This window comes from Armigeres subalbatus, chromosome 2, assembly GCF_024139115.2.
Source record: "Armigeres subalbatus isolate Guangzhou_Male chromosome 2, GZ_Asu_2, whole genome shotgun sequence".
NCBI lineage: Eukaryota > Metazoa > Arthropoda > Insecta > Diptera > Culicidae > Armigeres > Armigeres subalbatus.
In genome coordinates, this window is record NC_085140.1 from 24,687,238 (window position 1) to 24,831,416 (window position 144,179).

General features: G+C 39.9%; 1 protein-coding gene across 1 annotated transcript; it reads right to left on the minus strand.

Moving 5' to 3' along the window:
• Positions 1-19,908: 19,908 nt before the first annotated feature.
• On the minus strand, positions 19,909-107,291 carry LOC134218266 (uncharacterized). Its single transcript, XM_062697197.1, has 10 exons — positions 106,765-107,291; positions 52,609-52,847; positions 52,312-52,505; positions 51,809-52,198; positions 36,035-36,310; positions 35,723-35,968; positions 35,002-35,227; positions 34,748-34,922; positions 34,465-34,607; positions 19,909-20,644 (listed from the first exon to the last, which is right to left on the minus strand). Exons 1-10 carry the CDS (start codon positions 107,186-107,188, stop codon positions 20,429-20,431), a joined length of 2,529 nt encoding a protein of 842 aa, XP_062553181.1. The 5' UTR covers positions 107,189-107,291; the 3' UTR covers positions 19,909-20,428.
• Between the last annotated feature and the right edge of the window lie 36,888 nt (positions 107,292-144,179).

Genomic DNA, 144,179 nt, shown 5'->3' on the forward strand with positions numbered 1-144,179 from the left:
TAATTTCACAATTAAGGGACATCTCGTATAAACCACTTTGCTTTGTCTACATTATAAGGTGATGGTTTACAAAATGTTGAGCTCTCGAACCATCCTAAGAACCTTCTCCGGCCCCCCAAAAACCTCTGCATACAAATTTTCATGCCGATCGGTTCAATAGTTTCGGAATCTATAAGGTTCAGACAGACAGAAATTCATTTTTATGTATATAAGATCAGGCTAAGGCCAGATTGGCCTGTGCAGTGCATAAAAGTTTTTTTTTCCATTCAGCTCGGTCCATGGCTGCACGTCGCCAACCACGCAGTCGGCAGAGGGTCCGAAAATCTTCCTCCACTTAATGAATCCACCTTGCTCGCAGTGCACCTCGCCTTCTTGTTCCCGTCGGATCGTTGTCGAGAACCGTTTTCACCGGATTACTGTCCGGAATTCTGGCTGCGTGCCCAGCCCACCACAGTCTTCCGATTTTCGCGTTGTGAACGATGGATGATTCTCCCACCAGCTGATGCAACTCCACTCCACTCCTCCACGTTCCTTCCCACCATCTGCACACCACCATAGATGGTACGTAGCACTTTTGTTACGAAAACTACCAGTGCACGTTGGTCCTCCACGAGCATCATCCAGGTCTCGTGACCATAGAGAACTACCGGTGTAATAAGCGTTTTGTAGATAGTCAATTTAGTACGACGGCGAACTCTTTTCGAACGAAGCGTTTTGCGGAGTCCAAAGTACGTATGATTTCCTGCCATGATGCGTCTCCGAATTTCCCCGCTGGTCGATATCGTCACCACCAATACAAACTAATACTAAATCGGCTTTGAACAGTTCGTCGAATGACGTTTGGTCGAATGACATTTAGTCGGAACACAGATAGAAAAAGTTGTTGAAATTTACGCCGCCGCCGCCGACACTTATTGACGTACGCCGACGCCGGTCAAGGTGTCGGCGGCGCGCCATACGCCGGTTGGCTCGACGCCGCCGAATTTCGTATTTCACGCCGATGATTAGTCAACCCAAAATTCAAAGTGTGCAGATCGTTTGCATCTGCCGAACCAAGGCAACCTATCAGGCATTAATTAAATAGCTGTTATACCTTCAGCAGACTTGTTTGCTTCTATCTCTGTCACTTTTACCCGCATTGGCGTGTTAAATGTTAGATCATCCAAGATCTTATTGGCTACAGAAAGCAATACCTAATGGTAACTTGGCTTCTGAATCTGGAACACGATGGGCACGTGACCCACCAAATTGAACATTTCCTTCACTCTCCTTGTACTTAAATAACCAGAATTGTTCTAAAAATAATGGTTTGGATTTATTTTGATAAACAATTTCCAAAGAAAGTTTTTGGTTTTCCTGAAATAATTTCCGAAGGAAGTCCTGGAGGAAGTTCTGAAGGAATACCTGAAGAAAATTTTTAGAGTCTTGAGGAATTTCGGAATTTATCTCCGTCTGGAAGATTTTCTGAAGGAATCCCTTGGAAAAAAATCCGAAGGAATTCTTGTAGGAATATCCAAAGAAATTCTTTAAGAAATTTAAGCATGTCGGTAATTCCTTGAGAAGTTCCTTTGAAAATTGCTCATTGTCAGAATTAATTGTAGAAGAGTTTTTTAAGAATCTCCAGAGAAATTGGTTTCATCTGTGGAGGTTTTTTGAAGGAATTCCTGTAGAAATTCCCGATTGAATTCCTGGCGGAATTTTTAGAATTTTTAGAATGAATTTCTTGATGACTTACATAATAAATTTCCTAAAGAATTATTAAAGTTTTTTTTTGTTTATGAGGTTTCATCACCGCGAGAAACAAACAAACATGCTCCCTTCCACTTTGAGCTTAGGTAGTTTGATCTCACCGAAAAAGCCAATGAAAATCAATCAATTAGAATTATTAAAGGTATTCACGAAAAAAATATGTAGAAATTTTCGAAGAAGCTCCTGCTGTAAGTTCCCAAGGAATTCTTGAGAATATTCGAATAACCGCAATCTCAGGCGTGGTAGCGGATCACTTTTTAGTGACTTGGTCACTTTTTTTGGCAACTCACTTTTTTCAACTATTTTGAAACTTTTGGCTAATTTTAATTTTGGCCAATTCGTAGAGTTCATGGCGGAAATTGAATGACGGATCGGAAAAAATGACCGCTAAGTGCCTTTTAGTCCGAAAGTTGCTCTTAACTTCTTCGTGACTTAATATTCGCTTTGAAACTTTGCCAACCGTTTAACTTGGTGTTCTTATGGGATTTTCGACAATAATTTATTGAAAGGGTTTCATGTCATAGTTTATAAACTATAAGTGATGCGCAGGGATGCGTAGAATGCGCACAGGGATTTGTTGATTTTATAAGTTTTTTCAAAAACTATTAAATTTCATTTCGTATCAATTGAACTGTTTACGTTCAGATTAATATTTTCAATTTTAGATATACTTTCCAGTGTTTCGAGGAAACCGAAAATGAGCAAGGGGTTGGTCGAAAGGTCATTAATACATTCCTTAACAACATACATACTTTCCATTTTTTGTAACAAATAAACATACAAATTTTGTAACATAAAATGAATCGAAATATTAAAATCTGCATCTGTGTTTGATAAGGTAATGGGATTTGAGGCGGTTTATTGATTACGCTTGTGAAAGTTTCAAAATATATTCAGATGATATACATCTGAAGCTGAAAATGCATAAATTTTGGATACTCAAATATTAAAAATCGTGAATGTTTAAAAATTTTGATGATTTTGAATTTGACGCACACCGTATGATATTCCAAACAAACTGCTTGTTCAGACATGTCATTAACAAAAAAAATAGATTTTGAAATGATTCTTTGATCTCTGGCAAGATTCTGTGCTGTAACTAATTCTAAAATAACATAATTTTGACGCAAATATTACAGTTTTTATTAGACGGGGAGAAGATTGTTTTTTTTTTTGATAAATAAATTATAATTTCGATTGCCATACAGCTTTTGGAATGTATAACAAAATTTTGATCTTGCTTGCTTTTTTTCTTTTTTTTCTTAAAACTTCTTTTTAAATTGTAAAAGTTACATCCAAGATACAATGCTTAACATAAACAATTTTAGTTTCAGTATATTTGGCCATGAAGAAAAAAAGTATTCAGCGATAAAATATAAATGCTTTATAAGATTTTTAAACATTCTCATTTTTTTCATGGATTCATTTAATTTGCTTGAGTTTCCTTAATATTTTTGTAGTTGTAACGTTTATCAATATATTTTCATGCAAACCGTATGAAGGTTTAAAAATAACTAATAAACGGAGAATTTTTATTTTTTTTACAAATGCCGTACAAAGTATATCAATATATTGACGCAAAGTTCTAAAACCAAAGCACTTACACCCTTTTGCTTCTAACCCACTTAATTATTTACCCAGTTAACTAACATGTTTCGTACAATGGAGTCGTTTTTTACGCATGTGATTGGTATTTCTCGTAAACTTTGTAAACTTATGTGGAATTTAACCCAAGTAAAAACTAGTCTGGCAAAGCTTGTAGAAAACATGCGCGCGTAGTTTAATTTTATCGGAATTGCTTAATTTTCCTCGGACACTTTCTTATTATGCTTGTGTTTGACGTTTGCGCACTACCGCCATCTGGTGGCCGCTTGACCACACACAGTGATTTTAGCATTGGGGGATAATGTTTTCGTGACGATGATTTTGATTGCATTTTGTTCTAAGTGAGACGTCTGTTTCTCTGTGCTAGTAAGTTGTCCATTTATGTTCGTAAAATTCATGATCTTATAATGTAGACTTACTGCTCCTCGACTTCATCCCATAGCTCCTATGGTCATCAAAGAAAAACAAAGCAATAAAAATTAATTCAATTTGTTTCTTATTCTTGTGATTTTTTAAACAGTGAGCACACATGTTTGTGAAAAGTTACAATGATGATTGTGCTGTATTTGTTTGATTCGCGATGAGATGTATATATGTTTAGTGAATTGGAAAATGGAACAGTTCCCTTTATGAATATACTTTAAAGAGGGATGCATTTTTACAAGTTTTTTAAAGAAAGTTAGTTTCTAAAATTCTTTATAACGTTGCTATATTTTCAGTAACAACAGAGATTCCGACCGCAGACTTATAAACTTGATGAGTCGAAATAATTCTATGTCTGATAAATAATTAAATAAGTACCATTGCCACATAAAGGTCAATATTTTGTCACTTTCACTTCACTTCACTTTCTGGAACTGAAGGTCACTATTTGGTAACTTTTTCCGTCAGCATTGATCACTAAAGTCACTATTTTGAACGACATTGGTCGCTACCAGCCCTGCAATCTTGATATTTTGGGAGTTTTTCTTTTTCTTCCTTCGAATATTTTTTCAGAAACTCATTTTGAAATTCTGTTCGAAAATCTTTTCAGGTTCTTTATCGGTTATTCCTTCAACAATTGAGTTGGAAATTTCTTCAGGACTTTCTTCGAAAATCTCTTTAGAAAAGCTACCAAGAATTAATTTGGACATTTATCCAGGGATTCCTTTAAAAACCCCTCCGGAAAGGCATTTGTAATAATTGGAACTTCCTCCAGGAAGTATTAAGAAAATTACTTCAGTAAACCATACACAATTACTGCAGGAATAGTTCCGGAAAGAATTCAAATTAGGAGAAACTTTTAAAGGTATTTGAGAGTTAAACTTATTTTCAAATTAAAAAAAACACTTAAAACGTTTTAAAAAAATTAAGGAATTTACAAACAAAATTTCTGAAGATTTCCCAATAGAAATTCTGAAGAGATTCCCGAAATAATTCTTAAAGTAATTTAAAAGGAAATTTTCGAAGGTCTACAGGAATTTCTGGAAGAGTTGCTAAAGGAATATCCGAAGGGATTCCTATGAGAAATTAGAAAAGAAGTCCTGAAGAAATTTTTCAAATGAATTCCAAAGGGAAATTTCGAAAGAATACCAAAAATATCTTCTTAGAGTTTCCGAAGAAATGTTTTGAGGAATTACTGGAAGATTTTCTATAAGAAATTTCTGAAGGTTTTCTCTCAAATGGATTTTCGAATGTATTTCTAAAACAGTGTCATAGAACTTCTTGAAGGATTTTCCATGGGTATCTAATTTTTAAAAGAATTTTCAAAGGAGTCCCTAAAAATGGTTTCGAATGAATTACTGAAGAAATTCCCAAAAGACTCCGTGAAGGAATTTCCGCAGAAATCCCTCAAGTAGAAGGCAATTCCTGATGGAACTTTTGACGAAATTTCGGAAAGAATTTCCGAAGAAATACCCTAATCAATTTTCAAGGGAATTCTTGGTGGAAGTTCTGAAGGAATTCATTAGGGAAATTTTAAATTAATTCTTAGAATTCCTTTCACGAATTTTCTGAGGAATATATTGAGGAATTTCCACACGAATTTCTGAATTTATATCCGAAGTACTTTCCAATGAACTCATGTGCTGTGATGCGGAAATGTCCTAGTGGAGGATATAATGTAAACTTTTGCTGTGGAGAGACAAGCTATAGCTATTAGAATGCTCCACTCATCAGTCTTACTGAAACTAGCAATTGTACAAAAAAACCCTAAAATTCATAAAAAGCATGAAATGCCTTGCTGTGTGATTTTTTTTCTCAGCTCAAAATTCTTCACGCCGATTCACGCCGCCGCCGCCGCCGAACATTGCTTACGGCGTGACGCCGCCGCCGACGCCGCCGCCGCCGTTCACAAATACTTCGGCGCACAGGTCTACATAAAGGGAATGCCAAAAAGAGCGTAATCTTAAACGATATTTTTTCTTGAATGTATGCAATTTGTATTACATTATGTCACTATTTAGCCGATCAAGTGGCATAATGCTATACAAATTGCATACATTTAGGACGAAATTGATGGGAAAGATTCTTGAATGCTCAAAATAGTGTAATTTTCCGCGTCTGTATTTTTTAAGCGCTGATTAGTTTTCATAATTTTTTTCTGTGAAGGACATTTGGTACTGAAGGTGAAATACCCTTTATTATATTTTTAGGCACAAGCTCAAAAACATATGATATCAATGTTATTTTGTCAAGACTGTATCGGAGCATTTCGTTGATCTCAGACATTAAGTCGAATGACATTTGGTCAAATGACATTCCATTGAAACGACGATTATTTGAAGGGACATATGGTCGAATGGAAAAGTTTTTTCTTATTCTTTTCATTGATACTCATAAAAATTTTACTCCTCCGCTTATTTAATGCGCAACGAAAAATAAGCGTCTGATAGTCGCCTAAGAAATACATAGCTCCAAAAAAAGCTACATTGATATTTTTTGAAAATTTGGCCGTCATGTGAAGGATTCTGCTGGCGAATGCTTTGATAACATGTGTTATTTGTACTGCGGATAAATTTTACACATCTAGACAAAATGACAACTTGCAAGGCTGCAAAGTTGAAAGGCACAATATTAATACAATAATTAGCTCAGTATTAAATTCTCTTCAAACCAAAATTCGTTAATTATTGGTCAAAAATTTAATTTCGATCAAATGGTCATATGACCTAATGTTTATTCGACGTAATGTCTTTCCGATCAAGTTTTTGCAATACTGCAATAAATAATTATTGGCCGAATAGGATATTTGGCTGAATAGGACATTTGGCCGAATATGAACTTTAGCCGAATAGGACATTTGGCCGAATAGGTCATATGGCCGTATAGGTAAATATTAGTGTTAGGTCTCCTGTCATTTGAGCTTTCTATAAAATGGCTTATACTAGGTAGTGTCAGACACCTCGCTGTAGACGAAAGATGCGCAGTGGAATCGTACTGGGACCATAAGCTCACGAGTCACAACGAAAACACAATAGTAGAGTTCCCTATACTCCACTACAGGTTACTGACTGATACTTCTACCAGCACTTACAGCTCCCCCTATTCATCAACAGGTTATAGGCCCAGGAATGGTTTCAGATCTACAACTAAGTGTCGATATACTAATCCCAAAGGATATATCAAAGACCAACTAATTAAGTAACTAATCTTTGACGTAATCGCAGTACGGTATTCATGAATCGGTTGTATAAGTCGCGTGGCTCCGTGGGATCATGAATTGACTGCTCCTAACGAATTTAGCAGGCAGATCAGCAAAAATCCAAAACATTCAGAAGCTGGTCAGCAGAAGTCCTGAAGGAATTCGGACCAAAACATAAAACATAGAGGACGAATAGCTCAGGATGACTAGCTCGGTGTTAGGAGGGCCGAGAAGATTAACGAGGCGTGCTCAAATGATAATTAAAATACGCGTAAAATAGAATCACAAAATAAAATAAAATAGAAAAGCAAACATAAACTTTATTTGATTTATTAAAACTATTTTCACATCAATAAATGAATTAAATCAATTTAGATTTAAAATTAAAACTTTTAGTTTTGCGTCCTTTTTTATGCATCAAAGCGAATGCAAATTTACAAAATATTTCAGGCTGTGTAGAGAAATGCTGTAATGTGTATCGGATAGTGTGCGGCTCATCGTTGTAGACGGAAGATAAGCAGGAACTATACACCAGTTATCTGCTCTTTTGTAATATCAAGAAATATTGTTAGCTAGCGATATATTGTAGGTACATGTTATTTAAATATGAGAGAGCTGCAGTTGCTGGCAGAAGTATCAGTCTGCCATAGGGTAAAGAAAACTCTAGTCTTGTGTTTTCTTTGTGAGGGAGTTCCCCTTGGCGTTGGCGTTCAATGCAAATAAAAATTGTTAGCATACACTATTAGTAAGCCTGAAGTAAAAAAAGATTTTTTTGTCCCGGGTATCCCGGGATTTTCGGGATTTCAAAAATAATATCCCGGGAATCGGGAAATCCCGAATTTTCCTAAATCCCGGGATTTTTCGTCCCGGGATGTCCCGGGATGGAAACTCTAGTCGATCAGCAGAGACACCTCTTCTTCTAGTGATATTTTCGGAATTGAAACACACTAGTGTATGATCCTTTCCAAAAATATTTCGACGTGCACTCATTGACTTGGTGACCACATCGGAAACAATTTTTGCACAGGGAAAGGCTCTGAAACGCGGTTCATTGGAAGAGTAGGTGAGATTCTGAACAGGCTATGCAGCGTAACCCAGTGTTGTAAACTGCCTTGTGACTTGATCGGGTAAGTGATGGTACCCTGAAGGCATCATCGGCGTTTCTTTTTCCTCGGAGGGTCTCAGCGGAAGGGATTCAAGAATCTTGATCCTGGTCTGCAGAAAGTCGATCAAATTCTTCACCTTATCCTGCTCCTTGGTAGCAGAATTCTCCTCCCAACAGCCTTGTGATCCCAACCACAAGGTCCAATCGGGAACACATGATTTCCACCAACAGCCAGTACTTATAATCTGCTGGCTGGACAATTTGATCCAAAGTTTGAATTATCCATTCGAACTTCTCCAGCAACGCTTGAATCGCAGATGTAGACTCTTTCTCAAGAGAAAGAAGTTTGAATATGGTTTGCACCTGAAGCCTTTTAAGCAACTTGCTGTCGTTGTATCTGTTCATAAGCATCTTCCAGGCTATTTTGGTAGTGGTGATGACTAGTGGATCTATCAATGACTTGGCTTCACCTGCCGAGCAGCCCCTCCAGATAATGGAATTTTTCGACATCAGGTAACTCCGCTTTCAGGTAAATCAACTAAGTAAATGTACAGGTCAAGAAAACTTAGCCCTTCGTCGATGTTTCCATCGAAGGTTTGCAGCTTAATCTGCGTTAGACGCACGTGTTCCGCTACATCATGCATCACAGACTCCCGTGATCGATCTGAAGTGACCTGTCTAGGTTGCTCTAGCTGCTTCAGTCGATCCAAAATCCTCGCCTCCTCGAAAGTGCAGATTTAATTGAAGAGACACTGATGAGACTTCGCCTTGGTTAACAGGATTTAATTTGGCGGCACCTTAGGCATGGTCAGATATTTCAATTGCACCACAGGCACAAAGAAATAAAGACTTCGGTGTAATAACCGTTGAGTTTTTATTTACCTTCGGAAACAATTAGGTGCGCTGCTCTACAGCTATGAAGAATGAATGCTGATATCAAATCGTCCTCTATTAACGTTTAGTATCGGTTGACTAATCCAACTTCAACTAATTTCATATAATTATTTGCTCCAAAATATCAAAAAACGGCAAAAATTAAAAAGTTTGAACTTTTTCAAAATGTGCGTAGAGTGCGTTTTACACCGGCTTTGAAAAAGGAATCTCAAACGGCTGCACTTTTCCGGGTAGTGGTGTTGTACGGGTGAAGTAAGTTGGTAGTGTCGATACGCTAAGGGGTCATCCACAAAGTACACTTAAATCATTTCACAGATTTCGGTGAATTTTGCTTCAATTCACCGAAATCTCAACAGCAGAACTGTTCGGTAATTATTTCACCAAATTTTCGGCGATTTTTCCTTTGTTCAACTGTCAAAACCACCGAAAATCTGTAAAATTATTCACCGAACAGTTCTGCTGTTGAGATTTCGGTGAAATTTCACAGAAATCTGCGATTTATTTTAAGTGTGTACGTCACGCTCCGGGGGGGGAGGGGGGGTTCCGAGCAGCGTGACGACTCATACAAAATTTAAGAGGTTTAATACAAAAGTGTGACGAAGGGGAGGGGGGTCAAAAATCGCCGATTTTTGCGTGACGTACTTTATGGATCTTCCCTAATGCGATTGTGCTTCGGTGATTGATGACCAGGGACCAATCATCAATTCCAGTGATATGTCGTCGGTTCGGGATAGATGCCAGTGTAGTGTCTTGGTTGTGTTGATTTGGTCTTGATTGATTTTTTGTAGTAGAGATCCAGAATCCTAGCTTCAGCAGGACATATTCTCTTCGTGTATATTCACCTGGACAGACCAGCGCACCTTGCTCATTGGTTGATGACTAAGAACGTCGGGAGCTGGATGCTTACAGCCGATTGACGACGATGATCGTGATAGGTTCTTACGCAGAATGGTGAATGTGATGATGATCCAATTTGCGATCGGCTGCGGGCAATGGCGAATATTTGTTTTCTAGTGGAAAGATGAGTGGCGCAATTGTAGTTTATGGCATTGGAGTGCTTCGGATAAGTTCGATTTTCAATGACGATCAAATCCTCAAAGTGCGAGTTTTTTGGTTGCCGAATGTCTCCAGACACCCGGTTCGATGGACCAAATGTAGGGATGTTGGGCCGTTACCTCCGATTGGCACTGGTTCCGGTTGATTTTTTGTGTTTTGGATTCCTTCTTCGGTTCTTCTCGCCTTTGCCAAATGATCCGTACGCACTTTTACACAGCCAAACTACATTTTATTCACACACAATACGCAACATTTATTCATTTACATTAGAGGCCTTGATAAGAGAAACGCGGATTGACATGAGCCGCCAATCGAACCGTCAAAAAACAGCAGCCAATCGAGCAAGAGACCTGTCAAGCAGCCAAAACATTGGCTCAAATACTGAAAACGGCTAAATTCGATTTAACACCATTTACGAATGAACCAATTATAAATGCATTTTTAATTTGTTATCAATAATATATGCAAATCAATGATAGATTATGAAATGCAATTGTTTTGTTTGTTGGATTCTATTGTCATGTGATGTGAACACATTAAATAGCGATATGTAAAGTTTTACCTGGATAAATCATTTCTTCCTTTTCATGTGTTGTTCTTTGATGAAGAAGATTGGCTGCAGTGTTGGCAGAGCTACATTTTCTATCCGCGTTTCTCTTATTAAGGTCTCTAATTTACATTACATTACACATTTTACACTTAACATTTATTACATTATACAGACTACAAATTACAAGTTTGACTATTGGATATGGTGGTCCTTATTCAGTTGAATAAAAACTAATGATGGTGGATTTCCCTGGTGATGTATTCATGCGGCTGTTTCGTCCCTTCGCCAGTTACGTAATCAGTGACTGATCTCAAAAGGGGGTTGCCGAACTTATTATCCACCCTGCTGTCGATTCAAATAAGGAAGATGTCGTTCACAATTCTCATAAACATGAAAGTGCGCACCGGTACGAAAATCGTGATTGTTGCAGTTTTGCAACTACTGCATTTTTGGCATCACGCCGAAGTCAAATTCAGCTAGCAGCGGTGATGTGTCCTTACGTTGGTTTTTAACGTAGTACAACGTCTGTGTATTCTATTCCAGGGTACATTTAACTATAGAAAAAATCGAAAAGCGTCACCAAAATATGATAGACTTTGAACGTTAATCTCACAACTGTTTCTCGGTGTTTTTGACATAGGACTATGTCTGTCTTTCCTATATTGGGGTACACTTACGATTGCGAAAATCAGGGACCGTCACGAAAATATGATAGACTTTAAACTTTAATATCTCAGCCGTTTCTCGATGGATTTACAATTTTTTTGGACCATTCGATCAAGGAAGAGTCAACGCTTCTTTGTATTTATATGAAAATACTGATTTTTCACTATTTATTATCGAAAAATGATAAAAATTTTAGAAATAGGTAAACCATCCAATCACATACATGCATCACTAGCACAGACATCAAATATCAATCACTTGCGGGTTCGGATCTAATCCTCAGTTTGAACAAGATTTCACGAAGAGCGGATGCATCAAAGCGATCGCAGCGGAGCGTACACAGCATCACGGAGGCGCTGGTAACATTTTCAACGGAAATCCATCGCATTGGTGGTGGTCCTCGGTGTGTTGCTGCAGATCATTCAACCTCTATGAACCAGCATTTTTTATGAAGAAAGGGTTGACTATAAAAATAGCACTGTTGCGGTCCCGTGCCGCCAGTGGCGATGCTTTTATTACATTATTGGGAAAACGCATTGGGGAAAGAAAATTGGTTCTTCTCAGGACTGGCATTTTCTGAACAGAAAGGTTTAATTTCGAAAATGGACTGTTTCGGTGGCATCGGCGTTTGGCGGGGAAGCTTGGTTTCTGTTAGTGATTGCATCCATTCAAATTTACGGGCTTAATTTATTGAATACAAGAAAGCTGCTTTCCGGCGCGCGACCCATTTTGATCGGGATTCCGCAAAGAGCGGTTCAACCATTTTTAAGGCGATGGCAACTATATTGCCACCAACAAATTATATGTTTTTCTGTTTAATTTAATTAATTTATTAAATACAAGAAAGCAGCTGTTCGGCGCGCGCGAGCCGTTTTGATCGGGATTTCACAAAGAGCGGTTCGACATTCGATGCAGCGGAGCGGACACAGCAGCACGAAGGCGTGGATGGTAGTAGAGATGTCGTAAAATCTCAATTAATCGATTACTCTCGAATAATCGATTAATTTGAAGTATTCGATTAATTTGCGACATCTCTAGGTGACAGTGGCAATGCGGAAAATTTATTCCAAATTTTGGAGGCTTAGCGAAAAATCATCAAGTGGCGGTCGGACAGTTTCAACGCAAGGTGCCGACAAGCGTTTGGATGCAGTTAGTTATTGGAAAGGCGCATTGGGAAATGAAAAATGGTTCTTCTCAGGACCAACATTTTATGGAAAGAAAGAGTTAATTGCGAAAATGGACTGTTTCGGTGGCATCGGGTTTGGCGTGGTAGCTTGGTTGCTGTTAGTGATTCCATCCATTCAAATTTACTGCATCATCTCCCTCCGACGCGCTATCAAATTCGCTATTTACGATTGTGTTTTATACTTTGAAGAAAGATTATTTTATTATTTTGGATAGTCGGATCAACCTTCTTTTGAATAAAATGGTGGCTTTTGTATAAAATCAATGAAGACGCCACCTCAGTGGAAACTATCTACAGCAACCACCCATCGGTGAACGTCGCTCGGACAGACATGCCAAGAGGTAATGTTTTGTAATAAGAAGAGACTTCGTCTTGAGTCAAATTTCTGTTGTTATTCCTCGCAACAATAGAATTTGTCATTCCCCGAATGGTCCGTTGTCTGCTGCGAAATCCCGAACAAAATGGCTCGCGCGCGCGCCGAAAAGCAGCTTTCTTATATCTAATGAAGAAATTCCATTAGCCCCGCCCCTTCATTAATCGTTATGAGTGCACATTAGATTTACACCCATACAGATCCCAAAGGGGCGGGGCTAACGAGTTTAATTTATTGAATACAAGAAAGTTCCTTTCCGGCGCGCGAGCCATTTTGATCGGAATTCCGCGGAAAGAGCGAAATGAGCGGTTCGACAAAATTTGATCCAGCGCCGGGCACAGCAGCACGAAGGCATGGGTAGCAGTGGCAATGCTGGAAATTTATTCCAAATGATGGAGGTTTAGCGAAAAATCATCGAGTGGCGGTCGGAAAATTTCAACGCAAGGTGCTGACAAGCGTTTGGATGCAGTTAGTTATTGAAAAGGCGCATTGGGAAAAAAATGGTTCTTTTCAGCACCAGCATTTTATGGAAAGAAAGAGTTAATTGTGAAAATGGATTGTTTCGGCGGCATCAAGTTTAGCGTGGTAGCTTGGTTGCTGTTAGTGATCCCATCCGTTTAAATTAATTGCATCATCTCCCTCCGCCGCGCTATCAAATTTGCTATTTACGATTGAGTTTTGCACTTTGAAGAAAGTTCATATCGGATTGTCGGATCAACCTTCTTTTGTATAAAGACCTTTTTGGAGGACACCATCCTCAAAAATGGCCGAAATAAAGGAGAAATGAGCAGAATCAGAAGTGGCTTGGAACCATACGCAAATATATTTATTTGCAACGTTTGGCTTTCTTCCGCGATGTAAGCGTACGTGGCAAAGTAAGTAAGTAATTGTGATGCCCCCGACTGAAAGCCAGTCGAGTGGCTTCAGCGGCCGTTGAGTCATGTTAATTCCACGGTTAGAGAGTCAAAGTCCATCCAACTGGGAACAACTATTCGACTTCTTGATTCAGTTGGCCTTCGAGCAGTTTGCTCAATGTTAATAAATCGACACAAATTATTATGGCAAATGTCATCAATTTCGAATGGCTACGTAGTCCTACGTCACCTTTGCGTACAACCCGATTGGGCTACACCTTTGAGTTTTTTATTCTTTTTTTTTCAACCATTCGATCAAGGAAGAGTTTTTCAGTATAGTCATTTGAAAATATTGATATTTAATTATTTATCATCGATACTTGTTAAAATGTTCAGAAACTGGTAAAACAACCAACCGCGTGCGTGCATCGCAAGCGCATACATCAAAATCGAGCAATTTACTTGTTTGGCTCTATTCCTCAGCTTGAACAAGATTTCGCGGAAAATAGGCACATCAATTTTCGGACTAAAGATAGGCTGCCAATGAGTAAATGGTTAGAAAGACGCTGATCAAAGCACAATCGGTCTTTTTCAGGTCCAAATATTTTACACAAGGAAAGGAGAGAGGGAGGGTCAATCGGACAGGGAATATATGAATTATCAAAATCAGAGTGCACGCATCGTTTTGTTGTTTTGATGATTTTTGGCAGCAGCACTCAATTGAAATTTCGTCGTATGCTATTGGTGATTGCAAAGGCGCATGGCGAAAATAAATCTGTCCAACCAAAGGAACACCGTTTTACACAGAAGTAGAGTTGAGTGCGTCAGCAGAATTCAAGTGAAATTTTCTCAAAAGATTCCGTTTTATTGATGTTAGTGATTGGATTGCACTTGAGTGCCTATTTGCTCATATTTTATCTTTGGACACAGAACGATCGCGCGATTCAAGAAGTGCTTGGTTCTACTTTGTGGGGGTGAGTTTATTACTTCAACATAACTTTTATTATTATTACTAGCTTTATTTTTTAGATTTTGAGCCTTTGGCTAGTTAATCTCGCTTCAACATAACTTCGTACAAAATCATTATTTAGTCACTAATCAACTATTCATTACCCGTAACACTCACGGAGATGCAGAGGACTCCTCGGTCTCTTGTACCAATGAGTGTCGAACTAATTTTTCTCACCTAATCCTCTGTAATGGTTCTGCTGTTCCACTTGTTGGGTTGATCTTCTTGGCACCACGAGGACGAAGGATGGTGTGATAATCACTAGTCACATTTAAAGACCGGGTTAACACTTGGTCCGAAGACCAAAACTGAACTGATTTATTCTGGCTGGACGGACCTTATTTATAGGGCGATCCAGGCCTCAAGAATGCTTAGTTTACAAACTGTTAATATAGAACCTAATGGAAGGTTCCTGGAGTGACTTTTGCTAAGACCAGCATATGCTCGTCAGTGGTCGCATCGATCGATTCGTAATTCGAGCCGAAAGCTTTACATCGTTGCAATCGATTTGCGAACGTAAGCGATGCGATGTAAACGATCGCACGTTTTTCGCGGTTCTAGAATTGCATTACACCTCAATTGATTGTGAAGACATGGCCGGCATCTTTATTGGTCTTGAACTGAGGAAACTCCAAATCATAAACGTAAAGAATTGTTTTCTAATCCCAAGAAGGCTATTCAATTGATTTTGTGTCTCGACCAATCACGACCAGCAACTATGAAGTGTACAGCCGACCAAGCTAATCCAAGCTAAGTTCGTGATTGAATTGGGCTTTTTTGGAGTTTGATGTTACGTTCCAATTAATTAGGTCCATAAAAAGTACAATTTATAAATATCAACAACCAAATTGTTAAGAAAATTATTTTAAGCTTTTTAGTGAAATGTCTTCACTTGTCATAAGACGCAGACGTAGTCAAGTCGAGTCAAGTACGAGACACTGAGGACGACCTTACTGTTGAGGTCGAAATACGTATCTGTCAAGGTACAATCAAGTGGTTGAATTAAATGGGATGGTACAAACTCGTCTTATGACAAGTGAACAACCAAATGTCTGAATCATGAATGAATGTTTCATTTCCTACCACTTCCTAACGTGATGAATAAATTTTCTGCAGCCACTACCGTTGCAGAGAATTTAACTTCAACGTGGGCATCTGTTGCGGTTTTGGTTAAAATTATTGTGTGGCCATCATCAGCAGCGCTTAAGTGAAACCCTCTAAAAATAGTGATAAATCATCCAAAGGTCATTCTCGGCAGCAAGTGAAATATTCTCGCAAGATTCTAATTGCCGCATCAAGAAATGTAAATCTGTTCTTTTTAGGACCATCAATTTGAACAAAACAAAGTTGATTTGAGATTTGAGAAAATTTAACAATAATAATGGCGTCGGTCCAAGGGGCATCAGTGATGGTTGTTGCAGAAAGGTTATTCGCAGGGATGGCGTCTCCCGGGCAGAAGCCATGAACAGAATATCTAAACATGATATGGTTTTGATTGATATAAGAGATAAAAGAACTGGCAACAATATCAAAAATTTGCACCGAAATATCATTTGAACATCAAGATATGCTATGGATAAGAACAAACTAATGGCACATGATATTGATCACTTCTTACAAATAGCACAACTTGATCTCCTAATGATATTTTAGTGCAAAATATTGATATTGTCGTCTGATCTTTTATCTCTTATGTCAATCATGTAAATATCTCATTTTGCTATCTTATCAACATTTGATATTAATGAGCTATTTTCGTCTACTCGGGCAGTAGTACTTCTACCAGTGGTAGATCATGGAGAGGCTATTGTCAGCGTCAGCAAGCGTTCAGTATCTACGAACCTAATAAAGCTACCCTGATCTACCCGCATGTGTGATATGGATTAATGATGTAAAGTCGCCAAAGCTGAGAGCTTCTATAGATCTGCATTTGATAGTGTGATTTTACAGTGATTTTTTTTTGATCCAGTCCATTGATTGTAATATTGATCCACTGTTATTCTTACTCTTTGTCAACGATGTATCTCTCCTGCTACTATCCAAATGCTGTATGTTTTAAGTTGGGAGTGATCAGCTGATTGAAAAAAATACACCAAGTGAATGCAATGATTTGGGAGGGATACAAAATGCTTTCGAGCTGGCTTGATGCCGTCATATGTGCTATTTACAAGAAAGGGCGCATACTCGATTGTGCTAATTATCAAAGTATAACACTCCTCAATACCGCCTACAAGGTACTCTCCCAATTTCTGTTTAGCAGACTGTGCCCATTTGGAGATGCCTTTGTTGGCGAATATCAAAGCGGGTTTCGAGAAAGACGATCCACAACGGACCAGATGTTTAATATCTAGCTTTTCACGCTTGATTCAATCATGACCAGGGACAGCAAAAGTCATTTCAACTACACTCAAACAGCTGATATCCAACACACAATCAAGTTGCTAGTCCTTCCCGAATTCGAATGCGCGAATGAATAGGACGGCATGTGCACGAACAGCAGCAAGCGTCGACTTTCGGTGTCATCGTTGTTGTGTGCGGTGTCAAAATGAATCTTCAGCTTGGCACATTGATTATCAATTTGAAATCTCAAAATATGAATATCATTTCATACTGCGGTGCATGGATTTAACATTTTGAAGTTAGATTCCTAAAATATATGCATCTGTTTAGTATATACAGTAAAATAATCATCATTTATCGGTGCAAATCAACCGCAATTCAAAATATTCATTTCAGCCCCGGTAGATATTCATTTTTTACGCTCGATTATCAATCGGCTATTGAGGATCGGGTGGTAAGTTTGGTATGGAAGTTTGACAGCATGCTGCGAGATGTTCGTGCCTGCATTGTCGAGCGTCTGATCAAAACAAACACGAATCAATAACGAAGCTGCCTACTAAGCATCGATGCAACTGATAATAAAACGAAGATTTCCGTCCTTGATCATGACAGATATTGTTATTTTTGACGTAGGACTTACGTCTCTCTTTACTATACCGGGTGTCATTCCAAAATATTCAAATCGACCGCGTTACGCTGTGTTGAAAGATTTTAAACGATTATAGCGTTCGTCTCAATGGACGAATTTCTGCGGTAAGCCCCTCAATCAACAGCTTTCAAGTATGCCTTTCATATTCATGCTTGATAATATCCAAAAACTTGTTTCAATAGGCATGAAACTGTTTTCAATGAAAAACATTGAGATCAAGGGAACCTATAAATATGGGTACCGCATAATTCTTGCATCATTCCATTACCACGTTCTGATTGGTGCAGACACCAGCGAATGAGCAGCCGCTGGGTCTGCCGAGAAGCCATAAAATAGCGCAACGCGATTTTTTCCTTTCATTCTGACCGGGACAAGCGAAGCAACCGCATCATCGATTGAACAGCACTCACACCTTTTAGCAGGGAATGAAGTCTGCACCGACCGCTTTTTCGGCTCGACACCATCGAAGCCACCATCATCAGCCGAAACCTAGCCAGTACAGCAGCAGTCCACCATACAGACCCGTCAAAACTAACAGTGGATATTTTTTCTGATTTAACCGCGAAGTGGACGAAGGACTTCGCTTGACCATGCCTTTAAAGATTCATAAGATGTCAAAATCTCTCACATAATCTTATTTGGATAAAAAAAAACACCGATTACAGCTCAAACATTAATAAACTATCAATCGATTTTTCATCAAATGTTGGATTTTTTGGCATTGATAAAAAAATATGTAGATAAACATTGTTTGATACTGACCGCACACAAAGCGAACGTGACTGAATGATCGTCCCATGTTACCAATTCTAAATCTTATCACCCGAAATCCCGAACAATGTTGTCTCAGAAAAGAACACGTACTTCCCACCTGAACTGCAATTCTAAGCTCGCTTGCCCGGCTTATTGGCCTGTATCTAGCGAAAAGTCCCGTTAGGAAATAGACGCCAGCAGCGAGCAACAAGCGTAAAAAAGAAGAAGCCCTTCTCGAACGCGTTGATGATGATGACGCTTTGGCTGACAAAGAAGCGGGATACAAGACACTGGCTGATTGGCCCACCAATTGGGAAGCAGAGAAGATTCAAAATAAGGTATAAAAGAAAAGTGCATTCGCTCGCAGAGCATTCAGTCTTTTTTATACGACCACTAGAAATTCGCGGTTATTTGAAAAGATCGTTTCCTTACTTTTTGGGCTTAGCCGAAGCAAACAGCCTTTTTCAAGGCTCTAAGAGTTAAAAATAATGTTCTCCTTCAGTCGCTATCGCACGGATTAGAAGGCCCTACATCCTCTGCTGAACCAACTTGTGGCTTATTTCAGGCATTCCTTCAGTGGGAAGGTTGCCACTGTCGAGGCTAATATTCCGTGACCGGACAGATACTTCCTGAATTGTTTTCGATGATTCTTGTTCGAGGTAGATTTGATTTCTGCCAAAGAATGGTATGCACCGCCGATTATTTATCCAAAATAGTTGATGTGATAAATTTGGACATATTATGTATCTTAAAGGCATGGTCAAGTCAAGTCCTACGTCCACTTAGCGGTTATGTCACAGATATTACCCACTGTTCGTTTTAGGAGTAACAATCTGATGATGCATTTTTATAAAATTCTACGTGCAAAAAATATCTGATGTTTTTCCTTGTGACAGCATGACAGCATACTGGCTTCCATATGAAACAGTGAAACAAAAATGATTCCAAAGACCTGAGGCTTACCGAGACCGTTCAGTATCAAACGTAGTCCTTCGCCAAATACTTCAACGTATTTTCTTTTGGTCATTCATCGAACCGGCTTGCTACGATAGACGTCCTGTCGTCGCATAGTCACTTACGTAAACAAAAGCTTGTGCTCGTTTATTCGAATCCACGCAAGATTTTTTTTGCGATCAGACCCTGCAATCAGCCACCACAGGGTCACTTTGGCCGGAGTTAAAAACATGTGGTTGCTCTGACTGTCCGCTAATATCAACATGGAAAGAGATTACACGCCATAATCTCGGTTAAATGCGGTTTTGTTGTGGCCACCTTTCTTACCTATGATGTGTCCGACGTTGGTATCGATTGATTTTAAATGACAGTGATCAGCCAATGTTTCTCAGTTGTGCCTTTTTGTCAAATAAATCCCATTATTTATTGTGAACTGCAATAAAGAGAAACGACCGCTGATTGACAACTCATTCAAACACGATAAATAATGTTACAAATTTGTAGGTTGGGCTGGGCGTTCGGATTAATAAATTGATAATCAAGTATTAGCCTATTTACATACAAAATGCAGTTTCATTCATAAAACCATTTGTATAGTTCATTCACTTTATTCCGCTTATACTCATTTTTTTACAATTCTATGATGTCATTTTTTACTCTATTTGAGATTTGAATGTTAGTTTCCATAAACATTTACGAACTAACAATGCGAGCCCTAATCAAATAAAGTGATTTAAGTTACGCCTTACCAACGATTAACAATACAAATAAATAACGCTAAGCAGTCCTTAAAAAAGTTACATATTAAAATCTTTGTAAAATGTTAAAAAATCCTATCATTTTTAATGTCTTTTCTTCCATCAGTAGATCAATATAGAGAACCGGTGGTGCTGTAAGCTAGCTAAAAACAAGAGATTTTTTAATTCATCTTCGTTTTCCCATTTACTTCATTTATCACATTAACCGGTGGAAAACTAATTTCCATATGAGCCGGAAATCCCGAAAAGTGTGCTATTCTGCGTTCCTCGAACCGCTTAAAACGTGACCCAGATCGCACCCGCGTTCACTCGAGCTTCTTGCTCTCCCCAGTTGACACCGAAAGGGTTTCCTCCACCGCCGCCTGTTTAGCTGCCGACGACGCTGGCACCGCTGAGCTGGGCGGTTTCTTGTTCAGTTTCAAAATTTCATTGGAGATGATGCAGTACGGAATCTCGAACAGAACGGTGAATGCGACGGCTGCCAGATACGAGAGCACAGTGACCCCGAGGGCCATCACGAGCTGTGAAACACCGAATGGAGAAGATAACGGGAACATTAGTGCGAGTGATCAATTAACAAACTGGTGCTAAAGGAAAATGGACCAACCATGGAGTGCTTGAAATAGTGTAAACAGTGGCGTAGCTGAGATTTTCTGTTACTGGGGAATATTTACGAACGAAAATTTAGTTTTACATAGCAAAATAGAAATTGCACAGTTTTGAAAAGTTCAGTGTAAAGTCGATCCGGTTTCGGAAAACTTCGCATGAATAATCCATATTATTATTATTATACTGCATTATAGTTTTACTATCTCAAAAATTCAATCAACTAATCATCGTTAAAAGACATAGACCATCGCCTCATTGACAGCTTTGGAGTCGGATACCAGAATCGTCCAAAGGGGTGATTCAGATATGACGTTCACTACTATTTGATATTATTAGACCACTCCTCTCCCTTCTGTCACGCTTTTGTGTACCGAGTATAGGCACTAGAGTAGCTCAAATTATTATAGAAAACACTTATTTCAAAATTTTTGATAGGCCCCCTCTTATATAATTCTATTTTGTGCTCTGGACCAAATTTCAGCCAAATCGTCAATGTTTAGACGGTGCTTAATTCGTTATAATTTTATATGGAAAAAATATATATGGGAGAACATCGAAAAACAGTGATTTTCAGTTTGAATGCGCCATTTACGATGAAGCTGTCGGCCAACATAACATCCACATACAGGGTGTCTACTCATCCGTCAAAACAAAATTCCCTGATTTTTCCAGTTTTTTTCATGTGTTTTATATTAATTTCCAGGTAAAAACAAACGTGCCATAGATTTTGGCCGCAAAATAATAAATTCAAAAAAGTAAATATTGCGAAAAATATTTTTTTTAATAATTTTTTGGTAGCCTCACATAAACAATGTGGTAAATTACTTAAGAAATTTATCCAGGAATTCCTTCGCAAGTTCACCCAGAAATTGCTTCAGCCATTCAATCAAAATTCCTTCAGAAATCACATAGGAAATTCCTCCAGGTATTCCTCTGAAAACTTCTCCATAGATTCCATCGGAAAATCCACCGGATTTTAAGAAATGCTTCAGTACTTCCTTCAAGATTTAATTTGAAAATTTCTTTGCTAAAACTTTAGAAAACATCTCAAGGAATTGTTCCGGAAATTCCTTTGCAAATACATTTGGCGATTCCATCAAGATTTTTTTTAAAATCCCTTTAGGTGTTTGTTCGAAAATGTATTGTGAAAATCCCTTGGAAATACCTTTATAAAATACTTTGCAGATTTCTTCAGATATCCTTTAAACAAAAAATTTCAGGATTTTTTTGGAAATTCGGTTAAGAATTCTTTCGGATGTTTCTTTGAAATTTAATTTCGGCTGTTTTTTTTTTAAGAAACTTAAGAAAACTTCTTGGAAATGTTCCGGAAATATGTTTGGGACTTTTTTCAGGAAATCCTTCAGATATTCTTACAAAAACTCCTTCAGGAAATGTGTTGATGCAAAAATATGAGATTGCTGGGTCCATGACGTTAGGCATAATACCTTCTTTATGTCGTGGGCTGTTTTTGGGGCATTTTATGCTTAACATCCTTTATGCCTAACGTACTCATGCCTAACGTCCTTATACCTGTTCGCGTGACCAACATCTAGTTTGCTTGGACCTAGCAGCCAAGGTACTGGTACTATAAGTGTCAAACGGCCAAGCCTATTCAGATTACGCCATTTATGATCATAAATATCATGATAAACAACTACCTGATTCCATCCCCATACATTCAATTTTCTTTCTCAGCTTTAACATGATATTTATTACGATAAATAATCTAATCGTAACCTGAATAGGCTATTAAGCTTAATGAAGCATATTTTGGCAGAATACTTTCAACAGTTACAGCGCCACTAGCGTTCTATTACAGCTTTACTGTAAAAATCTTCGAAAAGTGCTTCGGGTATTTTTTTGAAATTCCTTTAGATTTTTAGGAAAGCTTTAGAAAACACCTGGAGGAGTTTTTCCGGATATTTTGCTTTTAAGAATTCTTTGGAAATTCTTCGAGAATACCTTTAGAAACTCCTTTGAAAAATCCATTCGGGATTCCTTCGGCTTTTCTATCAAGGATTACTTTAGAAAAGCCCTTCACAAATCACTTGACACTTTTTTTTTTGTTTTGAAAATCCCTTCAGGTTTTCTTTCGGGAATTTCTTAAAGAAACCATACGAAAAATCTAATACTAATCATTCTCATAGACACACTCTTAGTGATTTCTTTGAAAAATTCCGTTGAAAACTGATCCCGGAATTCCTTCGAAAGTTGCTCCAGACATTTTCGAGGGAATACTCAAAAGAATTTTCAAAGCAATCCCTGATTGATTTCCCGAATAAATTCCTAGATATCACCAAGAATAGCTTCAGAAATTCTCCAGGAATTGTTTTGAAGATGGCAAATAGATTTGATTGGTATATTTATTCCAACATTTTTAATGATTTTTTTCATCTTTAGAAAGAATTTCACTCATGTTCACTTAAGGTGAAGCGTTGTGACACTCAAATTTCTATGTGATTGTGTCATAAAAATCATCAAGCATGGATTTGTAGTGGTGGAAACTTCCAATACCAATTCAGTAAGCATACACGTGGGTTTCATTTTTTGTTAACATCCGACAACAGTAAACATTGAACGTATTCGGAATAATTCAGCCCAATTTACACGCAGTATTGATCAATACAATCTAAGTATGGGATTAACTGATGGAATTTGTCAGAAAAGCATCAGTTTTTCTTTGGTTTAGGTGAATATTTATGGATTATGTTTTCACGATGCTGGCTGTTTATGTTTACATCTTAAACCGTTGTTGCCAGCTGCTCAAACACACCAATAACAAGATCATTTTTTGCTCCGATTTTTCAGTTTTTACAATGCACTTCGAAACAGAATCAATAAGATTATTACTGCATCAATACATAATGCGTTAGGGAAAGATTGATTAGTTTTATCGATATTTTACATGTTTCCGCTATGATTTCACAATAGTTCATATCGACATCACTGTCTGTTGCTGATCAATGATTGCTTGTATACGACGCTACCGACGACGTGCAGAGTGTTGAAACCGGCGACGTCGTTGGCATGGTGCGTTACTGGGGGATTTTTTTCACTTTGTTCACTTGCTTATATATCTTCCCTTATAAGCGATATGTGATAATATCATCGTACCGCCGCGTAAATTGAACTTCGAACTAAGTCCAGATTTACTTTTTTAGTGAGAAGATAGTCAGGTATGTCGTCAGTATATGAATTAAAATTATCGGTGCATATCCGAGGGGTGGGGAGGGTGATTGTTTGACTGTGTTGGTATGCCGCAAGGCAGCCATTCTGAATGACATGTCATGAAGCCTTAATTTCCCTGATTATGTAAGGAATTCCCTGATAATTCCAGGTATTTTCCAGGTGGGGAGACACCCTGATATACATATGAATTTCTCGAATTTTAATGAATTATCCACAATATATGCTTCAATATCATAAGGGGCCATCGACAAAGTACGTCACGCTTTAAGAGGGGATGGTTTGTCCCGAGCATCGTGACGATTCATACAAAACATTCAAAAGTTTTATTCAATATGTGTGACGAAGGGAAGAGGGGGTCGAAAATCGCTACTTTTTGCGTGACGTACTTTGTGGATCTTACCTAATAATGGGAGCTTAACGGGTTTCCAAGTACACCAAAAAATTGGGAATGACAAAGAGCTTCTCCTGTCATAATTCTTATTAATGGGCCACTTGTAGTGTATTCTCAGCAATCCTTCGCGGGCCGTATGAAAATGCTTAGAGGCCTGCATGCGCCCCGCGGAACGCACTTTGGAGAACACTGATTTAGAGGTTCCCAATTGGAGTTGCGAGTTGCGCAACATTAAGAAAAACATTCCTCGCATTAAAAGATATTTTAGTTACAAGATAAACATTGTCGCTGTCGTCGCTGTCCGGAACATATTTTACTGGCGAGGATAGGGGATCTAAATGTCAATGAAGGAAAAATACACACGATTTGACAGTTAGGTACCACACATGTTTCGGACAGCAGAACAAAGGGAACCGAAGCGACAATCTTTATCTAGTAACTAAAATATATTTTCTCCACCCTACTGTCATCGCCTATCTCTCCAATGGGAAAAAATGGTGGCTAGCATCTCTGGGGTTAGCGCGAGGTGGGCCCCACTGACAATTCAAAATTAGTAAACAAAAACATCATTTCAGGACTAGTTTTCTGTGATGGGGTAATTGTTGTTAAGCTATTTGAATAAATTTATTACTATTATCGTTATGTACCACGTATTCCGTGCCGTGAAAAATGTGTTCGGTTTTCATTTCAATTGTAATAAGACCGTCATTCAACACAACACGGTTAGTACGGTGCAAACCAAATTTGAATATTTGGTAACAATATTGTATCCGAAAATAACGCCCACAGCAAAATAATAACGTGAATTTTATGCTGGAGCCAGAAGCATAGTTGTGTGTCATCCGGCTGATTTTCTCGCATTCTGTCGAGGATAACAAACTCTGCCGATGTTGTCTCTTCTTCTGTACTTGTTGGCCATGTGAAGATGAAGTTTGTTGTATACACAATTGAGGGAAACGTCATCATCGTTTACTTGACCCGGAGCCATAATCAACCGGTTTCACGATTCTGCTGGTGACACTATGCGGAAAATGACTCGGTGAATCAATAGTTGAACAAGCCATTGTAGACGCCCATAGATTATTGAACAAATGAGCGCATTTCTTGTGCATTCATTGAACTAATGGAGCAACAGATATGCTGAGCATTTCGGAACCCGGATGCGACACATGTTCCCATTTGTCTGAAGTGTATTCGGTAGATAATTTGGGGCTACCGGAACAATCGTTGGACGGTGTACACTGCCGTGAATCGCATATTTGTGCCATATTAATCAAAAACCCAGCAAAGATGGGACAGCAATGCGATTCACGGCAGTACAGCAGTCAAAAGACTTCAATCATTCAATGCATGTGCCGATATGGAGCTTTCAAAGCGTGGTTTGAGATTGCTTAGAGAAGGCAAATGATAAGAACCGATCGATGCAAAGACTTGCATCGGCTGAGTAGTACGTGGGCGCGCACGAAGAAAATTTCGAGCTACACACGTCGACGTACTGTTTAAGTTTGGAGAATGGGAAGTGGCGTTTTCCAAGAAACGTTCTTGCAAGATGATTATTTATGGATCCTATACACACCGAGTGGAGCAAAGGGTCGACTTGAAAGATCTCCATCCTGGGCGATATCCAGGTATCGCCTTATCCTGTTTCCAAGTTAGATTCTGGTCGGCTTCTTTTATTTATTGAGGCTGCGCCGTCATAAGCCTCTAGGTCTGCCTTTATTGCGATGTTCAGCTGGGTTTCTGTCTAGTACTTGTAAACAGATTTTGTTTCCGCCCCTACGTAAAATGTGGCCGACCCAGCCCCACTTCCCGAGCAGGAGAAATTGGCTCAATAATACTTAATTCTGTTATTGATACCATACTCTGTTATGAACTAGCCCTGCATAAGAGGTAAAATACCAAAGGAATAATACCAAAAACTGATATGCACAACATTTAAGCCATAACAAACTTAATTATTAAAATGAATTTCAATACCAAATGCATAACCAATTATTATTCGTTTGGTATTGAAATACCTAAGCATGGTATGCTTCAAGTATTCTGCGTATAAGTTTTTGGTATTATTTTTTTGGTATTTTACCTCTTATGCAAGGCTAAATCATACAAATTTCTGTTATCGAGGTCGTCACTCCTGCTCGGGTTACGATCCCGATTTTCAGTTGCTATCGCCCTTTGCTGACAATGGCGACGGAGTTTGTTGTTTGAGATCCAGTTGTGAGGTCACCATGCACGAATTATGTACCGTAGGCATCTGTAGATGACCATCTGCAGTCACGTTGTGTTCTCACTGATACATATCATGTTTCACTAGCGAATAACAGCACAAATTTTACGTTATAGTTGAAAAGATTGCATTCATAAACTACTTAACACTTGGAAAAGGAGGAGGGTCGCCCGAAGTGCGACAACCCATAAAAAAAATTCAGTTGCTTCATACAAAAAGTGTGATATAGGAGGAGGGAAGGTTGAAAACGGTCAATTTTTGAGTTACGTAATTAATGGATCTTACCAAATTCCGATTTTGGTACGTTCACTTAGGGGTCGTTCAGAAATGAGGTCACAAGTTTTAGGGTGGGGTGAGGAAGGTGTCTAAGATTTTGTGACAGTACATGTACTAGGATTACGGAAAAGCGTGACCGAGGGGGAGGGGGGTTTAAAAATCTTAAAAAGAAGCGGAAGTCATATTTGAATCGTTCCATATTTGCGTGTTTTTCCAGATATTTCGAACACTCACAAAGGCAGCCCTTTCCTTGCGCTTTTATCAATCCTGGTACCGCGTCTGACGACATTTGGCTACCAAGATATTGTAAGCTTTCAACTTTAGATATGATAATGGGAAGACGGACTCACTAGCTAAGGTGGGCGCACAGCAAGGTGTGGTTTATGATAGACAATTCTTAAGCAACGGGTTTTTTCATTAATCCATCAGAATACTCTTCAGAGTGGGCCAAGGAATTGGACGCACAACGAACTTGGACGGTGGCTATTTTCCATAATTTTCAAAGTGTCTACTCGAGCGTTATTCAGAGATGCGGACTTAAGACGAGGTTTCATTCGCGTGATATCGAGACAAATGAACAATCACTATTCACTAAACGCACATCTCTACAGAATAGACCTTGTCGATAGCAACTTGTGAAGGTGTGGAACTGGTTACGATGACATTGATCACGTAGTTTGGTGCTGCTCGGAAAATTACGTCTGACGTGATTATAGGATACCAAAGAGATCTAGTCGAATTGAATGTTTGGCAGAACTGGTCATTGAGCCAAAAAAAAATTGTTAAGCCCAACAAAGCATTTGACCGAAATCGTCGTTCGGCCAAAAAAAAATTTAGACGAAAAATCGTTTTGTCGTGCAGGTCAATCGGCCGAAAAAGTTGCTTGACCAAAATAGTCGTTTGGCAGAAAAGGCCATTTGGCTGAACAGGTCATACGGCCGAAAATGTGGTTTGATCGAAAAGGTTTTCTTCTTCTTATTGCCGCATCGCTGCTTAGTGTACATTCAGCACTTCCACAGTTGTTACCCGCGAGGTTTCTAAGCAAAGTTACCATTTTTGCATTCGTATATCATGAGGCTAACACGATGATACTTTTATGCCCAGAAAAGTCGAGACAATTTCCAAACTGAAAATTGCCTAGACCGGCACCGGGAATTGAACCCAGGCATCCTTAGCATGGTCTTGCTTTAAAGCCGCGCATCTTACCGCTAGACTAGGAGGGCGGAAAAGTTCATATGATCGAAATGTCGTTTGTCCGAACACAAACGAATGTGAAAAGTGTGAAGTTATTAATGATCTTTGAGAAGTGATAAGTATGGAATGAGAAGTGAAAAATGGGATGGGAGCAAGGATGTTATCGATCATTTAGTAATCAGCGTTCGATCATTTAGTAGTTTGTCTATAACTCATTCCAGAGGCTAAATTTCAAAATGTGTTGTATGGTGGACTTTTAGTGCAAAGGTTTATCTACAACTCTGCGAAACAGATCGTTGTTTGAATTTCACTAATAACGGGGCTATAGCGCTAGTAGCAGTAACTTATACTAAATGATTGCATATTTTGTTATAATTTAGTATAGATATAGCAAATAGCACCATAACTCCTTTAATAGTGGAATTCGAACATCGACCTGTTAAGGAGAGTTGTAGAAAAACCTTCGCACTAAAAGTCCACCATACAATATATTTTCAAATTAGGCCTCTGGAATGAGTTATTGACAAACTACTAAATGATCGAACGCAGATCACTAAATGATCGATAACATCCTTGGATGGGAGAAGTGAAGAGTAGAAAGAGAGAAATAATTATTTAGCCTTCTTACTTCTCATTTATCATTTTTCACATTTACTTTCTCACTGTAGGGGCCTTTCGTTTGGTATGATGCGTGAGGCGTCTCACTTCTCACTCCTCATTTCCCACTTCTCACTGTAAAAAATAAGTAGCGCGACGTTAGTAGTAAGACGTCTCACTACTTACTTCGCGCTACCTATTTTTTACAGTAAGAAGTGAGAAATAAGGAGTGAAAAGTGAGACGTCTTACTTCTCATGTCTCATTTCTCACTTCTCACTGTAAAAAGTGAGTAGTGAGACGTCTCACTGCTAACTTCGCGCTTCTCACTTTTTACAGCGAGAAGTGAGTATTGAGACGTCTCTCTTCTCTTTTCGCACTACTCACTTTTCACAGTAAGTAGTGACAAGTAGAGGTGTGCGCCGGTCCGATATTCGTCGGCGGCGGCGTATGTCAAAATTTTGGTCGGCAGCGGCGGCGTTTTCGGCGTCACGCCAAAAGCCATTTTAGCCGACGGCGGCGGCGTGAATCGGCGTGGCGATTTTTTTTCATTACGATTCTATAAGATTTTTTTTTTAATTTTTTCGGGATATTTTCAAGACATTAAAAGAAAAATCTTTTGAATTTCGCATGAAAAATCTAATGAACTTCTCCAGAAAAATCTATAAGTTTTTCCATAATTTGGAAAATATTTTCGAGCAATCTTTTGAATTACCAAGAGAAGGTCTTTGTAATAAATAAAATTGTTTGGAATTTCAGCAGAAATATCGTCGCAATTTGCATGAGAAACTTCATAATTTTCTCAAAAAATGTTCTTAATTTCTACAGGAAAAATTTCAGAAATTTACGAAAAGTTCCTGTTGAATTTCTGTTGAGTATTCTTTGAAAATTCTAGATAATTGTAGGAGAGTGCGGTTGGTAGAATAGGTGTTTAACCGTTGGCTTTCTCAGTCTAGAATAATAAAGACGGCTAGCTTGGCATGGCCAACAATAAAATAGTAAATTGCTCCGCGGGAGACTAAAGAGTTTTCAAGAAAAAATCTCTGGAATGTTCACGAGAAACTGTCCGTAAGTTTAACGGAAACTTCTTTAGAATTTCCATGGAGGATTGTTCAAAATGTCTCCACGAAAAATTATTGGGTTTCTACGGGAAATTATTTGTACATTAGACGTTCGATAACTGAAAGTAATTCAACTGCAATGCTTTTAACAGCATTTCGATAGTTACATCAGTTTGGCAGTTATCGGACAGCTGAGCTTCAAAACTATGTCAATGTCGATGCTAGCTGCATAGCGCTGAACAATCAGGTGCACTTCTATTCTGACGCCGTCTGACAATTGTTTGCCGTCTTGAATGCGTCGCAGTTATCGAACGTCATTGGCTAACTGAAACGAAAACGTGTTGCAGTTATTGAACGACTAATGTATTGTCAATAACAAATTGTTGGAAAATCCCATTGGTCGCAATCGACACACGGCCGAACTGGGAATTTGGCCCAAATAGTCGTTTGCCCTAATAGGTCGTTTGGCCGAATAGGTCATCAGCCCAAACATGCTGTTTGGCCGAAATGGTCGTTTAGCAGAATGGAATATTTGTCCGAAAATATAGCTACGGCCAAATGTCAATAACTGAACGGATAATTTAATGAAAATATCCATCCATTTGGCCTAATAACATTTACATTGAAAAGGCTAATTGTCAAACGACCCTTGAGCGAAATTTTGTAACCTCTCTACTTTATAAATTGATACTGGCCTTTAAGCCAAAAGCCATCTAATTTCGGTCAAACGACTTTTTCGTCCAAACGGCAAATTCAGCCAAATAGTTAGGGTAAACAACTTTTTACAAGTCTGCCAAAATTTTCGTTTTGCCATCGCCACAGCCATTGCTTGCGGCCAAACTACATTTTCGGTCAAACCAGTTTTGACCTGATAACAGTTTCCGTGAAACGTTTAGTTTTGCTAAATGTTACCTGGTTAGATGTCTTTTGGCCTAAAGGCGATCGACTTAAAAATAGAGAGGCCACATAATTTTGTTCAATGGTCAATAGACAAAAAGACCATTTCGCCATTTCTGACCATATTATCCGCTCTGTACGAGGATCAGTCATTGAAATTTGGCCGTATTACCCGTTGGACCAAATGACTTTTTCGGCCAAAATGGTTCATTCTGTCAAAAAACTATTTCCGCAAAATGGCATTTTTGGCTAATGATCGTTTCAGCCGGACAACCTGGTAGAGCAAACAACTTTTTCGGCCAAATTGCGAGTTCGGCCGTCTGTCGCTTTCGGTCAATGGAACTTACCAAGAATTTATAATCGAAAACAGAAAGAATTTTCTGAAGAAATCCAAAAAAATCCTCAAAAATTCCGAGCATTTTTTTGATGTTTTAATGTTGGCTATGCCAAACTAGCCGTTTAGTGATGAACTTCTCCCTGCAAAAAAAAACACTCTAATAAAGGATAAAAAAACTAACCGTCTTATATAATCTAGATTGGGGAAGTCAACGTAAAGCAAAAGAGATGCAGTCACAATTTTCTGTGTGAATTTCGAAGAATACTCAACAGAAACTCAATAGGAACATAGCTATGCAGTTAAAATTTCGAGGCGAAAATCAAAAGATTCTCCCGTTATTGGCTTAAAAATATCTAAAATGACCAATACAGCCGAACGACACTTTCGACCGAAAGTCCTTTTCAACCACACGACTATTTCGGCCGAAGGACATATTCACAATTTTTTTAGCCAAAGGAACTGTTCGATCAAATGAATAACCGAATAACTTTAGGCTAGATATCCTAGCGAAGTCTGAAAACATAATCAGATCGTATAAAAAACATATTTTGATTTTGACATCAAATTGAGTCATAATTCGTAATATGTATAAAGCATTATGATTGATTACATATTTTGATCCCATTTTGCTGTAGATTACTATTTTGAATGATATGACATCAAACTGTGTTTTATTTTGTTATCGGAAACCAATATCAAAACTAGTTTTTGATTTGCTCTCATCGACAGCAGGAATAGTTTATGATTGAATGTCACAGTGAGATATTTCTGCTATTACGTTTTGTTATTTTAACCGTTAGAAAGATCAAAAAGATATCATATTAAGTAAACATAATCGATGATTTCACAACATTAAAAAAAGTTATCGGTTTGCTCGTGAAGGTTCTACCAAATAGTCTTTTCGGTTAAACGACATATTCGGCCCAATAACTTTCAGCCTTGTGGCTTTCTGCCGAACGACTTTTTTCTGTTCAAAAATTCAATTTCAATTAGATTTTTTTTAAATTTCAACGGGAACTCCTTTGCGATTTTCACGCTTAGTTTTTACGGAGAGCTTTTCAAAATTTCAACAAGATATTGTATGGAATTTTAATAATCTAATTTTCATGGAAATAATTGGTATGTTCACGAAAAATTCTCTGGAGTTTCAACGTGATGTTGTAGAGTTGTTGCCAGGAAATTTTATGGGAATTGTACTGAATCTTTGGAGTCTCCACTAAAAATTTGAATCAGCGTGGAAAATTATAGATCAGCGGCGAGACAAATTTGAAACGGCAGCGCGCCGATGCGAAAATGTCGGCGGCGTGCCAAAAACTGTCGTCGGCGGCGCCAAACAATTTTCGGCCTAGTGGCCTTCGGCCAAATGGGATTCGGCTGAACGGTGTTCGACGGCATTTCTGCCACGGCACTTTAGTGTTCTTCCACAACAAACCTTATTCAATAGAAGACTATAGTGAATGATGCACCCTTAAACACTTATCCATTTTTCAAACAGAATATAAAAAATAAACACTGAAAATAAAAAAAGCTATTAGTCATCATTGAATAATAGTTTTCAAACTTTTAATATGTTTAAAAATAAAAAAAATTATGTATTCAAGAAATTATTTCACCAGACAAAAAAATAGAAAAACAAAATTATAAAAATTCAAAATTTCAAATAGTTGACATCTAGAATTAAAATTTGTATTGCTCGCAGATCGTTTTTGGAAAGCAAAGTTGTGATTTTGAACGAACACAAAAATGTGGTACTAGAGGACTAATCAGCTTTTTGTGATTATTTAGCACTCATAATGATCGTAAAATTGGAATATTTGGATCTGCTTTGTACGGCCAGTAAAGAAATAAAATAATGCACGTTTGATCGTGTTTTTATTTAGAACGCCACACAGTGGCTAAAATCGTGTTTTCAGAGCCTTCAAGTAATAGTACCTTTATTATGGTATTTAATGTCATTCGGTCTCCAGATATTTAGTCCAAATCAATCCCCCTAAAACTGAGATCAAAAATTTGTTCTGTTCCGATCTACAATACAAAAGGTTTGTGTCTCCACTGAAGTAGTAGAAAAAGTTCTGCTGCAAAACTTTGTCGAAGACGCCAAATTCATGATTTCATTACTATAAGAGATTTGTTATGTTTCATGCCGACACACCTGAAAATGGTTTTTCATCATATTTTTTGAGTTCTCCATTTAACGTTTTTTGCATGTTCTATGAAGTTCTAAATAATATGCAAATTTTCCTTTTGGTGATTATTATGACTAAAGAACTTAAGCAATGAAAAAAGCTTCAACAGCTTTTATGGATTTATTAGTTATATATGATGTAACTGTAATTCAACAAGGGGCAAATTGTGGTAGACAACCTCATACACATAACAAGTAATTCACTTTATATCATAAAGAGCCTCGGCTTCGTTAAGTGTTATTCACGTCTGAGTCTGTCAAATAGATGAAAAAAGTAAGTGACCTAAATTTACTAGAGGTTTGAGGCAAGTTTAGTCAAAAACCATTTCCTACCATGCAGAAACCAATCTACCGTATTTTAAATTGCCATCACTCGTGTGAAATTTCAACTTTTATCTCAGGCCTGGTTGTTTTTGATTATAACTCAATGCAAATGGCTCACACTGGTATACAAAATATTAAAAGCCTTCAATTTTCTCACAAAAAAATTAGTCACAAGGAGTTGATTGACCAATCAATGCACTATTCGCCACTATATGCTCGTATGCATGTATGAGGAAGTGTTGAAAGCTTGATGACATAAAGCGTAATAATTCTTCAAAAGTAATGAGCAATGGAGAGGTGTACTCGGTCTCTAGTAGCAACGAGAGTCGTTGATCACAAGGCCGTTATTGACTGAAAACTTAAGAACTTCCGAAACGTACACTACACACTTGTAATGGATAGCTTACTTCATCTGATTATCTGTACTATTTCCCAGGATTTAGTCAATCACGGAGTATGCTTATCTTATTTATGGATACACGGAAAATGTCTCTACATACATATTTATTCCCGCATTAGCATAAAATCTAACTGCTAATTCTACGCATAAAAATTCTAAGTTTCCGGAATTTTTCTGAATTATTTTTAATATTAACTAAAAATAATTCCGAAAACTTAGTTTCAAATTGCGAACAGCACTCAAGCGCATCAATTTTCATAACTTCGACTAGTTTTCGTTACTAGTTCCGACGACGTCAACATGCAGACCTATAATTGAAAAATCCGTTCATTCATCCAATCTATATGGTCATATAAACATTCAATCAATTATATGGTCAGAATTTAATCAATCAACTTTAAAAAAATAAATAATCAACGCTAAAATTTATGATTGAAAGTCACTCTGAAAATCTAATTAAGAAATACACAGACGAAGTTCACCTGAAATCTTACCACGAATTTTGTGGTTCAACCATCGGTGACATTTTATACCGTTAGATAACCCGTTCGTTTGATAACTAATCCTTCCATGATTCCCATATCATTATTGATATTCCTAGCCCAAGCTTTTTCTAGCTACGCCAGTGATCCAAAAGAATGTGAGACCATAATTACCGTTGGAATGGGATCTGCGTTAGCGCTGCCATCAGAAAGGCCGAATACGGCGGTGATAATCAGCGGGTTGATCAGGTAAATGGCGTATGTCAACTTGTTGGTATGGATGAAAAACTTCGAAGATAAGAATCGGGTCACTGCATCTGTGAAGCGACATAAAAAAATATCAGATAAAAAACACAAATTATTACAATCTGCCTGAATGGTCATTATTCTACGATCATTAAGTCTCACCCAAATTTTCAAGATCATATCAGCATCCTAACGCGATCATCATACTTACTCGAATAGCCGGCCGATGTGGCGATAATGGTCCAGCAGGCAGCCCACGCCACGAATATTCGAACCATAACCATGACGGTCGACGCCAACGGGTACGGGAAATTGCGCTTGAAGGTCGAATGCATACTGATGAACACCGCCACGCAGGCCAGGATCCAGTATTTGCGATATTGTTTCTGTCGAGTCATAAAGAAGGAAAAAACTTGTATCTTTTAGACATTCACCGTCGAGAACGCGCTGAGAAATAGGACCTACCTCAGTAATTTGTAGGTTGCTGCCGCCCATGGCCAGGAACCAACCGAAGTACACTCCCACCACGTAGGGGGACATGCGAGCCCAGGGCGCCACGTACAAGGCACTACCCGTATTGTAGAGAACATCGTACGACGGGACGAAGTGGTACATCAGCGTGATGGCCATGTTGAACACGAAAGTTGCCGCCGCAAAAACAACGTAGATCGATTTTCCTAGTTTGGCGTTCCTGTTGCAGACAAATTTTCAGCAAAAAGGAAAAATTCTTTGGTTGTAGACAAATACGTACGAGGGAAATGCCATTACATAGACCGTGTCAATCTAAATTACTAAATAAGTCATAAAGCTATTTTTGCTTTAATTTCGGGCATAATGTGAACAAAAACATCTCCTCAATTAGACTATCACGCACTTCACACGTACTCTCATCTACCCAAATGAGGGCTGAGAACATTTCGCAAAAAGTAATAAAAATAATGTCACGATTACGATGCAACCGGTCTTTGGCCCGGTACTTCAGATCCAAGGCCAAAAGAGAGTGAGAGTACGTCGATTATTAAACTCGTTTGGCAACATCGCCAAAGCTGAATGAATGAAAAGAAGAAAGGCGCGCGCACCCGGCACCGGCCCGCGGAGCCGTCAGAAGTGGGCAGCCAAAGTTGAGTGTGCGCGAATACAAAAAAAAGCCGCAAAGTGTGTGTGAGCCGAAAACGTGCATACGTACTTGGCATAGACGAAAAGCAGCCCGACGGAGATCATGTAATACTGCATCTCGCAGGCCAATGACCAGGTCCAGTTCAGGCAGAGGTCGTCGATGTTGTAGAGGTTTTGGATGTAAAGCACGTTGCGCCACCAGTACTGCTGGCAGCGGAGATCGGTCCGCTCGTGCACCCAGAATTTGGACTTCTCCACGACGTAGCTGGTCATCAATTCGCCGACTGCGGTGATCATCAAGTAGAGAGGCGAGAGCCTGAAACGAGACGCATAATGATGGTGGGTTGCGGGTACTTTCTTCCGGTTGGCCATCGAGACGTACCTCAAGTACCGGTGAAGAAGCATTTTTCCGTACAGCTTCGCGTTTTGCCACAAGCTGTTGGAACTGACCTCCTGAATTTTGCTGGGATTTCGCACGAAGTTGTACGTCACCAGGAAGCCGCTGATGGCGAAGAAGACATCCACCAGCAGCGGAGCATTGCTGATTATCTGATAGCGAACCTGCTCCGCGTAGTGGAACATCAGGGCGGAATTTTGGATGGTGAAAAATGTGTACCATTGCATGTGGAAACACAGGATCAAAAAGCAGCAAATGGACCTAGATCAGGGTTTTTGTTTTATTTTTTTTTCATTTGGAGAAAAATGTGTTGAAAGAAATATGGAATTGAAATGGAAAGAGAAAAAAGTTACGTCACGATCAAAACCGGAGTTTGTTTTCGGCTTCTTTCGCTTTCGTAATGATTACTGTGAATGAAAATGGCATTTATGCGAATTTTCCGTAGAATGACAAAAAATATAGTTTGAGAACATGAAATGTATTGTAACCTGATTAAAATCTTAGTCGTTCGGAGCAGTTGGACATTAAATGTTTGAATGAGAAAAAAAGCTATTCAAAATCAAATAATTTCATGTCAAAAAGCATATGCTATATTACTTTGTAAATATACACCTCTATTTGCATAAGAGTCCCATATCAGCTCTATGCAAGTTGAGTTGTTTGCCGTAATATTTCTTAAGCTCGTTTAGCAAACGCGGTAAAAGCGTTCCCGAACTCGTGGTAAAAAAAATACACTGTGATTTAACACCTGGATTACGAACATCAGAACGTTCCAAGAACGTTTACCCCTCTAATTTTTTTAAAGGTAGTCTTGGGGGGATCTACTGTTCAATATAGCGAATCTACTGTTCAATATAGCACTCGAGGGAGCGATTAGGAGAGCTGGCGTGCAAAGAAGCGGTACCATTATCACAAGATCCTGGGTTTTGCGGACGATATCGATATTATCGGAATTGATCGTCGTGCCGTGGAAGAGGCTTTTGTGCCTTTTAAGAGGGAGACAGCGAGGATTGGACTCACGATCAATACCAGCAAAACGAAGTACATGGTCGCTGGCAATCAACGTGGGTTCATTAGTGGCGGTGGTAATGAAATGGTGCTGGATGGTGAAAAGTTTGAAGTGGTGAAATAATTTGTGTATCTTGGAACATTAGTGACGTGCGATAATGATATTACCCGCGAGGTGAAAAGGCGTATTGCAGCTGCAAATAGGGCTTATTACGGACTTCGTAACCAGCTTAAGTCCCGTAGTCTGCAAACGAAAACAAACCCGCGCTGTATACTACTCTGATTCTTCCGGTGGCTTTATACGGCCATGAAACATGGACGTTAAAGGAGGCTGATCGGAGAGCTTTTGGAGTGTTTGAGCGTAAGGTGCTGCGGACAATACTCGGCGGTAAACAAGAGAACTGTATCTGGCGGCGTCGCATGAATCACGAATTGTACCAGGTATATAAAGGGCTGGATATTATTAAGCTTATACAACACGGCAGACTACGGTGGGCTGGTCACGTTGTTCGTATGCCGGAAGAACGTCAAGCGAAGATAATATTTAGTAGAGAACCCGGAAGAGGCCGCAGGCTTTGTGGAAGGCCGCGTACACGATGGCTTTTTGCAGTTGAAGAGGACCTGAGGGCGCTCAATGTTCAGGGCGACTGGAAGCGATTGGCCCAGGATCGAGTCCAGTGGAGAAGAATAGTCCATTCGGCTTAGGTTCATCGAAGAGCTGTAGCCAATCAACCATCAACCAACCTTGGGGGGATCAGGTTATTTGAAGAGAGGGTTACTCAGGTAACCTTCCACTACTTGGGTGGGCTTAGTGGGCCTGTCTTTCGTTAATCCCTCTCCCTGAGTGAAAACTTCAGGTGTCTGTTTGCAGATTTACCTTCATCCTTCTATTAACAAAAAAAAAAAAAATACTTTAGCTCAATTAATCGGATTAAGTCGATTGGCATACAATACTTTGGGTCTGGTTTTTCGTTAGGAGCAACGTTCAATTCCTGAGATTCGTTATTCGTCGCCGATGACACGGCGATCGCGATAATTCGTCTGTTGACAACCAGTCTTGTTACCTAGTTTTGTTAGTTACCTTTCGATCGTCCAACTGATACACAGGCGCACGTACTAGCCTTCGCTCAGCCAAGAGTTTTATTCTGTGTTTGGAATTAAGATCAACGTTGTTAATCTAGTATTAAGTCGAATAAATGCAGAGTAGTGTAATTGTTAGTTTTATTAAATACAGTGTTTTACTATGTCTGCGAGTGTGTTTTGCAATTTGCCTTAAAGGGATATTTTCACTGAATGCCAGCGGTGTTAGTAACCGTAATCCTAGGATAGGATGTGCCAAAAAGTGGCGGTGGCACATTTTCAGAAGGGTAGCTTATTGTTAACTTGGCCGTGTTGCTAGTGCAAAAAATTGATATTCATGAAAATATGCAAAAAGTTTTTTATTGATTTTTTTTTGTGTAAAATTATTTTATGCTGGCCAGTAAATGATATATAAATGATTCAAAATAATTCAAAATTGTGCTAATTTAAAATACTCGTTTTGAATCATCATTGACCACATTTAAGCCATTTTTACTCTGAAACTCATCTAATTCCACTTAAAAAACTGGCTTTTGTTAGTACGTAACATCTGTTACGATGAATGATCGCAGAAATGGACGAGAAAACATAAATTTTAATAATAATTTTTTTTTCGGATTTCGCATAAAAATTATTTGGAAGCACTGGCCACCACCTCGTCGAAGCAACCGACTGAGGAAACAGCAAGGCAGTCAAAATTGAGTTGTCACATCCTATCCTAGCCAGGGATGCCAGAAGATATTTTCATATGTCTTCAAAGTCGTTTAAAAATGTCTTCAAATGTCTTCAATATTAAAATAATGATTATTAGCGAGAAATTTCAAAATCCAATAGGTTTGTAAATTCAATAATCTCCTTGTTTTACTGATGTGGAATAATATTCTTTAAAATTATTTAATTTTTTTATGATGAGTTTCCCCTGGATTTTGTACTGAGTCGGATTTTTAACTAAATTTTCACGTGGAATTCTTTCAAATTTCTTTTTAAAGAATACCCTGTTGGGATTCAAAATTTACTGTGAAATACTTGAAGAAACATCCAGAGAATTTTCTGAAGGAACTTCCGGTAAAATTTCTAGATCAACTTCCGGATAAATTCCAGATGGAGCTTCTTATAACCTCTTTTGGATGGAGCTTTTAATTACTTCTGAAAGTCTCCTTAAGAAATTTCCCGAGGAATTCCTGTTGGAACATCCAAAGGATTTACTGAAGAAACTTCCGGAAAAAGTTCAGAAGGAAGTTCCGGAGGAATTCTTGGACGAACTTAAGAAGGAATTCGTGTAGAAACTTCAGGATGAATTCCGGATATTTTTTTTTCTGGAGGAATACCTGAAGGATTTTCCTGATGGTTTTTTGACGGATATTCCTGAGGAATTACTGAAGCAATTTCCGGTGGAATTCCTGAAGAAACTTCTGGAGAAATTCTTGGAGGTAGTTCTGGATGCATTCTTGGAGGAGCTTCCTGATGTATTGCTGCAGAAATTTCCGAAAGCAATCCTGGAGGAAATACCAGATAAATTTCATAGTATACTTCCGAAGGCATTCTTGGAGAGTAATTCGGCAACTTTCTTAAAAGATCTTCCAGAGCAAGAACTTTCGGAGGGATCCCTTGTGGAGCTTCCGCCGCAATCCCGGGAAAACTTTTGGAAAAAATCCTGGAAGAACTACTGGAATAATTCGTGAAGGAACTACTAAAGGAGTTCTGGAGAAACTTCTGGAACTTCTTCCAAATGAAGTCCTGGAGGATTTTTCGGAAAAAAAAACCCTGAAACTTCCGGACAATTTCCTGGAGGGATTACAGAAAGAATACCAGGACGATTTTTTGAAGAAATTCATAGAGGAATTCGCAGAGTAAATACTGGAAGAATGTCTAAAAATATTTCTAGAAGAATAATCAAAGGAATTCAAGGAAAAATTTAACAAAAGTGTGTAGCAAGTTTCCTCTGAATTTCTTTTACGTACCAACCAGAAATACCCATTTAACACCAGTATAATTTCAATTTCGTATTGACATTCGTAAGAATTTTTAATGAAAATTAATTGAGACAATTTTCTTGTGGAAATTAAAAGGGATTTATTGTGGGAATTGTGGAAATCAAGATGAATTTTCCATTTAAAGTTTGGAGGATTTTCTTTATGTTTTTTTTACGGAAATTATTAAATATAAATTTTGTACTGAATTTACAATTTCAATTCTCTTGAATATAGACAAGAAATTCCTCATAATTTTCATCGGAAATTCTTTTAAAAATTCACAGACAATTCAAAGGGTTTCCCATCGAATATTTAGACGAAAGTTACATGGACAAACCGAAAAGATCAAATGAATTCGTAAGGAATTTAGAAAAAGATCAGGTTCTAGCTCAACGATTGAATAGATTAAATAAAGCCATAGAAGAGTTTAATATATTTTTGCCGTTAAATAAAACGGCAATTGCGTTCCAATGTAATGATCGAAATACCTTCTTATATGAACACCATCGGGAATTTTTTAACCAGCGCCTAACTTTAAGTTGAGTGCGTACGTATGAAGTCTGAAATGCGTTGCATTTATCAGCCAGCTAGTGTGAATGTATTTTTATGTTTGAGATTCTAAGCCCCAGACAAAGACTATTATAACTTTTGTATTTTTTTGCATAATTTACATATGGTTGGGATTCAGCCAAACCGCACCAAGCGGCTTTTTGACTAACTTGTGATATTTTGTTCGCAAAAGACAAACGGAAAGTATTTCATGTTAAGTCATGCGTACATTTGTTGTAAGGGATCCTCAGCTATGGCGTTGAACGATGTCCGATGCGATTTTTGACCAAGTGAATCTATTACATGAAAACCTTGGCAAAAAATAGGAAATATTTCATTGGCGCTTGGTGTGATTTGGCTGAACCCCGACCATATATAGAAGTCGCAGAATTTATAACTAAGAAATAAAATTATATTTTCTCTCGCTGGCTTATTGATTGTCTTCAAGTATCTTCAAATAAGTAGATAAGTCTTCAAATATTTTGAAAAGTCTTCAAAATGTCTTCACGAAATAAATGTCTTCACAGAGATTCAAATGTCTTCAAATTGAAGACATGTCTTCAAATCTGGCATCTCTGATCCTAGCCGCAATCCAAACGAAGAAGATCCGCCGACAGCCGACAGTCACTCTATCCAATTAAACTGATCGAGTGTTAGGGAGCCACCAAGGAAATCGGAGGAGGTAATAACCCGGTCCCTCAACATTTTGATCCTTCGAACCGGATACGGCCACGGAAGGAACATTAGAAATACCATCACTATCGCTTGGAGTCATACTGCACTCAGATTCGCGCCATCATTGAATACGGACAATTGGCTTTTTACACAACAGGGGATTATTGGAGGTTGCGCATTATCCAAACAACACTGGCTCGGTTTGGACATTCATCGAATGGAGCCCAATGTGTTGGTAAGTTGGAACAATTTATATGTCCTGCCGAAGCGAAAACAAAAAATCCTTTTTTAAATTGGAATTTCATCAAAATCTGCATTTGAATCTGACGGTGAGCTGCGTGGTGATTTATTGATTACAATTGGAGTGCGTTTGGACGATACTGGCAGTCGATCTGGAGCGCTTCAGTACTTGAGAACCATCCGCCCGTATTAGACTGGCCAAAGGATTTGTCAAAGCTGTGCGTCAAGGTTTCATCCCCTATGGAATTGCCGAGCTGCTGAACCAGTGGTATGGTTTATCTCCCAGGTAAATTAAACAAGTTCAGATGTTCGGCCGAAGCGAAGATTTCTGGATTCTAACGCCATTTTTTTCGACGTGTTTTCACGATTTACACCTGTTGGAGCCACACATTACTATTGGAGAGGTGATCTAGTGGTTCCCAATGCGACGGCGCAGCAATCAGAACTGTCTTCACCTCGATCATGTTTATTTAGAACGTTTTTTGACGATTGGATCTACCCCCAATTAACCACCCACCTCCGCAACGTGAGGCTACAAGTTAACAGAAGAGGTCTCTGCAACAGTTATCTGTCAAGGTGAAGGTCAGGAAGGTATATGTCACCGGATGTCCATTTGGATATTACACCTTGCTTTCCCGTTTTGGTTTCCTACCTATTTGCGTTGGCGCTGGGCAACAATAACCACCATCGTGTCACAATATTTAAACTACGATTTGGATTATCGTTCGGGTACTGCCACTTATTTTTGAAGGTAATATACATACAGTAGTATATGGCCTGCTTTATGCCCTCGGTGAGCTGTGCTGTTTAACGACTAGCGTTCAATCGACCCTTAGAGATTCAGTGTTCCTGCTTGGTTTACGTGGATTGGTGACACATTTCACTGTGCCAGGAATCACGTGGATCACTACACCAGTCGTCTCTCTTACCGTTACGTGTGCGAGTAACTTCAATCATCATGGCGCCCCGTAATCTGACATCGTTGAAGGCTTTCGTCGTGAAGCTGGGGGAAATTCAAGTCAGCCTGGACGATATTCGGAGGATCGTTCAACATTACGATAAAGCCATTACCGCGACTGTTGCCAACACGCGCTTAGATAGGATTGGTGAACTTTGGAAGTACGGTTAAACATTGGTTGAGATGAGGACGACGAGACTTTCTACAAATATCGTCTCATCTACAGCGATCAATACTACCGATCAAAATCATCTTTTACGAGCAAGCCAAAGGAGCTGCAGGGTTTACCGGAGCCGGACCAGTCAACGTGTGCTAACGACTCGATGGTGCACGGTGTCCTCGACCATGTGCGACTGCCGTAGATCAAGCTGCAGTCAATGACTGTTGAATGCAATGGCGACATCGACGAGTGGATTAGTTTCCGTGACTTGTTCACTTCCTTGATTCACTGGCGGACTGATCTTCCGGAGGTGGACAAAAATCATTATTTAGAGGAGTGTCTTCAGGGAGAACCAAAGGCTTTGATAGATCCTTTGAAGATTACGCAGGATAATTACAAGATCGCATGAGACGCACTTACCATACGTTTCAATAATAGTAAGCCACTCAAGAAAAGGCAGGTTAAGTTGCTCTTTAGTCTTCCTCCGTTCGAAAGAATTGTGCATACTCTAGACCATGTTGTCAAGCCAGCAGAGTATAAGGATCTCTTTCCAGACAATCCTCTCATCAAACGTTTAGACCCGGTGACCCGCCGAGGTTGGGAGGAAGTTTCGCTGGCTCCAGGGGGTACCTCGAACAAAAATGCGTGAAATTATCATCGTGCTAGCCTCATAATATACGAATGCAAAAATATGGTAACCTGGCTTAGAAACCTCGCAGTTAATAACTGTGGAAGTGCTCAATGAACTGAACACTAAGCTGCGAGGCGGCTCTGTCCCAGTATGAAGATGTAATGCCAATAAGAAGCAGAAGATCTATCCCAAGCAGAGTAATGTATGAAGGGCTGTTGGACAAAAGATCATAAGGACAAACGTCTACCTGATCGAAACAAAATATTGAATAATATGCTTTCGAAATAAAATCAAGCCTCCTTCCAAAAGGCCTTTCTTTTAAAGATGCTCTGTAGCCTCCTTTCATGAGGTTCTGAAGCCTTCTTTCAAGAGAATCTGAAGCCCTTTTTAAGAGGCTCGAAAGCCGGTCTTCTAGATGCTCGGAATTTTTCCCCGAAAGCCTCCTTGCAAGAGGCTTGGAAGCTTCCTTTTCAAGAGGTTCTGAAGCCCTTTGTAAGAGGCTCGAAAGCCTGTCTTCAAGAGGTTCGAATTTTTCTTGGAATCCTCCTTTCAAGACGAAACGACGAATATGCTCGGATGCCTCCTTTCAAGAGGCTTTCTTAAGAGGCTCGAAGCCTGCCTTCAAGAGGTTCGGAATTTTTCCTCGAAAGCCTCCTTTCAAGAGGCTTTGAAGCCCTTTAAGAGGCTTTGAAGCTCTTTTTAAGTGGCTCGAAAGCCTGTCTTTAAGAGGTTCGGAAGCCTCCTTTCAAGAGGCTCAGGAAGCCTCCTTTCAAGAGGCTCAAGCCTCCTTTCAAGAGGCTCAGAAGCCTCCTTCCAAGAAGCTCGAAGCTTCATTTCAAGAGGCTCAGAAGCCTCCTTTCAAGAGGCTCAGGAAGCCTCCTTTCAAGAGGCTCAGAAGCCTCCTTTCAAGAGGCTCAGAAGCCTCCTTTCAAGAGGCTCAGAAGCCTCCTTTCAAGAGGCTCAGAAGCCTCCTTTCAAGAGGCTCGGAAGCCTCCTTTCAAGAGGCTCGGAAGCCTCCTTTCAAGAGGCTCGGAAGCCTCCTTTCAAGAGGCTCGGAAGCCTCCTTTCAAGAGGCTCGGAAGCCTCCTTTCAAGAGGCAAGGCAATTCTTCGCAAGTTAGTGGCAACTGCGATCGTCGACGTGGAAGATGACCAAGATGGAAGGTTTCCTGCTCGCGCTCTTTTGGATTCGGGCTCAGAGCGAAACTTTATCACGGAGCGTCTGAGCCAACGGATGAAGACCCAACGAGAAAAGGTGGATATTTCGGTACGTAGAATTGGTCAAGCAAGAATCAAGGTCAAACACAAAATATGAGCGTTGGTGCGATGGCGAATTTCTTCTTTCTTGCCAGCAACGTAACGGTTAATCTGCCATCTCCTACAATGGTTGGTCGATAGCTCCAGGAATCAAACTGGCAGATCCCGCTTGCTTCGAGTCAAGCAGGGTGGACTTGGTGCTCGGTATCGAATATTTTTTCGATTTCTGCGAAATCGGTCAAGGCATCAACCTAGGCAACCAATTGCCGACACTGAATGAATCAGTTTTCGGAGGCGTAGTGTGAGGGTGGAGACTCATCCAACTCTCACCAGGATCTGCACACTACATGCAACGCTTCCAAAACAGAGAATATGGATTTTCTAGTTGCCCATTTCTGTCTAGCGAAGAAGTTGGTTCCATGAAGGTACTTGCACAAGAGGAAAAACGATGTCCCAACACATAGTCCAACAAATAACAAAATAACAATGGCCGGTATATGGTTATACTCCCGAAGAAAGAAGGCAGTATTCAAGGTACGGAGCAACGGCTGGCAAGGAATGCAAACCTTCCTAAAAAGTTACCACGACTGCATGGAGGAATATGAATCGCTGGGACACATGGAAACGGTCGAAGGGGCGATCTTAATAACAAAATGGCGGTGGTCCCGTTTTCAAGGAAGACAGCACCACTACCAAAGTCAGGATGGTGTTCAAGGCCTCCTGCGTAACATAGACCGGCATATCGATCAATGACGTGTTGTTCTGGACCGGTGATACAGGATGAGCTCAGATTAATCACCCATGCGAAGCCGTACCAAGCAAATAATGCTCGTTTCTAACGTCGAGAAGATGTTTCGGCAGATTTGAGTTCACCCGGAGGAAAGGCCACTGCACTGCATCTTGTGGCGCTCAGGTCCTCAGGACAACATCAGCTTTTATGAATTTACTTAAGGTACCAAACCAACACCGTATTTGACCACAAGGACCCTCAAACAGCTGGCATTGGATTCATGAGCAAAAGGCATATTCCCTCGGATCACGTGCGGCGAGCGAAGACACTTCCGCTCATCACGGGAGCAGACACGATGGAAGAAACCTCCGAGTTGCGAAAGCAGCCGAGCCAAATGACTGAAAGAGGCGGTTTTAGACGGAAGTGGGCATCCAACAGTCCTAAGGTCTTTCTGAAGATAATTTAGCAATTCGAGCGGGGAATGGAATCAACTTGGTACCGGATACATCCATCAAAACCCTTGGGCTCATCTGGATGCCGAAGACTGATCAGCTGAAGTTCAGCTTCAACATTCCTTTGATGCGACCAAGTCAGTGGTGTGTGTGTCCAATCTAACCCCCACTGTCTGGCAGTGATGTTATGGAAGAAAGCTGTCTGTATTACATGATTTAACAGTCAGATTTAATCCAGGAGTTAGATGGTGTTATCTCTATTGCAGCTCCAGTGACCCATTTCAGATTGGCTAGTATGTCATGAGCAGTCCGAGATCACTTTTACTTACAATAAGCCCCACAATGTGGGGCCCACATGTTTATGCTACCATTATCAATTGGATAATGAATCCATAAACAAACTTCCGGATTCTCTAATCCGGCGCGTATTTACTTTAGATATCATAATTATGTAAAACCCTTATTATTCGTAAGAATAAAATAGTAGTGAAACCATAATGAAACAATCTCACCAATCGCAGATTGCTCCTGACAGTCCTGATTTCAAATGCGGTGCATAATAGTTAATATGCGTCACTCGTCAGCCGAAGTGGGTGGATGTTCCTCGACAATAGTTTCATGTTTCCCTAAACAGCATACCACTATCACCAACCCACATTCTTTAGGTCTATTTTTGTAGATTATTTCACGAAACGGAACATTTCATTATTATAATTCGAACTATTGTAGTAATAACGGATCACTATGAAAATCGGCTTTCCTTTTTTAGATCATTTCTAAAAGAAAAAAAAATTTTAAGGGAATCAATTTTTTCTCTTAGAACATTTTGGGGGAAATTTTTCATCGAACTTTAACACCGGACGATACGCAAGCGTTTTTATAGCCAAAAATATTCCTCTATGCATAATGATTTAGGGGTGCTCAAAATTAATCAAAACTTTTTTCCATTCTAGGTTTTCCCATTACCAGTATTTATTTGAACTTTAAAAGTGAAAGCAGTCACTCTGTTTATTATTATTGTTTTTCATAAAATTGAGGATATTCTGTTTGTTGGGGAATATTCATCTAATTTGCCATCGTATGGTGTCGAAAGTTAATGTTTCATTTGCGAGTTGAGAAACAAACTGCTAAAATTAGTACGCGAATAACAACAAAAGCGTTGATAGCTGTATGAAAAGGAAAACAAATTAACCAAGTGATTGGTAATAGGGCAATTGAATTTTTAATTTTGCGAAACCACAAAAATTGGAGAGTTCTACAGAAAAATAGGCTGCTAATGTCGACGACTGAACTTGAGAAGAGGCAATATTTTTCTGGTTCGATGGGAGATTCATTCAACATCTGCAACATCACGAAGAATAAGTTGGAAAAGCAAGCAATGCACTACGTATTGAATAAAACAGTACGTCAATATAACTACTCCTGTTTTTACATTACTCACGAAATTCCTTGAATTACTTTTCAAACTCCTTTACTTAACTCCTTCACTTAAGATCAACACACAAAGCTTTTTTTACGTCGATATTTTTTTAATGTAAATCAAAGCCGCGTTGTTGAAAAAACCGACGTGAAAAATCGTATTATTTCAAAAATCCGATAAAAAAAATTCCGGTAAAAAAAGTATCGCAATGACATAAATCGTGTTTCTACATTATCAATTTTCTTGATCTTTACACGTTGTGTTTTAAATCTATGTGGTACCGCGTAATAATAACCGCGTAAAAATAAACCTCAGTGTAATAAATATTGCCTGGCAATCTGATAATTTTCTCCGTAAATCTGATCTCAATAATTTTCAAAGCCACAAAAAATTAAAAATTTTGAGCACTCCTAAATCATGTCCGATGGAGCTTGAATTTTGCATAGGGGCATATTTTAAGGCTAAGGAAATGTTTGCGTAACGTCCGGTTTTTAAATTCGATGAAAAATTGTTTTCGCCATAAGAAATTTTTTCGAAGTCCCAAAACAGACGATTTTTTTCCAAAAATTAATTCTCAAAGTTTCATGCATCTTTTGGCCCCAAAAAAACAAAAAAAAATTTCCCCTTTGTGAGAAAAAAAAAGTTTTGATTAATTTTGAGCAACCCTAAATCATGTCCGATTTAGTTCAAATTTTGCATAGGGGAATATTTTTGGCTATGAAATCGTTTGTGCATCGGTGTTAAAATTCGATGAAATTTTTTTTCATCGTCTGAAAAATTTTAAGTCCTAAAAATGTTCTAAGAGAAAAATCGATTTTATCCAGAATTTTTATTTTATATTTGTTTAAATGACATCAGATCTCGGCGTTTCATGCATTTTTAAGGCATTTGGCATCAAAAACAAAAATTCGATTTTCGACTGTCTCTTTTGTTCCCCATTGAAAAAAAAAATTCATGGGTAAAACTTTAATACTTTGATGAGCTTTAGGCACCCCTAAATCATGTCCGATTGAGCTCAAATTTTGCATGGGGTAATGAAATTTATGAGCAATATCGTTTTTTGAAAATCGAAAATTTCATTTTCATTGGCACCCTAGGCATCATGCCGTTAAAGATTTCTGGTGGTGTGGGTCGAAATGGCTGGAGAAGCAACCCGAAAATTGGCCAGAACCACAGTCATCAAATGGAACTGAAGCGGAGAAGGATAAGAGAATAATTCTCCAGACGAGGAATTCAATGAATGGTACCTAGGACGTTCAGGACGATCTTCTTCGTACACCGAGCTCGTTAGACGAACTGCGTATTGGTTACGGTACCTGAATATGTTCCGTACACCACGAGATCAAGCGGAATCCACCAAAGTTTCTCACAACAATGGAGCTAAAGGATGCAGAAGTCTACCTGGTACGAAGAGTTCAGCAAGAAATTTTCGTGGAAGAATGGGGAGCACTGTCCAAAGGAGACTCTGTTCCGACAAAGTCGTCATTGCGTTGCTTCAACCCGTACATATCAGAGGATCAGGTGATTAGAGTAGGAGCCCTATGGTATCACCAGCACGCCATCAGCTGATCAGACTTATTCTACGTTATTTCCACGAAAAACTACTGCACGCTGGGCCGCAATTATTGTACGTGGATTTCCCTACTGGACCCAACCGTTCGAAATAGTCGCTCCTTGAACAGTCGTTAAAATCGCCGTTTTCACCTTCACACCCATTTTCATAATAAAACCTGTCAAAACTGACCTGTTTGCCACGTGCTTTTTGCTGTTTCCCTCGGAATTCTCTTTCTTTTTCCGATGTTTTGACAGATAAGGAGCAAAAAACAAGGCAATCTACCAAATATTTATCGAGTTTTGCTAACCTTGCTGCAAAAGGGAACGTTAGAAATAGGCAAGTGAACCGACCTTCGAATCCATTGGTCAAGGAAATCCACAATACTATTGGCAACTATTCGATTACGTTTCTGACCGCTGGGCGGGTAGAGCGTGGTTCGAAACGTAGTAGACCAATGCATGAAATGTTTCCGGGCGAAACCATCATCGATCGAGAATTTATGGGGGAACTGTCAGCGCCGCGTGCTACAGTATCCCGATAGTTTTCCCCGATCGGCGTAAACTATTGTGGGCCATTTTTGTCCTGCCAGCATCCCGGCGCCCAGTGGTAAAAATGTATGTCGCTGTGTTCATTTGCTTGTGAACCAAGACGGTGCATCTCGAACTTGTTTCGGACCTGACTACTGACAGGTTCATCAAAGCACTGCGACGTTTCTCGGCCAGAAGAGGGAATTACGAAGGTGCAGGTTTGTACTTCGACAATGGAACAAACTTCGTTGGAGCGCGGAATAAGTTGAAGGAATTGGACGAACTACTGAGAATGAATGAACATCTTGAGGGTGTGGCGAAGCACTGCTCGCAACAAAAAATACGATGGCATTTTAACCCGCCGAGTGCTCCTCGCTTCAGAGACCTATGGGAGGCCACGGTACGGTCCGCCAAGATTCATTTGGTTAAAGTAGTAGGAGAAGGATTATGGGCCCTCCTTAGCCGTGGCTACAAAACAAGACCATGCTAAGGGTGTCTCGACTTTTCTGGGCATAAAAGTATCTTCGTGCTAGCCTCATGATATACGAATGCAAAATGGTAACTTGGCTTAGAAACCTCGCAGTTAATAACTGTGGAAGTGCTTAATGAACACTAAGCTGCGAGGCGGCTCTGTCCCAGTGTGGGGATGTAATGCCAATAAGAAGAAGAAGAAGAAGAAGAAAAAGGAGGAGAAACTTCGTTATCACCCGAGGATTTTACCACGTTGCTCGTACAGATAAAGGGTTATTTAAATTTCAGGCCATTGACGCCCATGTCGGATGATCCCTACGATCTGGAGTCTTTAACATCATCGCATTTTTTCTATGGGTTCCAGTCTAAAAAGCTTACCGGATCCTGATTTGGGATATGTTCAACTGAGCCGGCTGGATCGCTTCCAAGTGATACAGAAGTTGCTCTAAGATTTTTGGAAGAGATGGTGGCATGAATACTTGTGCCAGCTTCAGTGAAAAAATAAGCAATGGAAACGATCAATTAAGGTCGATATTTGTGGGCTAGTAATTATTCGGGAGGATACCACCTCTAATGAAATGGAAATTATGCCGAATCACTGCTATTTACCCGACGGTTGTATTTGACTATTCCCGAAAGTATTCCTTTGATAAACCTCCAGCACCTTCTGGTGACAATGTCATACGAAAAATTGTTTTGTTCAGGCTGTTGCGTCTGTTTGTCTGTGAAAATACTACACAGTATAAAAATGTTACAGCATATATGATGTAACAAAAAGGCTCCGCTCGATTACACTCATTTTTCCATCACTTTTTAAAATTACAGGTCGTCGTTACTATGGAGCTAGTATTCAATATTGTGTACAAGAAAAAGTTGGATGTAAAATTAGAGGCTATTGAACACAAAAATATGCGTTCAAATATTTGCATAGCGTGTAATTTTCAGAATTTTTAACTGTGTATTAATCTTTTAGAAAGCAAGAGATTGTACACCAGGTATTGGTAATTTGATAAAAATTGAAAACGACACTGAAAGAACTTAGAAATCTTAAAGAATTCAGTTGCTCACTCGCTGAGAAAATCAATTTAAAATTTAAGTTTTGTTTGAAATTTCAAAGTTAATTGCCTATATTCCTGATATGGAAATTAATTACTGAAACTCGATTTGTGTAATTGCACAACATGTAAAAGATTTAGTTTGAAAAGTGTATTGAAGGGTAACCACTTTCTTCGGCGAGGTGTGATCCCACGAAACCAGTACGACAGACAAGTGCTTTCCCTATTAAGCTACCTCCATCGTCCTCCGCAGCTCAGAAGATTACTGATGAAATTAAATTACCAACTCCAGGCACATAGCTGAACTTTTGCAATCTATTTTTTTAAAACAAACTCTTTTACACGCATTGTTTTGTGCAATGCCAGACATATAACTAAATACTCATCCTACTCGGTTGGCATTGCATAATCAACAAATCAAAAATATGCGATGATCAAAACTCCACCGAAAGCTTCGTTTCGTTTAGTTAAGTTATTCAAATTCAGTTTGCAAATTTATGCTTCATGCTCGAATATTCAAAATATATTTTTCTGTTCTATATAAATGGATCTCACTCTCACACAAGATCTCACTAAAAAATAATTTAACCTATTCCAAAGTACAAGCATTTGAATGAGAATTGTTAATGAATTTCGGTACTAACTTTTAACTAGGAAAGAATATGTTTTGTAAAGTTTGTACAGAAAATATCAGTTATCATTATTCATCAACTCATCATAATTGATTCATGTCCCATTCCGACTTCTCCTGCTTGCTGAAAAAAGAAATGAACGGTAAGACTACTTTCGCTCGATGAGGTGTTGATGGTCGATGAGAGCAATGGTGGTGTTGTGGCGCGGTGTGATTAATGCGGACAGATGGCTGCGCACATATCTTGGACCCCGCAAGACGCTTTTATGGTTCAAGGTTATGTGCTCTGCTGCTGCAGCAAGCAGGCCAGGAGGAGGCTCTGATGAACAAACTATAGCGACAGAAAGAGAAATGGCAAAAGGAGCGAAAAAGTTGAAGAGCTATTTACTTGAATCCACAGATCACCGGCAACGACTGTGGGCCAATGTCAGTTCGGAACACGGTAGCGAGGTTGCGGCGCACGTTGAAACTGTCGATGACCTTGTCCATGAAAGTGTCCTTGGGTGGGAAGGCAGGGGAGGAGCTTTGAGTTGGGGCATGTTTTGGTTTGGGCGTAGTTTCCTTCATCCGTTCGTCGTCATTTGGCGCCACCGTGCCGTTTGAGGGTGCTTTCGGTGCCGCTGAGTAATGCCCATTCATTTGCGTCGGAGAGTAGGTCGTGACGCTTGGCGGCTCTGAAGGTGTGATCGTCGATCGTTGGCTCGGCTTTTCTTCGTTACCTTTTTGCTCACGACATTGTGCCAAATAGACCATAATGGCTGTTAGGGCGACGGTGATGCTAATTGTTGATTGGCGGGAAACGATGGATAAACGAAAGCAATTATGTAGAAACTGAGTTCAGTGCCAGTTCTCGTCCGTGATATGAAGAAAGTAGGTCAAACTCGATCTTACCTGATAATGAACAAGCTTGGTTTGCTCCAAAATTCCTCTGTCAACTGCAGATCTTTGACTTGTAGCACGTTTGGTCGGAATTCGAAGATATCTTGTGCTTGGATGATCCGCTCCTCGAAGAACCTCTCGGTCAGGTTGAACAATTCGCCATTCGAGCACGATTGAGGAACGCAAACTCCAATGTGCAGAATGTTCTAATTATGAAATCAACCCAGCAAAGGGTCAAAAGAATAACAGTTCATAGTACCCTGGCTAGCCTTGAACAGTTTGAGTAACCCACAGCAAAGATCGACTTACCTCACTGAGAAACTTCATCTCTACCTGCCAGGCGGACTGATGTTGGGCGTACACCATTCGGAAGCCGACGTCGAACGGAGCCAGCGCCTTCACCAGATTCGGTTTCATGTTCCGCCTGTACCGGTCGGACAGGGTAATCGACAGCGGGGTCTGCGCCGCCAGGCAGCCCTGCTCCGACCCTATCCAATGATTGTGGCCCCACATGAAACCCGCCTCCTGGATTCCGGACGAGTCTAACACTGCGAAGCGAAAGAGAGAGAGAAAAAAAATTCAGCACCGATCAGATCCCACACACGAGGGGTTATGACAGAGATGTTTGCTTTCAAAAGTGTTAAATGATCGCCTGGCAAATGGCATTGGAAGATCGATTGAAGATTGGATCCACACGGGCGGCAGTTGGCCGATTATTTTTGTCCGGTTGCAGACAAGTCAATCTGCGTGATATAGACAACGAAAGGTATATATTTGTTGAAGAAGTTAGTTACTTTTAGTTACTTAAGTATAGATAATCTTCATCTAGTTCATCACAATTTCGTTGTTTTATGTATTTTATCATTGGAATTCTCGTTCATTTGATATTTAAAATTTGATTAATAAAATGTGACCTGTAGTAACTATACCAGTTTTGGACAGGGTTCCGTACTCGTGTGACAGAAAAACTTCATACTAGGGGTTTGTTGACCTACTTATTAACTCCAGATTTCTTCATTATTGAAACTGGAAAATTACTTTTGACAAATTGAATATTTTCAGAGTGACCTAATTAGGGGGCCCTCCTTAGCCTAACGGTAATGCGCGGCTCCTGAGCAACTCAATTTGTCTGATTTGGTAACAGCAACTCAAATAGAACTTGATTTGGTCATTCATAAATCTCAGAAACTGATCTAGGTATGACAAGTGTGCTGCTTGGGCTTCAAAGCAAGGTCATGCTGATAGTTCCGATTCCCTGTACGGTCTAGGGAATTGTTTCGACTCCCTGGCATAAAAGTAACATCGTGATAGCCTCATGATATTCGAATGCCAAAATAATAACTTGGTTTCTAAGCCTCTAAGTTAATAACTCTAAAAAGTTTAATGAACGCTGAGTAGTGAGACGGCTCAGTGAGTGATGTAATGCCATAGAAGATGAAGTAAGTTTAGAAATCGATGTGGCCACAGCCGGGCACTCATGCTAGTAGGTAATATAATAAGTGATGAGCTTCTCAAACACTAAAAAAATCACTATAATAAAGATTTAAAAAGATATTGGGAATGATTTGCCTGTTCTCATTTAATATGATAAAATATAAACGCTTATGAACCTAGTCGCTGGGAAAATTCATCTTGCACCACTCAATTCTCTACCTCGTATTTTTTCAGATTAATAAAGAATTATTGAGTCTAAGACTGGATCTGGCACTGATCGGGACTAGACTACGACTGAATTGGGATTGGACTGGGACTGGGACTAGGACTGAACTAGGACTGGACTAGGACTGGACTGGGACTGAACTGGGACTGCACTGGGACCGGACTGGGACTAGACTGGACTGGGACTGGACTGGAAATGGTCTGGAAATGGTTTGGGACTGGACTGGGACTGGACTGGTACTGGACTGGTACTGGACAGGGACTGGGACTGGACTGGGACTGGACTGGGACTGGACTGGGACTGGACTGGGACTGGACTGGGACTGGACTGGGACTGGACTGGGACTGGACTGGTACTGGACAGGGACTGGGACTGGAATGGGACTGGACTGGGACTGGACTGGGACTGGACTGGGACTGAACTGGACTGGACTGGGACTGGACTGGGACTGGACTGGGACTGGACTGGGACTGGACTGGGACTGGACTGGGACTGGACTGGGACTGGACTGGGACTGGACTGGGACTGGACTGGGACTGGACTGGGAATGGTCTGAGACTTGACTGGGACTGGACTGGGACTGGACTGGGACTGGACTGGGACTGGACTGGGACTGGACTGGGACTGGACTGGGTCTGAACTGGAATGGGACTGAACTGGAATGGGACTGGACTGGGACTGGACTGGGAATGGTCTGAGACTTGACTGGGACTGGACTGGGACTGGACTGGGACTGGACCGGGACTGGACTGGGACTGGGACTGGACTGTTCAGGGGACTGAACTGAGACTGGACTGGGACTGGACTGGGACTGGACTGGGACTGGACTGGGACTGGACTGGGACTGGACTGGGACTGGACTGGGACTGGACTGGGACTGGACTGGGACTGGACTGGGACTGGACTGGGACTGGACTGGGACTGGACTGGGACTGGACTGGGACTGGACTGGGACTGGACTGGGACTGGACTGGGACTGGGCTGGGACTTGACTGAGAATGGACTGGGACTGGACTGGGACTAGGACCGGACTGGGACTGATTTGAAGAAGTGTATAAATTTTACAAATGAAGTTAATTAAGTCAATTGCAAAAATTGTTTGAGAATTTATGCGTATTGAGTGAATTGCATAAGAGATACATAGAACAAATAAAACATGTTTCAAAATTGGACATCAATAGTATGAATAAATAATTGAAAGATTGAAAATAATGCCAAAGTGTTCCACACCTGTTCATTTTTGCTATGGATATTGAATATTCATTTTTCCTTGCATGGCAACAATAATTTCATGCTAACCAACTCGCGGGATGGGTCGATCTTAATCAAGAGAAAAATCACACAGCAATATGAATCGGAAAAGCACCGAAGCATGAGTTTAGTTTGCAGAGGTGTGCTTCCACATTCTGTCTTCTATTTGTCAGCACTATCCAAACCGGATCAGGGACTCTAATTGTAAACCAAATAGCAAGTGCCAGCGTGTCTCGAAAAATTCAGAGAAAAATTATGAATCGTTGTCAGCAAAAGTGGTACGAAACCCATACTTTTTTTTATTTTTGATTGTTTTGCTTTAATAACTATTGTCTAGGGTTCATGCAGAGAGAGACTACCAATAACGTATTTTGGTAACGCGAACGTAAATTTTGTTTAGCGTTAAGTTGAGAACGTAAATCGAGCTTAATAATTTTCGTTAATAGATGTTTTACTGAATCTGTACACTGTAAAGAACACATATACTAGATTTAGTGATCAGAACTGTAAACGTACCGCTTTGACAAACAGCGGTTCAAATTACCGCGACAATTTAGAGGTTGATGATCGATTTGGCGTAGTCGATGTGTAAACGCCAAGCATTCTTCGACACACATTAAAATGAATATAAATGTCAAAAATGCGAACGAGGTGCGACGGATTGACGTCACCACCTGACGATATGATCTGCAGGGAGAAATGCGCCTTCGGCCGATGGCGACCAACAAGACGAGATTTGACGAGAATCATCAATCAATTCTGCAACGAAACGGTTCAAGCATGATTGATGGTCTGTTTCGTCGAACGCCACGAGGCTATTTTCCAAATCGCAGTCACTTGGCACGGTTGAATCGTCTCCACTTTTTCGCATATGAAGCGGATGAAGCGAAGCGGACAGACAATTTTCTCCTATGAATGATTAATTAAAGAGTATTCATATGATGCTATTGTTGGCCAGGCACTTCCAATCAGGTTTCGTTGTAATTCCTTAGAATGGTCAAGTTGTGGCAAATTTCGATCGAATAGGTAAAGTAGGAACGTGAGTTGGCAGTTAATGAGAAGCTATTATTGGAAACAATGGAGATATGATGTAGATATTTGGCCTATGATTTTTATTTTTAGTATTATTATTATATATCCATTTAAAAATTCTTCCCGTTATATCGGATATACAACAAGTTATTCAGTTCTTCGTTCTCAACTTATTTTTTCGACCATTCAGAAAAAATGGGTTGTTAAAAACAGTTTTATTGACTAATGACGAGTCATGATTAGTACTGACTCTAGCCTTGTGCCTTATACAATTGAAATGTTTTCAAAAAATCATACCTTGCATTAGGGTCACCCAATCTTTAAAATATATGCAAACATCGATATTTATTGTATCAACCATTCACATATGCTGGAGGTATCACACAGAACCATGAGTGGTCTGCGAAGAGAAAAACTTTGTTAACAAGTGACTCAGAAGAATGAGGATGCATCTGAATTGATTAGCAAAACAGTGGGAATATTAACATCATTTGTACCATTAGTCACTGGTTCAAGTACAAACCTACATCCTATCTAGACCAACATTTGAAAAGGGCGTAACAGCCAACATTTATTACTTCTGATTCTTCGTCTACATATATAGCTATAAATATTGTATACATAAATATTGTCGGACTTTTTTGCCAACATGTATTTTCAACTAGTTCGTTTATTTGGCAGGACCAGTCGTGTGCGACACTTTGCGGAGCCGTAATTTTGAAGTACGTTATTTTACACCTGATATCATCTTATCATTAACAGTCAGCAGAGCAGAAAGATAGACCAAAGCACTCGTGGTGACTCCAGGTGAGAAAATTGAGGACGGACGGACGGACGTAAGGATTTAGATCTAGGTAGCTATCATATGCTGAAAGTAATCGCAAACATGAAAAATACTCATGTTTTCAATAGAAATAATGCATTAGGAACAAAAGATCGATTGACGAAAGGTCGAAAGGACAAAAGGTCGAAGGGACAAATGGTCGAAAGGAGAAAGGGGGCCAGGGGACAGAAAGTTGAGAGGACAAAACGTCGAACGGGACAAAAGGTCAAAAGAGAAAATAGGAAAAAAAAAACAAACAATCAAAAGGAACAAAAGGTCGAAATAGACAAGAAACTGAAATGGAGAAAATCAATCTCGTACAATACAAGTTTTATTGATTTCTTAAATCATCAATCTTTTTATCTCTATTAGATATTCATAATATTGCTTCATAGTAATTACTCCTTTTGTCCTTTTGACCTTTTGTCATTTCGACCTCTTGTCAAGATTCGAAATAATATAAGAGCTATAAGATGAAGAATCGGTACAATAATTTTATGATACACTGCAGCAATAAAAAATGATCAATAAAACACTGGTTATTATTTCAATAATCTTTCTGCAACGTTGGTTTATAATGCGGAACCTGCTATTGAGACCGACAGGTCATAAAACTCTATTCTTCAACAGACGCTAGTACCAATGTTTCAAATAGAGCTAACCCCAATAAAACATGCAACAAAAACCATCAAATGTACGGTTGCGAACGTAGTAATGCCAGACACGGTAGGTGAAGTCGCATAGACTACCAATTTCTTCTTTTATTTTCAATCTTTTATTCATTTATTTTTTCTTATTGGGAGTAGTGAAAGCCTCATATGGGCTCAACATTATTTTTATCTTTTCTATCTAGAGAATATTGGTAGTTTCATGTTTAGAAAATTATATATGTTATGAATGGGGTCTCCAGTTAGCCTTGATTGGATTACCTGCATTGTCAATCCGGATTTGTCGAGTTCGATTCTCAGTCCGGTGTAGATGTTTTTGGGTGGGAAACATTCGTGACTCTCTGGCCATAGTGTATCCATTGAAAACTACGTTGAAAAGCTGGCCAAATTCCAGTTTGAATATAAAGCCACATAAGAAGAAGAAGAAGAAGTATATTAACAACATCCGGGCCTCTTGAAAGGAGGCTTCCGGGCCTCTTGAAAGGAGGCTTCCGGGCCTCTTGAAAGGAGGCTTCCGGGCCTCTTGAAAGGAGGCTTCCGGGCCTCCTGAAAGGAGGCTTCCGGGCCTCTTGAAAGGAGGCTTCCGGGCCTCTTGAAAGGAGGCTTCCGGGCCTCTTGACAGGAGGCTTCCGGGCCTCTTGGCAGGAGGCTTCCGGGCCTCTTGACAGGAGGCTTCCGGGCCTCTTGACAGGAGGCTTCCGGGCCTCTTGACAGGAGGCTTCCGGGCCTCTTGGCAGGAGGCTTCCGGGCCTCTTGGCAGGAGGCTTCCGGGCCTCTTGGCAGGAGGCTTCCGGGCCTCTTGACAGGAGGCTTCCGGGCCTCTTGACAGGAGGCTTCCGGGCCTCTTGACAGGAGGCTTCCGGGCCTCTTGAAAGGAGGCTTCCGGGCCTCTTGAAAGGAGGCTTCCGGGCCTCTTGAAAGGAGGCTTCCGGGCCTCTTGAAAGGAGGCTTCCGGGCCTCTTGATGGGAGGCTTCCGGGCCTCTTGAAAAAAAACTTTCGGGTCTCTTGAAAGGAGGCATCCGGGCCTCTTGAAAGGAGGCTTCCGGGCCTCTTGAAAGGAGGCTTCCGGGCCTCTTGAAAGGAGGCTTCCGGGCCTCTTGAAAGGAGGCTTCCGGGCCTCTTGAGAGGAGGCTGCCGGGCCTCTTGAAAGGAGGCTTCCGGGCCTCTTGAAAGGAGGCTTCCGGGCCTCTTGAAAGGAGGCTTCCGGGCCTCTTGAAAGGAGGCTTCCGGGCCTCTTGAAAGGAGGCTTCCGGGCCTCTTGAAAGGAGGCTTCCGGGCCTCTTGAAAGGAGGCTTCCGGGCCTCTTGAAAGGAGGCTTCCAGGCCTCTTGAAAGGAGGCTTCCGGGCCTCTTGAAAGGAGGCTTCCGGGCCTCTTGAAAGGAGGCTTCAGGCCTCTTGAAAGGAGGCTTCCAGGCCTCTTGAAAGGAGGCTTCCGGGCCTCTTGAAAGGAGGCTTCCGGGCCTCTTGAAAGGAGGCTTCCGGGCCTCTTGAAAGGAGGCTTCCGGGCCTCTTGAAAGGAGGCTTCCGGGCCTCTTGAAAGGAGGCTTCCGGGCCTCTTGAAAGGAGGCTTCCAGGCCTCTTGAAAGGAGGCTTCCGGGCCTCTTGAAAGGAGGCTTCCGGGCCTCTTGAAAGGAGGCTTCCGGGCCTCTTGAAAGGAGGCTTCCGGGCCTCTTGAAAGGAGGCTTCCAGGCCTCTTGAAAGGAGGCTTCAAGGCCTCTTGAAAGGAGGCTTCCGGGCCTCTTGAAAGGAGGCTTCCGGGCCTCTTGAAAGGAGGCTTCCGGGCCTCTTGAAAGGAGGCTTCCGGGCCTCTTGAAAGGAGGCTTCCAGGCCTCTTGAAAGGAGGCTTCCGGGCCTCTTGAAAGGAGGCTTCCGGGCCTCTTGAAAGGAGGCTTCCGGGCCTCTTGAAAGGAGGCTTCCGGGCCTCTTGAAAGGAGGCTTCCGGGCCTCTTGAAAGGAGGCTCCGGGCCTCTTGAAAGGAGGCTCCGGGCCTATTGAAAGAAGGCTTCCGGGCCTCTTGAAAGGAGGCTTCCGGGCCTCTTGAAAGGAGGCTCCGGGCCTATTGAAAGAAGGCTTCCGGGCCTCTTGAAAGGAGGCTTCCGGGCCTCTTGGAAGGAGGCTTCCGAGCAACTTGAAAAGATACTTTTGGTTTGTGATATGCATTCAATGCTCTTTATCCACTTGATAGCAATTTTTTTATTATTTGTTTAGGTGTTTTTGATTCTTAAAATTCATTTCAACACCATCACGATATTTATTAAATTTAATGCCAACTTAATAATATTCATCATTTGTTCATTGCTGATTTTAAATTTAGTTGAAGCAAAGATGTTTCCGTTATAAAGATGGTGCTTGCAGTATAACGGTAAAATACTGCATATATAGAGTGTAATGAGAGTCTGAAATTTTCTATCTCTCGCGCTTAGTTTCATAGGGGCGTAACTGTATTGATCGATTTCTCTTAATTGATTTTATATTTTGTTAATAACTCAATTGTTTCAAAAGCTACAACCGTGATTATTGATTCTGGTGTAAGATACAATCATCCTTTATCACACCAAACCATTAAATCATCAACAAACGAGCGAAATTCGGTATAATAGTAAAAAGAAAACATCGACGAAGAGAAATCGATCAATACAGTTACGCCCCTATGAAACTAAGCTCGAGATCTGTGTTAACCTTTCCGTCCCTGACGTCTGTTCTTAAGGGCTTTCAAAAATCTAAACTACTGTAAAAACCGCATTTCTTGACCGATTCTTCCGCAACAAGTTGCATTCCATCCGGATGTATTCCAATTTTCGATTTATACTAGTCGATCCACAGTACGGTTCCAGATTTATTCCAAATTCCATTGGGGTCAGTTGTCCCCGGAATAAGTGGCCATTTACAAATTTAAGTCAAACCAGGTCGTGCGACACCATAAACTTCATGATTGTACAAAGCAATGATGGGAATGATATTTTTAGAGTTCCTGGCCCACTCGGATTCAATCTGGCCACAGTGGTCGTGGGACACTTCAAACTTCATGATTTTACAAAGAAATTATGGGAATGATATTTTTAGGGTTCCTGGCCCACTCGGATCCATTACGGCCACAACCCGGGGGACCTACGATATGGCCATTTTTTGAATAGATTCAAAATAGGTCGTGCGATACTTCAAACTTCATGATTTTAGAACGCAATTATGAGAATGACATTTTTAGAGTTCCTGGTCCTTCTCGGATTCAATCCGATCTAAAATCATGAAGTTTGAAGTGTCGCACGACATATTTTGAATCTATTCAAAAAATGGCCATATCGTAGGTCCCCCGGGTAGTGACCGTAATGGATCCGAGTGGGCCAGGAACCCTAAAAATATCATTCCCATCATTTCTTTGTGAAATCATGAAGTTTGAGATGTCGCACGACCTATTTTGAATCGATTTATAAAAAGGCCATTCAGTAGGTCCCCCGGATTATGACCGATGTGGTCGGATTGAATCCGAGTGAGCCAGGAACCCTAAAAATATAATTCCCATCATTGCTTTGTAAAATCATGAAGTTTGAGGTGTCGCACGACCTGGTTTGACTTAAGTTTGTAAATGGCCACTTATTCCGGGAACAACTGACCCCAACGGAATCTGGAACAATTCTGGAACCGTACTGTGGATTGCCTCGAATAAGTATAAATCGAAAATTGGGATCCATCCGGATGGAATGTAACTTGTTGCGGAAGAATCGGTCCAGAAATGCGGTTTTTACAGCAGTTTAGATTTTTGAAAGGCCTTAAAAACAGACGTTCCTCATCTTACAAATTCTAATAAATATAATATTCTTAATTATATTGAAAACTAAACATCGATCGATGATGCTTTATGTCCTCTTTTTGCAACCAAATGTCCTCCTTTTTCGCTACGATTCCGGTGAATTGTCCTCCTATGGACAAATTTCATATGGTCACTCTACTAAGGTGGGGCGAAAATCAATTTTTCACGACCTTTTAAAAAAGCTTCATTACGTGTTCTCTGTAATATTTTTATATGACTGTGGTTGTTTTTTACGCATTTTTTACATTGGACAACGTTTTATCCAAAGGTACTGGGTGTCAAATCAGAATTTAATATTAGGGATTGTCACGAAATTATGTAATATTTTGAGGATCAATAGCGCCTTTATGATAGGATGGATTTAAGAGATTAATATATCAATTGACTCAGAAACTCTCCACCCAAAAGTCGAATATTAAGGATAAGCTATTGAAAATCTCAATTCTTCCTAAATCCAGTAAAAAAATAAGAACTAACAAATCCCGTTCATGCATTCCCAACACGGACATCAGATTGATGTAAGGTGCACGTCTTCTGGCCCACAGCTTCTTTCCCGCTGTGCATAAAAAAAACTGTGTTTCGCGCGCGTGCGTCATTTTTGTTTGAGAATTCATGGTGAGCTAACAACGATGGCATCGGTTACGTTGGCGGTAATAGTGACCCCGAACGCTCAAAAATCACAAGCGTTCCTTGCATAATTTGTTTGCGCTAGGGTGAAGTCAACTACAATGTGCTTTATGCAACTACATTTACCTCACCTTTAGTGGAATGTCTTCACCTGCCATAAGACGACCGAAGTACTAATCCATTTAATTTCACCACATTGTAATATTTACAGACATGTAATTCGACCTAAACTATAAAGGACGTCTTTAGTTTATCGTAGTTGGCTCGACTCAAATAAACTACCTTGCGGTCGTGTCACCTCCCAAGTAACAATTTCCATGCTTCTTGGATTTATCTAATTCTTATTGCGGACTTATGACAGCAATCACGAAGCTGATTGCTCAGTTTTATTGGCGCTCGTATTGCTATCAATAAACCTCCCATAAATCTGCTGAAAAATGCTTCAAACGTCAAATGCCTATTTACCATATGAACAGATCTATGGTAGTGATGAAGAGCGTAATAAATCCAATTTTCAAAGCTCGAATAAAGCTACAGTTTTTGGTCATAATGTGGTCAAATGAATTACCCCCATAAGAATGTTTGTATTGCGAAGAGTTTATGACGGTGTTTTGTAAAAGCAAAATTTTTCTGATCAAATTCCATGATGGCCATATTGAAAACGGAAAAGCATTTCGCAGTCAGTGAAATATATCACTGAAATGCATGATTTAACAAAATTTTCACCGCTTATCATACTTTTTCCGATAAATAATGTTATTAATTAATAGTTTGGGCAAAAATACTAATCGATTTAGTGGACTTCCAAGATGTTGTGGTAATCAATATTTTCGATTTATTTCCCTGAACTACGTTATATGGCCGGCGCGTGGTGTTCAACCTTATTTTTTTCACAACATTTGACCATAAAACCGGAAGCGCACTTCTTTTCAATGGTACTGAATCGAAAAAACAACCTGAAATAAAATATTATTTTGTTGTATCATCATAATTTTCATCAACAATCCATTTTGTTAATATTTTTCTGCAAAGATTTGTTTCTCTTTTTTTTAATGCAACATTTTGACAGCTGCCGCAGCCAAATTCCCTTTTTGCCTTTCTCGTACAACAAAGTTGTACCGAAAGGCTATCATTTCACTCTGAAAACGAACTTTTTACAGGAACATCTGATAGTAAAGTTTCTTATACCATTCGACTCAGTTTGATGAATCGAGGTGATGTCTGTGCGTGTGTATGTGTATGTTTGTGTGTCTGTATGGTCACTTTTTCAATCTCAAAAACTCACACGATTTTCATGTACTTAGACTTAACTGATTTTATCGCAATAAGTTGCATTCCGCAGAGCCACTCTTCTAATTACATGCTATTTAATTTCATCAAGATTGATTAATGCGTTCGCAGCTGACAAGGAAAATGGTTTAGGCAGTTTTCCATTTTTTCCCATATAATCGGGACTACGAGCATTGAGCAGCTACCATGTTATAATATAAATTAACTTCGCTCGATTCAGACCGCATCGTGCTTTCGTGCTGTGCGGTTCTTTCTCTCTTTGCGGAAGGAAGTTTTTAATACTACCCGAAGCTATTTTAATTTCAACGGTGCTTCTTAGCGCTATTTGTACCCACTGATCCCGTTACGATCTTTGCAAGGACCCGTGCCTTCGTTTTACGTTGGACCCGTTTGCGGAAGTAAAATTCCGACAAGCGGTGGTAATCCTGCAGGGACACCGTTCTGGGAAAAAACCTCTTAGAAGGTCACGTCTCCACGCTCAGCCATGAGCATTAATAAAAACAAGAGGAAGGGGGAGTCTCTGAATTCTCCACTTCCTTCAAAGAAATAAGGTTTCAAGACCGTCCTGCCAAAGCGCGGAAAAAATAGAAGGAAGCTGGAGAATTCAGATATTCCTTCGAACTCTAATATCGGAAATAATTCTTCTCCAATCGAACTGAGCAATCAGTTCGATTTAATTAATGATGAAATTGAGCAAATCGAATATACCTCTAGCCCAGGTGATTCAATTCATGCGAAAAAGCAAAGGATTCCGCCAATTGTGGTATCTGTTGCCGAGTTTTCTGGCTTCCGGAATGAGATTTTGAGTAACCTTCAGGGGATCAAGGTTTCATTTCAGATTGCTAGGAAGGGTGACTGCCGCGTTTTGCCGGGATCCTTTGACGATCGCAAACGTCTTCTTCAGTATTTAACTGAGAAGCGCCATAAATTCTTCACATACGACGACAAAACTGAGCGATTGTTCAAAGTCGTCTTGAAAGGTCTCCCAGTGATGATAAATCATTGGATGAGAATAAAATTGAAATTTCTCAATTACTTGGATTTTCACCAGTCCAAGTAATTAAGATGAAAAGAAATCCCACTCTGGTACTTCCCAGAGGGCATTTCTCAAGAATTTTATTTAGTTCATTTTAACAAAAGTGAACTAAATAATATGAAAAAGTTGGAAAAGGCCTGTATTATGTCCCATGTCCGTGTTACATGGGAACATTTCCACAGGCCTGGGGAAATTTCAAAACCCCACCCAGTGCCGTAAGTGCCAAAAGTGGGGTCATGGAACCAAACATTGTCACATGGATGCTAAATGCATGATTTGTGGTGGAAGCTCTCATGCCAAGGACGCATGTCCTGTGAGAAAGATTCCAATAAATTTAAGTGCGCAAATTGTGGGGGCAATCATAAATCCAATTTCTGGGAATGCCCTTCACGCAAAAAAGTTTTGAATTCCCGTGCAAAATTGATGACGGGAAATTCCAATCGGATCCCAGATTCGACGGGTAGAAATTTTCCAAACGCTCAAATTTCGAAACCGGTTACCGGTCGAGCAATTCATACCCACCACAATTCACAAACAAATTTTGCCGCTCGTCAACGGGTAGCAAGCACTTCAGTAAATTCAAATTTTTCGAATGTACCTACGTATGCAAACATCGCTGCTGGTAGACAAAATTTCTCTTCTCAAAATGAGGTTTATACCCATGTCCCAACGGAAAATAATGGTCATGTTGCCGATTCAGGTAGCATGACTGCTTCCGATTTTGATTTTTTAACTGAACAATTGCTTCACATGATTGATGCAATGTTCAAAGCAAATACCATACCAGAAGCTATTCAGGTTGGTATAAAGTACACACAAAAAATTGTTATCGGACTCTGTTTTAATGGATCTAAATAATTGTGTGAAAGTTCTAAATTGGAATGCCCGCTCTCTAAAGGGTAAGGAAGATGAATTATTCAACTTCCTAACAGTTCATAATGTGCATATTGCCATTATAACAGAAACTTATTTAAAGCCTGGACTCTCCATTAAAAGAGATCCAAATTATTTTATCTACAGAAATGATCGTCTTGACAGCGCCTGTGGTGGGGTCGCCATTGTCATTAATAGACGTATCAAACATAAATTATTTTCTTCGTTTGAAACCGAAGTTTTTGAAACCTTGGGAGTTTCTGTTGAAACAAATTTTGGTCAATTTTCCTTCATTGCAGCCTATTTGCCTTTTCAATGCAATGGGCAGCAAAAGAATTTGTTGAAAGCTGATCTTCAAATTCTGACTCGCAACAAATCAAAATTCTTCGTAATTGGTGACTTCAATGCCAAACACCGTTCATGGAATAATGCTCAAAGCAATCCCAACGGCAACATTTTATTTGAAGATTGTTCTGCGGGATATTATACTATTCAATATCCCAATGGCCCAACTTGTTTTTCATCCACTCGAAATCCTTCGAGTTCCTGATTTGGTCCTTCCTTCCTGATTTGGTTTTAACGGATTCAAGTCAGCTGTGTGGCCAATTGGTAACTCATGCTGACTTTGACTCTGATCACCTTCCTGTGACATTTGAAATCTCACAAGAAGCCATTTATAATCCAATCAGCTCTACTTTCAATTATCATAGGGCTGATTGGGATTTATATAAAACGTATATCGATAGGAATTTTGATGTTGATATTCCTCTCGATACCAAAAGTGATATTGATAATGCTCTCGTATCTTTGACAAATTTAATTGTCGAAGCCATAGGCATTGCAATTCCTAAATGTGAAATTAAATTCAACTCCATTATTATTGACGACGATCTTCAGCTACTGATCCGTCTTAAAAATGTGAGGCGAAGGCAATACCAAAGAACTCGCGATCCCGCGTTGAAAGTTATTTGGCGAGATTTGCAAAATGAAATTAAAAAACGTTTCGCTATTCTGAGAAATACCAACTTTGAGAATAATGTCTCGAGGCTGGATCCCAGTTCGAAACCCTTTTGTAAATTAACGAAAATTCTTAAAAAAACCCCAAAAGCCAATTCCAGCGCTTAAAGAGGAAAATAAAATTTTATTAACAAATGGCGAAAAGGCTCAAAAACTTGCTCAGCAGTTCAAGAGTGCCCATAATTTTAGTCTAGGTCTCACTAGTCCAATTGAGGATCAGGTTACACGAAGCTTCGAAGACATTCTCAACCAAGATAATGTTTTTGACCCTTCGTTGGGAACTAATTTGGATGAAGTGAGATCTATTACTAGAAAATTTAAAAATATGAAAGCCCCAGGTGATGATGGTATTTTCTACATACTTATCAAAAAACTTCCTGAGAGCTCTTTATCCTTTTTGGTTAATTTATTTAACAAATGTTTTCAATTGGCATACTTCCCAGATAAATGGAAAAACGCCAAAGTTGTTCCAATTTTGAAGCCGGACAAAAATCCAGCTGAGGCTTCTAGTTATCGCCCAATCAGTTTGCTTTCTTCAATAAGCAAACTGTTTGAAAAGATTATTTTAAATATAATGATGGTTCATATTTATGACAATTCTATTTTTGCTGATGAGCAATTTGGTTTTCGCCATGGGCATTCAACCACTCATCAGTTATTAATAGTTACGAACTTAATTCGGCTCAACAAATCTGAAGGATATTCGACTGGAGTTGCTCTTCTTGATATAGAGAAAGCATTTGACAGTGTTTGGCATGAAGGTTTGATTGTAAAATTGATGAATTTTAATTTTCCTCTGTACATTATTAAACTGATCCAAAATTATTTATCAGATCGCTCACTGCAGGTAAACTATCAGAATTCTAAATCAGATTACCTGTAAGGACTGGTGTCCCCCAAGACAGCATACTGGGACCCATATTGTATAACATTTTACTTCTGACTTACCTGATTTACCACCAGGGTGTCAAAAATCTTTGTTTGCAGATGACACAGGTCTCTCAGCCAAAGGGCGAAGCCTTCGTGTCATTTGTAGTAGATTGCAAAAAGCTTGGATATTTTTTCCACTTACTTTCAAAAATTGGAAATTTCCTCGAGTGCTTCCAAAACTCAGCTTATAATTTTCTTACATAAGCCGAGAGCTTATTATTTAAAACTTTCTAGCAAACATATTGTCACTATGAATGGGGTTCCAATTAATTGGTCTAGCGAAGCCAAATATTTAGGACTTCTACTAGACCAAAAAATAACTTTTAAAAATCACATTGAAGGCCTTCAAGCCAAATGTAACAAATATATTAAGTGTCTATATCCACTTATAAACAGAAGATCAAAACTTTGTCTTAAGAACAAACTTTTGATTTACAAACAAATTTTTAGACCTGCCATGTTGTATGCTGTGCCAATATGGACTAGTTGCTGCAATACCAGAAAGAAGGCACTTCAGAGGATTCAAAATAAAATTCTGAAAATGATTCTGAAGTTGCCTCCGTGGTATAGTACCAATGAACTTCATAGAATTTCTAATATTGAGACATTGCAACAAATGTCCAACAAAATAATTTCCAATTTTAGACAAAAATCGTTGCAATCTTCTATTGCAACGATTAACTCCTTGTACCCTTAGTATAAAATGGGTTAAGATTAGTTTAAGTTGAAAACATTGTAATTCCTACATGGTTCAATTCAACCAGAGGAAAAATTCTAACTGCCAGAGGCAATTGAAATGTATTAATAATAACTAAAAATATAACATAGCAAATAAGGATGATAGTGTTAAGAAAACACGGAACACCTAGTCTAAGAGATGAATGCATGTATTAGATAATTAGCAAATAAAATTAGTTAAAAAAAAAAAAAACGTTCGCTCGATGGGTTAGAAGCCTCGCTACGGCAATATCGATAACGCTAACGCAACGAGCAAAGCTTTACAAAGCTTGCAATGTGGAACGTGTTGAACACGAAAACTAATCGACGAACAACGTACGCGCTTTTAAGTGTAGAGCCGACTCGATGATGTTTATTGCCATTATACTTCAAGCTCTATCTGGTAAAAGGGCGAATGTCGCAAGAGAGGATTCTCTTCGTCGACTTCCCCTCTTTTAAATAAAAGTGACAAGCAGTGAATTTCTTCGCGGTTTATCACCTCAGAATGCAAGTTTTCATTGTTTTCTTTCATTCTGAGGGGGAAAACTGCAACGAAATCATCTGCTTGTCACTTTAATTTAAAAGAGGGGAAGTCGGCGGAGAGAATTCTCTCTTGCGACATTCGCCCTTATTCCAGATAGAGCTTGACTTTATCGAAGCATTCGCACCAACACAGTTGTAAGTTTCATCGTTGGAAACAGAAATTGCACTCGATAACGACACGATTAAAGGCTCCCCCAGACCTAAGCGATTTCATCGCCGCGACGGCGACAACTAGTCGCCGCGATTCTATCGTTGGGTCGCTGCAGGCAATGTTCTATTTACGCTTCCATACCAACGGCGACAGAATCGTTGTCGCCAAGCGATAGAATCGCATCGCGACTGTCGCGTCGCGTGTGTTTGGGGGAACCTTAACTGCTGGTTCGTACCTGTCCGTACGCTCGTGGCCATGGATGTGTTTGCGTTTGTTTTGTGTCATATATTGGAAGGGGAAAAAGAGGTGTTTCATTGATGCTTCAACATGCTGTTTGGTTTGGATGGTGTGTGGTATGATGGGTGGTATGGTGTGAAGTTATGGTGAACTTTGGGTGATTTCAAGGGCAAATTTGAATATAGGGGAAGAGGCCCCAAAACGCCCCCCGGGGCAAAACGACTTTCGGGTATTCACTTATATTTAACATGTTTGAGATAGCCTTAATAAAACTAGACGTGAAATTATGTAGGTTAGGCAAAAAAAGTTTCAAAATAGTGTATGGGAAGGTCGGAAAAACTGAAATTTTCCACATTTTGATGAAACATATAACATTTCGGCGAGGCAAAACGCCCTAGTGGAACTATCCTACAATGTACTTGCGTCTCCACGCACTGTCCATACCAGAATGCTGATGTGCCGACGCATGGTACATTGTTCCCTAAGAGCTGCCTGCTAAAAGGCGTTTTGCCTCATGAGTTTTCCGGCAACGAAATATCACCACTTTTTTGAAATGTGAATATTATCAATATGATTGAGATTTTTTTCTAATTTTAATATGGCATCAGCTAGCTATATTGTTTAACTGTTGCGTGAGGTAGAAACACCCATGAAAATCGTTATAGCTAAGGCATAAAAGCAGTCTATGCTTAGCTAGGGCATATTGCCCCTCCTTCCCCTAGTTTTTGTTTTATACATCTCCTTATTTCCATATTATATTATGTATGCGGTTTTGTTTGTCTTCTATTTATATTTAGGAATCGTTCAAAAATGGCATCGGGGCCTTGGCGAAGGGGGGTGGGGGTGTCGATCGTCATAACTTGATTATAACATAATGTATTATGCTTATTTTACAGAAAAACAAAATTGCCAACATTTTTGGTAGATAGGAATGAATCGCCTGCTTTGAGCGTGCTTACAGCGGCACAGTAGGAGTTAACTTTCTGAAATCAGTATGGCGAAAGGCATCTAAGGTTCGATTTCTCAAAATTAAGCACCTACATCGAAAAAATATTTGGTAGGCGTAGTAGCAGACACCTTCCTATATAACCGATACCAAATAGTTTTTCATGAAAAGTTTCTATTTTAGAGAAAACCCGCGTTAGATGCCTTTCACCATACAAATTTCTGGCGGTTAACTCATGCTGGCTATTTGCGCATATACGGTAGCGCCTGGATGTGGAAGCGGCGAGTAGAAAATCAGCCACTGCCAATAATTCATTGGAAAAAAACGAAGTTACCACCTTCAGTATATCTTGATTTAATCGAGAAAGGCATCGTCACCGCTAGGTGGATTAATTTGGGTTTTGCGGGTGGTTTAAAAAGGGTTTCTAAATGCTCTTATAATAGGTTTATAGTGGTTATCTGGAGAGGGCCACTTGGCAATATCTTACTCTTATAGTGGTCATCAGAAGGTTGCCGTGTATTACTCGGTTTTATTGTTAGATCTTATAAATTGATCTTGAAAACCATTCTTAGAGTAGAATAAAACTTGAAATGTTACTTGGGCTCCTTTTCATAGCTCGTTACACCACTTTCTACACATATCCTAAAAAAAATATTTATGTAGTGTATGAATTAAACAAAAATCATATCTCCCTTTTTGATTAGTTTTATCAGCATTTGTACCATTGCTGCACGCAAAAAAAAGCGTTCCTAAATTCGTGAACTAACGAGTTCACGGTGTATTTTTTCGTGAACAACAGTCACGGATTCGGGAATACAGTCACGTTTTCTGGAACGTTCTGGAAAATGTGACTGGTGTTCCCGAATCCATGAATTAAATCACGGTGTATTTTTGCTGGTTCACGAATTCGGGAACGCATTTTTTTGCGTGTGAACGCAAGTGAAATTGTGTGCTATCCAAACAGCTATCTCTTTCTCCCGTATGATCGAAAACAACAGTCAATTGTCCCAAACGGGCAAAAAAAGCATTCACCTGAGAGCCAAGTTTGGGAAAAATTGCCAATATTTTGTCTATTTCGCTCGAGGCTATTGATGGATTAAATAAGAGGTCGTTGACGGTATGGCAAATGCTGGGTAATGTGTACCGTTGGTACCGTCGCGTATCTCAAGGAATAAAATAGACCCCATTTTGTGGTTCTAAGCCTCTTACTCAACAACTCTTATCCCTGTCTTTCCATGGTGTCAGCCTGGGTACGAGGAAGCTTAGGGAAGATTGGGTAGCCAACCTCGGTGAAAATCATGACCTTATACTGACAGGGAAGGGGGTTTGCTCCTCTTCGAAGGTGCAATTGTGAACGAGCGTCTGTTCTTATTGTTAGGAGCGGCTCACAAAAGCGTCTGTTTCCCATGTCAGGGGCAGCTTGTCAGTGAACTATGGTCCACTGGAAATTAGGAGGGTTGATTTAGGCTCTACAAGCCAGCCTTTCAAAAAACAAGCAACTAACAATCAATCGGCGCGGATCACAACGTCGAAAGGAGACTAGCGATTGGAATCTCGATTCGGGGTACTGCAAATCGGGAACACACGGGAGCACACGTATACTAGCCGATGTGTTGAAAGACCGCAGATTCGGCATCGGAGCGCTACAAAATTTCTATTGGGAGGGATCAATGGTACGAATGTTGAGTGGTACTGAAATCATACTATCTACCATCAAAGAGATGGGCGATCAGGGCCGGATTTAGCCGGAAGGGGGCCCCGGGGCCGACGGTATGTGGGGGCCCTAAAGAGTACAAAAAAGGTTGGTTTTGGTACATAACATAAATCCGGCCCTGGCGATATGCATAGGCGCGTGATTGGTTGGTGGCCGATCAATGAGAGAATGTGCAGGTTGATGATCAAAGGTCGGTTCCTCAACTGGTTAAACTGCGTCCAAAACTATCCGTCATCAACAATGTTTGGTACCAAAGGCCGCCTCAGTATGCCCTAGATTGACTGAAGGAACCGCATGTGCAGCATCTCGAAGCAGCGTTGCCAGAAAAGGGTGAGCACATTGCGGCTCCTCGTGAGGACTGCTGGAGTACAGTTAAAGCAGCCAGCAACGTCGGAAATGTGGGACGATGTCGACGGAACGATTCATTTGACGAAGAGTGCAGAAAAAATATGGAGGATAAGGACGCAGCGCAGGCGGTCGCGCTGTAGCAAGGCATCCTGAAGAACGAAGAACGCTATAGACGGAAACCGATACTGCAGACCCACCACTTTTAGAAGAAGAAACACCGCCTGGAAGAAGCGAAATCCGAGGAGGTGGAGCAGCAGTGCCGTACTGAAGAAACATGTAATTTCTATATGAAGTTCATCGTATTCTGCCAAAGCAATAGGGTAGCCCCTTTATATTTTCAGATAAAATTTTGAACTCTACGATGTACGATGTTTTTAAAAAGAGGGTTCCTTATTTAATTTGAAGGCACTTTGCTAAAGAAACTATTATTGTATGGCGCCAGATTTGAACGGATTTTTTTTCTGCGTTTCATAGAGAGACTATTCCAAATTTCCGCTGAAATTTCGATTTTTGACGTGGCAAATGCTGGGTAAAGCGTACCATTGGTACTTCGCGTACCTGAAGGAATAAAATAGACCCCATCTCGCGGTCCTTAGCCTCTTACCCAGCAACTCCTATCCCTACCTCCCCGCGGTGCTGGCCGGGATACGAGCAACCTTAGGGAAGATCGGGTAACCAACCCCGGTGGGAACTATGGTCGTATGCTGACAGGGAAGGGGGGGTTTGCTCCTCTCCGGAGATGCAAATCTTATTGAGCGTCTGTTCTCCATGTCAGGATCGGCTCACAACAGCGTCTGTTCTCCATGTTAGGGGCGGCTGATCATCGTCCGAGTGCCAGCGAGGGACTCTAAGTGAAACTGTGCACCATGGTCCACCGGAAATAAGGAGGAATGGTCCTCCGGAAATTTAGGGGGTTTGGTGTCAGGCCCTGCAAACCAGCCTTTAAAAAATCATAAGCAACGAACAATCAACAAGAGAGTACGGACCGGAACCATCGGCGAAGACCACTGCGACGAAAAGGGACTAGCGATTGGAAACTCGATTCGTGGAACTGCAAATCTCTCAACTTCATCGGAAATACACGCAAACTCGCCGACGTGCTCAAGGACAGTGGATTCGGCATCGTAGCGCTGCAGGAAGTTGGAAGGGATCAATGGTGGGGACGTTTAGAGGTAATCATACCATCTGCCAGAGCTGCGGCCACACACACGAGCTGGGAACAGTTTTCATAATGATGGGCGATATGCGAAGGCGCGTGATCGGGTGGTGGCCGATCAATGAAAGAATGTGCAGGTTGAGGATCAAAGGCCGGTTCTTCAACTTCAGCATAATCAACGTCCATAGCCCACACTCCGGAAGCACTGATGATGATAAGGACGCATTCTACGCGCAGCTGGAACGTGAGTACGACAGCTGCCCAAGCCACGACGTCAAAATCATCATAGGAGATTTGAATGCTCAGGTTGGCCAAGAGGAGGAGTTTAGACCGACTATTGGAAAGTTCAGCGCTCACCGGCTGACGAACGAAAACGGCCTACGACTAATCGATTTCGCCGCCTCCAAGAATATGGCCATTCGCAGCACCTACTTCCAACACAGCCTCCCGTATCGGTACACCTGGAGATCACCACTGCAGACAGAATCACAAATCGACCACGTTCTGATTGATGGACGACACTTCTCCGACATTATCGACGTCAGGACATATCGTGGCGCTTACATCGACTCTGACCACTATCTGGTGATGGTTAAACTGTGCCCAAAACTATCCGTCATCAACAATCTTCGGTACCGACGATTGCCGCGGTACGACCTAGAGCGACTGAAGCGACTGATGTCGCCACTGCATACTCGCAGTATCTCGAGGCAGCGTTACCGGAAGAGAATGAGCTCGATGGGGCTCATCTTGAGGACTGCTGGAATACAGTCAAAGCAGCCATTAACGACGCAGCGGAGAACAACGTCGGGTATGTGGGACGAAGTCGACGGAACGATTGGTTCGACGAAGAGTGCAGACAGATTCTGAAGGAGAGGGACGCAGCGCGGGCGGTCGCGCTGCAGCAAGGTACCTGGCAGAACGTGGAACGTTATAGACTGAAGCGGAGACAGCAGGCCCGTTTTTTTTCAGGAGAAGAAACGCCGCCTGGAAGAAGCGGAGTGCGAGGAGATGGAACAGCTGTGCCGTTCTCAAGAAACACGCAAGTTCTACCAGAAGCTCAACGGATCCCGCAAAGGCTTCGTGCCGCGAGACGAAATGTGCCGGGATAAGGATGGGAGCATCTTGACGGACGAACGTGTGGTGATCGAAAGGTGGAAGCAGCACTACGAGGAACATTTGAATGGCGCTGATAGTACAGGCAGTGAAAGTCAAGGCAGCGGAGGAGATGACTACGTCAGTTCTGCGGAAGCCAACCAGCCCCCACCTTGAGGGAAGTTAAGGATGCTATTCAACAGCTAAAGACTAATACAGCAGCTGATAAGGATGGTATCGGAGCTGAGCCCATCAAGATGGGCCCAGAAAAGCTGGCCACTTCCTGCACACACTGATACTCAGAATCTGAGAAACCGAACAGCTACCGGTGGAGTGGAAGAAAGGGGTTATATGCCCCATCTACAAGAAAGGCAACAAGCTGGAGTGAGAACTTTCGAGCGATCACCATCCTTAATGCCGCCTACAAAGTGATATCCCAGATCATCTTCCGTCGTCTGTCACCATTAGTGAACGAGTTCGTGGGAAGTTATCAAGCCGGCTTCGTTGACGGCCGCTCGACAACGGACCAGATCTTTACTGTACGGCAAATCCTTCAAAAATGCCGTGAATACCAGGTCCCAACGCACCATCTGTTCATTGATTTCAAGGCGGCATACGACAGTATAGACCGCGTAGAGCTATGGAAAATTATGGACGAGAACAGCTTCCCAGACTGATCAAAGCAACGGTGGATGGTGTGCAAAACTGTGTGAAGATTTCGGGCGAACACTCCAGTTCGTTCGAATCGCGCCGGGGACTAAGACAAGGTGATGGACTTTCGTGCCTGTTGTTCAACATTGCGCTAGAAGGTGTCATGCGGAGAGCCGGGTGTAACAGCCGGGGTACGATTTTCAATAGCCGAACAGTCGGACAATAGTCGGCCGAACATTTGCAAAGGTGGCAGAACTGTACACCCGCCTGAAACGTGAAGCAACAAAAGTTGGACTGGTGGTGAATGCGTCGAAGACCAAGCACATGCTTGTGTGCGGAACCGAGCGCGACAGGACCCGCCTGGGAAGCAGTGTTACGATAGACGGGGATACCTTCGAGGTGGTCTAAGAATTCGTCTATCTTGGATCCTTGCTAACCGCTGATAACAATGTTAGTCGTGAAATACGAAGGCGCATCATCTGTGGAAGTCGGGCCTACTACGGGCTCCAGAAGAAACTGCGGTCGAAAAAGATTCTCCACCGCACCAAATGTGTCATGTACAAGACGCTTATAAGACCGGTTGTCCTCTACGGACATGAAACATGGACAATGCTCGAGGAGGACTTGCAAGCACTCGGAGTATTCGAGAGACGGGTGCTTAGGACCATCTTTGGCGGTGTGCAAGAAGACGGTGTGTGGCGGCGAAGAATGAACCACGAGCTCGCCCAGCTCTACGGCGAACCCAGTATCCAGAAGGTAGGAAGGATACGATGGGTAGGGCATCATGCAAGAATACCGGACAGCAACCCTGCAAAGATGGTGTTCGCTTCCGATCCGGCAGGTACGAGACGGCGTGGAGCGCAGCGAGCGAGATGGACAGACCAGGTGCAAAACGACTTGGCGAGCGTGGGGCGTATCCGAGGATGGAGAGATGCGGCCTCGAACCGTGCATTGTGGCGTCAAATTGTTGATTCAGTGTTACCTGTATAGATGTTAACTAAATGAATGAAATGAGAACGTGGCAAATTGTGGTCAGCGATACACAAAGCTGATGCAAAGCAGGATTCTGTGTATATTAAGATTATACAGAACTGTAAAAAATGTTGGATGAGTGTATGAAAAATATCAACTCGCGTACTGGTAATACATTTTTCAAGAGTAAAATAACATCACCAATTGCGTTAGAAATATATCCGAATGATTTTCTCACCAAGCATGTGTACACTATAATTAGCAGACAGTTCAAAATTTCTTCCGAAAATAAACTCCTAACAACCCTTAACACATTGGATCAGCCGAAGCTGTGTCAAACTCTTTGTATCCGGTTCATCGACACGTGTGCGCTACTCGTTAACATGCAATCCCTTTAATCGAGCCCAAATAACCATTTGAAACATCTGCAGCCAAAAATAGATGTCCCACAAACAATGATTTAAATCAAACGATTTAATTCAAACTTACGCAACAAGTTGAAGGCGTGTCCGAATAAAAACTCGTTCTGTCACTAACCTTCCCGTTATCGGTTCCCCAGATCCTCTGCGCTCGATTACTATCATGATTCGTGTGACTTCTTTCGCTTGCAACCTCACCATCTTTGGTAAAATGGAAAAATCGACCACATGGTCATATCTTTTCCCCGAATTCTCCACTCGTCCGGCATTGACGGGTGGATTAGTGTTGGGGGAGAGAAATAAAAATTCACTTCGAAGGCCTTGAAACCTCCGTCGGACGTCCAACATGACCGCGCGTGATCGTCACTACACCGGATTATGCGAACAAGAAAACAAACCCATTAAGCCCAATACCGCGCTCTCATGAGAACAGATTTCATTGAATTAGTCTGCACGGTCGCGCGTAGTCATCATTCACCATCAGTGCGATCAGCAGCGCCGGTGCAGGGGTTGCCGCGCCACGCCATGTAATTGGTACGGAGCAGCGTACTGCATATACAACTTCCAGCATTAGATTGCGTTGACAGGCTAAACGAGTTGCGTTCTGTGATCTCGCGCGGTTGTCCGCCGGGCGTTCGTCACGTAGCGGCAGCAGAAGGGCAACTGGGTTAGAATCATAATCATACAGATATGTGATAGATAGGTTCAGCAGTTAGCGGCGGACAAGCGCAAAGGCCATTGCTGCATAAGATATGTTAATAGAAAGTGGGCAAATCACCGAACAGGATGAACGGTGGGGAACGGGTGCAGAGAATGCGCTCGAGACCCTGGTCCGACGAAGGGTCAACGAATGCTGTGAAGGTATTTTGATATCGCCTCTAACGGATTTTCAATGGCATCTGGGCGTAAATCTACGGCGCACAGCTGATCGAGTGCAAAGAGCAATCGGAAAGTGGAAGGTAGATACGGTTACAACTTTTTACGTCAAAGTGGGGGTTTTCCCAGCATATCGTGATTGAAACTAACATGGAGTTTTCCTGTGCAAAAAAAGCATTCCTCAAATTCACTTGCGTAGAATTTGTGAATTACTCAACCTACATTAGTTTTGAATGCTAATCATATTCCACCTTTTTTTCTCGATGTTATTGTGAAAGTAACTCAATGCTTCATTAAATTAAAATTTCATAATCGCCCAAAAACTATCCGCGTATGAAGCGACCACGATGTACCGACCACCAATACTCAGGAAACCTAAATTGATTGAATTAGCATAGCTTTTAAATAAAATATATTTTCATATGTACATAAGAAAATGTCAACTTTTGAAAAAGTCTTATCTGGTAGGGGTTCTGCTTATCCGTACCAAGGGCCAATAAAAAATCACCCAAAATCAATCAACTTTGCGCACAAAATTACATGCAGCGGTTATAATTATTCACATATCGTATATAACATTTCTCGACACAGTTGTATACTGTTTCGCCGAAAAACATTTCGCGGTGCGACATTCCGCGGAATGTACCAAATCTCCGAAACACATTTCGCGGAATGTACCTTTTCACCGAAAGTCATTCCGCGGAATGCCATTTGGCAGAATTCAGTTAGAATAATTATTATAATTGGGCCCTCCTTAGCCGTGCGGTAAGAAGCGCGGCTACAAAGCAAGACCATGCTGATGGTGGCTGGGTTGGATTCCGGTGTCGGTCTAGGCAATTTTCGGATTGGAAATTGTCTCGACTTCCCTGGGCATAAAAGTATCATCGTGTTAGCCTCATGATATACAAATGCAAAAATGGTAACCTGGCTTAGAAACCTCGCAGTTAATAACTGTGGAAGTGCTTAATGAACACTAAGCTGCGAGGCGGCTCTGTCCCAGTGTAGGGATGTAATGCCAATAAGAAGAAGAAGAATTATTATAATTATCATTCAGATATTTACTGAATTCTGCTTAATTACATGCAATCCGGTATAAATTCGTGTGGATTGTGTTTTTAGGCAATGAAAAAAGGTCGGTATAAGGCAAAGTGGGGAAAAATGCCTTCTTGAAATGGACACGTTTGCTCGGTATGAAGAAAATCCCTTCTATGAATTAACGCATCTGTCCGGTATTATTCAAAGGTAAGAGAATGCCTTCTTTCAATGGATGCGTTTGCCCGGTATAAAGCGAAAGAAATTGATAATGCCTTCTGTTCACGATTGCAGTGCGTGTAGTGATTCACTCGCGACGATTTCGATTTCACTGTCTGTGATAGGCTCACGGCGAAATTCCTCGTGGGAAAAAAACAGTCATTAAATCACTGGCAAGCAAATGCGCTAATAGCCACTGGTATAGAACGACGATGACGACGGGGATAGAATTAATGTACTGGTTTATTCTGATTGACCGATCGACGGGATAACAGCAAAATACGCGTGCGTTTGGTTCGAGTGCTGTATTAAACTAAAAACTACTGTGACGATCGTGTGACAGGTTTACAATAGAGAGCGTATGGAGTCTGTATAATACGTGTGGTTGCGATTATACAGGGTGTGTGCAATTATATATAATTTACGAATTCATAGTGTGTAGCTCAAACTATGTAAGTAAAGAGTGTTCTAAACACATTCTTTAAAAGAACGCGTCTGCCCGGTATAAGGAGAAGGGAGGGATAACGACTTCTGGATGGATGCGTATAAGGCAAAATAAGTTGATAATGCTTTCTTTAAAAGAACGCGTCTGCCTGGTATAAGGCGAAGGGAGGGGTTATGTCTTCTTTAAATGGATGCGTCTGCCCGGGACAAGGCGACGGGAGGGGTATTGCCTTCTTTAAATGGATGCGTCTGTCCGGTATGAGGCGAAAGGAATTGATAATGCCTTCTTTAAAAGAACGCGTCTACTCGGGACAAGGCGAAGGGAGGGGTAATGTCTTGTTTGAATGGATCCCTAGCAGCACACATGTTTCACATAGGTTACTGCAACTCTTATGTCACCAGGTTTAGTCACATTCAAGTTGCTGCAACCATCTTTGTCTGACTTGTGCTGCTTGGGATGCGTCTGCCCGGGACAAAGCAAAGGGATGATATAAGGTATAAGGCGAAAAGAAGAAAAAATAACAAAGTAAAGAGAGGAGATACTACCTTCATTGTATCCGGCACAAAAGTTGTTCCGTGAAATGGTTCTTCTATCTTCTATCTTCTATCTTCTATCTATATACATAAAAATGAATTTCTGTCTGTCTGAACCTTATAGACTCCGAAACTACTGAACCGATCGGCGTGAAAATTTGTATGTAGAGGTTTTTGGGGCCGGGGAAGGTTCTTAAAATGGTTCGAGACCCCTCCCCCTTTGGAAAGGGGGGCTCCCATACAAATGAAACAGAAATTTCTGCATGACTCAAGAACAAGATTTTATGATTAAAATAAATAAATCAATTTTAGGCGAAACAAAGTTCGTCGGGTCTGCTAGTATCAAATATACGCATGAATAGAAAGGAATATGTTTCCGAGTTCTTATTACGAGCAAAGTGAGCAAAGAGAATCGAGAACTAAAAAGTGAGAAGAAAGCAGTAGAAAGTGAGAAGTGAGAAATCAGAGGGGGAAGTGAGAAGTGAGAAGAGAGAAGTGAGAAGAAGGAAGTGAGTTGTGAGCAAATGAATAGTGAGTAAACAGAAAAGGGATATTAAGCTGTGAGAAGGGACTTGTGAGAAATGAGAATTAAGAAAGGGGAAGTAAGAAGTGAGAAGGAAGAAATGGAAAATGGAAAAAATAAGAAGGATCAAGAAAAAGGAAAAAAAAGGAAAAGTATGGAAAAAGAAGTAAGAAAGAAAGAAGAAAAAGCAAAAAGGAAGAAAATTAGGGTAATCTACCTAGTGACGATGATGCCTTTCTCGTTCGTTCAAAAGGGTTTAGAAATATACAGAAAAAGTCTAGAATAACACTGATAGGTAGAAAGGTCTTATTTTTCACATTGGTTTATACGCAATATAAAATTTCCTGCCGAAAGCTACTTGTTGCAAGCAATCATGATGAGCATAGGTGCCAGTGGTACTATTTTTGAAATTACTATTTTGGCTATAACTTTAAATATAGTTTATAGTTAAAAATAGTTTAATTTTACTTATTCTCTACAAACAACAATGGAACAGGATTCCGCGTCGGATACAACTTGTTGCAAGTCAATTAGTTAAGGATAACTGCTCGAAAAGTTATTTTTTGAGCAATTTTTAACATGAAAAAATGTATTTTGGCCCTAAATTCCAAGCCAATAGTCCGATCTGGCCCATTTTCAATAGGAAACAATGAGACAAGATTCTGTGTATAATGCAACTAGTTGCGAGTAAATCAATTATGGACAACTGTCCCAGAAATAAGTGATTTTTAATACGAATTTCTGGCATCCAAAAATGTTTTTGGGTCATTTGGACAAACGCCATTTGGCCAAACGGCATTCGGCCAAATGGCGTTAGGCCAAACCGCATTCGGTCAAATGGCCTTTGTCCAAATGGCTTGACACCGCAAAATGAATTTTGACCATTACTTCCGAGCACATAGTCTTATCTGGATAATTTACAATAGGAAATAATGGGACAGGATTCCTCATCGAGTTTAATTGGTTGCGAGTACATCGGTTAAGGATAACTGTCTGAAAAATAAAGTGAGCTTTTTAAACAAATTTTTGACAAAAAAAAAAAAAATTGGCCATAATTTCCAAGCTCATAGTCTGATCTGACCAATTTGCAATAAAAAATAATGGGAAAGGATTCTGCGTAGAATGCAACATGTTACGAGTAAATTGGTTAAGTATAACTGTCCGAAAACTGAATGAGTTTTAGAAAAAAAAATTGATAAAATTTATTTTTAATCCAAGTAATGAAAAATAAGTGAGTTGAGTTTTGATACAATGTTTTGGCACAGTCTTCAAAAAATCACACTCTGAGAGCTGCTGAGATTAAAAAAATGGGAGTAAGATGAATCCCAATCTCGCAAACGATCCCAATCCAGGCATGCATTGTTTTTGTACACATTGTATAGGAGGATTGAATCCTGGGATTCAATCCTAAATTATTTGTTTGTTTTTTTACAATCTAGTAATCTATTCGACGTAATTCACATCAAAGTGTCAATTGGGATTTTATTTTCACCAAGAACACTGAGATTCAAAACTATCCAAAATCAAGTGTGAAAGTGCCCAAATTTGAGTACTTTGCCAACACTCCCATTTTGGATATATTTTTGTTTTGGTAGATGGATTATTTTTACTTTATTTAGAAGTTTTCCTCAAAAACTCACCTCTGAGTTATATTGTTTATATGAAAGTATCCAAAATGAAGTGTTGAAACTTAACTTGGTTTTGGCTGAAAAATTACTTGCCGCCATATTTAACACGGCCAGCTTCAAACAGATATATTTTGGATATCAAAATATTGTTAAAAATAAGTTTAAAATTGTTAATTTTGGTCTAAAATTAAGTGCATTAACACAGGTAAGTTTAAATCAATCGATTGCGGAAAATAAACTTTAAATATTCTGTGCAATTTTAGAAATAAATAACGTCATCGTCAGGAAATCGACCTTCTGATGTTTTCGTTCCTTCCAAACTCTGAAAAACAGAGCAGAAGACGAATTGGAATTGGAATGAGGAATGCGAGCATTTATTCAAAGAAAACAAAGCTTAGAAATATGGAATGTGAGACGGAGCGGGAGTATTTTCCGAATACGCGAGCATCAACTTGAACTGCTATAGTGCCTCGCATAGTGCCACATCCGCTTGTTACGTGCCAGAGGAAAATTTGATATAATTGTTTCAAGTAAGTACATAAGCAGTGGCATCATGCGAAATAGTATTATCACATTTTTTATTATAATGATCTCTTTCTATGTTTAATTTGCACATTCTTCTTTTATAGATTCCAAATTGGTGACGAGACGACGAGACGGTAGCTCAGCTCTAGTATGCAGAAACAATCCAAAATACGTATTCATCATAAATTTATCATTATGTGTAGATTATAGCATTAAGTACGATACCAATTATTTAATAAATTATTGTGAGGATGCATCTGGAATCTGATCAAAAGAAAAACGAATTGCTTAAAACATTTTGACTGAAATTCACCAATGCTGAAAACCAGATATTCAGTACTTTTTACCAAAAGTCGACTGTTTGAGGATAAGTAAAAATCACCCAAATCAACGTGTTTTCAAATAACTCAAAATTGAGTACTTGCTGAAAAACTCAATTTTAAGTGGTTGCACTTAGCTTGACGAGTGAAAATGACTTAATTTTGGATAGTTTCGGTTCTCCGTGAAGAGTTTTATATTTACGAAGCGTTGGTCTGCTGCTGCAGAAAGGATATCAAACTAAAAGAGTTGAAAAGAAAGATTTGAATCATATCTCCATAAAGACGAAAGCAGCACAAACCGCAGTCGAATTCTGCTGTGATCATATAAGAAGAGTTTGTGGGAATAATATAAATCTACTACGTCCAGCTTGTAGGTACAGTAAAAAGCTTCCGAAACTTCAAAGCTACAAATACAAACTTGTTAGAAAATAGTAAATTATTATTTGTTGCAGATTGAAATCGAAAAAAGCACAGGCTGAAAATGTACTATTTAATTTCGTGGGATCTTACACCGTACTCTTTTGTTGAGTACTGTCTTTATCAAGGGTTTGCTAAGAAGCTAATACAATCGATTTAAAGATGAAACCAACCTAAGACAATACTGCGCCTTCGAAAACAATTAATACTTGGCGGTTTCGAAAACCATTATTATATTTTATTCTAAAAAGTACTATTATTTGTTTCATTGAATAAATGTGGAATGTGATATATTGCTTAGTTGCAACAAAGTATAGAAAATGGCAATGAACTTATTACACATAAAAAATCACACTGTTTAAAAATGGAATGAAAATTCAAAATTAGTGGGCAATTTGGCGATTTGTTTTCGATGCTGGAATCTTTCCGAAAATGTACTTCAATCGCAGAATGATTTTTTTCTACCACCACATGTTATGTAAACGTTTTGCTCAGGTTTATTCTATCCAGCTTCCTACGCTCGTTAAGGACTTACTGTATTTTTGACATATTCCTGGATCAGCTCAGATCAGCTCTCAGTTAGCGTCAGAAACTACAACAAAATAGTGTAAATAAATAACGCTCTTTCAACATCTGACACAGTATCTCTCGGAAATGCTATCCGAAAATTGTGTTTATGCTTCTACTAATCCTTATTTAAGTGGTTTCCTTTGCACTGTTAGATTGTTTATATAAAGTTTAATCAGATTGTGCAGCTCCACATGTTATTCATCGATGAAATTCGACGGATAGAGGATCTTTTTCGTTATACTGTAAAAAAATAGCTCAAAAATAGCTTTAAAAATATACTAGACCCGATTGTACTATTTATCCAAAACACATTTACAATTTCTGTGTATATTCAGTTTATTTTTCCACTCAATTGTGTAAGACCGTTTTCTAAAGATTGATTTCCAGGATTGAATCCCGGCATCAATCATGCATGCTGAGATTGGAAAAAATAGGATTTCGAACGATCTTGAAAACAGGGATGATTTCAAAGCATGTTTGATTGAATCTCAGAGTGAAAGGATGCTCTTGGAACACTGTTTTGGCATAAAAAATGTATTTCGGCCACACCTTCCGAGCCCACAGTCTGACCTGGCCTATTTTCAATAGAAATCAATGCGACAGGATACCTCGTCGAATGCAACCTGTTGCAAACACCCACGCACACAAAGACATCACCTCAATTCGTCAAACTGAGTTCATCGATATGTAACACTATGGGTCTTCGAGACTTCTATAAAAAGTTTGTTTTTGGAGCGAACATTTAGCCTTCACGTATACTTAGTATACAAAAAAGGCAGAAAGAAGGAAGAAGGTAGAGGGAACAAGAAAGAAGGAATAAGGAATAAGGAGAAGAAAGAAGGGAGAAGGAAAAAGGAAGTATAAAGTAGGAAAGAAGCCAGAAGGAAGACAGAAGATCTAAGAAGAAAGAGGAAGAAGGAAAAAGAAATACGAAAGAAAATAGAAGGAATAAAAGAGAAGAAAGAAGGAAGAAGAAGAAGAAGAAGGAATAATAAGAAGAAGAAAATTAAAGAAGAATGAAAAAGTAAGCAAAAGAAGAAGGAATAAATAAGTAAAAAGAAATAAGTAAGAAGCAAGAAAAATGAAGGAAGAAGAAAAGAAGAGGAGGAAGGACGAAAGAAGAAGGAAAAAAGGAAGGAAGATGAAAAATAGAGTATGGAGAAGGTCGAACATGGAAGGGGAAAGGAGAAGAGAAAAAAGAAGTAAGAAAGGGCAGAAGAAAAAAAGGATGATGAAAAAAGAAGAAAAAGGACAAAAGGGAAAAAGGAGAAAGAAAGAAAGAAGAAAGAAGAACTAAGTAAAAGAGGGCAAAAAAAAGGATGAAAAAATAAGGAAAATGGAAAGATGGAATCCAAGTACATTTATTATCGGTGGCGACCTTAACGTGAACCATCAAGCCAAGTCATCAAGCACCAACCACCTACGCAGTCAAAACGGAATATTTCAGCAAAAAATGGAAAAGGCCGATATATCCTTACCTGATTGATTGACACAATCACAAAGGATTTAATCTGTCTGCGACATATTTAACACAGTTCCAACCTGCTTGAATTGAAGTCTGAGTGTAATCGTATATCAAATTCATCCAGTTTAGAAAGCTGTACCTCACGATTAAATTATTTTTTAACAAGATCATGCCGGACCATTTTGAAAGGAGACGAAGGTATTAGGAACCAAACCATGGTCAATTCCACCAAGCTGAAAACTCCGATACCTCAACACAGTCTTGGACAAAGCAACTTCAGTTAATAAGATACTGCTATCAATGAACATGCAGCCAACCTTAATCTAAATTTAAATATTGGAAGTGATGTGCGCTTGTTTTACCCACGCCGCCGATCAAAATTTGATTACACCGACGACTTATTTCAAATTAATAAAAATTGATCTTCAATCAAGTCAAGAATCCAAAATTTCAAAAATTTCGAAATGATTTTAATAAATTTCTCTGTATTTTCGGGAAGAAATAGATTGTCGTAAATTCGAAACCACTGTTAACCTTACGGGAATTGCGTAGTCCCATCGCTCTTGTGAACGACAAGTAGTGATTATTTCGAAGGTGTTGTACTTTTTACAACGGTGTGAGTCCCGGAAGGTTCAGTCTGCGGCGGCGGCGTGGCGACATACATAAATGCGACAGTAGAGTGATTCAAATTTTGACTTTTTTGCCCCCCGATGCTTGAATGATTGCATTTGCCATTTAAATAATCCTCCTAAATTTTAAAATAATTTGGATATAATTTGGTTGAGCACACATCATTTAAAGTTTGTATGGAAATTACTGTGAAAACCGACTCTTATGTGAAATATGTACCGTTCCGTGGGGTGGCTCATGCACTATTTATCTATAATCAACGCATTGAATACATAGCTGGAAAGCAGTTGTAGTTGCGAAGAAATTTGTCGTTTGAAGGCAAAGTTATGAAGAAATCAAAAATGCTCATTATTGATATTGTTGTTATTCTTTTACGTGTTAAATAGAATTTCCCACTATTCAGTATTCCCTTAATAACATTTCATGGAAGCATCAAATCGTTTCGTAACAAATACGACCTGTTTCCTGTTAAAATTTTCTAAGTTGCTATGTTGCCTATGTTGTACTTATATGCTTTTAGAGCTTGATGGGAAGCGTTGGGGAACGGTTTTGCAAAAAAAATACTGTTTTCATAGTAATTTTCATACAAACTTCAAACTGCGCGTGCTCACTCAAATTAGATCCAAATTAGCTAAAAATTTAGGAGGATTATTAAAATGGCAAATGCAATCGTTTAAGCATCGGGGGGCAAAAAAGTCAAAATTTGAATCACTCTAATGCGACAGACTCAACTCGAACAACATGGAAAGAACTGACGGCGCCAGACTACTGGCAATGGTTAGGCACCATCAATTTTGGCGTAATCGGTCGATTGGTAATTCGGTTTCATCAGTAAGCTCTAAAATTGGAGGGGTTAATCAGTTGAGTGATGAATCTTTTGAAATGTTGTCAGTCAGCTACAAATAATACGAAATTTTATTTGCTTTTTATCGTCTTCAAATTCTTTAGTAACTTATTGGAAAAGTATCTAGAAGTTCTTCGAAATGTTTCTCGAAAAATTTCCGATTCCGGCAATTCATGAGATATCCGAAGAAGTATGGTGTAATGATGGATCAAATGTAATACCGTAATTCCAGAGTCAAGATAGAGTAAAATAAAACCCTGTTGTGACTTTGGTATTCATATGCCAAGAAAAACACCCAACATATCGAGATTCATCGATTTCTCAGCAATTCTCAGCAATTCCTTGGGTATTTCTCCAAGAGTTTCTTCGGAAAATCATCTAGAAACTTCTTCAAGCACTCCTTCGAAAGTTCTCCAGTAGCTCTTTCTAATTTGTTTTTTTTTCCAAAAATTCCTCCTGTCGTTTCTCCAGGAATTTCTTCAGAGTTCTTGTCAGAAATTCGATCAGAACTTCCTCCACAAATTCCTTCCAATATTTATCAAGGAAAACTTTACTAGTTCCGGGATTTTTCGGCTATGCAGTCGCTTTAGTAATGCAAACTGAAGTTTGTTTCTTTGTACGACGTTTCAATGGGCTATGCCATCTTTTTCAAAGGTTAGAAGGGAACGTTTTTCGTCTGGTGATTTGTTTTTAACATTCAGAATCGTCAGAACAATATAGTTTTTCATCAATTTATCTAAAAGCGCCATCAAAAGTGAGTGGTGAATCACTACTCTAGTCTTTCTGCACTATATATACAAAATGACTGTTGAAGCGAAATAGTGTAGGATTTCTTAAGGGAAGTTTCTCAATAGATTTCTTTGAAAATTTCTTTGAAAATTTATTCAGAAACTCCTTCAGGATTTTTTTGCCTTTAAATTTCTTGCGGAAATATTTCAGCAAATTCTTTCGGAAAATTGATTTAGAAACACCAACAGATAATCTTTTATTATTTTCTACGTCAATTGATTCAGGAATTATTTCCGATTTTTTAAAAACTTCTCCGGAAATTTCTCTGAACTTCTTCGGAAATTCATTTAGCAATTCTTTCAGAAATTCCTAAAACGAATTTCATTCACTTATCCCCTTGAAATTTATTCAGTAATTTCTTGAGAAACTCTAGAAATAAATCCTGAGATTTTTTTCAAAATTTCCACCAGAATTTTTTTTCGGAAGTTCCCTTAGAAATTCCTAAATTACTTTAGAGAATACACCAGAAACTCTTCCAGAACTTCTATCAAAAATTCCTTTGACAGTTCTTCCAAAAATTCATATAAGTAATCTTTCGATTTTTTTTAGATATTCCTGTAAAAATTCCTTCAGCACTCCAACAGAAATTCCTTCTTGAGTTCTTTCCGAAATTGCTTTGTGAAGTTTTTCTGGAACTCCTTCGGCAATTCTTTGGGAATTGCATAAAAAAACTCTTTAAATCTTCAATATATTTCCGAAAGTGTTCCTGAAAGAATTTTCAACCAAATTCCCAAATAAATTCTGGCATAAATTTTCTAGAAAACAAATAAAAGAAATTTTGTATGGTTTAGCTTAAGAAATTTCCGCAGTATTTCCTGGAGAATCTTTCGAAAGGATTATTAAAAAAATTATATTAAAAAAAATATATTATTACTGAATGACTTCCCGAAGGAATCCCTTGAGCAATGTTTAAACGATTTCATTGCTGGATTTTCCAGAATATACCTCATGTTTTTCTCATAACGATCAAACTACCGCTAAAATATTTCGGTCTACATTGATGTAAGAAGTACACAGTACGCTATCCGTGCTACATGTCGGAATTAAGAAAAATGATCCCTAAGAAAGTTAATTTTCTGGTAAGATAATTATTTCAAGCTTTTAGTGAAATGTATACACTTGTCATAAGACGAGTTTGTACAATCCCATTTAATTTCACCACTTAAATGTACCTTGACAGATACGTATTTCGGCCTCAACAGTAAGGTCGTATCTGTCAAGGTACAATTAAGTGGTGGAATTAAATGGGATTGTACAAACTCGTCTTATGACAAGTGAATTTTCTATTGTATCTATTGTTTAAAACCAGATTAATCCACCTAGCGGTGATGATGCCTTTCTCGTGCAATGTAAAATGTATTGAAAAAATCACGTAAGAAAGGTAAAAAAAAGCAATTTTGGGGAATAGATCGCTTCTTCTCTATTATTTTGCATGTTTTTGCATTAATTACTATGTATGCATTGCCACCATTCTCTGACAAAATGTGGTTTTTTTCGGGTAATGTTAAGTTCCAAAAAGTGTGTCTACAAGCAAAGGCAAAAACATTTAAGGAAAAATAATAACAAAATGGATTGTAGATGAAGCCCATGACGACAAAATATATTTTTTAAGATTTTTTCTTCAATATACATTCATCGAAATAAGCTGCACGTTCAGTTTTATTGTGAAAGGTAGCAAAGAAGAAGTTTTAGATCTCAGCCGGTGAACTTTCGATTTATATTAAAATTTTAAGAACATGCAGGCCCCAAGTTTTATCAACATCTTGAATTTGGAGCTTGAGGCCTTGTGCGGCCAGTTTGGGTTTGATGTCAATCAGTGTTTCCGGCTCAGGTAATTCTTAACAACTTTCCAACAAAATTTTCTTTGAAAAATGCGAGTCTCAAATCATCGAGTGGCTGGCGTTGGTGTCAGTAGCAGTTAAGTGAAATTTTCTCTGGATTCTGATTTCGTAAATGCGATTCTTCTCAGAACCATTATTTTACACAAGAAAAGGTTTTGCCGATACCAACAATAGAGCAAAATTTAATCGCAAAGCTACGGCAGAAAATTTCCGTCGATAGCAGAAATATAAGGACGCTGCAAGAATGTATTCGCATTGATGGCATCCATAGCGGTAAATTTTACGGGGAATCATCGAGTGGCTGACGTTGGCATCAGTAGAAGTGAAGTGCATTTTGTATTCGTAATTTCAAATTTGGTCATCCTGCTTTTAGGTACATGAAATGAGTCTTATCGGAAATTAATCGATTGTGGTTTGGACCGCATATACAAGAGAAAGCTAAATAAATTAATTCTCAACAAATTACAAAAAACTGCAAATAATTCCTGATGTCTAGTGAAAAACACACATTTGCATTCTCCAACAAGGCCGATACGAATATTAAAAAAAATATATGCCTCACAACCACCCCCCTTACAGATTTGTTTACCCAAAAATTATATTTTGAGGGAAAAACAAAAAAAAATCGGGAAATTTTCTTTAACAAGCTCGATGTGTTTATTGATTTTTGCATTTTAATATTTGTTTATGGCTTTTCGAAGACCAGAATAACTTTTGTTTATTTTTTAATAAACATTTGTAACGGCCTAATAATTGATACAGAAAAGCCACATAATACGCCTAATGGCTGCAGCTCAATCGCAACTCGCAGCCGCCTTGGATCAACGTCAGTAAACATATTCAGACTCACTTGTCATAAGACGAGTTTGTACAATCCCATTGAATTCCACCACTTAATTGTATCTTGACAGATCGAGTCTCGAGTCGAGTCAAGTACGAGACACTGAAGACGGCCTTACTGTTGAGGTCGAAATACGTATCTGTCAAGATACAATTAAGTGGTGGAATTCAATGGGATTGTACAAACTCATCTTATGACAAGTGAAGACATTCCACTAAAAAGCTCAAAATAATTTTCTTAATATTCAGACTTTCAAAATTAAATCTAGACCAACATTTGATAAGGACGTAACAGCCATAATTTATTCCTTCTGATTCTTCGTCCACATATATAGCTATATATGTAGACGAAGAATCAGAAGGAATAAATTTTGGCTGTTACGCCCTTTTCAAATGTTGATCTAGAAATATTCTACTCTTTACGTAATCCTACGTACAATTGGTGGTCGTGTCTCAGATACAACCTCTTACTGATTCGTTTCCAACACTGTGAAAGCGTGTCATATATTTTCTGATAGATATTTAGATTAGACACATTTTGGATTTATCAATGTAGATTAACGATATTGAAGTGATAATTATTTTCAATTCACTTTCTTTAACGACATTATTTTGATGGCGTGAAGAGATCGAGCTTATTTGGAACGCACACTTGATTTCAATGGCAGAATATTGAAACAATTGTTACAAATATTCTGTTCCTGTCGTTTTACTTTCATTCACTTTTGTTCAGCTATGCAGAAGATATCGTATTAGTAATATGCAGAAGATATCGTATTAGTAATAAAACGCAAGTATAAGAAAACATTACTGACTAAGTATAATTATCATCAAACTTATTCATGCATTGTCTAACAATTATTTTGATCTCTCTTATGGGTTTTGCTTTTTTAAATTATATTTTATAGTACACGAGAAAGGTATCATTATTGCTCAGTAGATATATTTGTTTTTTTTTATATTATTATTATCGATTGATGCTATCCAGAGAACCAAAACTGATATTTACATGATAGTTTACCTAGTTTACAAAATGTTCCACAGCTGTCGAATAACGTTGGCCCTTCTACATTCGACTCGCGCCACTGTTAGTTTATGACACATATAGCGTTTAAAAAGAGGCAACTTATGCAACCAGCAACATATTCTGATTCCCTGCATTGATGATACTGGTTTTGTTGTTATGCTTCCCACATGCGGCAGTCTAGTTTGGCAGAACCGCTACTCCTACTCGGCTGTCTTATCGTTCACGTCGAACCTGTTATGTATATTTTATGGTTTTGATTTTTGTTTCAAGATGTGTCTGACTTTCTGGGTCTATTTTTGGCCTTAGGTTATATTAGTCAGTAGGTCAGTAAGCATTTGAACCGTTCGTTTGAGAAACTGCATATGGGACAGTTTTGGTCAAAATGAGATTTTTATAAATTCTGAATATCCGTCCAAACATGAGTATTCTGGCAAAAAATACGAAAAATAAATTTTTGTTCAGACATGTATCATTTTTTTGTCATTTGGTTGAGAAACTAAAGAAATTACATATGTACACGCACTTTGAACAGCACTTATGGAGTATTGCTTGCAGTTTTCCAACTGGAAGTGGCCCAGGGTGTTGAGTTTTGCCAAATTCTATTGAGCTGTATCGAAGAAATTGAAAGATGGAAACTGTGTAAAATTTATATATGCAGTTTCTCAAACAAATGATTCATTTATAAGATAGCAGGTGTTGAAATTGAAACATTTTGAAAATTATCTCGTATCAGCTGATTTAGAAAGAATGCTCATTCACCATCTTAGAAGTGTTGAAAATATTGCAAAATTTAAATTTATGATCTAGCCTTTCGAAATAGACAAATTTATTAGAAAATTAAAAAAAAAAGATTCCAATTGTTCTACAAACCTAAAGTTTATGAGAAAACTGACTAATAGAGTGGACGCGCATTCGAAAGTAAATATCACCTTATCTCAAAAGAATAAACCGACTTCTGAGGGGCATTCCAAAACTCCACCTTATTAACGAATAATTTTATGCGGGTCAACTTTCAAGGTAACAAAAGATTTATAGCATCGTTTATATTTTCATATTAAAAAATGCCATTTTCATTGACACATATAATGTGCAGACCCAGAACAGACGTATGCACACCAGCTGTGACGTTTGAAAACCAGTTGAACGAAGTTCAAACACTATTTTGAACGACCTCCACTGATCATGACCAGCTCGAAAACTCGTATATGTGCGAGTTTGATGCATCGCATCGCCTCGAAACAGAGAACGCCGTCTAACGGTGCGCGATCGGTGGTCTTCGTCAATGACTTGAGGGTCGATAATTGGATGAATTATTGAGACGCTCACGACAGCCCGTGGAGCCACCGCCTCCGTGATTGAGTCAGAGTTCTTTTCTTCAATGAGGGACGCGGATGCAACACTACCCGCTTAAAGTTCACATGTGGCAACAAGAGTGTTCGTAATATTTTTTTTTCTTCGTGCATGCCATTCTGGAGGTTGCATTTTGTTTCACAGGTGAGGTGATGATTGGTTTGTGTGCAATGTACTTAAATCGACTCATTTCACCATCCCATTACCATCAGTGTTTGAAATTCTCATAACAGAGGCGGACACTCGGAAAAAACTTTTAATGAGAAGCATTGATTGATTGGAAAACAATTTGCGTCAAAGGATGTGGCAATATTTCGTGTTTCCGTCCGAGAGGGGAAACACTTCAACAATAGAAGACTCAAGGAAATCTATTCGACTCGAAAACAAATAAATATTTATTTACCGCTCAGGCTGCAGTGGAAACCGGTTTCGTGACATTTGGCCACTCCATTCCTAGAGGTCATTGCCGAAAATAATTCTTGCTTAACTTTTCAAAAGGCCCTAAGTAACATTTTTTCATGAATTATTTTGAATAGCGCAATCAACAGAAAATATGAAAGCATTTGATTGCAGTACTCAAATTAATTAATGAAAAAATGTAACTTAGGTCCTTTTGAAAAGTTAAGCGAGAATTGATCAATGCTAGTCATTTGCATGCTTCCTCTCTGTGATGGTGGCAATGGTCGTGTTTTGACCCTACTGGCCGCCTACCCACGACACTAAATCAACTGACCGGTGACCACAACTCGTTCACAAGACATTTATGTAAAGCTCTTGTTTATTTGGTGAACGACAATCGCAGTAGACCATGCTTGCATATTAGCACCCCCCGCATTCCGCTGGGACCGCAAAACCTTGACGATGATGAATGATGGCTGATGGCAAAGGTTCGCTTGCATTAGCTGAGTCAAAGTTCCGTTGGTGTTGTGATGCCGTTCGGAAACCTGATCTGCAAACCTATTTTGGCGTTTAGTCGGAAATGAGTTTTGGAGAGTTGCAAAATGCACAGTCGGGTTTCGTAGTGTTCGGATTATAACTGAAAAAACTTGTTGTGGGAATATTACAATCACACACAATTTGGGTCATTCATTCATTAGTGCAACGAGCAGGAAAAAAAAGTTGGAACATGGAGGACATAAAATTTAAAAATCGGCTCCTTGCCGATGGTAAAATCAGCTGTAGGAGACCTACACTGCCGTCATACGCATATTTGTCCCATGTTTGCTGGGATTCCCTATATACATGGGACAGTTATGCGTATAACGGCAGTACAGCACACCACCGTTGAGCGAATTGTAAAATGCAAAGCTGTATTAGGTATTATTAACTGATTTATGATGAATCATTAATTTTCGGAAGGTGATCTATTATTATTATTAGTCATTAGACAAGCTTGTCCGATCTCGCTCAAGTTTTTTTTTTTCCTGGTCAAACTGTCAATCGTTAGCCTCGCACTCTAGATCGATTCTAATTCGAGCTTGATACCTTTCTCCACGGGCCTTCCTTAGCCGTGTGGTAAGACGCGCGGCTACAAAGCAAGACCATGCTGAGGGTGGCTGGGTTCGATTCCCGGTGTCGGTCTAGGCAATTTTCGGATTGGAAATTGTCTCGACTTCCCTGGGCATAAAAGTATCATCGTGCTAGCCTCATGATATACAAATGCAAAAATGGTAACTTGGCTTAGAAACCTCGCAGTTAATAACTGTGGAAGTGCTTAATGAACACTAAGCTGCGAGGCGGCTCTGTCCCAGTGTGGGGATGTAATGTCAATAAGAAGAAGAAGAAGAACCTTTCTTCAGAACTCATGAATACGTTGCATTAGGAGTATTAGGACAATTTTCCAACTCTCCTAGTCAAACTGACCGACTCTCAGTGTATACAAACACAGCAGACACCAGGACCAGGACGAATTGATTAGTAAGGAAATCTTGCAAATATGTTCATCCTTTCGTGAGATATGGAAATGTGCCTCAAACGAAATGTGAACTCATTTTATATAAGAGACCCGGCAGACGTTGTCCTGCATAGTAGGCGAAAATGCGCCCATGCAAAGTTTCCATACAATTATTAATTTTAGTTTTTCACAATTTACTCAACCTTTCCCGTGGTTTTCGAATGAGGAAATATCATATAAACCGTCGGAAACTATAACGAATGTAACTGCTAAAAGAATGAAGAAAATCCATTCAGCCGTATTTGTGTTATGCGGATACGAACACAGACCATTTCATTTTTATTATATAGAAGAAGATAAAAACATGACAAATATAAAGCTTCAGAATCTTTGGTCTGCATATACATAATATACATAAGCAACCTTTAGCTTTATAATTCCATATATTGCCGCTGAGACTACCGTCCCCACGAATCTATGATTAGGAAATGAGAACCAAATTTCAAACTTTAATTTTAGATTTTTAGACTCATATTTAGATTTTAGCTTTTATTATGAGAATGAATGGTTTTAGATATCCTTCGACTTTTCAAACACTTGGTGCACCATCCATACTTTCAAGGAAAAGACACCAATCGGATTCTCTGCGTTTTCTACTTTGTTTTACTGGTGAAAGATTGTGATTTAAATGATAGAAGAATCGACAGTATTCTAATTGGTCTCATAAATAAACGCGCTCGATTTATTTTTCTTTTCAATAATAATAATCTCAGCCACTGTTCCGAATTGCAATCCATTGTCACGAAATTAAGGATAAGCCTCCCGGAATCCAAAACTAAATGCACTCGTGATTTCAAGGGCACCTCATTCAAAACGGGAGCCACGCCGCACAACTGTAATTTTATGATTCCAAGCATTCTGCGACGCAGCAAAGCTGGAATAATAAAAATGACAGTGCGCCGGTCCGAAAATCGGCGGTGGCGGCGTTTGCCAGAATTTTGGTTGGAGGCGACGTTTTCTGAGTCACTCCGAAAGCCATTTTAGCCGGCGGCATAGGACGCATGAAGCCGTGGAGATTCTCTTACGTTCGTTTATTTTCGAAACATAAACGGGAGAATATCTTGAATTTCTTCGGAAAAAATTGATGAACTCCTCCCGAAAATTCTCTGAGCTTCTCCAAAATATTATTTTGAAAATAATTTTGGATTTTCCATGGCAACTAAATTGAAGTTTTGAAAATTGTTATATTCCAAGAAGTACGAAGCACCTTCTTTCCCCGCGAAAATATCCACAAGGCCACATGGAGATCACTTAATAAAGAAACGGAAAACCAAATCGACCACGTTCTAATCGACGGTAAATTCTTCTCCGACATCATGAACGTCCTTACGCAGTGCGAATATTGAATCCGACCACTACCTCGTTGCAGTATGCCTGCGCTCAAAACTCGACGGTGTACAACAAGCGTCGAAGTCGAACGCCGCGGCTTAACATTGGGCGACTACAAGACAGTCTACCGTCTAGCCCAAGAATACGCGCAGCAGGTGGAAGTGGCACTCCCAACGGAAGAGCAGCTAGGCGCAGCGTCTCTTGAAGATGGCTGGAGAGATATTCGATCTGCCATTGGTAGCGCCGCAACCGATGCACTTGGAACGGTGCCCCCGGCTCAGAGAAACGACTTGTATCAATGTGAATGTGAGCAGTTAGTGGAAGAGAAGAATGCAGCATGGGCGAGATTGCTGTAACACCGCACGAGGGCGAACGAGGCACGATATAAACAGGCGCGGAACAGACAAAACTCGATTTTCCGGAAGAAGCTTTTTCCAGCACGAAGCCAGCAGGAAGATCGAGACCGTGAAGAGACGGAGCAACTGTACCGCGCTAATAACGCACGAAAGTTCTATGAGAAGTTAAACCGTTCACGTAAGGGCCACAGCCTGACATATGTGTAAGAACATAAACGGGAACCTTCTTACGAACGAGCGTGGGGTGATCCAAAGGTGGCGGCAGCACTACGATGAACACCTGAATGGCGATGTGGCAGACGAAGATGGCGGTATGGTGATGGACCTGGGAGAACGCGCGCAGGACATAATTTTACCGGCTCCGGATTTCCAGGAAATCCAGGAGGAGATTGGCAGGCTGAAGAACAACAAAGCCCCTGGGGTTGACCAACTACCTGACCAACTAACTAGCGCTGCACTGGGTCATTACCAAGTTTTGGGAGGAGAAATTTTTACCGCAGGAGTGGATGGAAGGTGTCGTGTGTCCGTCCCATCTACAAACAGGGCGATAAGCTAGATTGTAGCAACTACCGCGCAATCACATTGCTGAACTCTCCCAAATTTTATGCCGTCGACTAGCACCAATTGCAAGGGAGCTCGTGGGGCAGTACCAGGCGGGTTTTATGGGCGAACGCTCCACCACAGACCAGGTGTTCGTCATTCGCCAAGTACTGCAGAAATGCCGCGAATACAACGTGCCCACATATCATCTATTCATCGACTTCAAATCAGCATATGATTCAATCGATCGGGACCAGCTATGGCAGCTAATGCACGAACATTTCCGGATAAACCGATACGGTTGGTCAAGGCGACGATGGATCAAGTGATGTGCGTAGTTCAAGTTTCCAGGGCATTCTCAAGTCCCTTCAAAACACGCAGAGGGTTACGGCAAGGTGTAGTCTTTCGTGTCTGCTATTCAACATCGTTTTGGGAGGGGTAGTACGAAGAGCAGGGATTAACACGAGTTGTACAATTTTCAATAAGTCCATTCAGCTATTTGGCTTCGCCGACGACATAGATATTATGGCACTTAACTTTGAGAAGATGGAGGAAGCCTACATCAGACTGAAGAGGGAAGCTAAGCGGATCGGACTAGTCATCAACACGTCGAAGACGAAGTACATGATAGGAAGAGGTTCAAGAGAAGACAATGTGAGCCACCCACCGCGAGTTTGCGTACTTTTGTGTACTTGAAAATGATACCAGCAGAGAAATTCGGAGACGCATAATGGCTGGAAATCGTACGTACTTTGTACTCCACAAGATGCTGTGATCGAATAGAGTTCGCCACAGTACCAAACTGACAATCTACAAAACGCTCATTAGGGGCCATCCAGTACGTCACGCTCCTAGGGGGAGGGGGGGGGTTTCAACAGCGTGACGACTCATACAAAAATTTTAGAGATTTCATACAAAAGTGTGACAAAGGGGAGGGGGTCGAAAATCGCCAATTTTGGCGTGACGTACTTATGGATGTTCCCTTAGACCGGTAGTCCTCTACGAATACGAGACCTGGACGATGCTCGTGGAAGACCAACGCGTACTTGGAGTTTTCGAAAGGAAAGTGCTGCGTATCATCTATGGTGGGGTGCAGATAGCGGACGGTACGTGGAGGAGGCGAATGAACCACGAGTTGCATCAGCTGCTGGGAGAACCATCCATCGTTCACACCGCGGAAATCGGACGGATGCGGTGGGCCGGGCACGAAGCCAGAATGTCGGACAGTAACCCGGTGAAAATGGTTCTCGACAACGATCCGATGGGCACCAGAAAGCTACGTACGCAGCGGACAAGGTGGATCGATCTGGTAAAAGATGACTTGCGGACTCTCCGTAGACTGCGTGGATGGCGACGGGTAGCCATGGACCGAATCGAATGGAGAAGACTCTTATATACCGCACAGGCTACTTCGGCCATAGTCTGAATAAATAATAATAATAATATATTCCAAGAAAAATTGTTTGGTATTTCTGTGGGAAGTTCTCTAGAATGAAAAATGTTTGGAAAATCCATGGAAAGTTTCTGTTAAGTACTCTTCGAAATTTACACAAAAAAATCTTCAGATTTTCCGGGGGAGATTGTTCAAAATGTGGACATCAACAAAAAAATGATTTCAACGGCAAATTGTTCGAAATTTTCATAAGAAATTCATTGGAATTGGCACAAGATTTTTTTATACTTTTGTATTCGGTATTTCAGCGAAAAAAAATCGGGTTTTTAAGGAATTTCTTTGGATTAATAATTTCCATAAAAAATTATTTGGAAGTTCAATGGAAAATTCGAGTCGAGTCGAGTCAAGTACGAGACACTGAAGACGACTTCACTGTTGAGGTCGAAATACGTATCTGTCAAGGTACAATTAAGTGGTGGAATTAAATCACAGTTCGAACAAAACCTGTAAATCACTATTCAAGTCGATGTAACAAATTGACCTCCGTGTTTAACAACATAAAGTTATAGGTTGATTTAAATTTACATGTGCTGTAATTTCATGGTTCATATTTTTAATGGAAAATAAAAAACAAATAGAGCCAACATAGAGAATCAAACTTCGGTCCGCAGAGTGAGAGGCAATTTCGTTAGCCAATCGAATAGGTATTTCAACTTCTTGAAAGCGAGCCGATCCAGGTATAACAGGTTAAGCATTCTGGTGATTCAGTTACTCTTCATTAGACTAAACGGGAGCTTTAATTTACATGACACGGAATCTTTTTCGTGACCGAACTGTGGTAGATTGAGTTTGATGAAAGCATCACAGATTTCTCGTCGGAAGGAGCAAAATACTTATGGGCCAAACACAATGGATACGTTTGCGTGCGTTTCGACAGTTTTCCCATGGCAAAACTGTCAAAACGCACGCAAACGTATCCATTCTGCTCAGCTCTTTAGTGTTTCAGCGATGAAATGCAGCATCATAAAGCCTGCTTTGTTTTCATATGCGAAGATATCCATTTTGGTTGATGCTTATATGAATAAAATTGGTGCCAGCTGCGTTTTGCATGTAATGCAGTAAAGTTTGTTTCGATTTGTTTCGACAGCCACGTGCTCGCTAACCAAGATTTCCGATAGAATCTGTAAAATTAAGATATTTTTAATTTAAATTTCAATAATTTTATCATTTACATTACACAAACTTAAAATTATGATCTGGTACACATTCTGTTTACGAACTTTACATAAAATTATGAATTCCGTCGTGGCTAATTTTCACAATATTTTACTGTGTGGGATTGTACAAACTCGTCTTATGACAAGTGAAGACATTCCACTAAAAATCTCATAATAATTTTCTTTACAAAATGGAAAATTGTTTAAAAAAAAGAGGAAGGGTCGTTTGATCGAAAATCATTTGGCGAAAATCCATTTGGCAGAATAATACGTTAAGCCGAAATCATCAAGTCGATTTGCACTTGGCCGAAATGATTGTATTTAGCTAAAGTGACATAAAGCCGAATTGCTAATTTGGCCGAAAATGCACTCTTCCCTAACACGTCGTTTGGCTGAAATGGTCGTTTGACCGAAACAGTTATTTGGTTGTTATTAATGTTGATTACATCCACTCGTTTTACCATATATCATTTTCAACGAAATTACCTGTCTGTCAAACGATAAATTTTGGCTAAATAACCTTTTCGGCCGAATGACTTTTTCAGCCAGATGGCCAGTCGACCGAATGACATTTTCGGCCGTATGCACATTTCGGCTAAATAAAATTGTCAGTCAGATGGGTTTTTGGCCTAATTGTTTGTTCGGCCAAATGACATATTCGGCCAAACACTTTTCGGCCTTGTGGCTTTCGGCCTGTCGTTTAACCGAAAGATATTCGACAAAAATCAATTTATTCGAATGGTACTTGGTTAAATAACATGTTAGGCCGAATGTCATCTAACCAAATCCCATAAGGCTGAATTAAACGTTTGTCCGAAACGGTATTAGGTCGAAAACGGTTTGACCGAAAATGGCATTTGGCCGACAACGACAAACAGCCGAAATTGATTTTGAGCATTTTGGAACGGCCATCGTTAACCCTATTAAAAGAATGACTAGTCAATCAAAGTCCAGAATGGACTTCCAACATGCAAAAAGAGCTATTTGGTCCGAAATTTTCTTTCTACATAACAACCATTAAAGCCAAACGACATTTTCTGCCAAACGAATAAACTTTTTTTTTGGTAAAATGACCGAATGCAGCCGAAGGACACTTTCAGTCGAATGCCCGTTTCGGCCACATGACCCTTTATGTCACTCGACCATTTCGGCTAATTCGGCCAACTGTTTTTTTTTCAGCCATAGGAACTGATCTACCAAATGACATTTTCGGCAAAATAATTTTAGACTAGATGGGCTTCAGCTAAATGATTTGTTTGGTCAAACGACATATTAGGCCAAACAACTATCAGCCTTAATAATAAACAATTTTAGCTATATAAGCTATAAAGGACTATGTTTGCTTAATTACTACAAGTTGGTCATACCTTGTGGATTGATATCTAACATTTGAAAAAGTTCTGGAAAAAAAATATAGTTAAATGTCAATGACATTTTACAACACTGCTCCATACCTATATAACGAATTGATGACTTTTTAAGTTTAAAATGTACAGTGGGTCCAAAAGTATTCGTCTAGCTGTATATTCTTTAGTAAAATGTAAAACTTAGGCGTGATAGAAGTGAAATCAAAAAACTTTCTTCTAAATTTGGTAGAAAACTTATCAACACATGATTATTATTCAAAAACAAATAGAAATTTCAATTACTTTTTCTGGTATGTAGAGAATATCTAAATTTCGTCAATTTCGCTCGCTCAAAAAGTATTCGTCTATTCAGAAAATAATCGAGTAAAACACTAATATAATAGTTTTATTTGCACTCTAGTGATGTCTAGCAACATTTTTGTCAATACTCAATGACAGATCAAATAATGTTTTTGTTTTGTTTGAATTTGACGCGGAAAATAGAAAGAAAAGTAAAAATATGAGTCCCAATGAAAAAAACTTATTCTACGCCTGCATAATTAGTGCAAGTTGACTTATAACTTTGCAAGAAATATGGGTAGATCAAGGGTAGCAAGAATTCAACCATTTAATTGGCAGACCGCATCGTGCTTTCGTGCTGTGCGGTTCTTTCTCTCTTTGCGGAAGGAAGTTTTTAATACTACCCGAAGCTATTTTAATTTCAACGGTGCTTCTTAGCGCTATTTCTACCCACTGATCCCGTTACGATCTTTGCAAGGACCCGTGCCTTCGTTTTACGTTGGACCCGTTTGCGGAAGTAAAATTCCGACAAGCGGTGGTAATCCTGCAGGGACACCGTTCTGGGAAAAACCTCTTAGAAGGTCACGTCTCCACGCTCAGCAATGAGCATTAATAAAAACAAGAGGAAGGAGTCTCTGAATTCTCCACTTCCTTCAAAGAAACAAGGTTTCAAGACCGTCCTGCCCAAGCGCGGAAAAAATAGAAGGAAGCTGGAGACTTCAGATATTCCTTCTAAATCTAACGTTGACATTATTTCTTCTCCCATCGAACTGAGCAATCAGTTCGATTTGATTAATAACGAATTTGAGGAAATCGAATCTACCTCTAGCCCAGGTGATTCGATTCATGCGAAGAAACATCGGATTCCGCCAATTGTGGTATCTGTTGCCGAGTTTTCTGGCTTTCGGAATGAAATCTTGAGTAACCTTCGGGGGATCAAGGTTTTATTTCAAATTGCTAGGAAGGGTGACTGCCGCGTTTTGCCGGGATCCTTTGACGATCGCAAACGTCTTCTCCAGTATTTAACTGAGAAGCGCCATAAATTCTTCACATACGACGACAAAACTGAGCGATTGTTCAAAGTCGTCTTGAAAGGTCTGCCCAGTGATGACAAATCACTGGATGAGATTAAAATTGAAATTTCTGAATTACTTGGATTTTCACCAGTCCAAGTAATTAAGATGAAAAAGAAATCCCACTCTGGTACTTCTAGAGGAATATTTCTCAAGAATTTTATTTAGTTCACTTCAACAAAAGTGAACTAAATAATATGAAAAGTTTGGAAAAGGCCTGAATTATGTCCCATGTCCGTGTTACATGGGAACATTTCCAGAGCCTGGGGGAAATTTCCAAATCCCACTCAGTGCCGTAAGTGCCAGAAGTGGGGTCATGGAACCAAACATTGTCACATGGATGCTAAATGCATGATTTGTGGTGGAACCTCTCACGCCAAGGACGCATGTCCTGTGAGAGAAGATTCCAATAAATTTAAGTGCGCAAATTGTGGGGGCAATTATAAATCCAATTTCTGGGAATGCCCTTCACGCAAAAAAGTTTTGAATTCCCGTGCAAAATTGATGACGGAAAATTCGACGGGTAGAAATTTCTCAAACGCTCAAATTTCGAAACCAGTTACCGGTCGAGCAATTCATACCCACCACAATTCACAAACAAATTTTGCCGCTCGTCAACGGGTAGCAAGCACTTCAGTAAATTCAATTTTTCCAATGTACCTACGTATGCAAACATCGCTGCTGGTAGACAAAATTTCTCTTCTCAAAATGAGGTTTATACCCATGTCCCAACGGAAAATAACGGTCATGTTGCCGATTCAGGTAGCATGACTGCTTCCGATTTTGATTTTTTAACTGAACAATTGCATCACATGATTGATGCAATGTTCAAAGCAAATACCATACCAGAAGCTGTTCAGGTTGGTATAAAGTACACACAAAAAATTGTTATCGGACTCCGTTTCAATGGATCCAAATAATTGTGTGAAAGTTCTAAATTGGAATGCCCGCTCTCTAAAGGGTAAGGAAGATGAATTATTCAACTTCCTAACAGTTCATAATGTGCATATTGCCATTATAACAGAAACGTATTTAAAACCAGGACTCTCCATTAAAGAGATCCAAATTATTTTATCTACAGAAATGATCGTCTTGACAGCGCCTGTGGTGGGGTCGCCATTGTCATTAATAGACGTATCAAACATAAATTATTTTCTTCGTTCGAAACCAAAGTTTTTGAAACCTTGGGAGTTTCTGTTGAAACAAATTTTGGAAAATTTTCCTTCATTGCAGCTTACTTGCCTTTTCAATGCAATGGGCAGCAGAAGAATTTGTTGAAAGCTGATCTTCAAATTCTGACTCGCAACAAATCTAAATTCTTCGTAATTGGTGACTTCAATGCCAAACACCGTTCATGGAATAATGCTCAAAGCAATTCCAATGGTAAAATTTTATTTGAAGATTGTTCTGCGGGATATTATACTATTCAATATCCCAATGGCCCTACTTGTTTTTCTTCCAGTCGAAATCCTTCTACAATTGATTTAGTTTTAACGGATTCAAGTCAGCTGTGTGGCCAATTGGTAACTCATGCTGACTTTGACTCTGATCACCTTCCTGTGACATTTGAAATCTCACAAGAAGCCATTTATAATCCAATCAGCTCTACTTTTAATTATCATAGAGCTGATTGGGATTTCTCTAAAACGTATATCGATAGGAATTTTGATGTTGATATTCCTCTCGATACCAAAAGTGATATTGACAATGCACACGTATCTTTGACAAATTTAATTGTCGAAGCCATAGGCATTACAATTCCTAAATGTGAAATTAAATTCAGCTCCATTATTAATGACGACGATTTTCAGCTACTGATCCGTCTTAAAAATGTGAGGCAGAAGGCAATACCAAAGAACTCGCGATCCCGCGTTGAAAGTTATTTGGCGAGATTTGCAAAATGAAATTAAAAACGTTTCGCTATTCTGAGAAATACCAACTTTGAGAATAATGTCTCGAGGCTGGATCCCAGTTCGAAACCCTTTTGTAAATTAACGAAAATTCTTAAAAAACCCCAAAAGCCAATTCCAGCGCTTAAAGAGGAGAATAAAATTTTATAACAAATGGCGAAAAGGCTCAAAAACTTGCTCAGCAGTTCAAGAGTGCCCATAATTTTAGTCTAGGTCTCACTAGTCCAATTGAGGTTCAGGTTACACGAAGCTTCGAAGACATTCTCAACCAAGATAATGTTTTTGACCCTTCGTTGGGAACTAATTTGGATGAAGTGAGATCGATTACTAGAAAATTTAAAAATATGAAAGCCCCAGGTGATGATGGTATTTTCTACATACTTATCTCAAAAACTTCCTGAGAGCTCTTTATCCTTTTTGGTTAATTTATTTAACAAATGTTTTCAATTGGCATACTTCCCAGATAAATGGAAAAACGCCAAAGTTGTTCCAATTTTGAAGCCGGACAAAAATCCAGCTGAGGCTTCTAGTTATCGCCCAATCAGTTTGCTTTCTTCAATAAGCAAACTGTTTGAAAAGATTATTTTAAATAGAATGATGGTTCATATTAATGACAATTCTATTTTTGCTGATGAGCAATTTGGTTTTCGCCATGGGCATTCAACCACTCATCAGTTATTAAGAGTTACGAACTTAATTCGGCTCAACAAATCTGAAGGATATTCGACTGGAGTTGCTCTTCTTGATATAGAGAAAGCATTTGATAGTGTTTGGCATGAAGGTTTGATTGTAAAATTGATGAATTTTAATTTTCCTCTGTACATTATTAAACTGATCCAAAATTATTTATCAGATCGCTCACTGCAGGTAAACTATCAGAATTCCAAATCTGATAGATTACCTGTTAGAGCTGGTGTTCCCCAAGGCAGCATACTGGGGCCCATTTTGTATAACATTTTTACTTCTGACTTACCTGATTTACCACCAGGGTGTCAAAAATCTTTGTTTGCAGATGACACAGGTCTCTCAGCCAAAGGGCGAAGCCTTCGTGTCATTTGTAGTAGATTGCAAAAAAGTTTGGATATTTTCTCCACTTACTTGCAAAAATGGAAAATTTCCCCGAATGCTTCCAAAACTCAGCTTATAATTTTCCCACATAAGCCGAGAGCTTCTTATTTGAAACCTTCTAGCAGACATATTGTCACTATGAATGGGGTTCCAATTAATTGGTCTAGCAAAGCTAAATATTTAGGACTTCTGCTAGATCAAAAATTAACTTTAAAAATCACATTGAAGGTATTCAAGCCAAATGTAACAAATATATTAAGTGTCTATATCCACTTATAAACAGAAAATCAAAACTTTGTCTTAAGAACAAACTTTTGATTTACAAACAAATTTTAGACCTGCCATGTTGTATGCTGTGCCAATATGGACTAGTTGCTGCAATACCAGAAAGAAGGCACTTCAGAGGATTCAAAATAAAATTTTGAAAATGATTCTGTAGTTACCTCCGTGGTATAGTACCAATGAACTTCATAGAATTTCTAATATTGAGACATTGCAACAAATGTCCAACAAAATAATTTCAATTTTAGATAAAAATCGTTGCAATCTTCTATTGCAACGATAAGCCCTTGTACCCTTAGTATAAATTAGGTTAAGTTTAGTTTAAGTAGAAATCATTGTAATTCCTACATGGTTTAATTCAACCAGAGGAAATATCTTAATTGCCAAAGGCAATTGAAATGTATTAATAATAACATAGCAAATAAGGATGATAGTGTTAAGAAAACACGGAACACCTAGTCTAAGAGATGAATGCATGTATTAGATAATTAGCAAATGAAATTAGTAAAAAAAAAAAAAAAAAAAAAAACCATTTAATTGGTGATTGATCGCATCAGCGCCACAAAAATCTATCAAAACAAGAAACAGAGTGGTCATCAGCGAAGGTAAACTGATAACGATGAGCGATTTATTGCGCGGAAAATAAAAAAAATCCTTAAAAACGAGTTCATCCTTATAGGCAAGAGAGTTGGAGAGAAGAAGTGCTCAAATATGAATCAATACGAGCAGAAATACCTATGAAAAGTATGGGTATAATGGGCGAGTATCACGGAAGAAAATTCAAGTGAGCCATCAAATTATCAAAAACAGCTCGATTTCAGCTAAAAATATCGCTGGAAGAAGGATGACTTTCGGAATCAAGTCATGTTATCTGACGAAAGCAAGTACAGCATATTTGGATCAAATGGCCGATGTATGGTATGGCGGAAAATGAATATTGAGATACAGCCGCAGAATCTCTTTTGAGCAGTGAAGCATGGTGGGGGCTCCGTCATGGTCTTTGAGGTGCTTGAGCGCAACCGGTACGGGAAAATTTCACATTATTGAAGGAATTATGTATCACAAAATGTTCATCCGCATTTTGAAAGAAAAATTGAACGCCAGTGCTGAGAAATTGGGCTTACAGGGAACAAACATCTTACAGGGTGATAATTACCTCAAGCGCACAGCCCAAAGTACTAAGCTGTAGCTACTCTATAATACCCAAATCAACTCAAAACGCCTCTTCAGAGGCCAGATATGAATCCAATTTAACTCCATTGGAAGGTTCTGGACGACAAACTTTTCGTGAAATTCGTGAAAGTCATATTTCCAACAACAACGAATTGAAATTAGTGTTGAAAGAAAAATGGAAGAATATTCCGTCCCCCATTACGGCTAATTTTGTCAGTTCCATGCCACAAGAACTACAGCCCGTCATAGATACACAGGGGAATCCAACGAAATATTGAATTCCATTCTATAACTCCTGTTTTCGTTTCAAAAGCGCGCTAAACCTGACTAGACGAATACTTTTTGAGCCCGTATTTTATGAATTGTTATGTTTTGTTACCTTTGTTTTTGTTATTGTTTTATTTTTCTGTTTGATTTTAACAATAAAGATGAATTGAATTATTTACTACACAATGTAATCGATAGTTTTATTTTTTTGAGCTTACTAGATTCTATCTTTGACATTTTCTAGAAAACACACAGCTAGACGAATACTTTTTGGACTCACTGTATTTTGAAAACGGCTTTTTCGAAATATATTTTTTTATGGAAAATAAAATAAGTTCAATTATATTCAAGAAGGAATGATTCTATTCTAACAAATACGAAACAATGTGAACAATGGAAAATGACATGAAAATCTTACCTTTCAACGCCCAAATTTCCTTCTGCTTTATCCCCTCGTAGATCTGCTGCATCTCGTCGTAGCACCGATCGGAGAGCTCGCCCCTCTCGGCAATCGAAATCAACCCGTACAGAACCGAACTATGCTTGAGGACACCCTCCTGTCGGAGGGCTCGACTGCCACCCAGTATGATTTCGCCGGTGTCCTCCTCTTCGTCACAATATTTCCCCGCACAGGATTCATTCCGCCTGTTGGACCCGGACGAGACACGCTGGTACCGGCCGAACTTGGTCCCATTAACGTTGCCAAGCTTTGTCGGTCCAGGAGAGGAGGAGGGTGCGGTCACCGAAGAAGCCGACGAAATCACCCGGTCGCAAATGGTGACCAAAACGACGAGGACAACGGTTGAGATCAATGCACGAGATGCGAATCGAATCGGGGCCATGATTTCGGCACACTACTTTTATGCCGGTTGGGGTTTTCTTTTTTTTCTTGTGGTTTTTCTTCACACCCGAGTGAGCGGATTGGTTCTTTTCGGTGGTCGGCCAGTCAGTGTGGCAATCCGAGGATTTGTTCGACTACTTTTTTGGTTCACTTTTGGCACACTGCACTGCACTTTGCAATCAGCTGAGATGAATCACCCCTGGAGAAAGAGAGGGAACAAAAACTTCACATACAAACTTTGCACATTTCGGATGGTTCTTCGCTGTGTTCATTCGGCGAAACGACCCTTGGCGGTTTAAACGATGTTGTTGACTGGCCGGAACAGGCTTTATTCATTGAGTAATGTCGTATAGCTCGTGTGTTGTTTTGCTGTTCGTACTTTTCTTGCATTTATCGTTTCACCCACTTCTTCATTCGGTCTATCCACGGTGTGTCCGGAAAAGTTGGTAATGAGTAAAATTTTGCTCGGGAATTTTGATTATGACTGTGAACCAATATTTGTCAGATGCTTATGCAAAACAAGCAACAAGCTAAGACCTCCGACAAAGCTTCGCTGTTTCGTAGGATGGTATTTGCGAACACCCATGAGATTTTGTCAACAATAATAAAATTTTGTTGCAAATATTTCACCTCGTGATTTGTGCATTGATTTGTTAACGAATTCCATTCCTCTGTTTTCCTAATATCTTCTATCTTTTTAATATACATCGAACAAATCTCAATTAAGAAAATAAATATATATTTATATATGCACGAAAACTGTCATAATGCGTTGGTTTTCTAACAAACGCTTATTGGTCACTTACAAACGAGTATTTCTTGAGTGGAGCTAGCTTTTTATCCATTTTAAAATCAGTGGCTTATAGATCAACAATTATTCTTCTTTTTCCTTGCAGTATTTAAAATTCAACGTACGTCTTCTTTTGGCATACTTCTATATACTCATTATAGTTTCTGTAGATGCGTTTCTATATTTAAATGAGGAAAGCAAAGAAAATACGACAGTTATGTTTATGTTCCAGGCGCAAGAATCTAAAGAAAATGTTTGTGTTTGACTCACTGAGGAATATGAATTGTTCATTGTTATTTGCAGGATGTGATAGGACTTCCAATAGTTGCAATAAATTGTTGGATTAATTTTTTTTCTTTTTTTTGTCAGAAGTATGAGTGTTGTGACATCATAAATACCTAATAAATAATCTTTTTTAAAAAAGGAATAAATAAACTTGGTGTAATGTATTTTAAAGCAGTTAGCAGTTTACAGCATCCCTTTTAAACTACATATAGACCATAACTCAGTGGAAATTTTTACTGAGGTTTGAGGCTACTTTATCCAGGTGTGCCAGATATACAGACATTGTAAGTGTTTATACAGACAATTAATCTTATGTGTAGACTTGATAAAGATTAACTACATTTATATAGTCATTTGTTGGCATTAAAAATGGTAGTGTCAAATTTCCATTATCACCATTCGAGTGTTTGATGAGAGGTTTGACTGTAGCTTGCGCAACGTTCAGTTTTATATTTTGTTTTTTTTTACGTTTGAAAAATGAGCAATACGAAATAGCACCGAAAGTCAAAAGAAGATCCACGTTGAAATTTTCCTTGCGCCATCACGTTGTCCTTTGTAGCATCACGTTATCCCCGACATTTTCGTCGCGTCGCCGTGTCACGCCGCTGATCTATCATTTTCCACACCTATTCAAATTTGCAGAAAACCGTAGAATTTCCCGATTGATATCCCTAAAACATCCAGTTGAAACTTCGGAGAATTTTTCGTATAATTTCTTGCAAATTCCGTTTTCCGTTGAAATTTCAAAAACTTTTCGTAAAAGTTAAGCCGAAGAATTTTCCGTTGAAATCCACAGATTTTTTTCGAAGTTCTGAAAATATTCCCGTTGAAATCCCGAATAAATTTCAGTAAAAATGTGCAAATTCTGGAAAACTGAAGTGCACATTCCGGAAAAAAATCGAGTAAATTCCGAAGAATTTTCCGCGAAAATAAAAAAAATCGAATCACTTCTTGTGAGAACTCTGAAGAATTTCGCGTTAAATTTTCGAAGAGTTTTACGCAGACATTACCGAGGATTTTCCATTGAAATTTAAAGAATATCTCTACGAAATCAAATTCTTGACTGGCCGAAAGTCGTTTGGCTGAAGGCCACAAGGTCGAATTAGTCATTAGTTATGTGGCTCAAATGGGCATACGTCCCAAAGTGTTGTTTATATTAACTGATTATTTTGCCGAAAAAGTCATTTATCCGAATAGGACCGACATTTTTGGCCATATGACCCGTTTGACAATGGAATTTTTGGCCGTATGTCGCTTTAAGCAAAATGATATTTTCAGCCAAACTTTTTTCGACCTAATAACCGTTTCGGTCAAATATCCAATTCAGTCAAATGGAATTCGGCAAAATGACAATCGACCAAATAGCATTCGAACAAATGGCCTTCGCCCAATAACCTTCAGATAATCTACGGAAAGAGCTATATGGCCAAAAGTTGTTTAGCCGAATATGTTATTTGGCCAAACAAACCATTAGACCGAAACTCATCTGGCCAAAAATGTTATTTGGTTAAACAAAATCGTTTGGCTGTATGTGTAATTAATGTCGATTGGCAGAAAGGGTCATTTGGAACTGGACATACTACAGGAAATGTCGTTCGACCGATCTGGTCCTTCGGCCGAAACAGTCGTTTCGCAGAAAGAACCACGCTCGTAACTGATTAGAAAGGACTATTTGACTGAAAATATTGTTGGGCCGAACGGGTCGACTTTTTTTGCCCAATAACCGTAAGGTTTTTGAGGAAACTCCCCTAAACGCACCTCAATGCGTGGAATTAGAGTATGTGAAAAAATTGTTCTGCTCTGTCAGAAAAGAGAAACTCAAAGCAAAAGAAGTCATCAGGTCCTGGCGGTATAGCGTACGAGTTTTATTCAGCTAATTTCGATATAATGAAAGCCGATCTTTTGAAGTTCTTTAAAGGATTTCTTGACAACTGGTGGTGATCACATTAATACCTACGAATCAGAAAGCGAAGGAATTAGCCAACTTTAGACTTGTCAGTTAGCTAAATACTGATTATAAATTATTTGCTAAGATGCTCGCCAACCGGATTTCAGAGAGAATGGGCGAAGTCATAGGTGAAGGACAGTCTGCAGCAGTTCCGGAAAAATCAGGCGTAGATAATTTAGATCTTATTCATACACTGGCCATTAAAAGCCAGCAGTCGAAGGCAATGAAATTTGCATTACTAAGTGTAGATCTTAGAAAGCTTTTGAACCTGTGAACCACAATGGTTCATGGGAGATTATTGGGAAGTTTGAATTACCAAGATTTATAATCTTCTTCTTCTTATTGGCATTACATCCCCACAGTGGGACAGAGCCGCCTCGCAGCTTAGTGTTCATTCAGCACTTCCACAGTTTTTAACTGCGAGGTTTCTAAGCCAAGTTACCATTTTTGCATTCGTATATCATGAGGCTAACACGATGATTCTTTTATGCCCAGGGAAGTCGAGACAATTTCCAATCCGAAAATTGCCTAGACCGGCACCGGGAATCGAACCCAGCCACCCTCAGCATGGTCTTGCTTTGTAGCTGCGCGTCTTACCGCACGGCTAAGGAGAAGATTTATAATAGCAATAATAAAAAGACTAGGGTCGGTGTACCAATTGTAGCCAAACATAAGAACAACTTTTTTTTTTTAAATAAGTAAAAGGCAAGAGGGTGGACTTTATATATCAAGCGAAAGGTTTTACTTTCTGCTCCTTAGAACAGCTGTGAAAACCACAATAAAATTTATTATCCTCAAATTGATTAATCCATAATAGGAACGCATGCACCAGTTGTGGCACTATTCCTAATTTTGGTTACTTATTTGGCAAATCTCATTCTTTTCTTATGGGACTGGCCAAATTGGGACCACTAGTGCGGCAAATGGTGCAAAGAACGTTAAAGATAAAGCAAAATCAATTTTTACAATTATGCTTTGCTTGTTTTGGAGGAAATCAAATGTGTTGTCGTGTCATATGAATATGTTTTATCGATATGAACTTGGTTTGCGGTGATTTGATTGGTCATTTGGCATATAAAGCACTAGTGCGACAACTGGTGCTATAGCCACAATTGGTACACCTAGCCGATATGAAAATGCAACCTCAAGGGTATTAGTTAATAGTAGTCTCACAAATAGCATAAAAATTGGAAAATCGGTTGGACAAGGGTGTCCATTATCCATGACACTATTTGCTATGTACATTGAACCATTGTTAAGGCAAATTAACGTCGAACTCAGAGGGATTTTGATAGAAGATAAGTTTTTCAAAATTAGAGCATTTGCTGTATGTCATCTATCCACAATTATTATTAGAAATGATGATGAATTTGATCTGGTGCTGAATTGAAAACTAATCTCTTGCAACGGGATTTCTTCTGAATTTCGGAAAGTCAGGTTGTATCATGTTCAATAACTGTAAAATAGGCCCACACAATTTCCGAGGAAAACGAATTGAATGCATTAGGAGTACTCATCGCTGCTACTTAGAATATTTATTTATTTTTTTGTCCAAATCTAAATATTTATCCAAAACCAAGATCAAAATCTCAAACAAACTAAAATTCAAGCAATGCCAAGGTCTCAAGTGGTACAAGGGGTACCACACATCAAAAAGGTTGAGAGCCGCTGATATATGCGAAAAACAGTCATGTTGCTGTATAACATTCTAAATTTTTTTTGTAAGGCAAGCCTTATCTGGATCTAGAATAAGATCGATGTGATTCTCCGATGGCAGCAGACAGGAAAAGGTCCTTTGGCCGAAAATCGAAAGGATATAGGATAGCTTGACTGAAATGATTATTAGTCTGAACAATAATTGGCCGAGTATTCCGATCGTCCAAATGAGAAGTTTGGTCAGCAGAAAAAAATCATTTATTCAAACAAGCACCACCAGCCAAAAAAATAGTTAAACCGGAATAAACATCGGACCGATCAAATTGTTCAGCAGAAATATCGTTTGTTTAATGGGGCATATGGCCGAAAACGCCGTTTGGCCGAACAAATGATTAAGAGGAACATTCGACCAAGCAAGTAGTTCGACAAAACAGGCCATTTCTGACTAATCCGATCATGCTGTTTGGTCGAAAAAGTCATTTAGCCGATTACGTCTTGACCAAATGAAAGCGAACACATCACAAACCAAATGATGCAAAACTCATAGACAGTAGATATTATATAGTTCGAAGTATTGTGATGTACTTTTTTATTTTATGCTTATCATTTCTCACTTCTCACAAAAAGTGGTTAGAATAAGTAGTGAGAAGTAACATTTGAGAAATGAGACATCTTGCATCCCCTCACAGTGAGTAGTGAAAATGATAAGTGAATGCTGAGACATCTCACTTCTCAATTCTTATTCCTCAATTCTTACTTCTCACAGTGAGAGATATGAGATGTGACATTTTGGGCCAAAATGAGGTTTTAATATATTCTGAATCCTCGTCCAAAAATACGTAATCTGGGAAAAACATAACAAATGTTGTTCAGGAATTTATGATCTTCGTTTCATTTGTTTGAGAAACTACAGATTTGCACGCACTTTGAAGAGCAATAATGGGGTACTGCTTGCAGTTTTTGCACTGGAAGTACCCCAGGGCTATGAGTTTTGCCAAAAACTTTTGTTCTGTATCGAAGAAATCGAAAGATTTGGTGCAAATTAGTTGAAAAACAGTGTTTTGTTGTTTTCTCGAAATAAAGTAAAATTGATATATGCAGTTTTTCAAACAAATTCAATGTTCGTTAATCATCATTTTTTCTCTCTCTGCAAAAAGTGTGAAGTGACAAATGAGTCGTAAGAAGTGAGAAATATGTAGTGAGAAGGAGTAAGACATCTCACCTTTCGCCTTTCCTTTCTTACTTCCTGTGTGAAGCGAGAAATAAGAAGTGAGAAGATAGTTGACCCATCCTCACTTTCCATTTCTGCCCAATCATTTCTCACTTCTTACTTCTCACTTTTGATTTATCATTTGGCACTTCTTACAGTGAAACGAGGAGTTAAAAATGAGAATTATTTTACTTCTTCTTACTTTTCACATCTCTTTTAATTTTTACTTATTCTACATCTCACTCACTGTGGAAAGTAAGAAGTTAGACACAAGAACAAAGGGCCTTATTATGGACTCCACATCCACTTTCACCTTCCCTCCACCTATCGATCACTAAAAGAACTGTGTGAAGCGAAACTGAAAACATTCAACGTAAAGTGACGCTCATCTCGCGAGGTGTGGAATCGGCAATATCCTTGCATTCCACCTGAAACGTACCTTCTCAATTTTCATCATTTCGACACTGTTGCTTCATAAGGGCGAAATTCGCACATGTAAACAAGGCCTTATCCTGCAAATTCCTCAACAACTAGCACCGCTTCCAGCCACCAATCACTTGGAATCGCACAGCAAAGAATTTAAAAAATTCAACGACGTGTAGAATTTCATCTAACTCTACCAAACGAATTAACATTCGATATTTAATTAAATTGGATTGAATTTTACAAGCATGGCTTAAATTTAATTTTGTTTTGTTTTTGTTTCTTTAAATTTATTTCGATTTAAAAGAATAGTCAGATCGATTGAATGTTACGTTTATCTGCATGGTCCAAATATGGGCAGGAAAATACATTTAAAACCTGAACATATTTTTATCTGTGTGGTGCTCCGCGCCTGCTACCAAACGGAAGTGAAAAATACAGCCAGAAGTCTCTAATCTTCGTGAAGTCGGCAGAAGAAGTCAATGTTTGCGTTTGCGACTTTCGCCTTTCTGAAACAACAATGTCGATATATGTGGAATCCGCAATAAGTTTTTGCTCACTTTGTGAAGAGGAATCCGTAATTAGGGCCTAAGACGGCACGGCAAATGCTGGGTAAAGCGTACCATTGGTACTTCGCGTACCTGAAGAAATAAAATAGACCCCATCTCGCGGTCCTTAGCCTCTTACCCAGCAACTCCTATCCCTACCTCCCCGCGGTGCTGGCCGGGATACGAGCAACCTTAGGGTAGATCGGGTAACCAACCCCAGTGGGAACTATGGTCGTAAGCTGACAGGAAGGGGTTTGCTCCTCTCGGAGGTGCAAATCTTATTGAGCGTCTGTTCTCCATGTCAGGATCGGCTCACACCAGCGTCTGTTCTCCATGTTAGGGGCGGCTGATCATCGTCCGAGTGCCAGCGAGGGACTCTAAAGTGAAACTGTGCACCATGGTCCACCGGAAATAAGGAGGAATGGTCCTCCGGAAATTTAGGGGTTTGGTGTCAGGCCCTGCAAGCCAGCCTTAAAAAAACATACGCAACGAATAATCAACAAGAGAGTACGGAGCGGAACCATCAGTGAAGACCACTGTGACGAAAAGGTACTACCGATTGGGAACTCGGTTCGTGGAACTGCAAATCTCTCAACTGCAAATCAACAACGCATACTCGCCGATGTGCTCAAGGACCGTGGATTCGGCATCGTAGCGCTGCAGGAGGTTTGTTGGAAGGGATCAATGGTGCAAACGTTTAGAGGTAATCATACCATCTACCAGAGCTGCGGCAACACACACGAGCTGGGAACAGCTTTCATAGTGATGGGCGATATGCAAAGGCGCGTGATCGGGTGGTGGCCGATCAATGAAAGAATGTGCAGGTTGAGGATCAAAGGCCGGTTCTTCAACTTCAGCATAATCAACGTCCATAGCCCACACTCCGGAAGCACTGATGATGATAAGGACGCATTCTACGCGCAGCTGGAACGTGAGTACGACAGCTGCCCAAGCCACGACGTCAAAATCATCATAGGAGATTTGAACGCTCAGGTTGGCCAAGAGGAGGAGTTTAGACCGACTATTGGAAAGTTCAGCGCTCACCGGCTGACGAACGAAAACGGCCTACGACTAATTGATTTCGCCGCCTCCAAGAATATGGCCATTCGTAGCACCTATTTCCAACACAGCCTCCCGTATCGGTACACCTGGAGATCACCACTGCAGACAGAATCACAAATCGACCACGTTCTGATTGATGGACGGCACTTCTCCGACATTATCGACGTCAGGACATATCGTGGCGCTAACATCGACTCGGACCACTATCTAGTGATGGTTAAACTGCGCCCAAAACTATCCGTCATCAACAATGTTCGGTACCGACGACCGCCGCGGTACGACCTAGAGCGACTGAAGCAACCTGATGTCGCCACTGCATACGCGCAGCATCTCGAGGCAGCGTTGCCGGAAGAGGGTGAGCTCGATGGGGCCCCTCTTGAGGACTGCTGGAATACAGTTAAAGCAGCCATTAACGACGCAGCGGAGAACAACGTCGGGTATATGGGACGAAGTCGACGGAACGATTGATTCGACGAAGAGTGCAGACAGATTCTGGAGGAGAAGGACGCAACGCGGGCGGTCGCGCTACAGCAAGGTAGTCGGCAGAACATGGAACGTTATAGACGGAAGCGGAGACAGCAGACCCGCCTTTTTCAGGAGAAGAAACGCCGCCTGGAAGAAGCGGAGTGCGAGGAGATGGAACAGCTGTGCCGTTCTCAAGATACACGCAAGTTCTATCAGAAGCTCAACGCATCCCGCAAAGGCTTCGTGCCGCGAGCCGAAATGTGCCGGGATAAGGATGGGAGCATCTTGACGGACGAACGTGTGGTGATCGAAAGGTGGAAGCAGCACTACGAGGAACATCTGAATGGCGCTGAGAGTACAGGCAGTGAAAGTCAAGGCAGCGGAGGAGATGACTACGTCAGTTCAGCGGACGATGGAAGCCAACCAGCCCCACCTTGAGGGAAGTTAAGGATGCCATTCAACAGCTAAAGACCAATAAAGCAGCTGGTAAGGATGGTATCGGAGTGAAACTCATCAAGATGGGCCCGGAAAAGCTAGCCACTAACCTGCACAAACTGATAGTCAGAAACTGGGAAACCGAACAGCTACCGGAGGAGTGGAAGGAAGGGGTTATATGCCCCATCTACAAGAAAGGCGACAAACTGGAGTGTGAGAACTTTCGAGCGATCACCATCCTTAATGCCGCCTACAAAGTGATATCCCAGATCATCTTCCGTCGTCTGTCACCATTAGTGAACGAGTTCGTGGGAAGTTATCAAGCCGGCTTCGTTGACGGCCGCTCGACAACGGACCAGATCTTTACTGTACGGCAAATCCTTCAAAAATGCCGTGAATACCAGGTCCCAACGCACCATCTGTTCGTTGATTTCAAGGCGGCATACGACAGTATAGACCGCGTAGAGCTATGGAAAATTATGGACGAGAACAGCTTCCCTGGGAAGCTTACCAGACTGATCAAAGCAACGGTGGATGGTGTGCAAAACTGTGTGAAGATTTCGGCCGAACACTCCAGTTCGTTCGAATCGCGCCGGGGACTAAGACAAGGTGATGGACTTTCGTGCCTGTTGTTCAACATTGCGCTAGAAGGTGTCATGCGGAGAGCCGGGTGTAACAGCCGGGGTACGATTTTCAACAGATCCAGTCAATTTATTTGCTTCGCGGATGACATGGACATTGTCGGCCGAACATTTGCAAAGGTGGCAGAACTGTACACCCGCCTGAAACGTGAAGCAACAAAAGTTGGACTGGTGGTGAATGCGTCAAAGACAAAGTACATGCTTGAGGGCGGAACCGAGCGCGACAGGGCCCGCCTGGGAAGCAGTGTTACGATAGACGGGGATACCTTCGAGGTGGTCGAGGAATTCGTCTACCTCGGATCCTTGCTAACGGCTGACAACAACGTTAGTCGTGAAATACGAAGGCGCATCATCTGTGGAAGTCGGGCCTACTACGGGCTCCAGAAGAAACTGCGGTCGAAAAAGATTCTCCACCGCACCAAATGTGTCATGTACAAGACGCTTATAAGACCGGTTGTTCTCTACGGACATGAAACATGGACAATGCTCGAGGAGGACTTGCAAGCACTCGGAGTATTCGAGAGACGGGTGCTTAGGACCATCTTTGGCGGTGTGCAAGAAGACGGTGTGTGGCGGCGAAGAATGAACCATGAGCTCGCCCAACTCTACGGCGAACCCAGTATCCAGAAGGTAGCTAAAGCCGGAAGGGTACGATGGGCAGGACATGTTGCTAGAATGCCGGACAGCAACCCTGCAAAGATGGTGTTCGCTTCCGATCCGGCAGGTACGAGACGGCGTGGAGCGCAGCGAGCGAGATGGGCAGACCAGGTGCAGAACGACTTGGCGAGCGTGGGGCGTATCCGAGGATGGAGAGATGCGGCCTCGAACCGTGCATTGTGGCGTCAAATTGTTGATTCAGTGTTATCTGTTTAGATGTTAACTAAATAAATGAAAATGAAATGAACGTCTCATTCTCACAAATCACTTCACTTTTTACTCTTGCTTTTCCCCGTTGAGAAGCAAGAAGTGGGAACTTCTCTCTTCATATCTTACTTGATACCTCTCACTTCTTATTCTCACTTCTAACTGTGAGACATGAGAATGAGAAATGAGAAGTGAAAAGTGATTGGTGTGAAAAAAGAAATGAAGTGACTGTGAGCTGTTCATATTTGCTGTACCTCGGCCAATCACGTACAACTCTGGAACAACTAAAGCATCTGCTGTTTTACTCCGAAGTAGTTATCGAATAGGAATGCTTACTGACACCATACGACTTGAAACCTTGCTTCGCGCCGACAGATTATTTTAGCTGTGGTGTAAGGCGCAATGAACCTTTTCGCTAAATCACGAAGGAAATCCCAGAATTGTTTCGAACTGATCTACAGACTTTCGCTTGTAGTTTCTGGTCGTATGTTCCATTTCTACGGTTGTTTTGTTCTCCGCTATCCAGCAATAGTGTTTCCCGATAACGTTTGACAGTTTTTAAAGTCAATTTCGGTAATTTTAGATACTTTGAAATCATTCCTCGTGACCAGGTTGGATCTCCAACGTGAGTGTGCAAAATTTGTTCCCATCTCTCGCGTTCCATTTTCGATAACTTTTAAACGTGAGCATCAATACTGATGAAACTTTCACCATAAATTAAACTAACCTTCCGCAACGATGTGATGTAATTTACTTTTCGGTACGACCACCAGAGGCGCTGCATTAATTGGAAAAAAACGGCCAAATACTAAGTGGATGAAGCTTTAGTGCAATATTTTACCTAACTGTAGGGGAGGAGGTTCGGTTGTGGGCACCCTTTTGTGTTTGGTCCATAACTTTGGCTCTGGTTGATCTTATGTCGAAATTTGCATAGCAATCGAAAGCTAAACTTATAACCTTACTACTAGCAAAGAAATTAATATGATTTCATCGATTTAGAAAAAAAAATATGGACAATTTAGAAAATTTGACATTTTTGGACATTTTCATTTCGTGGTTTGGTTGTGGGCACCTTTGAAAACTTAGCTAAAAATAAAGAAGCATGAATAAAAACCACCCAGATTTAAGGTGAATCGCGTTGGAGTCCAATTAAAATCGACATAGCGCTTTAAAGGGCACATAACTCGAAAAGTAAACGACAGGCAAAAGCGGAAAATAGTTTTCACCTTTGCTTACTTGCAGCACACACGAAAAATGGTTTACAGATGTGCTAACCGCCAAAATATTCACATTTGTGCGAGCAAAAACGCGAGGTGAGGGATAGCACGGCCATTGTGCCTGCCATTTTGGACGCCGCCGTAACTCACCTTAAAGACAAGGAATAGTTTATTCATTCTAAAAACCAGGAGACGCTAAAAAACTCAAATCAATTTACCTAGCAGTGATGATGCCTCCTCGGTGCATTAAGGAGGATGTTGAAAAAATCACATAAGAAAGGTCTAAATAGCACTTAAGGTAAATAGGTTTTAATTTTCATTAATTTACGTTTTATTGGTATGCATCACAGTCAAAAAGTTCTGATTAATCACCCTAGCGGCAATAGTGCCTTTCTCGTTCATTTCAAAAATAATATTTTGGCCATAAATTTTGATCCCATAGTCCGATCTGACCAATTTTCAATAGGAAACAATGGGAAAGCATTCCCCGTCGAATGCAACTTGTTGCAAGCAAATCAGTCAACGCTTTGTTCCAAAAAGTGTGTGTATAATGACCAGACATGCCCAAAGAACAAAAATATTAAATAAACTCATTATTTCGAACAATTAGGGGAACGGTTCGCCACTTCATCTCATAGCTCCTATTTTAATCCCATCAAAAACAAAGCAATGGAAAGGAATTTGGTTTGTTTATTATTTTTGTGATTTTTTGCAGCAGTGAGCACGCATGTTGACAAAAAGAAGCGACGAATTTGGTGCCGTATTTCTTTGTTTAGCGATGAGATGGATATATGTACAGTGAGATGGAGATCGGAACATTTTCCCTATGTCAAACTAATTATAAAAACTGCCTTAAATCGTTATTAAAAATAAGATAAGGGACAAGTAAAACGATATTGAATGATTTATCAATAAAATGAGGTTGCCCATAACCGAACCAATAAAGGTGCCCACAACCGAATTTTGCAGCCTTTCTGGAACGAGAAGAAAAAAAAAATCGCGCTAAAATTTTGATGGCAATCGACATTGGGCCTCAAAATAGATTAGATTTACTGTGTAAATACGCATTAGAACTCACTTTTTGAATTAAATCCTTTAATTTATGACACATTGAAAAAGGCCAAAAAAAAACTTTCGTGTTGTTTTCCTTGTACGAAAAATTTATTTCTTTCTAGTTCAAAGTAGAGATGCCCATCCGGTTTGGTATTGAGCACAAAACATAATGCTATTATAGCAAACAAATGACGGTTGTCAGAATGACAGCATCTCTTATCTGTCAAAAGATACATAGGGTTGCCCATAACCGAACGGTGCCCACAACCGAACCTCCTCCCCTATTGAACAATCATACAGCTATAGTTAACATGCATACGTAAAATAAAAATTTTGTTATTATAAATCTACGATGACGAATGAGAAATGCATCTAAAAATTGTTGTCTCGGTACCATGGCAATTTTTTTTCCGTTTGAAGAACAGGCCGAAATAAACAAATGCCGGAAAACTGATCAAACCTTCAAAATTATGACCAATATATCACTAACGGTTTATTATAAAAAAAAATTCAAGTTTTTGTCTTGATTCAATAAAATAAAAGGTGGCCAAATTTAGCACAAATTTGTTGATTTCAATTATCGCCACTGGCGAAATTCCTTTCACAGTTCTGAAATTTAAACCTGAGTTAACTTTGCCACCAAGCCGATGACAAGCGCGGTGTCATCATCATCAATAGAAATAGCCCGCTGTCATTATTGAAAAGCAGTATGAAAAAAAAATTATAGCCCAGGACATCCTGGCTACGAACTGGCGATGGGCTAAAAAATAGGATGTCAGTAGCCTGTTTGCCACCGTCACCGGTTGTGTTCTTCTTATTTTTATTTGGATTCGTCAGATTTTCTGAACGCGCAATACGTGTTGCCTAAGCTCGGGACGTTAGTGAATTGAATATCCGTTCATATTATTCGGCAACTCGGCCGTACGAAAATCATTTCTTTTTGTTAAACATCTTGGTTGTGCATATGCATAGCACATGTTTCGAAATGGACAAATTGATATGAAATTTGTGAAAAAGAATCCACGTGTCTTGGAGGGACTCGAACCCTCAACCTACTACTCTCTAAATAGGCGTAATACCAAGACCACTTAAAGACCACGTTCACGGAAAAGTCATCAGAATTCGAGTACCAACCTCCACCGCGGTTAGCTCTTTTTTGCAAATTGAATATCTTTCGGATGCTTGATTTGTCCAATCGTCGTATGTGCTTTACTGTTATATATCCACAGTCAGTAAAGTACATATGACGATTGGACCAATCAAGTATCCGAAAGATATTCAATTTGCAAAAAAGAGCTAACCGCTAGTTTTACATAATAATACCGAAACCTCCCCAATACTTTTTGCCTTTTGCGTCAATTTTAGAGATAAACGTACGTTTAGGGTGGCGAAATATAGTGCTTCTACCATATTAGCAATAAACAGAAACAATTTTTTCCACAATTTTTTTTCCCTACAAGAATTAAATTGTTGACAAAAAATCAATAAAAGCAATAAATAAATTTGGATAATTCTATAAAAACAACAAAACTGATCATTTTTATACAGATGATCCTTTTATTGAAAACCGTTTATCTATATATATAAAACAAAGTTGGCATTCGTACGACCGTGCATCACTCAAGAATAGACAGCCCAATTTTTGCTAATTTCTATTTTTTTCTTATTTTTTTCTTCTATTTACGATGAAATTGAAAAATCATATGAAATCAAAATCCAATCTCTCCGATGAAATAGTTTGTCGTGCATTTTGTACGGTAATTTCCAATCATGTCATCTAAGTTGACATTAACGTTGACAGATAACGGAAAGATCGATTTGTGCTAATTTTGGTTTGGCTACTGAATTAATAAGAAAAGTGTTACGATAAAAATTTGGAAAAAATAAAAAAATATCTTGAATAACCGGTTTGTTCTTAAAAACCCTGATTAATCCACCTAGCGGTGATGGTGCCTTTCTCTTGCATTATAAAAATAGTATTTTGGCCATTACTCTCGAGCCCATAGTCCGATCTGGCCAGTTTTCAATAGGAAACAATGGTAGAGTATCCTGCGTCGAATGCAACTTGTTGCGAGTAAATCGGTTGAGGATAAGTACCTGAAAAATGAGTGACATTTTTACTCAATTTTCAATAAAAGGGTGGTATTTTGGCCACAACTCCAGAGCCCATAGTCTGATCTGACCAATGTTCAATGGGAAACAATGGTAGATTATCCTGCGTCGAATGCAACTTGTTGCGAGTAAATCAGTCGATGATAAGTGCCTAAAAATGAGTGACATTTTTTACTCAATTTTTCTATAAAAAAAAAGTGGTATTTTGGCCATAACTTCCGAGCCCATAATCCGATCTGACCAATTTTCAATAGGAAACAATGGTAGAGTGTCCTGCGTCGAATGCAACTTGTTGCGAGTAAATCGGTTGAGGATAAGTACCTGAAAAATGAGTGACATTTTTTTGGGCTGGTGCGCACAGACACACACACACACACACACACACACACACACACACACACACACACACACACACACACACACACACACACACACACACACACACACATACACACAGACATCACCTCAATTCGTCGAGCTGAGTCGATCGGTATATAACACTATGGGTCTCCGGGCCTTCTATAAAAAGTTTGTTTTTGGAGCGATCATATAGCCTTTACCGTATACTTAGTATACGAGAAAGGCAAAAAATGTGTAAAAAATGTATCACAAAATTGATTAGTTTTGGGCGAGTCAAAGTTTGCCGGATCAGCTAGTTATTCATAGAAAATTTAAAAAAAATCTCTATTTTTTCATACAATTTTCCTATTTTATTTTTATTTTTTGAGGAAAGTTTTTTTTCTGGAGAAAAATTATATTGTAGTAATTATTTTATTATTTATTGCAAATATTGATTTATTTAGGGAAGCTAAGTATTTTTTTCAATAAAATAATTTAATTTCTTTATGGACAATTCTTCGTTCTAATTGCATTTATTGCGAGAGCGAAAAATTCTTGTCGCATTATTCAGGGATTCTTTAGTTCATTTATTGCATCTAACGTAACTTCTTTACTCGCAATTTTCTATTTTTTTATAGAAAATGTCCAGTTCATAATTGAAACTTTATGTTACTGCTCCGATCGTACAATTTACGGTGATACTGCGAAGGGTCTGCGTCTGCCCCTAATCTGCTTGTAGCTCGCATTTCATCTCAATCAATCGCCAAACGCTTTCTCCTAAGCCTTAAAAGATGGCTTGAGTAAGATTTAGCCACCAAGCAAATCTACTGTCATTTATTGGAAAATTACGAACGCCGAAGCAACATAATAGACTCAAAGAATCCTCCACTAAAAATGATAGACAGTTTTAGAACCCAGCTACCTTGAACAAGATCTGGCTTTGCGGCTGTGTAACGTCTTTTTAACTATGCGTGCACGCAGCATCAAACAGACGCAGGAAATCATTGGGAAAAGTGGTAGCGCACACCTGCGTTTTTTTTAGAAGCTACGGTCCTAAGCTCAGTGGAATTGGGATGATTTTTTTCATCAAATATAAATACAACGTAGCCTAAGTAAATTTTTGATTTAATTCCGTGAATCAAAGACAACTGACTCTCGCGTAAAGAATTCTGTAGGCGAAACACAGTGTTTAACACATAATCCGAACTCTTGTCATTTTTGAAAAATATGAATAATGCTTTTATCTAAGTAAAGCATGACATAATATGTCTGCTGAAAAACATCGAATATGAAATACAGAATGCACTGTGTAAAGAGCTAAACGTGAATCATTAAAATAATGTTAGAGTACATTGTCTCTATCTTCTTCTGGTCTGGAAATGGTCTGTGTTCGTATCCGCATAACTCGAAAACGGCTGGATGGATTTTTTCCATTCCTTCAGCAGATATGTTCGTTATCGTTCCCGACGGGTTTGTATGATATTTCCCTATCGGGAAAACATAAAATTCAGATTCGTATGCAAATTTCGCATGGGTATTTTCGCCTAGTATGCAGGACAACGTCTGCCGGGTCGACTAGTAGTCTATAGAAACTAGAATAGTTTTAATTGTACAGCGCATACTTTCCAGTACAATGATTGAAAACCCAGCTTAATCCACCTAGCGGTGACGATGCCTTTCTCGACTCAATTGTTTGGTTTCGCCTTATTGTGATACACCGATCGTGATTATAATAAATAGTTATCAACTGGGGTTAGTCCCCCGTCGAATGCAACTTGTGGCGAGAAAATCGGTTAAGAATTACTATATGAAAAAGTTGCTAAAAAGTGAGAGAAACTTAAAAGGCAATAAAAGCTTCTTTGTTAGGCTCGTTTCGGCGAAATAAACGAATTTGTTGCCTTCCTCGCTTAGGTAAATTAACGATTTTTTTAAATCTCGTTTTACCCCGGCAAAATTAACACAGATTAAAAAAGTCTTCAACTTTAATATGATATAACAAAAAAGTGCAGTTAAGTCCTGTTCCAGCGAGCAACAAAATGAAAAAAAATATCGTGTCACTGATTCATTATCACTTTTTCACTATTGCTGAAATTTTCTTCATTTTCATTTTGCGTTTACTAGGCAAACACTATTCACAATATCACTGCTTTTTCGTTTATGAATTACGTATGTTTACGGCATACAGTTTTGAAATTCAGTAAGGCTACGATTCAGTAGTCACAACTGTAATAAAATCAAATTCTAATTGATTTATTTTACACCATAGTCGAATACTTTCAGATCCGTGAATCAAAACGTTTTGTTCTTTGTTTCGAATTTCACTACCAGGTTGCTAATTAATGTGAATTCGTTTTTCCCCGGTCAATACGTTTTCGGACACACCGTGCTTTTTGATCTTACTCTGGCGCGACCCAAAAATTTGGCTTACTTCCTTACGTAATATTTATTATCACCTCTCAGCGATGACGACGAAGGCGATCGGTCGGCGTGATTGGTAAGTCGCATGTATGACTAGCGTGGAGAAAAGGCTCAGATAAATGGTCCGAAACACCGAACGCGCTTTTTGGGCCCACCTGCGGTTGGCTCACTACTCCGCAACACATGCAATTTAGCGGCACTTTGGTTTGTGGTTTTCCATCTGCACTGCAATCAAACAATAATCCTAAGATTTCTGTTCACGTGTCGACCGGGAAACTCATCAGCTGCGCACACGCACCCCCCGAAAATCACATGTCAAAATACCAACACTCGATCGACGATCCTCAGCTCACAGATCACTCCCGAAAGGTGAGAAGTTACACACGTCCGATCCGCATTAGCACGAAACGCTAAATGACCGAGCCCGCCGCGTTGAGGATCGCTGTTATAATCCGGTGGACCACACTCGCGTGTCAACCTACAGAACGACGACTACGGCGCGGCGACAACTGCCTGGGCTGCAACTCCGGTGCGATCGACGGGCGCAGAGCGAATGAAAACGACAGCGGTCAAAAGGCCAACGCAGAGATCTGCTTCATAGGGCCCAGTCGATGCAGAGGGGCACTGTCGCTGCTCGTTTGGTGATCATGTTTGGGTGCACGCTGCTAGGCCAGGCGAGAGATCAATCCCCGAAAATCGGCTTTTGCACGCGATGCTCTTTTGCCGCTGCGACATTTGCCCACAAGATTATTGAGCTGTGGAAATTAACCGCAAGACCAAGCCAAGGCGTTAAAATTGCTCTTACTCTCTTCTGTTCGTGCAAGAAAATCTTTTCACTCTCACAGTATAGAACGCATGGTTTATTTTGGTAAGTAATTTAGCCAGCTCGCACATACCTAGTTGGGAGACATAAAGGTTCTATGATTGATACAATTTGAGCTTCCGAGAGGAAAGCATTTGAAAATTGAGAGCAAGTGTTCCGCGAATCTCATCATGAATGTTTCCAAGAATAATGGGGACGCGTGGTTGACAACAAATAAATAATGCAAAGGTGTATAAATCATGGCAATAAAATGAAATAATGAAATTTCTGGACAAAGAAATAGAGTAACGAACGCAATTTTGTTTATAGAAACAATTGAAAAATCCTTTGAATAAGTATGAAATGTTCCGAAAGCTCTCTCATTGTGTGAAATGAACTTATCGAAAATCATTAGCCGTTGGTTACACTAAAATGAGTAACATGGAGGTTTCTCATAATCTTGTTCCAGGAAAGGCCCGTTCTCCAGAAACAATATACTTGAAGCTCTGTACGGTATGGCTAGCGTCTAATTAAGTCGTTAATATGTTAGTTGAACCAAAGGATGTCTAGATATTTGTATGATCCAAAGAGAATATGGCACATATGGCTTCAGGTCTGAGTCTGTGATTAACTTGCGATGACTATTAATAACAACATATGTTTATGTCACACCAAGAAAATGAACATTTCTTCGTAACTTTTCGAATCCTGGTGCTTATGCTCAAAATAATAATAATAACACAATAATCAAAAACCCATCAGCCTAGCGATATACTCCAAAACTAGTGAAAGTGCAAATGAAAATTCTTAAAACGTTGACAAAATTTACCAAAAACAGGCAAAAAACAAAACACATGTATCAACTACCAAAAACATTACAGACAATTATCTTAGAAAGGATACTTAACGACGAACGAAACTCATGAATTATCCCCTGAAGATGGTACTAATCAGTGCCGAAACATAAAACATAAAGGGACAAACATAAAATTATCATTTTGATCGAGTTCTTGGACTGCAAAGCCGAGTATACCAACATAATTACAGAATATTACAGTCGAACACTCATCTCCATATACCAACATATGTTTATGTCACACCAAGAAAATGAACATTTTATGCTCATCATGACATGATGAGGAAAATGAACTGTTAAACAGAACAGAACAGTCTGTTCTTTCGAATGAAAACATTTCCTTTTATTTTTCCACAATCAAATCAATTTTAGAGAAAGATATATTTTTTTTATTCTTATAGAAATATAATTAAAATTATATAATTAACGTTTTCTTGAGAAGATGCATTAAAGCTCTAAAAGTCACCAGAAAGAATAAAATGGAATAAAAAATTAATCAAATATTCTGCTTTTAGAGGAACACCCCAGCCAAGTTAGTACGCTTAAGAACGTTAATTTTTTGCAATCTGTATTAGAATCAGCTGGACAGCTTTGAGAAAAACTGTATACTAATATTTTGAATAACTTCTTGGGTTCCATCAAAAATAAACAAATAATTTTTTTAAATTTTTGTGAAGTAACATGTTGAGCCGAGTTTCAAATCAGACACGCCCATTCAAATATTAATAATGTCATCTCATGCTGCGTTTGCGTTGTTTATAGTTGAAAAAAAACAAAATCAGTGAACCGAACAAACTAAGGTGATAATCCATAAGACTAATATATAATTATGGTATAAACCTTTTTTTTTAAGATGAGGAATGATGACTGACTTTTTTTTGTAAAAATTCTTGAATTTTGTAATGTTTAGGATTAGATAATAGTTAGATAAGCATTTAATACTAAAATTTACCCGTTTGACTACATATTTACAAATCTCAAAACAAATGTTCCAATTATTGATACTATATATGGCACAAATATAGGCCAAACATTTTGCATATCTCCTTAATTGAAATTTAATTGCCATCACGTGAGTTTTAAGTCCGGCGTCGATCGAATAATAAATATGGTCACGCTTCAATAAGGGGTGACATTGCTTGTTTTTTCGCGAAGACAAACTTGCGTTGCTTTATTAACAGCAACAAGGCCTTAATAATGCATTAAGAAGCGAAATCTGAGGTTTGGATTAATCTTGAACTTGATTGACACAACCGAAAAGACGGCGAATGTGCTGTTCCAATTTAATAAATTTTATACCATTTTGTCTATTTCGCACAACTAAATTGTACCGAAAGGCCGAAATTTCACTCCAGAAACGAACTTTTGATAAAAGTCTCGGAGACCCATAGTGTTATATACCAATCGATTCCGCTCGACGAAAAGAGCAAATGTCTGTCCGCTCAAATTAGTATAGGAAAAACTATTTTAATTTTTTGATGGGCCGTCCTCTTATTTGGTTCTATTTGATGTCCTGATGCTCTGGACAAAATTCCAGCCAAATCGGTCAACGTTTGGACGGTGCTGAACTAGTTGGAAGTTTATATGGAAAATGTATGCAGAAACATCTCAAAACAGTGAATTGCAGTCGGACGGCACAACTTACGATGAAGAACTATGATACTCATTCAGATCTTGAAGAACTTAATACAGAATGTTATGCAGAAAACCGCGAGAAGATTAGAGTTTGCCCGGCTAAGTTATTAGCATTTCTTTGAAGTGGGGTTTAAGCAAATTTCGTTTCTTTTACCTTTGAAAAGAAATAAATTCACCCTTACAACGCTACAGTGAAATGCTAATATCTTTGCCTAATAAACTCTAATCTTCTCGCGGTTTTCAGCATAACATTCTATATTTAATTCTACAAGAACTGAATGAGTATCATGATTCTTGATCGTAAATTGTGCCGTATAACTGCAAATCACTGATTTTGGATGTTTTTGCATACATTTTTCCATATAAACCTCCAACGAATTTAGCACCGCCCAAACGTTGACCGATTTGGCTGAAATATTCTCCAGAGCATCAAATCATCAAATAGAACCGAATAAGAGGGCGGTCCACCAAAAAATTTGAAAAAGTGTTTTTTGAGCCACCCTAATGTGCGTGCACATGTGCCATATAGCACATTTTCACATAGTAATTCTTAATCGCTTTTCGCGGAGTTATTTGCATTCGAAATTAAGCGTCATCATTATTGAATTTTGGAATAATGGCGTATCCAAAAAAAAAATACAATATTTATACAGTTAACTGGCTCTGACAACAACTGTACAAGTCTTGAAATAATGTCATTTTTCAATGAAAATTTGTCGGTGCCTGTAATGACGATTGCTATAGGGATGAGGATGAATAACGCTTCCAAAAACAAAACGTATTTGAGTAGTCTTTCATGTTTATTGCCGTGAAGCCAAACGAGGCGGAACAAATCGCACATAGGTTAGTAATAAAAGTAGCAGGTTGAAAATACTGAACTTTGCACATTTAGAAGAAACTAAACACAAATTATTTCGCATTCTACTTGAAAACTATAACAGTTCTCAAGAACGGAAAGGTACGATACGATTAAAGATACTGAAAACTTCACCAACTGCAATCCTTCAGTTAGAGCAAAATAATAACGACCAAACTGAAATATCCGAGGTCAAACTTGTTACTGTATTGCAACAGGGGAAGGTAGGTAATCACCCATACCAGACCAAAGCGTACTCAACCAGACGTACAGTACAGGCTTACCCACTTTTCTTCCGTTGCGAATCGGTTTCGACCAGAACCCTAAACTGAATATAAATATAAATAACAAGTTCGCTTAAGCGCCAACACACCTGTTGAAGCCTTCCCGAACGCGATTCACTCTCAAGAACTCTACCAAGGACTGTAACAACTTCGAATGAGAATCAGAAAGACTGAACCAACTAGCAAATTAATTGATGCTTATAACAGTGGGATTTAATCTCGAGTATGGTACTAACAAATTTCTAATTCTTGATACTTTTAGGAACTACTCGTGTGCGCACACTTCTCTACTAGTACTAGTGAATAATAATAATACGAGATCTCTAACCTTGATGGCGACCTAGGTCACCTTACTGCTGGCTGGCTGGTACGTTCGCTGTCGCTCGCTAAATCGTCGACGTCGGAGTACTCCCCCGATGTGGTGGTACTGGGCTGCGGACCGTTTCACGGGTCTGACCAATGCCGGCGCGGCTTTGCTCGGCTTGAACTCGGCAAATGCCGATTGCTTGTTGGAACAGATGGCGCTTCTTGCTTGAGCTGGCAGACGGATCGGCTGTTGCCGATAATGGACGGAAAGCAAACAATAGCAGTAGGTGGCGCCTCTGACTACGCTGCTGCGGTTTTCCAGGTCTCGGCAATTGACGACGGCCAGCGGACACCAACAGGGCTTCACTTTACCTTATCCGATACGCTTTTGCCGACTTTTGCTGACTTTTGCCGATGGCCGGCAAACATGAATCTGCTGCGATCCCTGGTAAGATCCGACGGTAAGACCTGGCAAAAGAACCTTTTATGATGATGCTGGCGTCGACTTTTAGCACTAAAAATCTAACCGGTTTTGTGCCGGATGGTATAACTGAGGCTGAAACCTCGTCGGCGATGTACTAGATGACGGCGTAAATAATCTATGGCGGATGCTTTTCTTCTTGCACAAAATTTGTCTATCCAAAGGATCTATTCAACGACCAACTTGCAAATGGCTTGGTCTTTCTTTTTTACTTTATAAGAAACCTTCTGTCAGGAAGGCGGTCTTTCATGGCCTATTGTCAGTCATTGTGATAAGGCAAATCAGTTGATGTATGGTAATGAGGTGATGAGAGTTTCTAATTAGAATCAAAATAAACAAACGTCGCGCGAATCTAGTCTTAACCAAAAATCGCAGATCTACAGTATTCAAACTAGAAAACGACAATTAAAACACTCATTATTTAAAGCACTGAGCCGAAAAAGATGCTATGATATACAAATGCAAAAATGGTCACTTGGCTTAGAAACCTTGTCTTAGAAACCACAGTAGAAGAGCTTAATGAACCGTAAGCTAATAGGCGGAAATGTCCCAGTGGGGGATGTAACCACTAAGGGTCGGTCAAAAATGGTGTCACAGGTTTTAGGGGGGGGGGGGGTCTAGGATTTTGTGACAGTACATGTACTAGGTATACAAAAAAGCGTGACAGAGCACAATGGTCGGATTCGTCAAATTTCACGACATAAATCGATAACTCGAAAACCATCAGTGCTAGAGTTTTGACGTCTTCAGAAGAAATGATCTACAAGAAGAGATCTATTTTTGGGGTAAGTTGTCCTTAGGGTGAACCTTCGGTAAATTTTTTTTGGAAATGTATTTTTTTACCCTTTTGAGTTAGGATTTCATATAGTTCTACAAAGTTGTAGAGAATTTAATTTTAAGCATTTTTGCTTAATAAACATTTATTTTATCTCATATAGGTGATTTTTTATGACAAAATTGCTAAATTTAGATAGGGTGGTCCCGAAAAAAATAGTTTTTAGCTTCCACTTTCATCAATTCAGAATATTTTTAAAAACTGTCTTAGCATCGCTTCACGGTCTTTGGATGGCGCATCTTTTGGTTACATAAAATGGTTGATAGCTTCATTTTCAAGCATATTATAAGCGTTTTTTCATGAAAAAGTGATATTTTTCTGAGCATTCTGCTGCAGCTAATAGCAAATATTAGCAACAATTTCTATAGTAATCTGAAAGTATACATGTAGACCTATCAAATCCATGGTATTTAATTTGTCCATGTTTATCCACTTTTGTTTGATAATCATATTAGTTTTGTATGAAAAATCAGCATGGGAAACACATATACCATATCTCTGATTTCGCAATATTTGGTAGAATCATTCTTTTTCGAAAATAAATAAACTCACTTTTTAATTTTGTCCGATTTCGATCCAGGGTGGTCGAAAAAATCAACATTTTGGAAAAAATATTTTTTTAAAACATAATTTTTGAACTTCTTCTTCTTCTTATTGGCATTACATCCCCACACTGGGACAGAGCCGCCTCGCAGCTTAGTGTTCATTAAGCACTTCCACAGTTATTAACTGCGAGGTTTCTAAGCCAGGTTACCATTTTTGCATTCGTATATCATGAGGCTAGCACGATGATACTTTTATGCCCAGGAAGTCGAGACAATTTCCAATCCGAAAATTGCCTAGACCGGCACCGGGAATCGAACCCAGCCACTCTCAGCATGGTCTTGCTTTGTAGCCGCGCGTCTTACCGCACAGCTAAGGAGGGCCCCTTAACATTTTGAACTACTGGACCAATTATCTATGTTCATGGCTCGGTTCTTGGAATCACATTTAGTCATTGGCGACCCTCACTCAGAAACTGCGAAAATGAAATTATTCTGCGAATTAGCCATGAAAAACCAACTTGAATTTTATGATTTTTTATTTCGCCGCAAAAGTAGCGCTCTTAAGCATTTATTTCATGAGAACACCTTGAAAATCGGTCCAGTAGTTCAAATGTCAAAATGATTTTTTCGACTTCTTTTCCGCACGAATTGATTTAAATATTTTAGATAAAGAACGATTCTTTGTGGGCTTTGTGGCCCTGCGGTTAGCGACGTCAATCGTCTAGAGGCATGGACTATGGAGCGTGGGCTCGATTCCCGCCTCGGTAAGAAAGAAACTTTTCGTGATCGAAAAATTATCCACCGGTCCACTGAGTATTATGTGTCCTGTTAGTTGTCTAGGTGTCAAGTGTTCAGTCTGTACTACCTCTGGTCAAAGACGGTGTTCTTGTCTTTTTTCTACCAAATATTGTGAAAATCCAAAGATGATATATGTGTTTCACCCTAATTTTTCGTACAAATACCATCGTCAAACAAAAGTGGACAAAGATGGACAAATGAAATACCATGGGTTTGATGGACCTGCATGCATACTTTCAGATTACGATTGAAATTTTTGCTAATATTTGCTACTAGCTGCAGTAGAACGCTCAGAAAAATATCACTTTTTCATGAAAAAACGCTTAAAATATGCTTTAAAATGAAGCTAGCAACCATCTTATGTAACCAAAAGATGCGCCATCCAAAGACCGGGAACCGAGGCTAATACAGTTTTTGAAAATATCCTAAATTGATGAAAGTGGAAGCTAAAAACTATTTTTTCGGGACCACCCTATCTAAGTTTAGAAATTTTGTCATAAAACATCACCTATATGAGATAAAATAAATGTTTATTAAGCAAAATGCTTAGAATTAAATTTTCTACAACTTTGTAGAACTATATGAACTCCTTACTCAAAAGGATAAAAAAAACATTTCTCGCTTAACTTTTCAAAAGGACCTAAGTAACATTTTTTTCATGAATTAATTTGAATAGCGCAATCAACAGAACAACATGGAAGCTATTGATTGCACTATTCAAATTAATTCATGAAAAATGTTACTTAGGACCTTTGAAAAGTTAAGCGAGATTTCCAAAAAAATTCTACCGAAGGGCCACCCTAATGACAACTTACCCCAAAAAATAGATCTCTTCTTGTAGATCATTTCTTCTGAAGACGTCAAAACTCTAGCACTGATGATTTTTGAGTTATCGATTTATGTCGTGCAATTTGACGAATCCGACCATTGTGCAGAGGGGGGGGGGGGTCTAGAAACCCCAAAAAGTAGTGGATGTCATATTTGAATCGCCCCTAACACCATTAAATGGCAATGAAGAAGAAGATTCAATATAAACTGAAAAACAAATGTTGCAAAACACTGCGGCCCGTTTCAACAGCTCGAAATTTCTGTGAGACCCTTGATAGCAAGCATGCTGGGGATCACTGGTCAAAGCATACCCGAGTTAAGGTGAATGACAAAAAGATAACATATTAATAACAAATTTTGCTGTGATATCAAATCTTGTTATTCGTATGTTATTCATGAACAACATAAAATAACATTCTAACAAAAAAAAAATATAATAGTAAAATTTGTTATTTACGTAGGAAGTAGGAAACGAAATGCGTATCTGATTGTTGATACATAAAAAGTTAATAGTGGAAGTAAATGGAAGAATAATAGTCTTTTAACCTTGTTATTTACATACTATTGTACGGAAGAGCAGAACATGAAGAACACATTACGCAATCATAACAAAGTTTGTTAATCATTTATCATTTGCATTTGGAACACTTCAATAATTCTTCTACTATGGCTCTACATTCCAGCTGGAACTTAACCTGCTTTTCAACTTAGTATTCGTTTAGCATTTCCTCAGTTTTTAATTGAATGCTTTTTATGTCCGCCATTGCATGAGTTGAATATGTATCTTGTGTGCCAAATACAATGAATACACTATGCTCAGGGTGTCGAGAATGTTTCCAACCCGAAACATCCTAGACCGGACCGAGAATCGAACGATTCATTGGATCTTGCTGTTAGGTTTACCGTGCCCCGATAATCCAGGGCTCCACACTGTAGTTTTACGTTCTCTGCCTTCGCGAGGCGCCAGGGTCGGTTTAAAATTTCGCTTCCATATCGTATCTTTATAATAATGTTTTTCTTCTTCTTATTGTCATTATATCCCCCTAAGACATTGCCATTTGCGCAGCCAATGTTCATTCAGCACTTCCGCAGTTATTAACTGGAAGGTTTCTTGGCCAAGTTACCAATTTTGCATCCGTATTTGATTAGGCTAACACGATGCAACTCCAGCAACTCCTATCCCTACCTCCCCGCGGTGCTGGCCGGGATACGAGCAACCTTAGGGAAGATCGGGTAGCCAACCCCGGTGGGAACTATGGTCGTATGCTGACAGGGAAGGGGGGGTTTGCTCCTCTGCGGAGGTGCAAATCTTATTGAGCGTCTGTTCTCCATGTCAGGATCGGCTCACAACAACGTCTGTTCTCCATGTTAGGGCGGCTGATCATCGTCCGAGTGCCAGCGAGGACTCTAAGTGAAACTGTGCACCATGATCCACCGGAAATAAGGAGGAATGGTCCTCCGGAAATTTAGGGGTTTGGTGTCAGGCCCTGCAAGCCAGCCTTTAAAAATCATAAGCAACGAACAATCAACAAGAGAGTACGGACCGGAACCATCGGCGAAGACCACTGCGACGAAAATGGACTAGCGATTGGAAACTCAGTTCGTGGAACTGCAAATCTCTCAACTTCATCGGTAGCACACGCATACTCGCCGATGTGCTCAAAGTCCGTGGATTCGGCATCGTAACGATGCAGGAGGTTTGGTGGAAGGGATCAATGGCGCGAACGTTTAGAGGTAATCATACCTTCTACCAGAACTGCGGCAACACACATGAGCTGGGAACAGCTTTCATAGTGATGGGCGATATGCAAGGCGCGTGATCGGGTGGTGGCCGATCAATGAAAGAATGTGCAGGTTGAGGATCAAAGGCCGGTTCTTCAACTTCAGCATAATCAACGTCCATAGCCCACACTCCGGAAGCACTGATGATGATAAGGACGCATTCTACGCGCAGCTGGAACGTGAGTACGACAGCTGCCCAAGCCACGACGTCAAAATCATCATAGGAGATTTGAACGCTCAGGTTGGCCAAGAGGAGGAGTTTAGACCGACTATTGGAAAGTTCAGCGCTCACCGGCTGACGAACGAAAACGGCCTACGACTAATTGATTTCGCCGCCTCCAAGAATATGGCCATTCGTAGCACCTACTTCCAACACAGCCTCCCGTATCGGTACACCTGGAGATCACCACTGCAGACAGAATCACAAATCGGCCACGTTCTGATTGATGGACGGCACTTCTCCGACATTATCGACGTCCGGACATATCGTGGCGCTAACATCGACTCGGACCACTATCTGGTGATGGTTAAACTGCGCCCAAAACTATCCGTCATCAACAATGCTCGGTACCGACGACCGCCGCGGTACGACCTAGAGCGACTGAAGCAACCTGATGTCGCCACTGCATACGCGCAGCATCTCGACGCAGCGTTGCCGGAAGAGGCTGAGCTCGATGGGGCCCCTCTTGAGGACTGCTGGAGTACAGTTAAAGCAGCCATTAACGACGCAGCGGAGAACAACGTCGGGTATATGGGTCGAAATCGACGGAACGATTGGTTCGACGAAGAGTGCAGACAGATTCTGGAGGAGAAGGACGCAGCGCGGGCGGTCGCGCTGCAGCAAGGTACCCGGCAGAACGTGGAACGTTATAGACGGAAGCGGAGACAGCAGACCCGCCTTTTTCAGGAGAAGAAACGCCGCCTGGAAGAAGCGGAGTGCGAGGAGATGGAACAGCTGTGCCGTTCTCAAGATACACGCAAGTTCTATCAGAAGCTCAACGCATCCCGCAAAGGCTTCGTGCCGCGAGCCGAAATGTGCCGGGATAAGGATGGGAGCATCTTGACGGACGAACGTGTGGTGATTGAAAGGTGGAAGCAGCACTACGAGGAACATCTGAATGGCGCTGAGAGTACAGGCAGTGAAAGTCAAGGCAGCGGAGGAGATGACTACGTCAGTTCAGCGGATGATGGAAGCCAACCAGCCCCCACCTTGAGGGAAGTTAAGGATGCCATTCAACAGCTAAAGACCAATAAAGCAGCTGGTAAGGATGGTATCGGAGCTGAGCTCATCAAGATGGGCCCGGAAAAGCTGGCCACTTGCCTGCACAAACTGATAGTCAGAATCTGGGAAACCGAACAGCTACCGGAGGAGTGTAAGGAAGGGGTTATATGCCCCATCTACAAGAAAGGCGACAAACTGGAGTGTGAGAACTTTCGAGCGATCACCATCCTTAATGCCGCCTACAAAGTGATATCCCAGATCATCTTCCGTCGTCTGTCACCATTAGTGAACGAGTTCGTGGGAAGTTATCAAGCCGGCTTCGTTGACGGCCGCTCGACAACGGACCAGATCTTTACTGTACGGCAAATCCTCAAAAATGCCGTGAATACCAGGTCCCAACGCACCATCTGTTCGTAGATTTCAAGGCGGCATACGACAGTATAGACCGCGTAGAGCTATGGAAAATTATGAACGAGAACAGCTTCCCTGGGAAGCTTACCAGACTGATCAAAGCAACGGTGGATGGTGTGCAAAACTGTGTGAAGATTTCGGGCGAACACTCCAGTTCGTTCGAATCGTGCCGGGGACTAAGACAAGGTGATGGACTTTCGTGCCTGTTGTTCAAAATTGCGCTAAAGGTGTCATGCGGAGAGCTGGTGTAACAGCCGGAGTATGATTATCAACAGATCCAGTCAATTTATTTGTTTCACGGAGGACATGGACATTATCGGCCGAACATTTGCAAAGGTGGCAGAACTGTACACCCGCCTGAATCTTGAAGCAACAAAAGTTGGGCTGGTGGTGAATGCGTCGAAGACAAAGTACATGTCTAGCGCGACAGCACTAGCATGAAAGCAGTGTTACGATAGACGGGGATACCTTCGAGGTGGTCGAGGAATTCGTCTACCTCGGATCCTTGCTAACGGATGATAACACCGTTAGTCGTGAAATACGAAGGCACATCATTTGTGGAAGTCGGGCCTACTACGGGCTCCAGAAGAAACTGCGGTCGAAAAAGATTCGCCACCGCACCAAATGTGTCATGTACAAGACGTTAATAAGACCGGTAGTCCTCTACGGACATGAAACATGGACAATGCTCGAGGAGGACTTGCAAGCACTCGGAGTATTCGAGAGACGGGTGCTTAGGACCATCTTTGGCGGTGTGCAAGAAGACGGTGTGTGGCGGCGAAGAATGAACCATGAGCTCGCCCAACTCTACGGCGAACCCAGTATCCAGAAGGTAGCTAAAGCCGGAAGGGTACGATGGGCAGGACATGTTGCAAGAATGCCGGACAGCAACCCTGCAAAGATGGTGTTCGCTTCCGATCCGGCAGGTACGAGACGGCGTGGAGCGCAGCGAGCGAGATGGGCAGACCAGGTGCAGAACGACTTGGCGAGCGTGGGGCGTATCCGAGGATGGAGAGATGCGGCCTCGAACCGTGCATTGTGGCGTCAAATTGTTGACTCAGTGTTATCTGTTTAGATGTTAACTAAATAAATGAATGAACACGATGATACTTTCATGCACAGGTCGTCGAAAAGTCGAAAAAACTTCCGGCCCGTACATTTCCTAGACCGGACCGGGAATTGAACCCAGCCACCTTCAGCTTGGTTTTGCTTTGTAGCCGCGCATTTTACCACACGGCTAAGGAAGGCCCCTATAACATAACCATGTCAGTCAAAGTTAAAGGATCCTCCAAGCGCTACAAATTCATTTGCATATAATTCATTTGAATAACTATTGAAAAAAGTTATCGCCAAATTATTCCCCTGACAATAAAAGACTTTTTTTCCTTCACTGCAGAATGGTTTATCTCTTTTATAAATCTTCAGGAGCGGATGCGATAAGCTGCGCTTACCTTAAATGACTGTACATTTCGTTATAACTATTCGTGATTGGCCGAGAAACAATAAATCAAGACAAAATTTTAAACACCATCAACAGGTAGCGGAAACATACAGCTACCTATTGATGGTGTTAGTTTGTGTGGGAGAGCTATCAGATTCGTCAAATCGTCGTTTGAATCTTTGTTTACAAAAGCAGATAAGTCGTTTTGAAAATTTTGTCTTGAAATATGCACAGCTCACCAATTGAATAATCTTCTTGGGACTAGAAAGCTATTCTCACTGTACATGCTTTGGAGTTTTCGTTAATGCAAGACCACCCGGGTAGAGGTGAATAACAAACAAATAACATAATAATAACAAATTTTGCTATGATATCAGATTTAGTTATTCTTATGTTATTCATAAATAACATAAAATAACATTCCAACAACAAATTTTGTTATAATAGTAAAATAAGTTATTTATATGTTGTTGTAAGAAGGAGCAGAACAACAAATGAAGAACACATTTTGCAATCATAGCACAGTTTGTTATTCATTTATCATTTGCATTGTTACTTGTTTGTTGCTCGCCCAGAAGACGCCGAATAAGATTACTACGGTAGTAGGATGTCTTTTAGCCACAGTTTATCGCCAAAACCTGCAGGATGACCTGCAGGATGGGTCTAAGCAGCGGAAGCCAGGAAGTGGACGTCCATGCTTTGCACATATGCCAAACGTGATCAAATCGGCTCGTGGAAAGATTGCTCGCAAGCTGGTGCGTTCCATCAAAAATTGCCAATGAAGTCAAACTTCTGAGAAATTCATGCGTGATCCATCAAAGAAGACTTGCATGTACCTTCCAGAATTTGAGCCCCTCTAAATTGTGGAAAGATTGCACGGGTACTGAAATGAAAGTTCAAAACAACTCGAAACATTTCGGACTCATAAATTCTCCTTGAAATCCTTCTAGAAGCTCCCCTGGGAACTTCTGAATTCCTCCGGAAAGTTATCCACAAATTCCTCTGAAAATCGTTCGAAAATCCTTCTCATGTAATTGTAATTCCTCCTTATCTAGAAACCCCCCACTAATTTTTTTTTAGGAAATTCACGAGGAAATTCCTTGAAGATTTCTTTTCTTCTCTCCAAGATTTACTTCTAGATATTTCTTCGGTTATTCTCTCTTCAGGAAAAATCCGGCATTTCCTTCAGGCATGCATTCGAGAGTTCCGTCAAGAATACATACGGAATTTCTTCCCAAAATTCTACCAGAAGTTTCTTCAAAAATTTATGACGGAAATCCTCCGATTTAGCTCCATAATTTCACTTGTAAATCTATTCCTCTCGGAACTCTTCCTCTTCGGGCATTCCTCTCGGAACTCTTCCTTTAATTCCTCCGGGATTGCTTCCAGGAAATTTTCCGGGAATACCTCCAAACATTCAATAGCGAAATCATCTAGCATTCCAATCTGGAATTCTTTTCGCAATTACTTCAGAATATCCTTCAAGAAATCCTCTAGAAATATCTTCATGAATTTCTCCTGGAATTCGTCCAAGTATTTCCCCAGAAATTCTTACAGGTATTTTTTCGGGAGTTTCTTCAGGTACTTCTCCAGAAATTCCTTCAGGAATTTTCCCGGGAGATTTTCCGCGGAAGTGTACTAGAATTCCTTCCGGACTTCACTCGGAATTTACTCGGATATCTGCCAAGAGTTCTTCCAGAAATTTCTTCGGAACAATCCGCAGTGATTTTCTTCAACGATTCATCTGGGAATACTTTCAGGATTTCATCTGGGAATTTCTGCATTAATTCCTCCTGGTATTTTTCTGGGAATTCCTTCAGATATTTTTTCGGAAATTCCTTTAGGAACTTCTCTAAGAATTATTTCAGGACTTTAATGTGGGAATTCCTCCGGAAGTGCTTGTGGGAGTTCCTCCGGGAGTTCTTCCAGGAGTTTTTACAATAAATTCTCCGGTAATACCTCCAAAAACTTTACAGGGAATTCCTGGACGATATTTGGCAGGAATTTCACGGGAAAAGGGATTTCGGAAGTTCCTTCAGAAATATTTGTTCTCTTCCTTTTGGGTATTCCACCGGATATTCCTCTGAAGTTCCACCAGTAGTTCCTTCGGGAATTCAAACAGGCTTTCTTCCAGGAATTCATTTAGCATTTCTTTAGGCATTTATCTACAAATTTTTCCAGAAGTTCCTCGGAGAATTTCTCTGGGAGTTCTTACGGGAATTCCTTCGGGAGGTTCTTTTAAGAATTCTTCCAGGAGTTCCTCCTGGAATTCTTACGGAAGTTCCTTTGGGAGTTCATCCTAGAATTCTTACGAGAGTTCCTCCAGGATTTCCTCCGGAAATTCTTCCTGTAGTTCTTCAATAAATTCCTCCAGAAGTTCCACCGGCAGTTCCTCCGAGAATTCCTCTGATAATTTCTCCGGAAATTCCTATAGAAAATCCCCCGGGAGTTCCTCCGGAAATTACTCTGGGAGTTCCTCCGGAAATTACTCTGGGAGTTCCTCCGGGAGTTCCTTTTCAGAGAAACACCCGGAGAAACTGCCGGTGAAACTCCCGGAGGGATTCTCGTAGAAACTGCTGGTGGATCTCCCAGAGGAATTCCCGAAGGAACTGCCGGAGGAGCTCCCGTAAGAACTCCCGGAGGAATTTCAGGAGGAACTCCTAGAAGAATTCCTAGAGGACCTCCCGGATGAGCTCCCAGAGAAACTATCGGAAGAACTTCTGGAGGAATTTCCAGCTTAGCTTCTTAAGAAAGCCTAAATGATTTCCTAAACAAAGCCTGAATAATTTCCTGGAATAGCTTCTGGTGGAACTTCCGGAGGAATTTCCGGATAAACTACCGGATGAATTGTTGGTGGAATTCCCGGAAGAACTCTCGAAGGAATTTTCTGGAAGAATTTCTGAAGAAACTCCCGGGAGAATTTTCAAAGGAACCCCGGGGAAACTACCAGAAGCATTCTCGGAAACAAGAGAATTCATCTTATAGACAAATCTCGTCTAGCTGAAACCTTTGTTGGGGTTTGTAGCTGGACCATCATCATCATCAGAGGACCTCCCGGAGAATTCCCTGAGGAGCTCGCAGAGAAATTCTCAGAGGAGCTTCTGGTGGAAAATCTATATAAATTCCTGAAGAAGCCTAAATAAATTCCAATTCTGCCGAAATTCCCGGAAGAATTTTCAGAGGAACTGCCGATAGAACTACCGGAATTATTTCTCGAAGGAAATCCTAGAGAAATTGGAAATGCCGGTGGAACTCCTGGAAGAATTCCAGAAGGAATTTTCGGAGAAACTCCTGGAGGATCTCCCAGTGGAAATCTTGAAGTTTCCACCGGAATTCTTTCAGGATTTCATTGCGAATTAATTTAGGAATTTCTCCGAAAATTCCAGTGTTGATTTCATTTGCGGTATAATTTCTGTATAAATTTCCGGTGGAATTCCTGGAGAAATTCTTAAAAATTTTCATACGAAATTATTCGAAATAATTCACGGAAAATGTTATGGAATTTACACAAGAAATTCGAAGATTGTCGTGAAATTCTCAGGAATGTTTACTGGCAATTCTGCGGAATTTCCACGAAATATTCTTAATCTTAAAAATTATGGGAAACAGTACGAAATTATTTGAATTATTGCAGAGAGTAAAATGGATTAAATAATGGTGGAATTTTCGGATCAATTCCCGGCAAAATTTATGGTGGAATTCCTGAAGACACTGCCGAATAAGTTGCTGGAGGCATTCCTAAAAAATCCCTGATAGAATTTCGGATAGAATGCCAGGAGCAATTGTCGAAGGAATTCCTGGAGAAAGCTTGCATATTGATTTTTCTGCCTATTTTATAATAAATATTATTTCAGAGAAGATTTGTTTAGAAATTCAGATGTATGGTTCTAGTTTTCTTAAACTTATGGAAGAATGCATAAGACAAGACGTATGGAAGAATGTAGGATTTTTATAATAATTGTTATAGCCGATTTTATATTCTTTCTGAATACTAAGTTCGTTAATATTTTTCTCCCTTTATTTAAAAATATCTGATGAGCAATAAATCACGCATTTTTAAATCCATTATTATTTTAATCATTATTGTTTCGATTTGGTTTGGAGTTGGATTCATGTGTTTTTATAAAACTACTATAAAACTACGATTTAGAAAAAAGTTGCCCCCCCCTTCTCGAAATCCTGGCTACGCCCATGTGTACGCGGCCTTCCACGAAGCCTGCGGCCTCTTCCGGATTCTCTACTAAATATTTTCTTCGCTTGACGTTCTTCCGGCATACGAACCAGCCCACCGTAGTCTACCGTGTTCAGGGTTGTTAATCGTTGATTTATCGTTATCGCCGATAAAGTTGATTGTGATCAACGTTATCGGTTGCTACGATAACGATGAATCAACTGAACTATTATCGGAGTTCGATAATTTAACGTAAGTTAACTCGATAATTTTGCGATAATGGGGTTACTAGATTACGCGAACAAAGTTGGTGTAAAATTTTGACAGAAGCCGAGAAAGGAACAAATTGTTTGCAGCTGGTTTACCAGAGTTAATTGAAGCGGGGCACTCAAGAGCTATTGCTAAATGCCTGCTACTCTATGAAACGAAGGGAAAGGAGCTGTTCTATGCAGCATAGGTGCTCCGATAAAAAGATAGCGGAAATTTGCACTACCCAGGCGGATTTACTGAGAGCACATAATGACTTTCCTTTGTCAAGAATATTCAGCTGGAATCGGAACCCCTCGGCAATATATTTCGATCTAGGACTTATTTGATGCACCGATCTGTAGTGCTGCATTCCAGACTTAGAGCACCAGTACCGAGTAAATATACTCTCAATATATTGGTGGGTTATCCTTATCACCTATTCAATATGATTCGGTAAGGCTAAGGGGATTGGTCCACACTGTGAGTCATAAAATAATCATTTAACTGATCGGGATCTTCAAATAGAAGTTTTGTTAATCAGACATTCATCCTTATTCTTGTTTACGTTCGAACGCGCTTCCGGACGAAAACTGATGCGCATTCTCGCTTACACCAGGAAAATCAAATGGGGAAACGATTCGAACGAGCTGCATTCGCTCGAAAGTTTCGTTCGTCCGTAAACAAAAATAGGGTGAATAAAAATGCTCTCAGATTCTCTGTAATAAATTGCGACTCTGTAAGAAATTTGTTTTGTCAATTCGGTGACCTCCTTGAATACCAATTCAATTTCAGGATTTTTTACAATTTTTGTATAATGTATATGAGCGGATGTCCACTCTGGGAGAGGCGGGTATCTAAAACTGACCACAACCTGTCCACGTGGTATATGGACGGCGATAGAATATTCAAAATAGATATTGCAAATCCAACTAGTGAATATTTGTACTTTTAACTGTAGTACATGTTACAGTTAACTCGATAATTATCGATAAATTAACGAATGATCGATAACGATAACGTTGATTCAACGCTCACTTAATCGATAAGAAAATTATTTTGAGCTTTTTAGTGGAATGTTTTCACCTGTCATAAGACGAGTTTAAACAATCCCATTGAATTCCACCATGTTGTAATCTTTACAGATACGTATTTTGACCTCAACTGTAAGGCACCTTCAGTGTTTCATATTTGACTCGACTTGTCGAAAGTCGAGTCAAGTACGAGACACTGAAGACGGGCTTACTCTTGAGGTCGAAATACGTATCTGTCAAGATACAATTAAGTGGTGGAATTCAATGGGATTGTATAAACTCGTCTTATGACAGGGGCTCACTTTATCGTCAACGACGCATCATCGTACAACCGGTATCGTTATCGAAGTTGGCGTTAAATTAACGACTATAATTTATCGATTAACAACCCTGACCGTGTTGTATAAGCTTAATAATATCCAGCACTTCATACACCTGGCACAACTCGTGATTCATGCGACGCCGCCAGATACCGTTCTCCTGTTTACCGCCGAGTATACTCCGCAGCACCTTACGCGCAAACACTCCGAAAGCTCTCCGATCAGCCTCCTTTAACGTTCATGTGTCATTGCCGTATGGAGCCACCGGAAGAATCAGAGTAGTATACAGCGCGAGTTTTGTTTTCGTTTGCAGACTACGTGACTTAAGCTGGTTACGAAGTCCGTAATAAGCCCTATTTGCATCTGCAATACGCCTTTTCACCTTGTGTGGAACACCATTATCGCACGTCACTTGAGTTCCAAGGTACACAAATTCTTCTATCACTTCAAATTTTTCACCATCCAGCACCATTTCGCTACCACCACCACTAATGAACCCACATTGATTGCCAGCGACCATGTACTTCTTTTTGCTGGTATTGATCGTGAATCCAATCCTCGCTGTCTCCCTCCTAAAAGGTACAAGCCTCATCCATGGCACGGCGATTAATTCCGATAATATCGATATCTTCCGCAAATCCCAGGAGCATAGCAATCTTGTGACAATAGTACC

Coding starts and splice junctions, on each gene's coding strand:
- LOC134218266 (XM_062697197.1), bottom strand. CDS start 107,188: ATGGCCCCGATTCGATTCGCATCTCGTGCATTGATCTCAACCGTTGTC. Junction 35,228..35,722: donor CTGCTTTTCGTCTATGCCAA/GTACGTATGCAC, acceptor TGTCTGCAACAG/GAACGCCAAACTAGGAAAAT. Junction 34,923..35,001: donor GCAACCTACAAATTACTGAG/GTAGGTCCTATT, acceptor ATGACTCGACAG/AAACAATATCGCAAATACTG.